The 140,967-nt window shown below is 44.4% G+C and overlaps 5 protein-coding genes, 1 long non-coding RNA gene and 1 other non-coding gene across 16 annotated transcripts; 3 read left to right on the top strand and 4 right to left on the bottom strand.

The window, feature by feature from the left end:
* Positions 1-2,349: 2,349 nt before the first annotated feature.
* Positions 2,350-4,268, bottom strand: LOC119180578 (beta-1,3-galactosyltransferase 6). The gene has a single exon (XM_037431686.2). The coding sequence runs from the start codon at positions 3,846-3,848 to the stop codon at positions 2,808-2,810; it is 1,041 nt and encodes a 346-aa protein (XP_037287583.2). The 5' UTR covers positions 3,849-4,268; the 3' UTR covers positions 2,350-2,807.
* Positions 4,269-5,079: 811 nt separating this feature from the next.
* LOC119180586 (beta-1,3-galactosyltransferase 6) lies at positions 5,080-10,508 on the bottom strand. Its single transcript, XM_037431697.2, has one exon. The coding sequence runs from the start codon at positions 10,278-10,280 to the stop codon at positions 9,195-9,197; it is 1,086 nt and encodes a 361-aa protein (XP_037287594.2). The 5' UTR covers positions 10,281-10,508; the 3' UTR covers positions 5,080-9,194.
* A 221-nt stretch (positions 10,509-10,729) lies between these two features.
* Positions 10,730-20,841, top strand: LOC119180595 (ubiquitin-conjugating enzyme E2 J2). Its single transcript, XM_037431707.2, has 7 exons — positions 10,730-10,929; positions 11,419-11,549; positions 15,502-15,542; positions 17,583-17,776; positions 18,840-18,887; positions 19,019-19,099; positions 20,056-20,841. Exons 2-7 carry the CDS (start codon positions 11,434-11,436, stop codon positions 20,257-20,259), a joined length of 684 nt encoding a protein of 227 aa, XP_037287604.1. The 5' UTR covers positions 10,730-10,929; positions 11,419-11,433; the 3' UTR covers positions 20,260-20,841.
* Positions 20,842-27,395: 6,554 nt separating this feature from the next.
* On the bottom strand, positions 27,396-62,417 carry Rev1 (Rev1 DNA directed polymerase). Its single transcript, XM_037431720.2, has 16 exons — positions 62,203-62,417; positions 61,933-62,071; positions 61,270-61,435; positions 60,562-61,157; positions 57,245-57,503; positions 56,662-56,816; positions 53,756-53,875; positions 51,787-52,007; positions 44,869-44,970; positions 43,814-43,987; positions 42,256-42,444; positions 39,267-39,361; positions 36,747-36,942; positions 35,861-35,969; positions 35,102-35,207; positions 27,396-33,222 (listed from the first exon to the last, which is right to left on the bottom strand). Exons 1-16 carry the CDS (start codon positions 62,263-62,265, stop codon positions 33,105-33,107), a joined length of 2,808 nt encoding a protein of 935 aa, XP_037287617.2. The 5' UTR covers positions 62,266-62,417; the 3' UTR covers positions 27,396-33,104.
* TRNAT-CGU (transfer RNA threonine (anticodon CGU)) lies at positions 46,191-46,263 on the top strand. Its single transcript has one exon. It is a non-coding gene; the product is annotated as a tRNA-Thr (tRNA).
* Positions 62,417-134,692, top strand: LOC142803632 (uncharacterized). Of its 10 annotated transcripts, none has more exons than XM_075889074.1 (12): positions 62,417-62,650; positions 75,882-75,929; positions 90,258-90,294; positions 94,230-94,315; positions 96,095-98,788; positions 100,639-100,788; positions 102,385-102,611; positions 107,367-107,467; positions 109,777-109,882; positions 110,735-110,902; positions 111,594-111,710; positions 134,581-134,692. In XM_075889074.1, exons 1-12 carry the CDS (start codon positions 62,554-62,556, stop codon positions 134,665-134,667), a joined length of 3,918 nt encoding a protein of 1,305 aa, XP_075745189.1. In that variant the 5' UTR covers positions 62,417-62,553; the 3' UTR covers positions 134,668-134,692. The 10 variants fall into 10 exon arrangements, 9 of the variants coding, with proteins under 9 accessions (XP_075745189.1, XP_075745187.1, XP_075745193.1 ...); XM_075889072.1 differs by lacking the exon at positions 134,581-134,692 and adding an exon at positions 125,394-125,603; XM_075889073.1 differs by lacking the exons at positions 62,417-62,650; positions 134,581-134,692 and adding exons at positions 71,857-73,227; positions 125,394-125,603.
* Positions 77,359-93,805, bottom strand: LOC142803633 (uncharacterized). Its single transcript, XR_012894210.1, has 2 exons — positions 87,021-93,805; positions 77,359-84,994 (listed from the first exon to the last, which is right to left on the bottom strand). It is a non-coding gene; the product is annotated as an uncharacterized LOC142803633 (long non-coding RNA).
* Positions 134,693-140,967: the final 6,275 nt, after the last annotated feature.

Genomic DNA, 140,967 nt, shown 5'->3' with positions numbered 1-140,967 from the left:
ACACAAGAAAAGCAGCTTTGTGTCGGCATGCGGGGTTCCTTCTTTAAATATTAATTTTTCTGTGGCTTGTAGTGGGACTCTGGGAATGGGCATGAGTAAAATGCAAGCATGGATTGTATGCTAGAAAATACATAGTGTCGTGGAAGGCTTTTGTTTCTAAGCAAATTGCATGGACATCATTGCACCACACATTTACTTGACCAGTTTTCATGAGCAGACAGACACTTTAATAAGTAGGAAATGTATGCTATTTAACTTGTGCTCAATGTCAGCTACACAAAGCAGGACAATCTGCTTGAAATTGGCAGTACTACATCGCAACTTTAGCAAGTAGTGGGTTCGAAATCCACTGCTGCCAATCACTGATCGGTCGCCTTTGCAACTATAGCTCTGCAACATGCAAAGACGTCACATTGAACTGTAGGTAACAATGCTGAAAGTGCCCGGAATATGTTCTATGGAACATGGCCTACTTGCGGAATGGTGTTATCCATTCAGAGTAGTATGAAGTGGTATAAATATAAATATTTTTCCTGTTTAAACAGCCCAGAAAATGAGGGGGCCACTTCACAGAAGTCATCATTCCCCATTGGTTTTTACTAACTACGTCCAGAACAACAGTCTGTCATTGCAAACTATTGTCATAAAGGTTTTGTGTGAATAAGGACCCTGCTTCGTAGGTAACTATAATTTTTTTTCACATGGCAGCCAACTTGCAAAAATCCATAACTTCAAAAGCTATTGGGGTTAATTTATGTTTTAGCTATAAAAAGCCACAAGCAAAAAATTACAGAGGTAATCACTAGAAACATTACTTTTCTATAAATGTAGCACATTTTATTAAAATTGGTAAATTAGAGCAGCATCGTGCATGGCAGAGTAGAGACTGCTAAAGCCTAAGTAGAAGATAAAGGCAAGTAGCTAAACATTGCAGAAGCATATGCAAGAAGAGTATAATAGTTTATCACCATATGTAAACTGTTTGTTGGATCAGTGCTATGACTGAACATGGTCAGGTAGGCTGATTGGCCCATCTTGAAGGAAGCAAAACGTTGACGAAAATATGTATGTTCTCAAAGGCTCAAACAAAGCAACAAAAGCAAAAATGGCTACGAACAACAAAACAACAAACACAGAGTAACAATATTGCATTCAACTGATACTTTGAAATTCAGAATAAAATATAACTTGTAGTGTCTGCTGATTTCCAATGTATAAACTCAGTTTTAAAAGCAAGAAAAGTCATTGCATGCTGTGTAGACAGAGAATGCCAGGTCATTAACCTCTTGTAACGACCATTTTTGGCATTTGACATTGTGTTTCCGCAGTTAGTGCATTCTCTGGCTTGTTCACATTTTTAACAGTGTTATAAGCTAGGTGCCATGTTAGGTGCAAGCTTAGCGTTGCACCTTGAAATCAGTTTTCAGCTTGCATCACCATGGCAACAATGTCCAGAAAATGTTATCCTGATTCATTAAAGCAGCTGAAGTGGATGAGCTGATTCACTTGCAAGCAAAATCCTACTACTAATGGCTGCAGATGCCGACAGCTAGTCCAGTAACATCCAAGACTGGCCAGAAGATTGCAGTCTTCAACAACACTTTCAAGACTCAAGACTGACTTCAGCATCAGAAAGGAGACTATTGTGCTGCAGTTGCAGAGTAGATACTGCATTTACTTTCATGTAGAAAAACCAGCCACCCACGCAACCGTTGCTACACAATGTGAAGATGGATGGTAAGGAAATGAACTACCAACACGCTTTCACTTTTTATCACATACAAGGAACTCCAACTGCTTTTAAGGCATTGTCCTAGTGGCCATATTTCTTGTCAATGGCCATCTCAGTAAAGTTCATGTACATGTTTCTTGTATAACTTTCGTTGAATTAGAATGCACACACAGCACTGTGAACACACTGTTGTTTTAGCGCAGCTTGTTCTCGTAGATTGGTTCACTTTAAGCTATGAAATCTCAGAATCTGCATCCATTGTACACGTTTTTAGGAAAACTTGCTAAGTAGTTCGTCCACTAATAATGTTTACCTTGTTCTTGTCTTATCTACTTGTTTGTTATTGGCTACGATATCGCATTCGCCACACATACACAATAACATAACAAGCCACATCATAATGAAGGAGCTAGAAAACTTGCACTCAACTCATTCAGTAACTAAGAGGCAGTGAAATTCTCAGAGAATGTTTCAAGTATTAGTAATAAATAAATAATTAAATGTGACAAGTCCACACAATAATGGGGATTTGGTAAACTGGTTTACAGCAGGAAGCATTTTTTCTTGCTTTCATAGTAGCAATGGTTGTACTTGCCAAATGCTGGATGGATCTGACATATAATTTATTGTGCAGGATAGTGTTGTTACCACGGCTGCACTTGAAGCAACTAAATGTTGAATGAATGTTTCATTTGCTGTACTGTTGTATGTCAACCCTGCAAACATTTACCGGCAATGGCTGTACGATTTGTGCTAAAATAATGTATGCTCTATGCATTTGCAGGCTTTATGTCATGTTTGGACAGTGCTAAAAAACTTGTGTTACAGTAGTCATTGACACCCATATGAATCAGCTGACTAGTATTACAAAACACCACCTTCGAGAATCATTGCCTAAACGGGCTTTGCAAACATCTTGGAACTAGTGACACTCGTGTTTATAGATTCGCTCACACATGGTGACGCAAATGTAATCCTGGCTTGTGAGATCGGCGTCGACTACGTGAATTTTCTATGCGTTTGCGTGGACACTAGGAGCGAATACTACGAATGGGCAAGCTCAGCACGTGTGGAATCAGAGACTGTGCCTCAAGCGTAATGTCCTGGGCCGCCTCAGAGTCGCATCCGTCATGTTGCGTACGCAGCACTGCACAGGCGGGACGCTCCAGTTGTACTCGTACGAGAGCCTCCACCTCGCTTCCCGCTGACAAGGTTTACGGTCCTGTTGGAGGTTTCTGTACATCTCGTACATCATAGATGCCGTCTGCTTATGGGTGACGAGGTACGAGTTGAAGCATCCGCGCGAGCGGTACTCCGTGTCGAAACGACGGTCGTGCCAGCGTTCCAGCCTCAGCGGTGCCGTCCAAACGCCCACTGAGACGTCTTCGCTGGAGTACTGTTCGAAGATGATGACGCCCATGGTTCCAACGTGTCTCGCTGCACCAAGAGATAGAACGTATCCCCCTCCGCGCGCGTAAGGCAGGTAATAGCCGTCTCTGAGGTACCACGTCTGTTCGGCCCACTTTCCGGACGTAAAGACGGGCGCGTTTCCGGCAAAGTAGCCCCAGTAGAGTTCCCGGCCCGGATGGTCCTGCTTCCACTGTGCCAGCTCGTCGGCGATGGCGTCTACTCTGGCGAACGAATCGTCGTCCAGCTTCAGCAAGAAGTCGAAGTAGTAGTGCTTCACGACCCACTGCAGGCTGTATACCAGCTTCGACGTTAACGTCTCGTACGTGTCCGCGGCTTCGTAGATGACTACCACGTCGTTGAACTGACGCTGCTCTTGGAGGAGCTTCTCAACCCACTTCCGCGGCACCCCCTTTGCAGCCACGAAGAACTTGTAGACGACGCGCCGCTCGGAGGCGACAGCCAGCTTCAACCAAGTCTGGCGCGCGGCGTTTCGAAGATGCTCCGTCTTGTGGGACGACAGTATCGCCACGAAGAGAAACGCCTCGCCCTCTCTGCTGTCCCAACGCTTCGCGGAGCGCGCTGCCATGTCGTAGCAGCACCACAGCGCGAAAACGAATCCAAGCACGAACCAAATCACTCGCACCAAGAAGGCGCGCTCTCTTTGACCTAAGCGACCGGGTAAGGCGCGCACACGAAGCGAGTTCATGACGATACATTTAAAACATGAAGGAGCTGAGTTCCGATAAGAAGCTCCGGTGGAGATTTGTTATAGTGCCTCAGTTATGAATTACTTGTAATAGTTGACGTGGTACTTTCATCTTCTCAATGCTCGGTACGGTAGGCACGAGCCTTGCTTGCTTAGTTTGCAAAAGATAAATGATGCTCGGTCACCGCCAAGCTTTCACGTTGTTTTTTTTTTAACAGACGGCGCTGTAAAACAATTAAAACAGTGCGACAGCTCACTTCATTTGCACTCGGCTCTCCGTCCGTCCGCATTTTCATCCGGAAGGTACGAATCATCGCTCGCGCAGCATTCAGGAAGAAGATGAATTGGTGATGTTTCTATGTTAATGTCTTATAACTGGATACCTTTTCACCAGCACAGAATTTATATGATTCGAATGGCATGTAGACTATCTATCATAGCTCGGCGCCCGAGAGCGGACTTTCAAGCACATCTACGGCTGCTAATGGCTGCATATCTGTCTTGGCGTGGCTTTTCGCGTAACTGTAGTAACTTGATGATGATAAGAGCTAGTGGTGTTTTTTTCTTTTTTGAAATTACCGGGTGCCAGCATGTTTCGTTCACGAAAACTGAAAGGTGCTTTATTTCGGTTGTTTTGACTTAATGATAGCGATGTACTCACTGTACAAAAACAAGTTAAAAAAAAAGAAAAATTTTCTGAATCCCAATGGCCTCGGGCTTGTCCAGCCAGTCGAAGAGAAGTGCCCATAAAGCGCCGAAGTGCCTTTAAAAGATTCAGAAGTTCTTTTCCATTATTGAGAGAACTACTCATAATAACTGGCAGTTATGATAACGCTGTATCGGCCTTGGAAGCGGCAAATGCCAACACAATAAACCATACACACTCAGTTTCTCCACATATCAAAACAAAGGAACCAAATCTTGGGGCTTGCCATGATTGCAGGAGGCCAGGTAAACGTGTGTGCTACTTTAATCGTCTTCTCTTGTCAACTGTTTTCGCAAAAAAATATTGCCTCTCTCCTCAGCTCAGGTGCCTCGGCATCATTTGCTTTGAGTACAGATTAACCCACTCCCCCCCCCCCCCCCCCGTTTTTACATCAGTTAAAATTCTTCCCATACCCCCCCCCCCCCCCCCAAAAAAAAAAAACACCTGTCCCTCTCGCTGCTACCTTCTCCTGCACCCACCGTAAGGGGAGAGGAAAATGTGAGAACGAAAACTTGCAGAGTCCTGTCACTGTAGTCACTGCCTAATCTTTTATCACAATAGATTCACATACATAAAGTACTTATGCTTTTCTTCACACAGTTAAATAATTTTTTTTTCATGTACATCAATGTTTCATAACCCTCTTGCTTACAATAGAGCACACAAATCTATAAACAGCACAAAGCACTTTTGAACACAGCGGGCAAATCAATATTTGTTCACTTGATTGTTCTGTACCACACATGATGCAGCTAACACCAAAAACAAGGTTTTACACTAAACCTTTAGGCAGATTGTCTTGACATGTGGCATCGAAATTCATCAACGGTGAAATATGAAAAAGTTGCCTTGAATAATACCAAAAGGACGACAATCGAGACAATTAAGGCAAGGTAGACAACTCATCGGATTGCAATCGAAGGATGCAGGGAAAGAACACTTCATAGTAGAACAGTGCGAAAGGAATAGGACACAGAAAGATTTGACAGCACGAGCACTGACTGACAGCTGAATGCAAAATAACTAGCCCATCTCTCTCTTTTGGTACAAGGAAACTTAGCTAAGGAAATTACAACAGCCAGAATGCGTGAGACCACGTTTAGCAATTTTTTTTAGGCACAAACATGGGTGTTGGCAGGATTTTGTCTTGGGGGGGGGTGCAAATTGGTCTTCCATCGCGGCTGAGAGGGGATGGGGTACCACTGGTGTAGCTTGGGTGGCGGGCAAGTGCTGGTGTGGTTTAAGGGGGGCATTCTGATCTCCCGAGCCGGCGCCCGTGAACACAAAGGATATTATTTCTGGACACCTTTCCTTTATTTGCTAGTAGATTTTAGAAAGGCCCTATCCTTATTCTTGCACCTTGTTCAATTCCTCTTGTTTCTCATGAATTGCTCTTACACAGACTGCACTGAATGGGCCGGCATTCGAATGAGTACTGACACAAAAATTTTGTATCTCGTCTTTTTTTCCGCAGCTATAAGCAAGTAGCCAATGACCCACTCACTGTGACTGGGAACCTCACCTGCTCTAGTTCATAATGATTAATTATTTGCAGACATCTTTAGAGCACCAAGAGACACAGCACCAGGATGGTTTCTTGGAAACACAGCTTGCCACATGAACACAAAATACAGTGATACATGCCACGCACACTAACAAATGCGCATAAGCACCACATTGACAACTGCGACAGAGGGCACACGCTAGGAACATGGTAGGCAACGCAAACTCGTGATGAAAGCAGTTGTTGGTTGTTTACATTAGCACATCAACGTTTCAAGGCGCTTTGTTTTGTGCTATTTTGTGTGGCATACGCTTCAAAATAATTTGAAGCATGCTCAAGGCTATATTTGCCTTTGTTTTTTTGTAGATTATGTAGATTATGTATGGATTTCCACCAAACTCTATCTTACAAGATACCGAGTTACCTAGTCTTGACAACCTCGATTCAGTAAGCCTTTATCAGTTCTTTGCCCATGCAACGCACACTGATCTGGTGCATGCAAATTTTATAAGATATTTCATCTTGCAGTCTGCTTGTGAATTTACGGCATCTGAAATCTGTATTTGCACTGTTTTGTTAAAGGTAGGTAATGACGCACAATATTCACACTTTGTCACTGCCAGAAGCAACTCGTTACTAACATGACTAAAATGGTGTTTCCCACTCTGAACACAATAGTCCGCTGCTACAGGGTATTTTATCTGCTTGATTGATATGTGGGGTTTAACGTCCCAAAACCACCATATGATTATGAGAGACGCCGTAGTGGAGGGCCCCGGAAATTTCGACCACCTGGGGTTCTTTAACGTGCACCCAAATCTGAGCACACGGGCCTACAACATTTCCGCCTCCATAGGAAATGCAGCCGCCGCAGCCGGGATTCGAACCCGCGACCTGCGGGTCAGCAGCCGAGTTCCTTAGCCACTAGACCACCGCGGCGGGGCCTTTTATCTGCTTTACTCTGATCATGATGATGGATGGCTATGAAACTGCTATAAACAGATGCTATGATTACATGTTGCTATCGATGAATGCATACAGCAACTAACCTACACATGAACAAATAGACATGTTCAAATAGAGATAATACATGTCAGATTACTTCTTCTATTAAAAAATTAAAAAAAAATGATTTTGATTTTATAGCTACATCTTTACTAGGACAGTTTTCTTCCTTTCTCTAAAACTTTTGAATGTTCACTATTACTGTGGGATAGTTCCATTTCAACTTATACCTTACAAAAGATGAGAATTTCATAGCTTTTGTTCTAGATTCCTGTTGTAGATCAGACAGTGGACTGACATTGCTCTGCTTGTACAGATTTTTTTTTTCATACTAAACTAATTTCCCAAACAAACATTCAGTCAATAGACTGCACCTGTCTGTAGCTCTAGATGATCCCTGACTATTATCACTCAGTTCAAAATAATGCTTGCATAACAATTCATTGAGAAAGATACTTTCCAACACAGAACATCACCAGATTTACTGACTCAATAGTTACATAAAAAGATCTGGTCACTTATGTGCGAGATGCGATGGACAGATTTGAGCAACAAATGCACGAAGCGACTAGGAGGCTATATCAGATGCACATCTCTGCTTCAGAGTAGTACCTTTCATGATGCTCACTCACAGTATAGAGAGGATTGTGCATGGCAGGGTCATGCTGAAGATTTGTACACACTCAAGAAAATTTGTACAAATTAATTTCACCGTATCAAACAGTGTCCAGCTGCCTTCAAGTGATGTATGGTCAATGCCACGTTATTATGGTCTCTGGAGTGTCCTGCCGGTGATATAAACCCACATTACTCTTAAAGCACCAAGTAAAATCTCTAAATACCCATGCGCTGCTGACCCCAGACTGCCATTACAATACCATTCAAGACGTACTTTATATCACAGATATTAAAAATGCAGTGAAGCCTTTCGAGTAACTGCATTCTTGACAAGTAAGAAATGTCTTTCAAAAGCTGTAGTTGTTAACTGTATTACTGACACAGACACACTTGGTGAACCTTGTAGAGGTTAGCTCGCAACACCGTGAGCTACCCGTTTTTCCTACAGTAGATGTTATTTAATTAAGGGGAGATGCGAGTCGAAAAACACCTTTCTATTTCAAATTTACTTGTTTTCACAAGTAGAGTTTCTATATTTTCATAGGAAAAAAAAAAAACGGAAGAATTCAATTAAACTCGAAGTAGGTTGAAATCACTTTTGAAAGATTTGTACAAGGTGGCTACTAAAGATTAAAAGGAGCTCATTTTCAAAAGTCACCAGGAAATTGTCACATTGGCTACTTGCCATTGCCTTTAGCATTGAGGAGTTCAGTCAAGCCAAATACTCCAAAGAAATGATTGCCCAGCTATGATGGTTAAACACTTATGTTTAAAATGCATTTTTCTCAAGATGAATTTTTGGACAACTTCTTGAGTTTAGACATCACGTTTTTGGTAATTCTGATAGCCCGATCGGAATAAAATTTTGCCCACATATTCTGTCTCTTGTGAAGGGGGCAAGTATTTGTTTTAAAACTTGATATCGGCTCTATAATTATTGCAAACCTAAAATGAACTATTAGTATGTACTGAGGATTTTGAGCATTAAAATTTTTCTTTTCCATTAAAATGTCTTGTGCACACACTCACTTGATAGTTATTTGCATTCTACAGTCAACGTAGAACAATATCAGCCATTAATGGCTGAAAATTGTAAATGATTAGGGGCATAAAAAGTTTGTCCTAGCCCAACTATACGTTACACATTGACATGGCATAAAACTAAAGCTGCAAAACTTACTATAGCAGTAATCCCTTATTTTAAATTAGCATAAAGAAAAACTTCCTTGCCCTAGGCTACAAACTAATGCTACTTTCTTTCCAAATCGCATCTCTCCTTAAGTTGCATGGCCTATTACTACTCTTTTTCATAGGAAGTCGCACACAATGTTGCAGCTGTGAAAGTACTGGTCAGAGTGGGCCATGCAGTCGTAGCGCAACGACAACCGATCGGCTGCACCCCTCTTTCTGTTGAGGAAGGCGGCACGCTGTAGAAGTGCTCGGTCTGCGAAAATCTTTCTCCAGTTTCCAAGCATTGGCTTCTGTGCAGGGTAGCGAACCACTTGCAACCTAATTAACGTCCCCACCTTTCCTTTTCTCTCTCCCACCCGTTCGGCATTCGTATGTCGCTGATGTTGCGCAAGCAGCACTGCGACAGTCGGGCATTCTGGTCATACTCGTACGACATCCTGAGTTGCACCTCTTTTCTGCACAGCACGCCGTGTTCCACCAGGTTCTTGTATTTCTCTTCCATCATGGCAGCCGTCTGTTGGTGCGTCACCAGGTAAGAGTTGAAGCAGCCCCGCGACTCGCGCTCGGTGTCGAAGCGACGGTCGTGCCTCCTGTTTAGCGCCAGCGGCGCCAACCAGACGCCCACGGCAACGTCGTCGTTGGCGTACAGGTCCAGCAGCTTCCAGATGTGGCTGATGTAGACGAGCGCCATCCAGGTGAGGACGTAGCCGCCGCCGCACGGGTAGGGCAGGTACCGGTCGCTGAGAAACCACACCGGCTCGGCCCACGGGCCGCTTCGCACCACCGGCGCATGACCCGCGAAGAATCCCCACAGAAGCAAATTATTTCGCGGGTCAAACCGCCCTTCACCCAGCTCCGAGACGATGGGGTCCAACATCGCGAACGAGTTGTCGTTCACCTTGAGCAAGAACTTGCACTTGTAGTTCGAGTGCACCCACAGGAACGCCTGCAGCACCTTGAACGTCCGGTTGTCGAAGGAATCGGGCACGCCTTCGAGGAGGACCAAGTCGTGATGAACGAGCGCTTCGCGCTCCAGAGCGATTCGTTGCTCTTTCGATACGCCCAGAGAGCCGACGAAGAAGCGGTACACTAGGGGAAAGCGATGACGGTCGAACTTGACCTTTCGCTTCAGCCACGTTCGTCGAGCGGTGTTGCGTAGGGCTTCGTTCTGCTGGTACGACAGCACCGCGACGAAGAGGAAAGCCCCTTCGTAAACGTCGTCTCTGAAGACGGCGATGTCGTGGGGGTCCGAGCTCTCCGTCGGGCCCGACCGCTGGCGGAGGTACCGCCATGCTAGGATGCCGCAGGCGATGCCGAGCACGAACCAAAAGGGTCTAAACAGATTGAAGAATTGGAGCGCGCGTGGTTTGTAGGGGTCGCGATCCGTTTTCGTTCGGAAACACTTCATGATCGCAACGCTGGAAACTTCAGCAGGTCACAGAGTCGACTTGCTTTTTTTTTAATGCCCTTGAGTGTCGCCTTGTGTTTGTACAAAAATTACGTTATTTATGCAGGAATTACACGAGTACAGATATATGCGGCCACAGACTTTAACATGGTACCCGAGAACATTCATAGTACTCCAAAATCAATCACCACAGTTTCAAAGCAGCTGACAGCGCACTCATCTGCTGGCAGCGGCCATCTTGGTACGAGAGCCACCGAAACGCAAAAAAAGGAATTATCAAAACACAATTGTGGTAATTATGATTGATAAATTTAAACATAAATAAACGCCCCGCAAGTTTATTTATAAAATTAAAATTATTTGTAAAATTTGTGCGTGTGATGTTAGTATTTTGATTTTTTTAACTGCTGGGGCGTCCTTGCGAAACCGCCTTTTCGACAACTGGCTACGGAACATGGCGTACGGTGTGCTGCGTTTCTGCTGCTGTGCATTTGTCAAACTTCATGACGTGTAAATCGTTTGTTCTCAGATCTACGGCATCGCGAAAACATCTTCGATGTGTAGACCTACGCAGTGTGCCAGCGTGGGACGCAGTGATCAGTGACACCTGCTTTCGCCTAAGCTTCAGCTGCTTCGTACAAATTGCTCGGTACGGCTGTGCACGTATTCCTCACTGGCCCCGTTTAGCCTTCGCACGGATTACACTGAGATATTTTGTTGCGACACCGCGCGTTCCGAGTGTACCGTAGCGGAAGTTTAAAAGTAAAAGGGAAACGTCTTTCGACGTCAATAATTAATCGTGATCGCGTTCGTCAAAGGTCGCGTATCTTGTCGCGCCTGCACTGCTGTTGGCGTCTTCACCTCCCCGAGGTTGCGTCTTCCAAACAACAATCAGGACGCGTCAAGGAATTCGTGCTGTTCAACTACTTTCTGCGCGCGGGGTAATCCGGAAATCTGACTGCCCGAGTTTTGCATCGACTGGCCGCTGATTATTGCCGTGTTGAGCGCGATTGTTTCTATTCGGATGCGTCGTTCGCCTGTTACCGCCTGTGCGCGTTGCCCTTGTCTTGTTAAATGAGATTGAATCGGCGGCCGCACATCTGTTTCGTCTCAAAAGGCGCTTACTGGGCCTGCGCAGGTCGCGGCAGCTGGGATGAACAAGAAGTACAACACGGCTGCTCAAAGACTTCGCCAAGATTATCTGCGGCTCGTCAGGGATCCGGTACCCTACATTATAGCTCACCCCCTGCCATCAAACATACTCGAGTGGTAAGTCACTTTGTCATTTTTCTTTCACGGCCAGGACATTGCACGGCAGTTGTAAATCGGGCTTTTTAAGAAGTCAGTCGAGAAAGCGCCTGTTAGTAGCAGCCGACGTGCTTCGCATGTCGACAACGCCTTGAAAGACGACCGTGTTTGCCGGGACTTTTGTTTGACATTTTTTGCTCAAGTGCTGTCACCTAATTAAAACTTCATTTTGCGTACTTTGAAGAGAGCCATGTTGGAATACGATGTTCGTGTGTATTCACTATTAACCTGCTCACAAAGAAACGCGTGTGGCGTTCCTGTGTCAGACTTCATTTAAAGGGGCCCTGCGACACAATTTGAGCATGTATTTTTCATCAGTTCTTCAGGAGCTGTAGAACGCGCCTATATCGTTGCGCAAGCGGCAACGCCGATATCGAAGCTGCTATAATTTTAATTCACGGCTATAATTTTAATACCGTGATTTAGTACTACGGCGACACTCATGGGCTACTTTTTGTTATGGGTAGTGACGTCATGTGACGTGACGACGAAGACCGTTCGCTTTTGATTGGTTTGACTCGACAAGTAAGGTGCAATATTCATATTGTGTTAGCCGGGCCATGTGATAGAATGCTAATAACAACCAAAACCCTTGTTGTACTTTTTCAGAAAAAATTTTCAGGAGAGGATATACTGCCTCCCTCTGTCCACACTGGTGGCGACTTCACTGTGGTTTATAACGAATTTCCTAATTTGGGCCAATCCTGGAGGCAGTGTAACATTGCTTTTCACCCACACTCAACTTTTACTAATGGAGCTAACCAATACCATCATTTACTGATGAAGCTAATTAATATATGGCTCCAATGGAACATCTTCCCAGGTCTATTGAGAAGCTATCACTAAGTAAACAATTATCTTTCAGTGGTTTCTGCTCTATCCTTAACTGACCTTATAATGTTCCTGTAGAGTTGGTACAGTGACGGGAGTCACCTCATTTTTTCGCATGCTTACTAGCGCCATCTCTTATGCCTGACACAAATAGCAGACGGCCTTGAATATGCCCTATGGTTGGTATGCGCTGCATGATAGGTGGAAAAAGCGACACACACGGGCTTGAGTCTCACCTGGCAGGGCTTCGAGGGTATCAGGTATCCAGGAAGCGCGTGATCTACTCGGGGGGGCATTAGATGTTTCACTGGCATAGCGGTCGACACAATGCATACAGTGTGTTGCCCATTCATGAAGCGCTAGAGCTTTAAATAAACCAGTTCTACTATTTCTACAGCGCATTACTATAGAACATGGTGTCAGAAGTTTGAGCAGTGATACCTCATGTCGCCAAAAGATTGCTCATCAAAAACTACAGTCATGACTGAAACCAGAGATTACTGTAATCAGTGCATCCAACTTCTACTTCCTCAAGCCTTCGGCTTCATTGCTGAGTAATAGAATGCCTTGAAGTGAAGGTGGGAGTGATTCCGAGCCGCTGGTAGTCTTCATCACCTACCAAACATTCATCAAGTCAACTCATTGATCTACATCATGGGTGACAAAGCTCAAAACATCCTTACGGCACTTTGTCTAACGACCATCAATGTGGAGAAGTGTGCCAAAGTCATTGAAGCCCTCGACAGTCACTTCATCATCAAGAAAGACATCATATATGAGAGAGCCTCTTTATTCGCCGCATCCAAGACAAAAGTGTGGCAATGATGCACTTCATCACAGCCCTGCATACTTTAGCCGAGCGGTACGACTAAGGCGACTTAAAGGACAATTTATTCTATGACAAGATTGTCATCGGTGTGCGTGACCAAAAGTTGTCAACGAAACTTCAGCTTGAACAAGACCTCACACTGGAGAAAGCAGCGGTTTGCGCTAAGCAGTATGAAGTCCTCGAGCAGCAACCACATATTCTTGCTGCTGGCTTCACAGAAGCAATAGCTGCCATCGATTCTCTTCATACAGCTAACCAACTACAACATGTCCACAGCAGGTTCAAACCAATTTGGCAATCGCATGCTCGGCGTTAATGGGGCTGATGTGGTAAACAAGAAACGCATCCCAGAATAGGATGTCCAGCGTTAAAAAGCGAACTGCAAGAAGTGCCACGAAAAAGTACAATTTGCCACTGTGTGCCGATCATTACGCGTACTTCATCTACAATCAAGCATGCCTCTGGAAAGTGTGAGCTTCCTGGGAGCGATCACAAGCAGTGGAACGACCCCGCAGAGTGAACATTTATGCGTCAACGGACAGAAGGTACAGTTCCGATTGGACACTGATGCTCTGCCGGAGGATACGTATATCAAACTCGGCTCATCAGCTGTACTGCCTGAGTCTTACAAATTCCTCATCGAGCCTACTCATAGAGTTTCTCACAAACTTACCTAGGAGGAAATCTGGCGCTAGTGAGCTGCTAGATGCAAGGGATTGACGGGATATGTGAGCTTCGAACTTGACTCGGATTTGTATACCTCAAAGAGGCGTCTGGCTTGAAGTTAAAATGATTGATTTCTTGATTGATTGATTGATTTGTGGGGTTTAACGTCCCAAAACCACCATTTGATTATGAGAGACGCCGTAGTGGAGGGCTCCGGAAATTTTGACCACCTGGGGTTCTTTAACGTGCACCCAAATCTGAGTACACGGGCCTACAACATTTCCGCCTCCATCGGAAATGCAATGATTGATTTCTTACTAAAAGAGCATGTAATAAGCTATTTATTTTTGTAATTGCACAGAAACATGTTTTATTTAACTCTGGAACCTGCTGCTGCTGTACAATTTTAGGAAGCGTAAGAAGTAACCAACGGCCACTAAACTTGGCAGGCAGATGACAAAGCGAGCGTTCCCTCCACCCTTCTTATGTTGTTTATTTCTTTCTTCCGTTGATTGGTTGTGCTGTCAAGGTGTGTAGACTTTTAGTTTAGAATATAATACGCTGAATGAGATCCACTTTTAAACGTATTGTTTTGGAGAAGCTTTATTTACGCAGTCGTATTTGCTTTTGAGCCGAAGCCTCGCTCAACACAAGCCTCGCAGACACATATACTATCATTCCCAGCGCTCCAACAGAGCAAGAAATTCGCATAGATGGTGGTTACTTTGTGAGAAACTCTATGGGCCTACTAACGAAGAGTTACATGTGTTAGGGATGATTGCAAGAACTGTCGTTTACGGGGGAGCAGCCACCTCGGAGAGATTTTACATTTCTGAAACCTCAGCGAGCCATTTCTGGGCTTAGGTCTAATAGAGAAGCTCGACGTATTGAGATGGGTGAGCGATCTTTCCTTTAAACAGAACTCTGAAGCTCTACTCGTAAAGTGTTCGCAACTCGTCTCTGGCCTCAGTGATATTGAGCATTGTTTCGCCATCAGATGGAAGCGAAACGCTGTGCTTTTCACTGTAACATCTCGAGGGTCTATTCTCATTCCACTGCATGACGGTGTTATGACTGAGCTGAAAAAGCAGGAGAATCAAGGAGCGACAGAAAGAAAGTCCAAGCTCCGTCACCTTGGTGTCCACCAATAGTCGTCATACCCCCCCCCCCCAAAAAAAAAATGGCGACGTCAGGCTTTGCTTGGGTTACACGATGCTTAACAGAGGGATTCTCAAAGGACATCTCCCATTCCAAGCGTAGAAACATGTTGGGACTTCTCGGAGGAGTGAAGTATATCTCAAAACTCGATGCGTACTCTAGATTTTACCAAATCAAGGTGGATCCAAATTCATCTGAACTGACCACCTTTATCCCTTCTTTCGGGAGATATGTTCAATGCTCGATCGGATGCGTGACTTGGAGTGCGGTACGACGCTTATATGGCGTTGCTCAGTCATGTAGTGCTAGAGCTTTAAATAAACCAGTTTTATAATTCAACTCTACTGCGCATCACTATAGAACATTGGTGCCTAGAGCTTGGCAGCAAATTCATCCCGGTGACTTTAAGGTGTCAATGTTCTGTTGCAGGCATTATGTTGTACGAGGGCCAGAAAACACGCCATACGAAGGTAAGCTCATTTCGCCTCCTTTGCATGTAAATATGGACATCTGTACATATTTTCTTTTTTTTAGTTTGTTCTCTAGTTACATCGGCTTTGTGAAAATTCATTTTATTCTTCGAGCTGATAGAACCGAGAAGGAAGTGTTGTTCCTCTGCTGTTCAGTTTTCGGAGCTGATGCTTGTTTATATGTGATGCACATCAATTACGTTGCTGGGAAGCCAGAATATTGAGACTTGTCCAAGTTAACAGGAATTTCAAATTGCCAAAGCATTGTATGTGTAGATAATGGCAGGAAAGCCTGCTTCTGTTAAAGGCCATGCCTACAACCATTAGCGTAGCCAGAAATCTTTTTATGGAGGTAGGGTTCAACCATGCTTTATGTATGTTCGTCATAGATTTGTCTTATTGCGTGTGTGTGTGTGTATACACACACACACACACGTAAAATTACCCCCCCCCCCCCCCCTCCACGGTCTATGCCGGTTTCTACACCTGAGGTTACACCGCAGGGAAATTGTACAGTGAATAGGTAGTTTATGGATTTTGTTCTTAGGATGTGGTCTGTGTCTCTGACGCTCTCTCCCAGTGAGCAAAAGACCTCGCTTTGATCAGAACTTACGACACACGAGCTCAGGATCAAATTTCTGCTGCCCCGGCCGCATTTACGATAGAGGGGGAATATAGCCCGCGTATTTAGATTTGGTTGCATGTTAAAGAACCTCAGGTGGTCGAAATATCCGGGGCCCTCGACCGTGGCATGACTCGTAATCATAGTGAGGTTTCAGTATGTAAAATCCAAACAATTACTATAGCCCCACCTTGAAACTACCATTTTGGCTCGCATAATTTACCATACAAATGAATGTTCTTCGCGATGTCTTGGATGAAATGACAGCAGTCTTGCTATACTGAATTACAACCTAAGAAAAAGTGCCAGCTCGCCCGCAGCCATCACTGTCCCTCCCACGGAGGACTTCCGTAAATGCTCCATCTAGTAGTGCCTACTCATTTCATATTGACGTTGCTTTTCATCCATACTGCTTAGCCATGCATTATTTAGGCAGTAATGATCAATCTTTAACTCTTATTATGTGTAGTATTTGCAGCAGCCGAGTGAAGTAATTACAGCTCAAGCGGAAACTGGCTAGCGCGACAGTCTCTCACAGGCAGAGGGCAGGCGGTATTGTGGGCGGAGCTGACGTTTCAGCAGTGGAGCTGTTTTTTTCATAAGTTGTAATCTTGTATAGCACCCCTCTTTCCCTTATTGTCGGGAGAGAACATGCTGTGTTTTTGTATGTGTCTACATAAGACTTCTCGTGGTGCAATTTTGCACCTGCTTGTTCTCTTTCCTCATTGAATGTGAGTGAAAGCAAATCATGTAAATGTTGTCACGAGAAGTTTCATTGTAAAAGTGTTGGCTTCGATGACATCTCTCATTGGACCACTGTTAAATCATAATGTGAAATATTGCTCTGTGGATCCACCTTTCTTCCCCCCTCATCACAAGTTCGAGGGGGAGTGTGCATAAACTGCTGGCAATCTTCACCGTGCGACAGTCTTGAACATAAGGCCCATCATGAAATGGCTTGGGGACTATAAAATGTACCTTCGGATTCATATCTGTAAATGATTACGCTTCGCAATGTTTGCATGAATGACTAAAGGAGTGGACGAAAATGGCACGCTTTGTGCCTATACAGTGAGTGCGACTTTGTCTTTTCTTTTTAAGTATACAGTGATTCTTTTGTAACACTGTCATCAAATCATGCGAGAAATAGCTAAAGCATTCCACATTAGAAAATGAGAGGTAGCTACCCTTCTACTGTATGTGCCACAATGAGTTGCATCTGCATGAATCTAGGTAAAGTTTGGGGGGCTTGCACATGGCACCCGTGCCATCTACTTTTTTTCTGTATAGCTTAAACAGAATGAAGCGCATGCATTCACATGTATGCATCTCTACCAACTTGATCAAGCTTCTATTCCATTACCTTGGAAATGTTTTACCTTGGGAAGATGCAGTTTTGGCTTTTCACTGCATCACAGATGGCATCTACCATGGGAAACTCATGTTCCCGGCCGAGTTCCCCTTTAAGCCACCCAGCATCTTGATGATCACCCCCAGCGGCCGGTTCAAGTGCAACACTCGCCTCTGCCTCAGCATCTCGGACTTCCATCCAGACAGCTGGAACCCCGCATGGTCCGTTGCCACCATCCTGACCGGGCTGCTAAGCTTCATGGTAAAGGACAATGTTAATTAACAAAGTAGCACTGTCAGTACCCTTATGGCAAATTTCACCGGTCATTCTGGAGTAGTTGGCCTAAGTCCCCCGTGAGCTGTCAGATACTATGCATTAAGTGTGTATTAGCAATATGAAATGGGCTCTGTATTGCTTAGTGGATCTTCTTATGTACAGAACTAATCCAGTGACCATTAGCTGATGCATTTTTGGTAGGCTTGTGCGAACATTCGACTACTTCGAATATTCTGACAAATATTGCGGTATTCGACATCGTTTCGATGCAAATTAAAATTACTGGAAATTTAGAAGTATTCGAAATCAACTAATAGGTGTCCGCATGTAACCTTCCTATAAAGGTGGTTTCAATGCAGCGAAAGGGTGTTGTACCGTGAACGCTCCTATCTAGGTGATATCCGCACTGCTGCAAAGCCTCCCTTAAGTGTTCACGTTGCCTTCTCATCGATTCATCATTCTATAAGTTCAAAAGCTTGTTATACCAGCTTTATGCTCCAGGTATAGTGAACATTAAAATGTAACATATTTTACAGGTCATCACTTGCATTCTACTGAGACTCAAATCCTGCTACTATTCGAAGTTGCTTCCACTTTCTTTGAACCAAAAAGAAATGAAATTTGCACATGCCTCGTTTCAGTAAAAAAAAAAAAAATATTGTGTAGGTTAGTTCGGTTATGAACAATATACTCATATTTCTTTACAGTAAGTGATTACACAATTCGTATTCTTTTCAAAATTATTCGATCAAATCACTATTCACTTCGAATTTGCTTTAAATCCAAAATTTACTATTGGCACAAGTCTAATTTAGAGAAATACAGTTGAATAGGCGCTTCATTGGCGAATGGAGGTAACAAGAGAGGAAACTAATCGCAAATTACCCAGTGAAACTGCTAGTTTTCTTACAGCGTAACTGCAGGAAAACGCGTGCTTCAGCGGAGCGAAAAGAAAGGGAGACTTAGGTCAGCTAGCGGAATGTGCCTGACGTTTACTTTCGGTGATGTTGGATGACCGACTCCTACTTGCATTTGTCAATGCTCGCAGGTGGAAAAAAACCCGACGTTGGGAAGTATTGACACGACCGACAGAGAAGTGAGTCGGCCAAGCCTCTTCTTCTTATTTTTTTGATATCAAAGAGCGCATGCTTGTTGTGCAGTAATGTATGACACAATGATGCCTGGCGAAATTGGCTGTGTTCCTTCTACATTTTTTTCTCATTGCAGAAGAGGCAACTTGCGAGGGAGAGCCTAGAGTTCAACTTGAAAGATGAAATGTTCTGCGAGTTGTTTCCCGACCTGGTTGAGGTAAACGAAGGCCCACTGGGGTTCTTGTACAGAACCTATGTATTGTTGTAATCACTCTCTTGGATCCCATGCATCACTACTGCACTTGAGTGAAATGTTTTAAAGAAGAAAAAAAACGAGGCATTGTGAGGTCAGTTGTTTGATAGAATGTTCATGTTGCGGTATGGTTGAAAGTAAGTGAAAAATTGAAAATCCAGCATGTGGTACGTGTCTACAAAGGTCGGCCTTTGAAAGCACTTTTACACTCCCCGTTTGAAGCTCGCATGCCAGAACACTTTTTGGTGGGACTGTAGGTCATCGTGTCTTCTTTAGTTACAGGAAGACATTTCACATATATACATACATATATATATATATATATATATATATATATATATATATATATATATATATATATATATATATATATATATATATATATATATATATATATATGTAATGTATACGAGGGGCATTTAAGAATTATCATAAAAAGGCTTTATGGAATCATTGTGCTTTATTCGTTCACAGATGACAGTGCTGCACATGATCTCCATTGCTTCTGAGATGTGATGAAACTTGGAAACTGCATGTTCCAAGGTGTCCCATTGCTTGCATGTTTATTTTTCTCTTATATGGTATTGTCTTTCATTTAACGATTTGCATTGTACTTTCCATACCAGTAAAACAAGTAGCATTGATCAGGATGTACATTTAGTCGAAGGTTCAGCTGGCAATAATCATAGAAGTGCGGCATTGTAAGGGTCTTGCTTGCTGTGCCTTGCCATAACTTCTAGTGTAGTCCAGTGCTTGTGGGGCTTACGCCTTTTCTCTGCACGTCGTTTACATTGTGCTTGCAATGTGAGCCGAGAATCGTTGACCCAACTCGCCCACCAACATTAGTTACGTTTCCTTCTCTTGTTTTGGTATGAACCGGAATTCGGAGGGTGACGCTGCTAATTTGAACATTTGTGCAGGAAATCAAGGAGCAGATACAAAAGAGGAAAACGGAAGTGGAGGCGCAGAACGCGTACCTGGCCGAGCGCAGCCTGTCGGGCAGCAGCCTTGGCGACCAAGGGTACGGCCTTTTGGGAAGCACCCTTGCCAACATTTTCGTCATCGTTGGCTTCGCAGCGTTCGCGTACACCGTGAAGTATGTGCTGACATTCAGCGCCAAGTGACTGCGGCCGCCGCGCGCACAAGACCCAAGGTGGGGGAGTTGCGCGTGCGGACAACAAGGGACTCAAAAGAAACTAAAAAAAGAAGAGGGGGAAAAGGGTGGGAAAGTAAAGTCGTGTTGTGCCACCAGCCACTTTAGCATTATGTAAATAGCTACGCACGTGCTTATTTCTATGGGAGTCACTTTCGACCGACTCTTAATATCGGGGATGAGACTCTGCTCTCGAGTCTTCTGAAACGAGGGGTAGAGTGGCACACAATCTGCTGAGCTTCTACTTCAATTTCTTCTTCCATCACTCAGAAAGCAGACGAGTAAACAGCAGTGTGTCCATGCTGTGTTCTTCAAGAAACCTTGTCTGGATAAAGGTTGCCAAAGTGTTCCGGCGAGTCGGCTTTATTTGTAGAAGTAGAGGAGCAACATTTGGGGGATGTTCCAAGGTTCGTTTAGCACTTTTGGATGAAAACAGCATGAAAAGTGGTTTCCCAGTGTAAAAGAAAAAAAAATACTATGTGCAACTTGTTATTAACGTTTTGTCAGTGTTGATGGTGTATGTATGAAAGAAACGTTTGTCACAATGACCATATTTCGTACTTCCTTTTTTTTCCCCCACAAAGCGTGGAGGGGGATATTTTAATTCTATACCACTGCAATAGCAGTGGCATTCTTTGTGGGGTGAGTGAAAACGTTCAAGATTTATGCTAGACGAGGTTATTTTTTATCTCATCAACAGTCTTTGGTGTACATGGTTAGCTTTTGTCCCTTTCTAGTTAATTTCATTATATATAAATAAAAAGCAATTAAATATCAGGTGTCTATGTGCATCGTGTGTGAAATGTGCGAATTGCTGTGCCCTCTGTTTTTGTTGTGGGGTAAACGATATGTACAGTTAACAAATTGCTGTGAAATTGAAGCTTGACCTGTCCTTGCCGAGGCACGCATCACGTTTCCCATCGCTGTCCGATGCTAGACGTGGAAAAGCCATATTTCTGCGCCTTGTTAAAGAAAGAAAAAAAGTGTATCATATTAAAATTTTTCAGAAAGAAATATTTGTTTGGTGTTCTTTGAAAGCATGTTTCTTGGTATGTGCGCTTGGAAGCACTTGACTTATTTTACTTTTCCCTTCATTTACACCTTGCAAATTGCCTGGACGTACTGCAAATGACCTGTGTTGATACCTCAGAGAAGCTGATAAAGGCTGCAGCAACATGAGTAGATGTGGACCATGGTGTAAGACACAGTGGTTTTAACTTTTTTTTGGCAAAGTCATCAGGACGCTTCCGAAAAGTCGGCAATTTTAGCCAAATGTCGCTAAATGATGAGGATGATGATTTTTTTTTGAGTATTTAATTTTTCATTTGATAAAGCAAGTGAAAATGTTTTGATAAGGCACGTGAAGAGATTGCTTTTTATTTCAACGATGTTTGAAATCAATTGCTCATGCGACGAATGAAGTTGGACTGAGCTGCTACCTCCGAACTACGCAACTGTGAATCGCTGAGCGTCACAAGCAGCCTGATTCCGTATGCTTTATCCTATTGAAGCTTGTTCTGAGCATTCTTCTATTGTCACAGTTTCCTAATTTTCTATCTCTGTTTTGTAACACTCTACCCAAAAAATTTTGAAAGTCCTCAAAAAAGTCGCCAACACTTGAAAGAGAGAGAATCGTCGCTAGCACGACTGAAAAGATGCTAAATTAGTGACTTTTTCACCAAGTTAGCACCACTGGTAAGACATGCACTGTTTTGGTGAGCACACTCCTCGGCTTACTTGCGAGGTGCATTCGACCAGATAAAGTAGCGACACATAGCTGTTGGCGTGGCGATGTCAGTGGTTACCTATTGGCGGGATCACATAACTTCAAGATCGAAAAACGTTTTATGTACTGTTGCTATAAAAACTGTTGAGCTGAGCAACAGTGGCGACATCAACCACATGCCGCTTTTTTTGCTTAGTCACGGTGCAGGACTAGTTGGTTGAGGTTCATCATTCATATGGCTATAGCGCGCCACGACAAGGACACAAAAGAGAGATGCACAAAGTGCTAACTTGCAACTAATGTTTTATTTGCAATCACACATGCCATTTGTGCAATAACAGTAGATCGATGAAACCTAGAAACCATCGTGTAAAGATACAGCACAGCTCATGCCCGTGTCTTCACTGACTACGACAATAACCACCTGCCAATGTGAAAGTGTAGATTCTAAATACCTTTTTTTCTTTAGCTGACAAGGCTAAGGATTCCACACTCACACATTCTTCGTGTGATGATTGCGGAATGCATTTCCAACTTTAGTTGCTAGTGTGTCATAGCTGTGTTCGTAACTATGAAATTGAGATTTCCCGTGAAGCACCGGTTGTTACAGGAAGGCTCTTCTTTCGTGAGGTTGTATCGCCCCGTCGATGGATATCCAGTGCTGTTAATGGACCAACTGACGTGCGACATTGTTGCTTTGTCTGGTCGGTTGTGTCTCAAGTGTCTTTGCCTAAAAAGTGTACTGTATTTGATGCCGTTATGTGTATGGCACATACGGATTACAAAAGCTACGCACTTGCTACCACTTATAACCGGCAAACAATTTATGAAGTCGCGTAGTCTTAATTACCCGTTATTGGTGAAGAATTGCAGCAATGCAGTACATAAACGCATGCATTGTTTGAAGCCCACTTTAACGCAAATGCTGCATATATGCAACATAACGGCAACACATGAGCCAAGTTGTCTCTATAGGTAGCTCTTGTGGACAGAGCAGCACACCAAGCATGCACAACAGAAGGCCTTCAATTTGTGAGCACCTAATTACGTATTCGTTTCTGACATTGTATTGTGCCAGAGCCTCTGAATTGAAGCTGCACAGTTTCTGAACTTGTTGTGCGCCAATGCAAAATTTGTTCAGAGTGTTGCAGGTGAATTAAACAGACCTGTTCGATGTCTTCACTTGCTTTTACGCGATTAGCCTGCGCAAGCTAGTTCCTTTACCTAAGCTTCAGCGGTTTATGAGGTAGTGGTTGCGGCAAATTTCAACTTGTAGATACTCCTCATTCATATCTAATATTAAAGAAGCTCACCATAGCCTCAGTCATAAAGTGACAGTTTACAAGACAGCATTAAGAAAAAAGCAAGTGCTGTGGATATTTAGACTATGTAGTTCTCGCTAGGCTTCTGCGAATAGTGAATTTTCGGTTCGAAGCGAATAGTGATCTTGATCGAATAATTTCGAATAGAATTTGAATGGTATGTATGACATATAAAAATAAAGGGACTATTTATCCTGACCCAACTAACCTGCACAATATTTCTTTTGAATAAAGAAAAGAATTGAAATAGGGGCTCTATGCAAATGCCATTTTTTTTGTTCAAAGGAAGTCAAAACAACTTTGAGTAGTAGTTTCAGTAGGATGCGAGTGATAACCTGTAAGATACTTAAGGTTTTAGAGTTTATTATACCGTCATTTATTAGCCGTCATAACAAGCTTAATAAAATGAAGAATTGATTTGAGGGTAACATGTTCTTTTAAAGGGGCCCTGCAACGCTTTTTCAAGTCGCCATGGAGCCAGTAAGCACACTTGTTGCCTCACAAATTTACCGCTGCAAAGTTTCTAGAATCATTCCTGTACAAGCAGAGTTCCAAAAATTTGTTGCATGCTGCAATTGCATTCTCTCTTCTCGTCCCAATGAAATAGTTGGAAGCAAAGCAGGGAGGAATGGCACGGCGAAAGAAAATGCTTCACACGCACCTCGTGAACTTGAGCACTTTTTTTTTCTTCGAATACACGGCTTTTCAGTGCGGTCGCGCACGTATTCGTGGACAAGCGGCAGCCTTGGTAATGACTAGTTTGCCATGCTCAAATCGGCCAATACCTATGACCATAGCCGTATATTCCTTCTTGGCTGTGACAAGTGATTTTTGAGCTTATGGTGACATTTGCCGAGGAAAGAAAGCAATATTTAGCTTTAAACATTTATTGTGAATTAGAGGCTGCGTGCTGTGCTACAATATTTGTTTCGCGTGTTCTCGGTAGCCTTAACTACTGATCGGCAGCATTTTCTGACCATGTTCAGTAAGTGTTGCAGGGCCCCTTTAAATTTGAAGGGGGGCTTCACGGCAAAGCGAATTTTTTCAATAAGTGTTTTCACTGCTTAGCACTCCTACATTGCAGTGAAACTACTTTTAGAGGCGGTGACATGCGGATTAATATACACCTATTCGTTCATTGTGAATACTTTGAAAGTATTCGATAATTTAAATTTGAATCGAAGAGAATACTCAACTATTCGTTCGAATATTCGCACAAACCTATTTCTCGCACAACTTTGAATGTGCCATGTTTCAACACATGCACCCTTCTACGTCCCTCCTGTTTGAAGTGACAATATTCTAATTGTACTTGCCTATCAAAGTACATATTGAGTACACACTTAGTCTACACTGAACTGTCAATTCTTTTTGTTTTAGTTTTGCAAAGCCACTGGCGCCAAATACTGTCTTGACTGTGTGACAATATTGTCAAATGGAGATGTATTGATTATTAGCTATGGCCCGCCGCGGTGGTGTAGTGGTTATGGTACTCAGCTGCTGACCCGCAGGTCGCCGGATCGAATTCGGCTGCATTTCCGATGGAAACATAAATGTTCCAGGCCCGTGTGCTCAGATTTGGGTGCACGTTAAAGAACCCCAGGTGGTCAAAATTTCCGCATCCCTCCGCTACGGCGTCTCATAATCATATACGGTTTTGGGACGTAAAACCCCACATATCGATCGATGATTATCAGCTATATCAGACACTTGTAGCATTGCCTTGAGAATCGCATACAGAACTACAATGCCATACTATTGCCATTTGCCGACACATTCGATCTATTCGAGCTCTCCACTGCTTTTCTAGTACTGTGCGATGTCGGTGCACGTTAAAGAACATCAGATAATCAGAACTTTCTGAACCCTCCAATACAGCATCCCTCATAATCATATCATGGTTTTGAGACGTTAAATTGCAGATATTATTATCATACTCCACTGCTTTCATACAAATATGCTCCTCCTGACTTGTTGGCAGTGGCTTCAGTCATTGGAACTATTCACGCCAAAAAAGTCACGACACTGTTTTTGTATAAGCAGTCAAACAGCACGTTGAATGTAAAAGGCAGCTCAAACCACAGAGGAGCATCGGAAAAGTGCGCATCTCAAAGTGTGTGTTTCATTTGTGCTTTGTAATAAAGGATATCTGTTAACTTCACTGCAGCACAGTCGCATAAAGCAGTTAAGAATACTAACCTAGAGAAGTGCTCTATAGTGCTCGCTGCCTATGATGAGTATTTTTTTAGTAGAAAAAAAAAAAAAGAAGACTGGTTGCTTGGAGAGGAGGAAGGCCTCCCAGTCCAATAAAAGCTATCCACAATGGGGTATCAAGGTTCATGTGCATCCTTGAAATCCTTGTAAACCCTCAAATTTGATAAGTTCGTTTTTCAAAGCCTTGAAAGTGCTGGAATTTTCGCATATCCTTGAAAATCCTTGAATTTCCCTTTTTTAATAAACATTGACGCACATTTCACAGCACAATATTTGTGATGCCCTAAATGTAGCAGGTGGCACGTGTAATGTGCCCATCACAAAAGAATTGAAAACATCGATAGCTTCTGCACAGAATCAACACCGTGCATTTCTACAAACACGGGAAAAGGCACGAGCAGAAAGAGCAGAATAATAAATGTTGCTTTAAGGAGCAGGTCTACACGCTTACTAGACGACAAAACGAACAAACTAGAAGCTGCTGTTAAGGATTTAACAGCTACAGCAGACTTATGTGCAGAAAAGGCAGAGACACTTAGCAACCTGACGTGCATCATCAAGTCAAACGGCCTTGGAAAGACTGCCAAGACCAAGCAGCAAGAGATAGTGGATATAGATATGAAAATTAACAAAGAGCAACAAGACATTGTATAATAACTGTTCCTTAGTTTTTCCCACCTTAATAAAAGTTAGAAACTTGTTAGATATGCAACTCTGAAACTGTTATTGAGAGTTGTCAAGACAGAAAATGTCATTGGAGCCATGTTTATGGCGTCTGATTCAGTGATGTTACCCTTTTTTGATGAGTTTGAGTTGATTCAAGTCTGTATCCTCCCTTGAATATGTGTTCATTAGATTTCTAGCATACAATGTGGTCCTTGAAAATTCACATGCATAGCCTTAAAAGTTTTTGAAGACTCCTAAATTTTTGCAATAGGATGGAAAGATGGGCTAGTTGGCTATTCATAATTGTTCAGCAAACTGGGAGAGCGGGAAGAACACAGACACGAAGCAAAGAGAAGGCACAGCGCTCCCAGTTCGCTGAACAATTATGAATAAAGAGTTGTTGGTGAGCGCTCGTGCTGTGTGCCTTCTCTTTGCTTCGCGTCTGTGTTCCTCCCAGTTCGCTGAACAAACGAATTTTTATCATGTAAATGAGCATGAACCCTGGGGTATGGATGAAAAACTGATGACAAGTACCTTAGGGAAACAAAGTGCAAAATTTCAGATTTTAATGTTCTTATTTTATCCTTAAGCGCAAGAGGCTTATAGGGCGCAAGCAAAGATATAACGGAAAAGGAAAAAAAAGTGACAACGTGCACACATTCTTAAGCACATGACTATACGATTTACAAGGCTGACATTACAGATAATTGAAATATTATGTGGAGTACAGGGTATGTGGAGTGTAAGCTAAGCATGAAAGAAATGAACAGTAGTTCATGTATTCTCAATTGAATAGCTGTGCATTGATGAACAAAGCAAGTCATGATTTGAAACTGAAAATTATTCAAAGGTCTGAGACTTGACACGTTTTTAGGTGAGCATCAGATAGGCTTGTTTTGTATTTTGGACTAACAGTACTTTGAAAAAAATTTCACATATGCTTCGAGTTTGATATATGAAGTTTTGACTGTACATTTAGAAATAACGCTACTATTCATTTTAAGGCGTGTTTTTCATGTGCAAGACTGACTAAAATGCGTAAAGGTTGTGATATTGGCAGCGTGCATTTTTGGAAAAGTCATTTCTTTAACAGTATACGACTATGCTCGTAAGCTGTCGTGGGTGTTTCAACACAAATCGCCAAAAGGCATTGGGAAGCAAAGAGACACCATTGCCGTGTAAACTGGAAAATCATTTTATTTTTATAAGGACAAGGAAGTGTTTCATACATACTTCACAAGTGCATTAAAGTGGCTTTTAACAGTGTTAAAGCAGTAGTATACATAAATAATGTATGTATGAATAAATATAACACCATGCACGTAACTTATTACTTTGAGGACAAAGCATAAAAAAAAGTTTCCTAATTTCTTTTAAATCAAACTCTTCAAACAACAAGCACTCATGACATTGAGCTCTGTGATGCGTCGTTCTGCAAAAACAGCAAAATACACAATTGCTCGGCACAAGTAAAGAGGTTGAAAAAAAAAAGTTGATAATGTACCAAGCTTTAAACAACACTCAGGACAAACAGAAAAATTTCATTACCGGGCACTGTACGACATGCACTTTCAATGACCATAAACACGCTCCAACAGAAAACACTCTGTCCGAATGTGAAGTACAGCTGCTTGCAGTGATGCCGTACATGTCATAAAAATGTCATAAAAACAACATGAAACTTTGTTTTGATCAACTGAAAATGCGTCAATTTTTTGTCGCAACAATCCTCCGGCGTAACGTCGTCTTCGAGTGGCCAGGCCTCTTCAATTACAAAACCTTCACGCTGCAAGAATGTTTACAAACATGCTGGCGCTCTTTTAAAATCCATCACAACAAATTTCTGCCTCTCCGTTATATTGTAATACTATAACTGCATTCTGTACCTACAAGCTGTAACAAATCCCTCAACGTTGGCCAACTAATTCTAGGCACCGTGTAGCTAACCTACCCAGCAGATCTGCATATTTTCTGACTTTCCAGTCAAATTTTTGTCAATGGGCAGCACTCTAAGGCCTACTGCAACAAAATTTTAGCGTGAAAGCCTAACTTCAGATAGCGCAGCTATAGAGGAGTGTTTGTGCGAATTGTTTCATTTTGAATACGGGTGGGAGCATCGTGGAACATCATAGCATTATGCACCCCAGCAGTCTTAAACTTGCCTCACATAGCAGGCTACAGTCACAATAGTCACGCAAGGGCCAGCACAGTGAATAAGCTTGAAGTGGTGGGTCTCAGGTGTTATCAAACATAATGTCGCGTAAAGCTGCCATTTAAAAAAACGCATTTCCCATACCTCATATACACAGATCGTTTCTGAAGTGGATTTGGTATCAGTATCTGGGAAACATATCAATACTGATTTCCAAAGGGACTCAAATCTGCACGCTTATTGTGAAATATAGACTTTGTCCCACCGTTAGGTTTCAACATAGACGGACCATATGGAGTGCCTCATTAAAAAATGCACTCGAGACCAGTTTCGTTTTTTTACCTTAACTGAGCGGAGCACTATTAATTGCAATAAGCAAGTAGATAATGCGAGTACCATTTAGCAAGCTCACAGACATTTTATTCCTTGTGAAGTCATGAGCTGCTTTCAAAATGTCAGCGAGCCCCATATGGCCTGCAGGCCGCATGTTTGAGCCCCTGATATACCCCATGAAATGAAAAACATAGCATCTGTCTGGCAAGTGGCAATACCGCCAGACAGCAACCAAACTCGCGTGACCCAGTGATGACCTCATGAAAGTGAATCTGTGACGTCACATTAAAGCGACATGATGTTACCACATGACATCTTGTCATAATGTCACATGACATGAATGCACGTCGATATAGTCTCCACACCTAGACATGTCGTGCTTTTGCATTCATTTCGAGTAAGGAGACTTGGGTGCCTCTGCAACTTTTTACGAAAACAGAGGTAAAAAAAAAATGCCCCCGCCTCCCTGGAGGGAATCGTGAGGAAATGCGAATGCATTTCTTGCGCCGAGAGAGGGTACTGTTGCCGTCAGATATTCGCCTTCACCAACTTCTGCCATCGCATTGAAAGGCGCCCAGCCAGCGAATGGTCAAGAGTGAGGAGCGAGTGGATGGGAGAGTGGGGCACAGGGAGGAGAGAGAGCGAATGGCGAAGCACTGCACCTACCTGCTCCTATATTCTCGCACCACATGCTTCGGTTTCTTGAGGCGTGGATAAGCGCACGCGCCTGCAGCTGTTGCTATGGGAGCGGAAATGAGAGCGGAGAGATAACACCTGCCGACGCCCAGACACCAACGCTAACAATGCCAGATGCCTAAAATAGCCCGACTAAAAAAAATGCATTCCCATTAAAAAGATAAAACACTGCTATTAGTGCTCCCAGGCTGTGACAGTTGACAAAAGCGTGACTTAAACTTGGCAACAACTTTCCATGGTCTTGCAGTCAAAGCTAGTATGTGTGTGAAAACGCCATTGAGTATAGCTTCCAAGTTTAAACTAATGTATTTTAACCATATATCTGCAGTGGTATTTCCGCTCAACAATACTGTGATGTCCCTTTTAGCACAAATATTTTTTATGCCTGGCTTCACTGAGAATAGGCGTCCCATATGACATTACTTAATCGCAGTGCACATTTGCTGGAATTCGAATGAGATGTTACCACTCCGATGCATTTGTTCAGCGAGAGGCACATAATCTATGCAGCACATGATGTTCACAATGAATCTCACCAACTGGAGTTGACTATAGGTGATGTGTGCATCCAATCTAGGAGAAGAGTTCGCCTAAAAATTTTCGTCATGGCTAGGACGAACTTTTGAAACCAGCACTTACCCCATCAGAGAGAGGCGAGGCCAAAAGTGATGCCTTGAATGTTAAGACAACTTGTACACTCTGATATGTGTGCAGTGACTCTGCCCCCCATAGTTTCAGTAGCTTAGCGAATGAAAGTTGTCTGCGAGTGTAGAAAGCACAGCTTCTCAGCATGGCCTCGGAGATATAGGGGTGACGCCAAGGCAGTGTGCCTGGACTTATTGTGCTGCCACAACCAGCGAAACAAGTTGTTTGTATGGGTGCTGTTTGAAGGCTACTGACGAGTTGACTGTGTGTAAGCCAGCCCTGTGGCCTTGTCCAAATTGCTGCAGAGGTTACTATATATGTAGTCAAAGGGTTCGACGAAAGTTTGTGTGGTAAGGTGCCATGATTTTGCCATCACTGGCTAAGTCAAAGCGAGAGAAGACGCAAATGTTTTGGGATGCATATAAGCTCCTTGATCACACTAAAGAGGGCAAGGGCCGTAACTCTCCACTTAGGTCAATGAATGGGAGAACAGATGCAGGGAACAGGTGTGGAGTCAGTTACAACTTAAGAATGAATACAAGCTTCACTATTAGAACTGCAGTGCATCCACCATTTATCTGTAAGCAAGAGAGACTTGCGAGGCAGTTTCTGTTGCAAGCACATGCACATTTATTTTGCTGTAAATACTGCAAATATTGATAAAGTTTGGGTGTGTCAATCAAACAAATTGGTTCAACTTTTGATAGCCATTATTCGAAGTTATGAATAATTACACTGGGCAAATATCTAAAATGCAGAAAAAGCCAATGATGGATATTGGTTAGGATGGGGGGGTTAAAACGAATGCTAGCATCTTTACAGCAGGCCTTTTGTTCAAACTTGCACATGTTATCATCGTTCAAAGGTGAGCACCCGTTTATTTGAAAGGACATCATGCCATTTTTTGCACCTACAAAAGAAATTCGTGAGAGAACTGCCAAGCCCGTAACGACTTCATGATTGATATAAGCACTAACTTCTTGAATACTTCGATTGCATATGCCGTAGGCACCATGAAACGTCCAGCCTTTGACAGGTGAAACCTCTGAGGGTTAGCTTCACATCCGAAATTTTTTTCATGCTGTGCGGTTGCCACTTCCGCGCTCTGAAGCATGAGGGTGCACTTAATGCAGGTATTGCCAAATTTGCTTTGCGATGCCTTCCTCTCCCCACAACTGATACGGCCAGTGAGCACACGTTTCAGGCGAGAGAGCCTGGACCCTGGTCGACTTGCATTTCTGCATCATGATTTGTAGCCTTTCAATTGACATTTGGGGTTTGACGTCCCAAAAGCACCATATGATTATGAGAGACGCCGTAGTGAAGGGCTCCGGAAATTTATACCACCTGGGGTTCTTTAACGTGCACCTAAATCTGAGCACACGGGCCTACAGCGTTTTCGCCTCCATCGAAAATGCAGCCACCGCAGCCGGGATTCAATCCCACCTTAGCCACTAGACCACCGCAGCGGTGTTTGTAGCCTTTCGGTACAGTCATTCGAAGCATTATGTGCTTGAGGTAATGAGCAGATTTAATTGTTCTTTCTTTCAAATTTTCCGATAAAGCCTTTTGTATTGGGTGCTATTTGGTAAGAGATGAAATTTAAGTACTTTTACACACTGAATTGAAAGTTGGCTGTTCCTACTTGACATACTATTACATTTTTCTGAGCAGTGATGTCGGAAGCTTGGCTGAAGTTTGCCAGAAGGTAAAGTATTTGAACCGAAAACCAGCGACACAGATGTGTTTCTGTATGCAAAAAAATACTTTAAGTGAAATGCACCAGAGGTGCTTTATTTCACGTAAATGAGCAAGTGCAACTGGATGGGGCACCCTATGCAAGCGCCTTCCGTGTGAGACAGTGATGGCTGTGGGTGGAGCTTACCAGTTATTCTTAGGTTGTAACTAGGCTTGCACGAACATTAAATTTTATGTCTGAAGTAGATTGCGATTTGTTAGAATAATTTATAATCAAACTCAAATAGTACAAAATGCATATTACATAGAAAAATGAGCATATTTGTCTTGATCCAGCGAACCTGCCTACCATTTCACAAAATGACCATACGATTATGAGAGATGCCGCAGTGGAGGGCTCCGGAAGTTTCGACCACTTGGGGCTCTTTTAACGCGCACCTAAATCTAAGCACACAGGCCTCAAACAATTTCCTTCGAGTATGTGTGCTCATGGTATATAGCACCTCACCACTGCAGTTAAACCACTTCAAAAAGACGGGGGGGGTGGGGGGGGGGGGTGTGTCACATGCAGCCTAATATACACTTATTCGTCATACGTTTCGAATAGTTCGAAATTTCCAATAATTGAAATTTGAACAGAAACGAATTCCAAGACTAAAATGTTCACATAAGCCTAGTTGTAATTTAGAATAGTTAGTATGACCAGAGAAGGGCTCTGGTATGACTCAAACAACTTGCTCGTAAAAATTTAGACAAAGTGAAATTTTGTTGCAGTTGGCCTTTAAATTAATGACTCTGCACCGACTCGTGTCATGAAAACACTTTCGATTCCACCACTGAAAAATGCTACACGTGGTAAGCAGATGTGTTACATTGGCTCAAAGACTCCGGCTATTCAGTCAGTGACTTGAGCCTCGAAGATTAAAGCAACTGTAGAATGCCTTTGGAATGCTTTGAGGAGCACGCATTTCACCTTCATTCAGTCTGTCAACAACCAGCATTGAAAAGTGTGATGAAGGATACCCGTTTTTAAACAGCAGCAGCGATTTTTTTCTCTCCTAAACACACTGTCTTTTAAAACTTCATCGGGGATGTGCGTGCAAAAAAAGGAAAAAAAAAACGTAGATGAACATACGAAAGCTTAAACATTATTTTGTTGTAAAGTTATAACAAGTTCTCTATTCGACACTAGGCTTTTCAAAACAAGCATTTTTTTTCCGTTCTTGCAGAAACATTTGTTGAAATGCCTGCAACAGTGCAAAATGCGTGTAAAACTAGAAAAGGAAAAAGAAATAAAGAAAAAAGGGGCTGCAGACAATTCAGCCAGCGCGTGTAGCAGTAGTAAAATTGCCTCTTCTTTTTTTCTAAAATATCGGCACTTTCATGAAGTGCCCAAACACTTGAAGGACCTCGCCTTGCACAGTGTTGACGACTTTCATGTACGTGCCTTCCCAAAGCTGGGCCCCCTTTTTCTGGACGGTCCTGAAAGATGCAAGCAACATTAAAGTGAAGATGGGTCCCCTCGTGCAGTGCGGAGGACAGATATCAGACGCATGGCTAGCATTTAAAATAAACCAGCCCACAATGTGGTTATCTTTGAGTTAAACAAAGATTGCAACGTGCATACACAAATGTACAGGTAAAAGTAGTTGGGAGATCGGCTGTGGTGGTAGAAGTTCAAATTATAAAAACCACTGATGGTGATTGTTAGGCTGCCAGCTGGGTTAAATTACCTTTTCACCCCAATTCCTATTCCCTTTAAATGTCCATTAGTGCATTTGAACTCGATGCGAAAATCCATTTCCTCCATGCTTTCCAGGCCATACCACCCCGGAAAAACATTGGACTCGGGTTCGATTCCCTGACCAGGATGAATTTTTTGGCAATTATAAAGCTTTTCTTTCTGAGAAATCCTTACGGATTTCCTTGTGGATTCGTGCCACAAACTGGTGGTCGCCTTATTTCTCTTTATTTTGGCCTTTCCCCCATCTTGCAGGTCTCCGCAGAACTCATTTGTATTACTGTTTCTGAGTATGGTCACGATTAAAAAAATCATCAAGCCTCTCGTATCCTTTCATTCATCTAGCTGAGGACACGGAAAGAAACCTGAAGAATGCAGTCTTGTCCTTGTTTTATATGCTTATTTCTTCGTTAATTCAAGATATTGCCGACCTATACTATCACCTCTGATAATGAACAGCACTACACAGGCTTCATCCCGAACGCTTGGTTTCCTGCAGGTTCCAATTGACACACACTCGCATGGCTGAATCGACCCTCGCACATTATCATACCGATGTGTTTGCACAACAGTGGCACTTCAACAGAGCGAAAATACGGCTTTATTGGTAAACGGTCTTCGTGCGAGTACAGTGAGAAAAATATGAATAGAAGTGCGAATGATGGCACAAGGTGCCAAAGGCGCAAGAACGGCCATAGTATTTCTTGCGGCGCGCATTTTTTTCCTTGTTACCGAACACGCCGGTTTCCGTAACTGCATCTGCAGGAGATGATGAAGCCTAACCTGCAGGCTCACATGACGTGATTGCATGACAATTAGGCTCTTGCTAGCTTCAGTGATCCTTTTACTTGTAATTATGAATGAACGCACACCAAAGCACTCGAATTAGAGATCCTTAAATGGCGATTAGCACTGCTCTTGGCCAGGGCTGCAAGTACATGCCAGGAGACATTGTAGCAACAAATGCAACTTGTCTCTGTCATAAGCAGTGGGGTGGCATGCCCAAAAGCGAATGGAAAAGTGCCATACACAGCTTTGCAATCGAAGCGACTGACACGGTAATTTCACAGTATGCAAGCTCTCGGCCACGGTGGCTTCGTTGGCTCTCCATGTGGCTGCGGGCGTTAGCGAAAGTAATCAGCGGCGAACCCAAAGACTTACCAAGATGGCTGGCCGTTTAATCTGCGATTCCACCTGTGAGCTTACAGAGCAAGAGGTCGTGTAATTGCAAGTTTGCAGACTCGTGTAACATGGGCGACCAGGTTGGTTTGCGTTGCCTCCACATAGCGGACCGCACACAATTCGCAAACACTTGCAAATTATTTTTTTGCTTTTAATTGACTGCAGTTGCATTTTGATGACACAAATTTCAAGTAATCATAGTACCTCACACCAACACACGAGTATTGTAACGCTGAGGTTTTATTGTAATTGCAGTCGAGAGGCTTTTTGCAATTGTTCAACATACTAATTTGTTATATGTGGGTTCGATACATGCGGTTTTGATTGTAGTACAATTACAATGTCTAGTAGATCATAACCTTCTGGCTTCTGTACTCTCCCGATAATCAACATTTGTATAACAGGCTAATACAGCAAAGTTATCCGCAAATTGCTCACCTGTGGAAGAACTTCAGTAGAACGTCCAGCATTTCCAAGTTTCTCTCATGGACAATGCTGCACAGGACGTTAGTCCATGCTATCACATCCGAATTTAGAACAGAATCTAGAAAGACAAAAGTGTAGTTAAACAAATGTGCTCACACGACACTGTCGTTCACACATTTCGCCAATGCTCGGCCAACTGCACTTTGTTTAGTTTCAAAGTGCCCTGTTCTCCAAGCAAATACAGTGATGGCTTGGAAACGTTATCAGTCTTTTTGTTATCTGGGCAATTGCTAATCATTCTATGATGCAAATACTTGGCATTCGTGCAGACCATAGGTGTCCGTATCGAAATTATGCCTGTATGAATTGGCAAGCGTGGCAAAACAAATACCGGTAGTAGTCCCCTTAAGGCTTTTTTATTCGTGTTTTATACCGGCAATTCTGCTTGAATGTGCCCACCACTTGCACATTCTTCGTGGGGAAAAAAATGCATTGTAAGTCCCCAAAAGTACTGGTGTACTTTTGGGGATACCAATCTATTCATGAATAATACTAATCTACTAATATAATACCAATATATTTACGAAGAGCACGCTATTCAATGACGTGTAGTCAAATACCCTAGTGGTGTAGATCACGGCACGCAGTCATTGTGGTTGTTTGAACTCAAAGATGTACGGAACAGCCACAACAATAGATGCCAAATGCTTTGGCATGCATCAATCACTTTGCATGACATTGCGAAGACTATGAACAAGTAAGAAAACGTACCATTGGTTGTGTTAATCCATTGCTGCAGCAAAGCTTTCACCTGCTCCATTTTCTTTTCAGAGTCAATTACGGACTCAAACGTTTCTACAGCTGTCTGTACAGGCTTAGTCTATAGGGAGAAAAAAAAAAAAAAAAAACAGGATTTCAATAATCTGATAAAGTTAGTTTCCATGCAAACAAGCAGGTTAACAATAATTTCTTATTTTTGGTAATGATTTAATTAGGAATACCACTGTTATAATTGATAGTTGACTCGTCTATAGCCTTGCGTGAATAGTGAATTTAAGATTTTAAGTGAATAGTGGTTTGGTTGAATAACTTTGAATTAGATTGGAATAAGGTATGTATATCACATAGTATAACTAAAAATTAGGATACGTTCATCTAACCTTGAAATAGGGCTTTGCGGCAGTGTGATTTTTTTTATGGATAGGTGTATTCACGGTACAGCACCCCTCCACTGCAGTGAAACAACCTTTGCAGGGGAGTTACATGTGGTTTGCCTGTGGTTTTGTTTGTTCAAGTAATTCCAAATTTCGAATAGGTTGATTTCATGTCGAAAAAAATTCCATGCTGTGATACCCGTTTGAATACTCACACATGCCTACAAAAAAGTTTGACTTTAAATAACATTTCTACATTTTCTGTCTAAGTGTTCTACGTCGTGCCTTTATGTGGAACGAAATATTTCACCCAGAAGTGGTACAAGAAACACAGATGCTTAATTTACCGAGGCTGGATGTTCGTGGTCTCTTCCTTGCCAACGGTGCACGTAAATGGCAAAATTAAGTGCACTTACAAATCAGGACGCCCTGTCGCAGTGGCTTAGTAGTACCATCTTTTAGTGTAAGGTAGGCAATACGAGGCAGATGCGACGCCTACTCACCATGTACTCTTTTAGAGAGTGGCATGCCAAGAGACGTGCTTTCTGTGGGCTGATGCTGCCTTTCGGTGGCCGACCTCTTCTCCTTCCCGTGGGCTGTGCTTTCGGCTTCGTAGACGCTGCTGACGATGAGGCCCCGCGATGATTGTGGTTTGAACTTTTGGTGCTGCCGACACCACTAGTGCCGGCTGCTGTGTCTCTGCAAGAAGAGAGAAGCATTGAAGCACAAATAGGGTGTCCCCGCATTTAATAAGTACTGTATGACACTTAAACCTCGTTATAACAGAGCTGCATCTTACACAAAAATAAGTTCGTTATATCCAAAAATTCGTTATATTGGTATATTCCAACAATATATCTATTGCAAGACTATTCTTAATTTACTTCGTTATAACACATATTTCATTACATCCAGGTTTCATTATATCAAGGTTTGAGTGCAGTTTGTTAGACAACAGGAAAACCTATAGTATTGCTGGATGCAAGCACAGTCGGTATACTTTGTGTGCTGTTACTCCTTGCATCAGAAAAAAAGCAGTATGCAAAGAAATTAATTCGTTCTCAATTTTTTGAAGAAAAAACAGAGTAGGTCCTGAACCAGTGGGGAAAAGAAAATGTCTTTTTCTTTTCTTTTTTCGTACAGCTATTTCAAAAGTTATGATTAAACTAATCCAAATAGACAGGGAATTATGTTGAATTGTTTAGCTTCGAATATATTTTTGCATTGGAAATGGACATCCTCTAAATGAAATAGAATAAATGTTTGAAGTTTGCTCATATTAACACAGCCCAGGGTGCTTTATGTCCATTAGAGCTTTGCAAATATCAAAACTTTGGGTGCGAAGTGGATTTGAACACTGAAGTGTGAGTGCAAATCGAGTCGAAGGCTTTTAGAATTTTTCTAGAATTTTTTTCTCATTGTTAGAAGTAAAACTGCAGGAAAAAAAAGCACGAGAGTATTGCTAATCATATTCTGACGAGATATGGCAACATGAAAGTGTGTTTTTTTTCTCCTGCTAGGTTGATGAAGCGCTGGGGGCGTGGTATTTCATAGTTGTCTAATCAAGAATGAGGCAATTCAGAGGCCGAATCGTATCAGTACGCGATTCGGTGCAATCAATGTGTTACCAACAACCCTTCATACGTGAAAGGCAAAGATGCTATTTCCTCAACCTCTCTTCTCTTTCGAATTCTGTGAAAGCCGAACTGGTGTGGCAGACAAGATGGTGCTTCCTTCAAGCTAGGACTGCCAAAGCTGCCTCATTTGATGCCAAAATACATGAAAGTGAATATTTGAATGCTAAAAATTTTCGGTGTCCAATTTTTGGGACTCGCTGCCGAAATTTCAGGTCAAAAACAGCATTAATTGAGCTCCCATCCCTGCCACATCTATAACCTCGATGTTTGGTCCAGCATTCCCTTGAGTCAATACGTTCACAACAGTAGTGGAGCTTAAAGGGACACTAATGTCAAATAACAATTGACGTCAGAATGAAAGCTCAATGTACGACAACATATAAAATGACAGTATCTTCAACAACAGTGCCCTACTTATCGAGAAATTAAGGTAAATGCACAAGAACACAAACGCCGCAGTTGGACATTTTCAAAATGATCCAAATAACATCAGACGGATTGCCTAAAATTAATCATTAGTAATCGGTCTAACTGCACTAAATAAAAAACCTTCCGTGCATCAAGAGACGCAACAAAATGCTGCTCTTTCGTTTCCGTTTGGTTCATGGAAAAAAGAACCCCCGGGACATTACTACAGGGAATGGCGCGAGTTGTTCAAAAATTCCATTTTCGCGTGGTTACAAGGGACAGGTGGTGCTATCTAGCGGGGCACAGTTGAAACAAAAATGTCTGCAATCTCGAAGCCAATGGCGAGAAATTGATCAATGGCCGTTGTTACTGCTGTGGCTCCCACTGCTTTTGGTCTGCTGCTACCAGCGCAGTAAAGCCAGGCAATGCTGTGCATGGCAACAGTGACGTAAGCCGGTCTGTTCGGTCCGCTTCTAGAGGCGGGTAATTTGGAGTGCGCTAACCCAACGCGGACCACTAAAACATGATTTTATTTCAAAATAGGTCCTGCATTGGCACAACAGTAACACTACGAGGTTTCTAGACCGCAATTTTAACAATGAACGTCGACTTAATAATTGCCTTTAGTGTCTTTTTAAGTGCAGCTTTGCCACTGTACGCCAGTGTAATGAGGTGAAGCATTAAAAATTCTTAAGGGGTTAGTTTTAAACAGACTGAAACGTTCAACCATAACAGAGCTTGCTATACAGCTTTGCCGCAAAATGGAAATGTGACAAGATGAAGCATATTAAACATCTGACCCTTTTAATCGGACATTTACTGCATTTGTCTTTGAAAAGTTTGAACAATGAAAATTCCAGTGCAAGTCGAATAGCAAACACTATAAGAAAGATAATACAAACTTCAAGTATTCGCACACCCATAGTTTCCAAACAAAAAGTGTAGGACAGAACACCGTAAAGGCAACGCAACACTTACTTTGAGCGCAAAGGATTTCGCCGGCTTTCTCTATACATGGTGAGGACTTCATCTTTAATGTCAGGAGGTAGGCTGTCCAACACAGCTGGATCGATCTGCAAAGGATGCTTTAGTTTAGATAGGAATCATCTATGGTTGACCACTGAAGTCTCCCACGCAGAGAAGTGAAAGGACAGTTACTGTGATTTGATTGATATTTAGGGTTTAACGTCCCAAAACCACCATATAATTATGAGGGACGCCGTAGTGGAGGGCTCCGGAAATTTCGACCACCTGGGGCTCTTTAACGAGCACCCAAATTTGAGCACATGGGCCTACATCATTTTCGCCTACATCGGAAATGCAGCCACCGCAGCCGGGATCCAATCCCGCGACCTGCGGGTCAGCAGCCGAGTACCTTAGCCACTAGACCACCGCGGCGGTGCGACAGCTACTGTGAAGACCTTTCCACTGTCAAAAGTTTTGTTGTATTCGTAACAACAAACTAAAATTTTAATTACTCCCACGCGGACCTGTCGTATGAATAACATAACAACATGAGTGCCTTAGTTTTATCGTGGATTGATGTTGAAAACAAATTTAGATGCCAACATCATCCTACGTGCCAAGTCTTTAGGGTACAGTATCATACATTGGTACCTTATGGGTCGAAAAACGGGAGTTTTCTAAAAAATTGCTAAATTTTTGTTTTCCCCTGTTCAGTTAAGTAAGATTATTACCCTGACTGTTCTCAAAAAAAAAAAAAAATGCCGAGACTAGACTGCAAATGCTTTAAAATTGCGTCTAAAAAGCACAAGGTCGCTGTTAAGAAATGTGCAGTCTTCCAAACGTTGCCACTGATAATGCACTGCTGCTTGCTATTGTCGATCGCATGAGGCGGAGAGCCGAGCCTCGCTCTTAAATAATGATGGTTTCCCACGCTGCTGCAGCGCAAGAAATAATAAAAAGAAGCAGGCTTTTGTAGCATTTTTCGAGTGCCGTGGCTGGCTATTAAATCACGTGGTACGGATCAGGGACCACCATTGGCTGCTGCGCGCCTGTGTGTACTGTGAAGCCTCCTTGCAGGGTCTGTGTCCCGTCAAGCAGTGTAGCGGAACAAAGTTTTTCTCGTGTGTTTATCTTATCATTATGGATGAAGAAAGCAGCAGCACCACGCGATATCTACACTCTCAACGTGAAAAGCTGCTGTGGCGGTGCGCTCTGTGGGAATGGGCTATGAGCAGGTGGTCTGATTAGCAGCAATTTTTGGCTTGCTCACAGACACCAGCCGGAAAGTCCCTGATGTACCAATCGATGCCATATGCGCCAATCTTGCAACGTCGAGGGAGCTCACAGTGAGAAAAGTTGGTGGGGATGACATTGCTGTTATGTACAACGGTATGCGACACAAACACGGCCACAAGAGCCACCATGGCATCGGCACTCTTGTGTCCCTCGGCACTGAACTTAGTTCAGATTTCGAAGTGCTGCCGAACTTCTGCCTAGATTGCAGTCGCCATAAGGCTCTGCTAGACGGAGAGGAAGGTGTTTGGTAATCCTTTCGTGGCTCTGTCTACGAGTGAAATGTCTGCGAGGAGTCGGCTCGAAAAAGCCGTGAGGGGCAAACTTATGGTGCAGGCACTTTTTAGTGCCAGTGGCCACTACAAAAAGGATTGTTCATTTTTGTGCAAATTTGATTGCATCTAATGATATCTTTCATAAATAAACATTGAATTTTAACATTAAAACTCGTTTTTCTCGAAACACAAATTTCCCTATTTTTTTTTTTTTTTCAATGTGCCCCTTCTTTTTCGGGTACTTCTGGTGCTCGGATCTGCATAAAATTTCGCCCAACTTCTTTTTCTAAGTACAAGAAATGCAATTACATTGCTTAAACTTCAATATTTTTATTATAAAATAAAAAAATCTATGTAAACCTTTGCTAGGGTAGGAGAAATATGGACTTCCCAGGTTAGAATTCTTCATGTCTATCACATATTTTTTATGCACTTCCTCATCAGTTTTCTCAATTCTACACTTTATTTGAAACATTATGAACTGTCAATGGTAAAAAATTATAGAAAAGCAGTGATGGAAAGAGGGGGGTGGCGGCAAAATGCTTAAGGTTTTCACTTTGTCATGTTGCAGAACTAAGAGTATGTAACTTGCAAGAAAACCAATTATAGATTTGAAATCAGCATAAAGCATTCTATAAGCAGCTCAAGTTTCATTGCTCTAGGGTGAATATTAAAAAAAAAAGGTGCCTTCGAATAGCATATCCCCTTACTGTAGCAGTACTAAATTTCTGTGATACAGTGAATTCTGCCACAGTTCCATCGAGTAGCACTTGCGATCACTGTGATCACGGACATCCAATAATGTGTTGCAAGTTTTCTCAACACCTCTTTAGTGCAGCTGTTGACAAGCAACACCACAAGTAAATAGCAATGTAACAGTACACGTGCAATAATCTGACTGCCTACGACTCACGAGTTGCACCCAGTCGAGATAAAAGTTCTGGGGAAAATGGAGCTCTAAATAGATCGAAAACTGCTGAACACGAAATGTCGCTGATGCCAGCAATTAGAAAAAAAAATGGACAAAACATGTCTAAGCCACGGTACCAATCAGGCCTTCTGGGGAGAGGGCCCACTGGCACCTATTTCCATTGTTTATATTCCGTAAAATAGGCCCCTTCATCAATATTTCAATGCGGGGAAGAAGGGGAGGCAGTGGTTAGGGGCCAACCCTTTTGAACGGGTATGCAGCCTGGTATCAATGAAAACATGCTCTCGTCGAAATGCAGGCTCAAGCAACGTTCCCCACGGGACAATTTTTTATCACGACGAGCTGCACCCGAGTCATAACTATCATTTGCTGACTATAATGTGTGGCTACCACAAGCCGTGTGGGTCTCCCCATAATTTTATTATTATTTTATTTTGTTTTTCATTTCTCGTTCACGATGTGGATTTGCAATGCAGAAGTTGCAGTTCGCAAACCTGCTCACCTCTGAGAACGCCGGAAGACTGACGGCCTTGGGTAGCGACTCCGTCATGCCGTTCGTTGTTCCTGAGCTCGGCCCTGCTACACCGTGGCTTTCGGGCGGCCTACTTGTCGTCAGGAAGTCCAGCATGGTCTTCACGCCACCACCTTGCCCCGAAGGCAGTGGCTCCAGCCTTCCAACTTGAATGCCCACCTACAGAAAAGCTTCAACGCTATGGCTGCAAGGTCTTTGTCTTTAGCCCACGGCAACGAATTCAGCACTCGAGCATTTAATGAAATTAAATATTCCACTGACGACCTTGTGCTGTTTTTCCCGAATGTAGTTCGTAAGTTATCTAGATGATTATAATACATTGTAAATGTGGTTTAAGACTCAACGAGTAGCAGGATCTTAGCATCACGACAGACTAAACGAGCACCTAATGCAATCCAAACCCAAAATTAACTATCCCTCAGTTACTAAATAGTAGTTGATTTCTCCTCTCCTCCACATTAGTAGTCACTTCAGGGGGACTTCTAAGTTGAGTAGGCGGGACAGATAAACAGGTCAGTAGAACACAACAACATGCAGTAGACTCTCATTAATGGAACCTGGAGGGACCGGCAAAATATGGCCCGACTAACAGGAGCTCCGCTTACTGAGAGGTGCACAAGGCGGGAAAATTCAAGTATTACACCAACTGCATTACAGCTAGTTGTTTCATATATTCTGCTTAAAAGATTTCCGTGGGTGTCGGGTGTGCAAACCCGCCACACATCGCCAATGGGGGAGAGGGGCGGAGAGTCGGTTTCGCTTAGGCGGGAGGCAAGTGTTGGCATGGCTTGGAAGGAGGGGGGGGGGGGGGGGGGGGCAAGCGCACCTTGCACCCCCCTGCCGATTGCCTCTGGAGAATTCCATTCACTCAGAGTCTGCCGCATAAGTCTGTAAAAACAAAGTATAACTCACGCAGGCTCACACAAGAAATGTACCTTGTGCTTTGGGCTCACTCAGACCCACCGTGCTTTTTCTGAGCCGAGCTCGCTCGAAGTCACCATCCTCACGAAACTTTTTTTCAACCGGCCTCACCCAAACGTATACTCGCGGCTCGATCTTACCCCCATATTCACAAACGCCCCTCTACTTGACTTTCACCCTTCATTTGACAGGGTTGAGCACTGCGCTGCTGCTCGGCTGAAAATGACGCTGCGCTACTTAAGAATAGCAGCAAATTATCACTGATATACAGTGACTTGCCCTGCCTAGATATGGCACTACCATCGGCTTTCTTAAGTGAAGGTGGAGCGTTGAGTGAAGGGGCGTTCTAGAACACGGGGGTTAGTCTTACAAAGTCCAAGTGAGTCGACCCACGAGCGAGTTCTCAGACTTGTGGGCTACTTCATTACTTTTGGGCCTACATCCCTCAAACTGTTCATTTGAAACACAAACCAATTTTTCTAGCTTCATGACAAACAGGCTAGGCTATTAAATGTTGTTGCAGTTTTTTTTTTGCGTGGGAGAAATACAGAGAGTAAGTACATTGTGTTGTGAACTAAATGCTGGTGCTACCACGAGCGCTGCTCACCCCTCGGATGTCGGAAGCAACGAGGTGCATCTGCATGGCCAGGCTGTAGCACTCCTTCGAAATGATGGCCTTGCTAGCAGTCGCTGCCAGCAGGTGGGAAGACTTGGCTAGATTGTCGCACATACCGTGACCCATGTACTTGGATGGGTTCACGGGGGCGTCCTTCTGTCGCACCTGCGCATCGAATTGTGTGTTGCTGGCAACAGAAACAGCATGGCACATGCAACCGGCCCTTTGCGGCGCTTGCCGACATGCATTTATCGCGTGGAATGAATGACTGCTACGATAACCAGGAAACGACGCGCAAATGCAGAACGCCCTAAGTTGTGGTACTACAGTCGAACCCGGTCCTAAAGAATGCTCATAAGGTAAATTATCAGTTATAGCGAACTAAACATGAAAGTTGGTTGGTCTAGCTTCCTTCCAACAACATGTATTATTTCTATAACAAAACCGACAACATGAACACTACTTTGATACTGACTGTGGCAATGTAATATTAAAAGATAGTATAAAAAGGGAAATAGTATTTCAAAAGCAATTTACAACCAGATTTCTTCAACAATGTGGCTGTGACATTAAAAATTTGGTTAAAAATATGACCACATCCTTCTTCAAATAATTTCAAATGCCAAAGTGTTGCACCAAACTATCTTTTTTTATGTCGTAATTTCACCTTCTCGTGTTCCGGCCTGTTTGGCTGGAAATGCTACTAAGTGACTAGGTAATATATAACTACCTCATTTATAGTTTGTTTGAAGCCTAGAATAATCTGTTTTCACATCTAGGTTTTTTGCACGAGACAGATTATTGATTTTTATATTTACTATTACAACGACTATTGGTCATAGCGAACCCAACTATAGTCTCCATGCTACTTCATTAAAACGAATTTTGACTGCAGTCTAAATGAATGAAGTCAGAACTTGATGATATCATTCCTGGGCTAGTTAATGTGTTTGCAGAGGAGCACGTACAAGAGTGACAAAATAACAGCAATAGCTAGCAAAAGTGATCACCAGAAAGAAAGTAAAGCAATGCGTGCATAAGCCCACCTTGACTTTCAATGTAATGGTGCGACCTTGAACGCCAGCCTCCAGTAATCTCCTCTCAACTTCGGTAGACAGCTGGCCTATGAACTTTATCATGTCAGTAGGCTGGAAGAGAACAGAGCAGCTTCCTATATAGCCACACTATGTTTATTCAAAGATGTGTGCGGACCAACATAAAGTAAAATTGCGATCCAATTCACATGTGTTCAATTTTAAAATGCGATTCACAACACTTTGTAGACACAAGCCTTGAATATATATACATATTAATACAAGGAAACTGAGAAAGGAGAGAACAACTGAGCAATACGTGCTACGCATAAACACTGAACTACCTAGTGTGATCCTATCTACAGGCAAGGAAAATGCAAAAGCCCACATTTCTCTCCTCGAGCAAATTATTCTATGGTCTTCAACAAACAGCGCAGGAGCAGACAAAGAACAATGATGGGGACAAGCACTGACTGCCTTCCAACTGGGGATTTAAGAAGAACGTGAGGGTATGTGTGGGTGTGCCGGCAAACTCCATCACATTGGCGTGATGTAATTTACTAATAGGTAATTTGATAAAAGTAATTTACTAATACGAGAAATAGTTCTTTTCTTTCATGTCCCATTAAAAAGGAAGCCTAGGCACTTTTAATGCCTGAAGCTTCCGATGCTTTCAGCCACGACTAAGTACGGCATGCGGCTATGCTTTGCCTTGAAGGTGTTTCAAGGAATTAAAAAATTTCACGAGAACATAGTGGTGGCACTTATGTGAAGCAAATCAATACTGGTGAAACTATCAGCTATACCTGCTCATAGTTGCTGATAGTCAAGATTATAGCCAGATTTTTTTTTTTTTGAGGGTGGGTGGATAGAGGGTAAACAATGCTTTGTCTCTGTTTGTGTATGCCATTGTAAATGTGCATATTATATATATATATATATATATATATATATATAAGGGAAAGAAGTGTATACCTAAGGGCTCGTTTTTCCGTGTTTTAACACAATATTAATGAGATCTAACAGACAGTAATGCCAAGGAATGTACAGGGGAAGTTATTAGAACCAATGGAATGTAAATAAAAAGAAAGAAGAAAGAAAAGTGGATGAAAAAATAACCAGCCGTGAGCAGGAATCGAACCTACGACCTTCGAATAACGCATTCGATGCTCTAACTACTGAGCTATCACAGCGGCCTTCCCTCCATCCACTTTTTTGGGTTTATATGTGAATTTAGAAGTAGGAGTGACAGTCAGCGCCATCTATAAGCCACTCCTGTCACTCCTACTTCTAAATTCACATATAAACCCAAAAAAGTGGATGAAGGGAAGGCCGCCGTGATAGCTCAGTGGTTAGAGCATCGAACGCGTTATTCGAAGGTCGTAGGTTCGATTCCTGCTCACGGCTGGTTATTTTTTCATCCACTTTTCTTTCTTCTTATTTACATTCCATTGGTTCTAATAACTTCCCCTGTACATTCCTTGGCATTACTGTCTGTTAGATCTCATTAATATTGTGTTAAAACACGGAAAAGCGAGCCCTTAGGTATACACTTCTTTCCCTTATTTCATTGAACGAGGGTCTCGTACTGGCAGACTTGGTGTGTTTAGGTTGTATAAGAGGGAAAATTAATCAGCTGCTCGCTCATAATAAGTTTACGTGCTACGTGACGCCAAACATGCGTATAAGAATGTTTTCACACTCGTTGTTTGGCTTATAGATGGCGCTGACTGTCACTCCTATTTCTAAATTCACATATAAACCCAAAAAAGTGGATGGAGGGAAGGCCGCTGTGATAGCTCAGTGGTTAGAGCATCGAACGCGTTATTCGAAGGTCGTAGGTTCGATTCCTGCTCACGGCTGGTTATTTTTTCATCCACTTTTCTTTCTTCTTTCTTCTTATTTACATTCCATTGGTTCCAATAACTTCCCCTGTACATTCCTTGGCATTACTGTCTGTTAGATCTCATTAATATTGTGTTAAAACACTGAAAAACGAGCCCTTAGGTATACACTTCTTTCCCATTATTTCATTGAACGAGGGTCTCGTACTGGCAGACTTGGTGTGTTTAGGTTGTATAAGAGGGACAATTAATCAGCTGCCCGCTCATAATAAGTTCACGTGCTACGTGGCGCCAAACATGCGAATAAGAGTGTTTTCACACTCGTCGCTCGGCTTATAGATGGCGCTAACTGTCACTCCTACTTCTAAATTCACATATAAACCCCAAAAAAGTAGATGGAGGGAAGGCCGCTGTGATAGCTCAGTGGTTAGAGCATCGAACGCGTTATTCGAAGGTCATAGGTTCGATTCCTGCTCACGGCTGGTTATTTTTTCATCCACTTTTCTTTCTTCTTTCTTCTTATTTACATTCCATTGGTTCCAATAACTTCCCCTGTACATTCCTTGGCATTACTGTCTGTTAGATCTCATTAATATTGTGTTAAAACACGGAAAAACGAGCCCTTAGGTATACACTTCTTTCCCTTATTTCATTGAACGAGGGTCTCGTACTGGCAAACTTGGTGTGTTTAGGTTGTATAAGAGGGACGATTAATCAGCTGCCCGCTCATAATAAGTTCACGTGCTATGTGACGCCAAACATGCGAATAAGAGTGTTTTCACACTCGTCGCTCGGCTTATAGATGGCGCTAACTGTCACTCCTACTTCTAAATTCACATATAAACCCCAAAAAAGTGGATGGAGGGAAGGCCGCTGTGATAGCTCAGTGGTTAGAGCATCGAACGCGTTATTCGAAGGTCGTAGGTTCGATTCCTGCTCACGGCTGGTTATTTTGTCATCCACTTTTCTTTCTTCTTTCTTGTTATATACATTCCATTGGTTCTAATAACTTCCCCTGTACATTCCTTGGCATTACTGTCCGTTAGATCTCATTAATATTGTGTTAAAACACGAAAAAACGAGCCCTTAGGTATACACTTCTTTCCCTTATTTCATTGAACGAGGGTCTCGTACTGGCAGACTTGGTGTGTTTAGGTTGTATAAGAGGGACAATTAATCAGCTGCCCGCTCATAATAAGTTCACGTGCTACGTGACGCCAAACATGCGAATAAGAGTGTTTTCACACTCGTTGTTTGGCTTATAGATGGCGCTGACTGTCACTCCTACTTCTAAATTCACATATAAACCCAAAAAAGTGGATGGAGGGAAGGCCGCTGTGATAGCTCAGTGGTTAGAGCATCGAACGCGTTATTCGAAGGTCGTAGGTTCGATTCCTGCTCACGGCTGGTTATTTTTTCATCCACTTTTCTTTCTTCTTGTTTACATTCCATTGGTTCTAATAACTTCCCCTGTACATTCCTTGGCATTACTGTCTGTTAGATCTCATATATATATATATATATATATATATATATATATATATATATATATATATATATATATATATATATATACACACCGTAATTACTCGAAGCTAACGCGCACCTTTTTTCCGGTTAAGCGAGCTCATAAATCGCATGCGCGTTAGAATCGAGTACGAACAAAAAAATTACGATCAATCTATTGGCATCGGCAAATCCAAAATGGCCGCCCCCTACGTGCGTCGGCATGGCACGCCGGCCATTTCTGCCTATGTGCTTCCGATGTGCGGCACTTCGTACGTGTGCTGAGGAGTTCGTCATCTAGTAGTGCATTAGCATCGACGGCGTGGAAGGGCCGACTCCAAATACTCGAGTGCACCACGATGCCGCTTTTAAAAGAAAAGTCATCGCATGAGCAGAAACGGACGGAAATCGGGCCGCATCCCGGTCGTTCAGAGTTCCCGAAACGTGCGTGCGGGACCGGCGGAAACAAAAGCAGAAGATTGTCGACAGCAAAGCTTCACGCAAAGGCTTCAGTGGACCACAGCATGTTCGGTTTCCGCAAATTAAAGAGCTGCTCGGGGAGTATGTGCTTGAGCAGCGAGCGGCACAGCGGCCCGTGACGACAGAACTGCTCCAAGCGCGGGCTATGCAATTAGTCTTAGAAAAAGGTCTAATGCGGAGCCAGCTTAAAGCGAGCAGGTGCTGGCTAACTAACTTTATGAAAGGGAAAGGCTTTTCCCTCTGAAGGGGAACATGCATATGCGAAAACTTTTGTGGAGGAGTACGATGAAAAGCTTCACAGTTTTCAGAGGTTCGTCCTAAACTTGCGGCGCAACAACGGCTACCTGCTTGGGCAAATCGGGAATGCCGATCAGACGCCTCTTTACTTCGACATGCCTCGCACCACAACCGTCGAGAAGAAGGAGGTGAAGCAAGTTCGCGTGCTGACATCGGTCCATGGTAAAACTACAGAGACGACAATGCTCTGTTAGACGTCAGATGGGCACAAGCTTCGCTCGTACCTCATATTTAAATGGAAGACGCTCCTGAAAGGAGTCGTTTTTTCGAGTGGTGTGATCGTGCGGGCCAGCGAGAAAAATGAGTGCGCGTTGCAATCGATGTCTTACGTTTTTTTTTTTTTTTTGCGGTGGAATTCGGGGGCGCGTTACAATCGAGGGCGCGATAGAATAGAGTAAATACGGTATATACATATATATATATATATATATATATATATACATACATACATACATACATACATACACATGCAAAATTGAAAATTTTTGGTGGAGGTCAACCGCCTGATATTGACATCAATGCCAATAACCAAATGAGATTTCCCCCATGGCCCTTTCCCAGATTTCCCCCAGGCCCCATCTTGTGCCACATTTTCAATCATTCCCTAGCAGCCTCGTCCTACCCTGATCCTCTAAATGTCGCCAAAGTATTGCCCGTATTTAAAGACGGTGATCGCTCTGATCCATCGTGTTACCGCCCGATATCAGTTTTCAGTATAATAAATAACATCTTTGAAAAGCTACTTTCTTTTCGAATCAACAAATTTCTGGAAAAATATAAAATTTTATGTCCGCAGCAGCATGGTTTCCGTCCGGGATATTCTACTTCCACTGCATTTCAAACATTGACACAAAATGTCAACACAGCCTTAAATAGCCATAAACTAGTTTTTATTGTATTTTTTGACCTACAGAAGGCATTCAACACTATTGACCACAGCATCTTTAAAAAAAATTAAATTACTATGGCTTTAGAAACGAAAGCTTTGAATCCTTTTCCAGCTACTTCACTCACTGTAGTCAAATTGTTTCTCTAGGTGGCAACACTTCTTCGCAAAAACCGATAAGCACAGGGGTCTTGCAGGGATCTGTCCTGGGCCCTTTGTTCTTTATATTATATGTAAATGACCTACCACTGGTTATTAATTCTGCAGAGCTACTATTGTACGCGGATGATGCAGCTTTAATTGTTACGGGGGAAAATATGCAAGAAATTGAAACAAAAACAAATGCTGAACTAGCAAATATATCACATTGGTTAAAGACAAATAAAGTTATCGTCAACGCGAAAAAACAAAGTACATGATAATCCATTCCCGACATATGCCAATAAATCTAGACAGCATTCAAATAAAGATAAATAATTATGCACTCAAATGCATCAATTCATTTAAATACCTAGGTGTAGTTATCGACAACCATTTCCACTGGCAACTGAATATAAAATCAGTGTGCTCGAGGTTATCTTTAGGCTGTCATGCATTGTTGCAAGCGAGAAATTATTTCGACCTTGCAATATTACGGATCTTGTACTTTTCTCTCATTTACTGTCATCTGTCCTACTGCATTGATTCATGGGGTTGGACCTACACTACATACCTGGAGCCTTCACGAAAACTACAGAAGCGCTCACTAAGAATAATAACGCACTCAAGCCACGATCATCTCAGCGCACCCCTGTTTAGTAAACTACAAATTTTACCAATGGAGAGTTTGCGTCAACAGAGAACAGCCATTGCCATTAATAATATCATAAGGTATAACCGTCCTGTTCATTCGTCCATTCTTTGCTCCTCATCCCACACTACAAGGAATACTGCTGCCGGTAATTTTAACCTTCCTCCCACGAACAACGTCTATGGAGAACGGCGTCTGCAGTTCGTCGGTACCAAAATCTGGAATAGATTGCCCCAGGATATAAAATCGGCTGTTAACTTTCCTCTGAAAATAAAAAAAAAACACTTCCTTGCAATCCATAATGTGTGTCTGTAACACCCTTAATAGTAACAAAATTGTTCAATCCTTGTATATAAGTACCACTACGTCCAGTGAAAGTTTACTGCATAGTTGTTATTACCCATTGCCTTTCTTTTGTTTGTGTATAAAAATTACATGTTTCTGTTATCTTACCCAAGTTCGAGTATCTGAATATATATGTCTGTACAATGCCTAACCTTCTTTACTACATCCGCAATGTTTAGCACCTTGTATCCTGGTTTAATACCTTGTTCTATTGTTTTGATACATGTGCTGGACGTAGCACATGTAGACGATGCCTTGTGCTATCGTTTGAATACTGTGCCATTTTGTATCGCATCATTGGACCCTATTCTAGCCTTTGGCTATGGGTCCAAACAGTTTTTTGATCTATCATTTTGGAAACGAAAATAAAGTGAAATGACATGAAATGAAAAATGAAAAGTCTACATGACCTGAGTGGTTCACTGTTTGCTGCGCACTCCGTGGAGAAGTCAACCAAAACTTGCTGTGTTAGTGCAGCACAATGTCACCAGCAATTTATGCTGTTAATATTCTTATTCTTAATAATAACACTGTTAAACTATCCTGATGACCTGTTATTTCAATATTGTGTTAAGACATGTTTCCGTTCATGATTTCGCATGTACGCTGAGGTTGGGAATCACAAGTGCCGTGAAGTCAAGCCCTGTCTAGCATTTTCAGTTTCCAGGCCTCCATCAAGCTGCAAACTGCAGCGTCTTAACACCGAAAGCCATACAAAAATGTATTTGCAAAAATAAAAGATTTACCTTCAAGCGAATGATTAAATATACGGCAGGACTCACCTCTTTGAAACGAATCCCGTAGTTGACCTCCGCCGACACAGACTTGCGCAGCTTGTCGAATTGCAGGCTCCGGTTGTCGATGCCCCGAGCGTAGTTGTACAGCAGAGATGAGGTCTTGACGCCAAACTTGGCCTTGAGCGTCTCCAGTGGTAGTGCTTGGAGCTGCTTGCATGTCTCTATACCCATCTCCGACAGCTGCGTCTGCAGCCTGTAGCCAACACCTGCAGCCAAACCATAAGCCGCGTCAGATTTTGGGAACTGATGAAGTAAGAAAGTGTCAAGTTTCTGTGTAACGATAGGCTACATAAAATGAGATTGCTGGAATAGAGTCCCATTTTTACACCTTTAAGTACAAAATCAAGGCATGTCATTGGTTACTAGAATAGTAAAAATTATGATTCACTGAGCCAAGTAAGCTGTAGTAAATAGAGGAAAAACCACACAATAATAGTAACAAAACTTAGGAAAGTTTCCTGTCATACAGCTTTCATATTTGAAAGGGATCATTTACACCACTGACAACTAACTACATATAATTGTACCATAAAGAAACAAAGAAATCCAACAAATTTTTCAGAAAGCAATGCTTCTGGTTGAAGAAAAATTTGTCCTGGTTTTGGATTCCCCCCATAGACCAGGACAGATTTTTCTTCTACTAAACGTTTTCCTTTCAGAAGCAAGTAAATTCCTCGCAGAACAAACCGGTGGTTACCAAATATCCATTTCATTACCCTCTGTCACGTTGCAGAATTTCGCAGAAGTCATTCACGATATGCTTTCATCACGGTTCAAGAGCTTACTTCAAAGAAACGGCACAGCACCTTTGAGAGTTTTGTACAAACCCAACGAGCTTCGAACCATCGAGAGACTGCTTTTAGTAGTCTGAGTAATATGAATATTTTCTTATGAAGCTTTAAATATGCACAACGCTACAGATCCCAGTGGCATCGCACTGACTTTTCAGCTGCCCCATCCATTAGATGCAATAAGGGTGGGGCGACATCACTGATTTGATTGGCTGCTCGACTAACCTCACAGGTAAAATTTTCAACTTTCAAAATGAAAAGCACAAAGCAGCAAAACTTGTGGTGGCACGAGGTGACACAGGAATCAACCAGACAAACAGAAGGCATGGCTTTGTAATCTGCATGCCAGTTGAAGACCGCGAGAGATTGAGCTTAGCCACCACTGCTCAACGTTGAATTTGAGAAAAAGCACACCTTGGGACAAGGGCAACTTTTAACTGCCTCTATACTCCATTCCATACATCAAGTTCAACGCTTTGGAATCTACGCAAGATGTTAGGTCAGCAAAATGTGCAACTGTGCAGGTCTCGCCCTTAAGATTTCGTCATTGTAAACTTGGCCTCCATAAGCGGCTACAGCAACTAGTTGCAGGGGCCCCAAGATGAAAACAAAGATATGCTAAGTGATCTAGAGCAATCTAATGACAGCTATACAAATAAAAATAATGCAATTTGTTTATTCTTAAGGTGCACAGCATTTTTGCTTATGACTCGGCCTAAAAACAAAACAAAAAATTTCACTACTGGTGGCAAAATAATTTAACTATTCCTCTATACAAACGTATCTACAGCAAGAAGTTTTGCTAGCTTCCATAGCATCTCACGTGATATATGAAATGATGCATAGCAAGCTGAAGTGCAGTGCTTAAATTATGGTGAAAATGAATCAGTCAAAAAGCCTTGCCACATGTGATTTCAAGAAAACTGCTTCACGGACCTTCTAGCAGAGGACCTCACACACTGCACAGCAGAATGCTCAGGCACACTTCTTATTCTTCGAGTCCTCTATTACTTGCTTTAATGGTGCGCTAAGTAGGCGAAATAGAAAACTAATCAACATATTTGAGCGTATATTTGTACAATACTCTTAGCTGGATTTCAACTGCCTTAGGGTAATTGACTCAATAAGACACTGGTAGGCTAAGTTTCAATGTCTCTACTCACCTGGAAGGTCCTTGACATTGACGGTCTCAAAGAATGCTGGAAGGTTGCTGCTATCCACAAAATGATGACCGTTTGGCTTGGCAATCCGATTGGCAACCCTAGCCACTAGCATGTTGGGTCCTTTCAAAAAAAGAGAGAGAGAGAGAGAAATTGAAATAAGAATGCAATAAGAATTTGAAGTTCAAGGGAAATAGAAGAGAAAGCGGGTGGTAACTATTATGCTTTATAGCTGCCAAAGCAGACGTTTTAAGTTTTGTCAACAACCAGCGCTACAAGCATCTCCCATGGCGCCACGCTGGCATCCTCGCTATTACATCATGTGGTACTGACTGGCTGTATCATAACGATTGTTGGGGTATCAATTCCCAAAATCGTGATATTTTCCCGCTTGCTATCTTGACGTGCTCAGTTTAAACCCACAAAGACTGTCAGCAATGCCTCTGTGTTCGAGAAGCTTCCCCAATTGTAATTGATCGTTTTGTTAAGGTATCGTACAGGACCCAAGCAGTCATACTTATTCCAAAGCTTATGCGACCACTAGTGATAAGCCTGGAAAGTTTGATGTGCGATGCATAGAAGACAGTGCAAGCTAGCGATAATCAGTTTTATCCGTGGCTGACGCTCTAGTCATTATATCAGTGTGCAGCGCGCATTCTATGCTGTAGTTTGAGTTTCCATTTTCCCGGCCACAAGTTCGGCCAAACAAAGTTTCATTTTGGACATGCCATCTCTGCCTTCGTCAGCACCACGACACTGTGACATCGTGATCGGGGGTGCGCTACGCATTGGTCTTCCTCAGAGCGCTGCGCTGGCTTGCAAGTTGGTGGTACGGCATTGGTGGTGGGACAGTGCAGTTCCACCGCCGACACCGCACTTCCATCATGGGACACCGCGTTGGAACGGCGGTGGTGCAACGTCTTGACGTGGGCGTGGAGGGGGAGCGCTACAATGCACTGTAGCAGCGTAGTTCATAGCCTCTAGATGAAGGTCCACTGGTTCAGGAACTTTCAACGCTTGCTGGACTTCTTCATGAACACTGTCGATGATCGAGTTCACTTGAGGCTACGATTCTGGAAACATCTTAAGCAGCTCTTCAGGCACGATCGCTTAGATGGTCTCGCACAAGTCATCAGTGATTTGTGCTTGAACTTCGGTGTAGTCGTCAGTGAGCGGCAGTTGTTCTGCATTGTCCACATCTCAAGTGCGTTTTCTATAGTTGTGGTATGGTAAGGAACTCGGCGACCATCACAGGCAGGTTGCAAACAAATCCTAAAAACAGTTCTTGTCTAACACCTTGCATGAGCAGGCAAATTTTTTGTCTTTGGCCATCGCAGCACCAGCAAAATAGTCGACTCTTCCGTGAAGATGGTGACGCTTTCATTTGGTAGCTGAACCCGGGTCTCCAAAGAAGCATCTCTTTTTTTTGCAGACCAAGCTCGTGAAGGTGTGCAGCAATCCGCCGTGGAAATCATGTCAGGTTTGAATTAAGGAGATTCAGTTTTAAAACGAGGTTCTTGCTGAGTCTTCTAGGTAGAAGCAAGCGTGTCGCAGCTCGTTTTTGGTGCTCTAGTTGTTAAAGGCGGCAACACGGTCATATGACTCACTCGAAGTCAGGTTTTCAGGCCTTTGATAGATGAACCACGAGAAGTTGATGGCTTCTTGAGTTGGTGGAGCAAAATCAGTGCAGGTAGCACAAGGGTGGTCATTGTCACCGTGGTCGAGGTCCGGGTCTTGGTTTGGGTCTCTTCAGGTAGAGGGCTGTACTCTGGCGGTAGACCCTGTTGCCTGCGGCTTGCTCGCTGCTAGGGACTGCTGTCGATGTGTTCTTCCCGACTTGTACTAGGTTCACGGTCTTATGGGTGTGTCTGGTACATGTAAGAAGCAGCACCTTCACCAGATGTCATGATGTTGTGACGCTGACGAAGGCAGGAACGGCGTGTCCAAAATGAAACTTCATTCGGCGGTACTTAAGGCCGGGAAAGTGAAAACTAAAGCTACAGGAAAAAGTGCGCAGCGCATTGATATCGGCGAACTGAGCATAGGCTGGGTTGCAATGACTTTTTTTACATCGCGCATTGATTTTTCCAATCTTATCACCGGTAGTCACTTAAGCTCTGGAATAAGCATGGCTGTTCGCATCCTGTGCTCGCAATCTTAACAAAACGATCTTTTACAACCAGGATGCTTCTCGAACACAGAAGCTCGAGGTGAGCCAAGTATTTGTGACAGTCTTTGAGAAGTTTAAACAAGCAAGTCAAGATAACACATGTGACAATATGATCATGAGGGATGCTGCAGTGGAGGGCGGCTGACCAATAGGTTGCTGGATCAAATCCTAGCGGCAGCCGCCACATCTCAACCAGCTGGTGTTTCTTAACGTGCACTTAAATGTAAGTTCATGGGCCTCCACCGAAATGAGGCAGCGGCTGCCAGAATTCAATGCTGTGACCTATGGGTCAGCAGTCGAGCACTATAACCACTAGATCGCCAATGTGGGCAACTGGCTGTATGCTGATACAGTCAGTCGCTGCTGACTGTATCAGCAAACTTGCAAACAATGAAGAAAATTTCTGGGTGGATGTACTTAAAATAAGCATTATTTTCATGACTCACTGTTCGCCATTGTAATTATAAATTATCAGCTTAGTGACATGACAGGAAACACTTTTTTTCCGTTTGGAAGTCTTCTCATTATTTGACAACAAACATAGAGCTGATTTCCTCAAAAAAAAAAAATAACTGAAATGCTCTGTTAATTTTGCTCTTTCCATGGCAAAACCAGCAGCACATCTTCCTATAAATTGGCTCCGGCACATCTTGCTGGAGCCAATCTACAGTAGATCTAATGAGGTGCAATAAAAGAGAGGTGAAATTTCATGCAGATCGATTATAGAAACTTTTTATACCTAAACCCACTGATGCAGTGCATAGGGTCTTCTCCTCAATCTTTTTTCTCAAAAATTCGGCGAATTCATTTGGTGAGCAGCTGGCCTGCTGAAGAACGTTCGTGACGTCCGCAAACATCTCGTCACAACTGATGGCTTCAATGTCCAACGTGAAACTGCATGAACAAACATTTGGGTGAATCATCTTTCACTAATGAACAAAAGGTAAAGCTGTTGAGTTGCTGCCCTGGTCAGCTACACTGCAGAAGAGGTCGAGAAGAATGATACCCCTTAAGGCATTCTTGTCCTGCTAACATGATATAGACTGCCAAATTCACAAAGGTATTGAATTCCGCTATACAAGTAACTGCGTGACAGGGTTCCCAAATAAGCTGCCACTTTGTTTGCACACTACTTTCATTGATATATAAAAATATAATGCACATGCTCACAAGAACTTGTGAACTTGAAATTCCCGTCCTGTTATGGCAACCCGACTAGCCTATAGAACAGCTCTGCTTCAAAGGCAAAAACTGCCCTACAGAGGTCTCACCGTCAAAAAGTTGAACACACTCTGTCGAAGAGGAACAACATTGATGCTTACCTTGCTACAACATCATACAAGATCCTGGAGACCTCATCGTAGCTTTCAAAATCGTACGGTATTGCCACTAGTCCTGGACACAATTTTCTTGCCTGTCCCAAATACATACGACTCTTGACACCGGCTTTCCTTGCTTCATAACTACAGCTTGCTACTTCTGAACAAGACGTTAGGTCACTGCGCTCTGTTTGAGAGTTCGACGACGCAGAGCTTATGGAAGCAAGAGATGTTTTTCCATGGCAAACAGCTACTGGTTTTCCTAGTGAGAGAAAAGAAGAAAGAAGAGAACCAGTGTTAGCTTTGTGCAAATTGCATTATGGATTAAAGAAGCAACAACTACAACACATAAAGATAAATGGATGTATATACAGAGTCTTGTGATGTACGAGTCAGACTTTTTGATGCCGCATTTCTTGATTTGTACCTGTTTTCGACATCCTGACAAGTCAATACAACAGGAGTACAATCTTCTTCTTCCATCATTATGCACCCAATACCCCTCACATGTGTTTTTACAGGCTTTGTGGTGGCCAACATTTACGTGCAATCATGCTTTTAGGCCCTCTCGTGTCCCTATTCATCTTACTTAGTCGTTAATGCCTGTAGTCCATTTGAGTTCAGAATTATGGCACTCATTTATAATGGCATCTCCTCACTTTGGAATGATGACTTGCATTGATACACATCCACTCAGAATAGCTTTCACTAACCACTTTTGTTCCCCCTCTTCTCTGTAATATGTTTGGGCTTTGACAGTACGGATAAAAAAAAATTAAAAAGTGGGCTCCGATACACGCTGTAAATGTGGTTGGCCTGTGAAGCTGTGGCTAACTTGATGCAGATCCAAAAGACCGAGCAGAACACAACATTAGATGATTGATTGCAAAATTAATTGCACTTAAGCATTGTCTCTTCTTCAAGCTGCTATTTGGGAATCCTAACTACGTGTGCCCTCCCAATGACGCTATCACAATACAAATGAAATCAATTTATAGGTGGGTTCTTTTACATATGAAAGCGTAGGGCTGTTCCACCCCGATTCATATTCTACAGTTGCTACTTCCCAGCAACTGCAGTTCGTGCAACCTAAGTTTTCACTATGAGAATTATGCAGTGTATGCTATGTGCCTCCCATTGTTAAAATGTGCTTTATTATCTACAACACAATTTTGACGCCCCTATCGTGCTGTTAGTTATTAAAACAAAAACTGGGGTGTGACATGCATGCTTAATTCATATGAGAGACTCATGCGGCAAGGGGTGCATCTCCCATGTGGCGAACATACACATTTCGCCTCATTGATTGATTTGATTTGTGGGGTTTAACGTCCCAAAACCACCATATGATTATGAGAGACGCCGTAGTGGGGGGCTCCGGAAATTTCGACCACCTGGGGTTCTTTGACGTGCACCCAAATCTGAGTACACGGGCCTACAACACACATTTCGCCTCAATTCATTGAATTGTTCTCTGTAAGCTGCAGCGTGGACAGAAAAAAAGAATTCCAACGATCCAAGTCACATATAGCTTTGTTGTAAAAGTGACACCGACTAATGTTAATACTCACTGTCAACCTTTTGGTTAACGCAACTGCTTCCCATGAATATACAAACAGTGCCGAGCAAGCATCAGTTCCATGAATAGTGCTCGCAAAATGAAATGCATCAATTTACGGCTAAGTAATGCACATTCTTTAGATTCCACTGCCTTCAGCTCACGTAACATCAATGTAGTATAGGCTCATACACATACATCAGAGCCAACATCACCTATAAAGGCCAGAGACGGCAACATTATGGGGTGACATCAAGTGATTGTGCATATCACTTATGGCTAACACACTGCCAGCATGTTTCATTGTGTGAACACCGTACTTCAGTTTGCCAATGCATTGCTTTGGTGAATTGAAAGAGAATACCTATTCACTCCATTAAAAACATATAAAAAATTCTAATTAACAGACGATCATGACTAGAGAAGTGTGAAATATGCGAGCAATTACAATCAAAGTTTCCTGCTATAAATCATGCTGTGCACCCATACTTCCATACTATAGAAATTGATGATGAAAAAAAAAAAAAGAAAATATTTGAGCTTGAGAAGTAAACACTAACTCTAGCTATGAAATGCGAATGTGCACTTCGTGGGAATTGCTTTTGCCCAACTGTTAAGCTGCCACCGAGCTTTTACGGTTAACACTACATTCTAGAATGCTCTTCCACTGAACACCTGACCTTGCCTTAAGAAAGCTTATGGCAGCACCACCTATTGACAGAAGCAGTCACTATGCTTTACAAACACATTACGGATATTGTTGAGATGCATAGTGTCTTTTCAGCTCAGCATGGGTATTCAACAGTGAGCCCAGCATGATGCAGTACATGAATCGTAACAAAATAAGTCTGTCCACACAAGAGACATGTACGACACAATTTGAAAGGAAAGTTCTTGCTATGCTTAAAAGATGTGTGCTTAATATGCTTCTCAGAGTCTACTGATATGAATGTAAAGAGCCTGCTTCCACAAATACTTCAACCTAGACAGCAGTTCACTTGGCTTGCAAAGGGTAGCTGCACTTTTATACAAGTTAAAAGGCTCACCCTGTAAACTTGATCCCAGCCTCCACATCTACTGAATGACTAGTGTCATGCACAAACCTAAGAAAGCCATTAGGAAGTTTTAGATCAGCATACACAAAGATTTGCGTACGCTACCCGATGCAGTCGCTTTCACTGCGCATGCACCATAATGCTAACCACTGTTAGTGTTTGCGGTCTGCTTGCAGGAAATACGAAATAGCGTGCAGCCCACAAAGCCCCTTCGTGGGGACTTGAGCATGTGTCGGAATATGCAGGGGACAAACGCCATTCTAAAACTCGCATGGCTCCTTTACACTAACGCTATGCACGCAATGCCCACAAACTTTGCCCATGCTACTTTAAAACTCCCTATTGCTTTATTATCATGGTTAGAGAAACCTCATATTTAATCAGTAACGTATATATTGGCTTACTTACTAGGCATATGTACTTACCAACCATTTTTTATTGCATACTTCTACTGTGCTACTGGCACAAGCGTTAATTAAAGGGATCCAAGCAAATGATTGCCGTCGAAAATGTGTGGATCACATGGGTTGAGATTTCACTCAACAACTTTCGGACAGGAAATCTTTGCCTATGTTAACATTTCATGAGTGATATAAGCATGTTTTAAGCCAAGCAGAGATGCCTTTGCACAACAATAAGTTATGGTGGTGTATTGAAGGAGCAGGCAGCACATAACACTTTCACTGTTGCAGAATGGGCATGCTCACCTTTTAGGTGAGGCCTTGTACGCAGGCCAACAGAAACAAAAAAACAGTCCATGTCAATATGCATGATCACTTTTTCTTCACCAATGGGCACTTGCTCTCGCGAGCTTTTCGAAGCCAAATACTGTTTCAACTTTTCGATGCCCTCAAATGCACCATTGCTAAGAGCTCTCTTCTGTGCAACATAGTCTCTCAGCTTGATGCTTGCCGTTGATATATGATGCAGTCGTGACCTCCCATAAAACTGTTCGAGGAATCCAGGATCTCCCGCTTTGCGTGCTGCAACGCTGTCCTTCTTGGATTCCTGGTGAACACTGTCCTCGGCGTGGTGTACACTGTTCCTGGTGTGATCAACACTCTCCTGAGGGTGGTGAACACTGTTCTCAGTGTGACATACTGCGTGTTCGTCTTCGTCATGACTGTTTTCGGAGGATAGCCAGCTGTCTTGGTCGTTGTTTTGACTCGTGGAACTTGGTGAAGGGGCAGCTGATGTTGATGGTTGCTCCCACCTCACCAAATTCAGCTTTTGCTGACCATTCTTCAAATCTGGGGTGTAGAGAAGGTAGTCTTGAACAGGTAGCAGCTTCCCAGCCTGTACACTATGTAGGAGAAGAAAAGAAAAAAGGGAATGCAGTTTGAAAATTGCTTGCACATAGCAATAATTCACACACATGATGTTCATAACACATTGTGAATACGGTTCTTACTAACCTGTCAGAGATCCAATTTGGCTTGACAACGTAGTCTCTTAGGTCTAATAGCTTCGCCGGTGGAAGGTTTGTTGCAATCATGTAGCAATTGGGTTTACGCTTGTAGTAATGCTGGTACGTACCACCGTGAAGCATCATTATCCGCCTGATTTCTTCCGCGGTAGGATCTGCAACGGAACGGCTTGTTAGTGAAACGCGCATTCCAACAAGAAAACCGCGGCTCAGCCGGAGAACATTCGAGATATCGAAACATCTCGATTGTGGCTGCGACTGTTCATCGGCGAGTACTTTCGGCGAGCAACTGATGTTCAGCCAATCAAACGTAAGTAAAATCCATACAGCGCGGGACATTTATAGCTCCCCAGTTGCGACTGAAGCGTGCTAATGATCGTTACAATTCATAACGTTGTACACGCACGAGCCACGTCACCGAGTCAATGTCGAGGCAGTCCAATCCATCAACGAGTGCACAAAAGCGAAATTGTAAACACGTGTACTACGCGGCATCACATCAATTCCATATACAACGCGAAGAGCACTGACCCAGTGCAACATCGCGATATGCAATGCGATCTATAACGCAGGTAGCGGTGTTGCGAATGTGCTAAAACCCAGCCGCCTTAGTTGACGGCACAGATGAATACTACGGTTACGGGGGACCTACTTGTGTAGCCATTGACGAACACACTGATTCCCTTGAATATAGTTGACGACTGATCCTCCTGACTGGAGTCGATTTCGTTTTGAGCACTGTTGAGAAACTGGTTCTCCAGCTTCTGAATTTTCGCGTTCATGTAGCCTCCCTGCAAGAGATCGGATACCAAGTGTTGGTCACGTATCTGGATACTTCGAGGTCACAGCAGCTAACGAGGGTTGAGAGATTAAGTGCTCTAATTACAGCAACGTGCAACAAGTAAACAAGCGTGCTCCTTACATATTCTTCGAACCCCGTGGGGCCGAAGCGCTTTCGCCTGGACCGCTTGCCCATAGCTGCCATCACCGGGAGTCACTCATTGGTGTCCATATCATTCCCAGCGTTTCGCGCTACATATGTGAGATATGGTAGGTCCGTAAGGGCGTCTGCATCTTGGCATTGCTTCAACAACTCACTATATGCGCGCAGATTGCCCCGCATGCCTTTCCGCATCCCTCCAATCCGTTCATTGGTTTTCCACAGGAAACAGGAAACGAACACTCGCGGCGCGCCATCTACGCGGGTACTCCGCGGCAAGTTTGAACACGTCTCGTGTGGCAATGGACTAATCGACTCCTCACGTCTGGGTCAATGGTTGCATCCTCAGAGCAGAGAAGCATGCCCGGATTACATCTTCACAGACCGCACCGATGTCTCACGGGGAAAGATGGAGGTAATGCTCGTTTCGGTGAGTGAGTTTTAGGAGGCGAGCTTGAGGGCGGGAAAGGGGCATGACGAAATGAAATAGCATTCGACAGATGTAGTAGGCCCGGAGCTAGTCCATCGTCCCATTCCTCCTCAATTGTTGACGCCGAAGCAAATAAACACATTCCGTCACCCCCCCCCCCCCTCTTCCAAATTGGGCTTCCGAAAGAAAGGGAGCATCGCCATGTGTGCAGAAATGAAAACGTTGCGATGATGGACTTTTCACGACAGGCTGCCTTCGGTCCCCAATTTTCAGAGGGTGAAATTGGAAGTAAACAGTTCTTGAAATAATCACGGATCTCTTTCACGCGATTTTTATCATCTGCTGAGTTATGGCTATATAGATATTCATTGCCAAGACGCAGTTGAATGCACCCATGATGGTGAATTCGAACCACGGTGATTCGGACAACTGTTTACGTCGCGCTTTTACTCCAGACAAGCCGAGGACCTAAGGCGCAGCTGTGAACATGTCAATGCTTCATTAGCATGTTTGCATCCGTGGCAGAGGTTGTTTCGTCTCTTTTTCGTTTGAACTCTACTTGTTAGGGCGTTTTGGTTAGACCTGGTACGTCCCACCTTATAAAGAACTTTGCGCATGCCTATGGTCGTACTATTTATCTCTAATTGCTACCGCCTCATTTAATCCTGAGCCCGTATCGACTACAAGCTGCTGTATCGAACCGGCCGCAATTGAACTTCCGGTTTCTTTACACGCTTCCGCTTTCCCAGAAACATCAAAGGCGGGCGCAGTGTTCTTTATGAATGGAGAGTGGGGGGGGGGGGGGGGGGGAGGGGGGAGACGAAGTTTTGCAGCAGCGTAAGGCCACCCTTTCCCATCCCAGTCCTACTGGGGTTCTTACAACCAGTACGAAGACGACATACTAGGAGGGGAGAAGGGGTACGCAACCCTTTGTGTTCATCCCGCGTGCGGTAGTGGTCAAGTTCATCTTTTTTCCCGCCAAATCGCAGCGTTCCCAAATGCGCGCGAGTACAACCTCCCGCCCCCTCCTCCCCTTCTCACCCCACAACACACTTGATAAGAAAAAGACAGCTAAAGAAGTTGGGTGGATGGATCAAGTTTTGTAACCTTCACCCCCAAACGAGAAATCTGCCTCCGCTCCTGTTTCAGACGTGATAATCCCCTTTGTTTGCACCTCGCCTTTTTTTTCCTTTTTTTTTTCGACGCGCTGTCAGCGTCGTGCGCTAATAAACCGTTCTACTCTAAACAATTGTTTCGGTGGCCTGACCAATAGCTGTAAAATGTTTTTGGTAGTTACAGCGAACATTTATTACGTTGTCGAATTAATAATACTGCACTGGCAAAAGGGGAACATGTCTTATCTTAAATGACTATTCGCAATTTCGGGGAGTTCCGGTTTTCGATAGGTTTGGGGGAATGGGTAGAGAGTCGAGAGGGAGAACAAGCCTCCCGGCCATGCAGGGAGGGGTTGAAACTCGTTTCGATTGAATACATTTTACATGTACTTTCATTTACGATGATCCTCCCCTACCAGCCTACCTGACGACATTCCGTCAAACCCTCATCGCAAACAGAGGCGTAGCCTGTATTGCATTTCCAGAAAGTGGGCTGATCTCAGATTTGCATATATATATATATATATATATATATATATATATATATATATATATATATATATATATATATATATATATATATATATATATATATATATATATATATATATATATATATATATATATATATATATAATATTAATGAGATATAACAGACAGTAATGACAAGGAATGTACAGGGGAAGTTATTAGAACCAATGGAATGTAAATAAGAATAAAGAAAAGTGGATTTCATTGAACGAGGGTCTCGTACTGGCAGACTTGGTGTGTTCAGGTTGTATAAAGAGGGACAATTAATCAGCTGCCCGCTCATAATAAGTTCACGTGCTACGTGACGCCAAACATGCGCATAAGAGCGTTTTCACACTCGTCGTTTGGCTTATAGATGGCGCTGACTGTCACTCCTACTTCTAAATTCACATATAAACCCAAAAAAGTGGATGGAGGGAAGGCCGCTGTGGTAGCTCAGTGGTTAGAGCATCGAACGCGTTATTCGAAGGTCGTAGGTTCGTTTCCTGCTCACGGCTGGTTATTTTTTCATCCACTTTTCTTTCTTCTTATTTACATTCTATTGGTTCTAATAACTTCCCCTGTACATTCCTTGGCATTACTGTCTGTTATACCTCATTAATATTGTGTTAAAACACGGAAAAACGAGCCCTTAGGTATACACTTCTTTCCCTTATATATATATATATATATATATATATATATATATATATATATATATATATATATATATATATATATATATATATATATATATATATTTATATATATACTTTGGTCAAGATTGGCACACCCAAACGCCTCTAAAGGAAAAACAGAAAAAAAATTCTTTCGCCATTGCTTAATACGCATTATATCTGCGTTGAATGTATAAATCAATTCTGAATGCCCGCTCATAGCGACTTCGTTCTGTGAGATAAAGAAAAAAGAGATAGAAAACCATGCCCAGTCTGCAGGTGTGAGGTACCCTTTAGCTACACAGTTCCAGTTAGAAGGGCCGGTGTAGGGGCTGGTTGACACTCGCGATGCGCTGAATTGCACACGAAAAAAAAAAAAAAACACACACGGAAGGCACAGGTAAGACACACACGAGCATTAACAAACAAGTTTTTTTTTTGAGTGGAAACATGACATATATGTATAGTGTGAAATAAAAAAAAAAAACAGAAAGCGTGAACCTGCGCACTGCCCACGACAAGAAAGCAACCACCTGCGTGACATCATCAAATCTGGCCTTGCCAACTATCTAAAATTTTTATGTAAAAAAAGAAAATTCAGCGTCCTACAAATGTTGAGATGGCGCACTAACATAGCTGTCTTTGCGAGAATGCGCATCGTGAAAGCTTCAATATTTTTTTATCTTTCCAGTATCTTTAGATATCGATACGACAACGGTGTTTTCGAAATCTGGCTGACAGTGGCACCTGCTGCAATTGGTTGCTAAGTTACCGGGGGGGACTAATGCGCTTGTAGTGGTAATCATGCTCGCGTGAACGCGGATTAATACACTCGCCAGTTTGTCCAACTTACCGATTCCCGCATGACAAATGAATACCACATACAACATCTTTTTTTCACACGGTACAAACTTTTCAACGTGCTTAACAGAACATGCATGGTTTTTCTTCTGATTGTGGCCGTTTACTTGGCGACACCACAGTTAAATTAGTTTGCGAGGCGCCGTAAGGGCCATGGGTATGCCGTGCAAATTTTTTCAGTCCGTGCGAAATGCCGTGTATGGAGGATATAATTATAGGCCTATATCCCTTGACTTTTCCTTTAATCCTACGTCCGCCTTATACGTTCTGCTGACGGTTTTCAAGAGCAACGCCGCCTAGATTTCCCATGCCTGCCGGATGAGCGCGAAACGCCGGTCATCTATGGCAGCGCTGCCTACGTAGGAATAAGAGTCTTTGTACTCAGCCTTTGAGATCGGCAATTTTGGCGTTTGTTACTGATTTCAGAGGATGCCTTGTAATAAAAAAGTTGTTTGCTGAATGACAGCGTCACTTGCGTAGGGTTAATTATAATTAAGTTTACGTCTTCTTAAAACATTTTCACGTTATTTTGTTGCATATAAGCTCTAAAAACGTAAAAAAAACTTATTTGAAGACACCCCTACTTGAGTGGCGCCACCACCGCAGTTCCGACGACCGCCGCTTCCCAAGTGACCGCCGATAATCCGGCAGGCACGGGAAATCTAGGAGGCGTTGTCAAGAGGCACCCAGCTAAGGCAGTGATCAGGGCGTCAGGGTAATCGCTGTCCCTATAAGTCACCATGTGGTCACACGACTTTTGGCAGCTGTTTACCGTGCACGCACATGCCACACTTCCTTTCACAGGCTTGCAGTGACCCGAGAAACATCGCGACAATATCGTCGGCCTTCATGTTGGCACTTTTTCACCCAGGAAAGCACAATAAAAACTCACCAACGCAACGAAAACATGCCACAGAGCCATACAGGCCTTGCAATCGGCGTTGCAGATCGCGGTCTCCATTCGCCATGTACAGATTCGATAGCCCAACAACAAGTTCTCCTAGATTCGATAGGATCGGCGTCAGGCACGACCCGAATGCAGATACCGTCCCTCTGAACAAAAAACGGATCCATGAAATTCCACGTACGGTGACTGTAGGTACATCCGCAGCAAATCCATAAAACCACAAACCCTAGTCACACACTCATTTTGAAACCTAACCTAATAGCTCCGTAAGCGTCAATACATTCCTGTACCACAAACAACATCCCACAAACTGAGGCCATTACCACTATATATATATATATATATATATATATATATATATATATATATATATATATATATATATATATATATATATATATATATATATATATATAAGATTTTGCTTTTCATGATGCGTCTTAGCCTCTTTCGTCTTAAGAAAAAAAGAACATTGAGGACGGTTGAGATTGAGTATAGAACTGATGGAACGTATTAGCGTAATCCAGCCCCAGCGCATCGCTTCATCAACTACTTTGGCGCATGCTTCAACCGTGCCGCAAGGAAACTAATGAGAGTGCACTTAACATTGGCAGTTTCAAACTATCTTACAATACCCACTCCAAGTACATTCGTTAAGTTTCCACTATTCCAAAACGATTCCCTTTGTTAATCAGCGAACGGTCCACTATACTAAGAGAGCTTGTTGTTGGGCTAATTGGTAGAACATTTCGAAAATTGGCGTGTGTGTGTGCACAAAAATTGGTGTGTGTGTGTGTGTGCACGAAAATGGTTTGGTGTGTGTGCGCACAATGTGTCCTGTATATATTGAAGCCTTCGAGCTATGAATAAACCAGTTGGAAGTGAGCGCTGTGTGTTTGATGCATGGGTGTGTGCGTGTGTGAGTGATCGTGTCAAGTTTTCGCGCTCGAATTAACTTTTCGAAAGGTCCACTATACGCATGAAAACGTGAACCTACGAAGCAGCCAACTTTGTGATGCTTTTGACCTTTGAAACACCCGCTCTATAATAATGTTTTCGCCGGCATTGCGAAATTCACACGTTTCGAGTGTTCGTTGCCTGTGACACTGTGGCAACGAAGAAACCACCCGACATATCTTTTGACTATGCCTTCGCAGTGAGCTCAGCAAATTAGATAATCAACCTCTGTCGGAGGAAAGAATTTTACAATATCGCCAGGATGCAAGGTCACAGAAGAAGGCCCTGCAAGTGATATACTGTGCTTTTTGCGATCGACCGGCTTTTCTGAATGGTTGTAGCCAGAACGCCCTTCCTGTCTGCGTTTTTGTTTTCTCCCGAGTACACGTGCGTTTTTTTTTCTCTCCTTTTTTCGATACACCCTCTTCCTAGCCTCTATTTCCTCACCCCCAGTGCTGGGTGGCAAACCGGATGCCAATATCTGGTTAACCTCCCGGCCCTCCTCTTCTCTCTCTCTCTCTCTCTCTCTCTCTCTCTCTCTCTCTCTCTCTTACAAATTATGGCGCCTGACGCGATTCTGCGCTTTTTCCACGCGATATATAGGATGCGTCAAGTATACTCCTTTCAAATACAGCTGCGCCGCGGTGGTCTAATGGCTAAGGTACTCGGCTGCTCATCCGCATGTCGCGGGTTCATATTCCGGCTGTGGCGGCTGCATTTCCGATGGAGGCGGAAATGTTGTAGGCCCGTGTGCTCAGCTTTGGGTGCACGTTAAAGAACCCCAGGTGGTCTAAATTTCCGGAGCCCTCCACTACGGCGTCTTTCATAATCATATGGCGGTTTTGGGACGTTAAACCCCCCACATCAATCAATCAATCAATCAATCAATCAATCAATCAATCAATCAATCAATCAATCAATCAATCAATCAATCAATCAATCAATCAATCAATCAATCCTTTCAAATACATGGCGTTTTCTTTCCGGGACAGATTCGAGCGATAACGTCGTTCTGCGTCTGTACACCTGATTGCCACGCAGATGGCTCCGGTTCGATTCGCACCGAAGTTTCGTATTGTTTTTGGTTTCCACCTTCCTCGTTTTTCGAACTTTTTTTCGGTCACGGGCAAGATCATTTTTCACTCGCATCCGAGTGCTCACAACCAACGACGCCAAACCCCAGAATTTCTGTGAAAAAGAACTCTTCAACGCTATAAATATTGCGTTAAAACATCGACCAGTCACCTAGATTACCTGGACGTGGATAGAGTATACAGGCATACAAATATATTTCATGCACAGCTTTATCTCCACACTCGGGACCCTTGTCAAGCCGCCTGTGCGGCTTCTATCGTCCCGTCCCTTCTTTTTTCACAAAGGAAAATAGAGACGAATTTGAGTTGTCTTGCCTGTTGGATACTATTTATGTTAAACATATGCTATCATCATGTTATGTAAATTTTAATGGGTACTCAACATGTTACTAAAACCGCCAATAGATCTGTCCGCTCTTTTAATGATCCCTGATATCGCTCGATCATTTGTTTTCTCAGCGCGAAATAACTCCCACCCGCTGTGTAGGAGATTGCTGAAGGTTCTGATGGAATGGAATGCGCTTCGCTTTTGAATACAAAGCAAATGAACTTCTGAGCGAGTGACCCGAAATTATTGATCACTTTCTTCGTTCCTGCCGCCGCTCGCTCGGCAGCCTGTTCCTGAAATTTTCGTCGACACTTTTTGTTTTTACAGAGTTTGTTGACCTCGATTCTGTTATCGTTTCGTGCACGTCAGCAGGGCGTCAACCACGACTGTAGCGCCTATCCGCAGGTCGCTGGCGTAAATAAATTCATAAATATAACAACCTGGTGACGCGCATCTTGCCATGGCGATCATTTATTTTTTATAAATATAGGTTTCGTATTTACTTTTGAATTTAAACCAAGCTGTGATGCGATGTGATAACGTCACAATGTGACGCTACGCTACGTGACGTCACTGTGATGCCATGATGACGTCATTATGGTGCTAGGTTTTTTTGTGACCTGTGACGTCATATGATGGCGTCATCTCGTGACGATGACTTCGTCATTAGTTCGTGACGGTGCAGGACGTGAGAAGCCGCCGACCGTCCAATTTCGCTTTTGATGAGTCGATACAAGGCTGCCGCCCTAATACACAGGCACAAAAAAAAAAAAAAAAAGCTGAAGAACCCTATATACTGAACTAGCTATGGAGTTGGAAAAATAAATCTGCAAGGGGGAGATTGCAACAGATGTTCACATTACATTAACAGCTTGCCCGCTACCACACCTTTGCTTGAGCGATATCCTCTCACCCCCCGACCCCCCATGATTCACGCCATTGCCGTGAGTTCAATAACCCACCCGAAAGCGACAGGAACAAAAGCGACTAATTAGCTCCGAAGCACATGAAAATAACTCTAACAAGCTCAGAGTTAAATATCGTGTGATAACACGAGCGCCTTGCTATATAAGTGTGATTGAAAACTCCAGCTGGCTGAAAAAGAAAGAAAAAAAAAACAAAACTGCGACGCTTGTGATAATCTCCGGTGCGAAATGGGAGCGCATGCAGCTGTTCGCGAGGTTTCATTTGGCCGTGTACTGAGGAACGCATTTGAGAGATGCACGCTGGCACATTTACAGACTGCTGTAATTCCAGTTTTATTTTAGAGTATTTATTATGTAAATAATTTCTATAGCGGTTTTTCTTTGTTTTTATCTAGAGCAACTATATTTTGGTTTTCGTTGTCTTTGTTTTATGCTTAGGCGACGTGATCTGCAGTTATAAACTCCTCTTTATATTCATTTTGCTCCGATTTTGATCTTTTTATTGTTTATTGCTTATTCTTATACCCCCTCCCCCCCCCCCTTTTTTTTTTCTACAGCGAGCGTTCCAGAGTAGTTATGTTCCGTACTACGTCGATTGATTTGATTTGTGGGGTTTAACGTCCCAACGTACTACGTCGAAGAATTCCCATTCAGAGACACAAAAATTTCTTATTTCGGGGATTTTCCCCTGCAAACATTGACGGAGTCCCCAACGAAATTCCCTGAACAACAGTGCTGATTTCCGCCCCCGTCCACGCATACACGTACTATAATTACACGTGTCTCACGTACTGGCGATTTTTGAAATCATGACTAGCCCCTCCACTGCCGCACAACAAAACCATGACTTTATTCATTTATATACTGTTATTGTGGGCTTCAAGTCTAACACCTGTAGTGAACTAAAAATCACTCCGCGTAAATATCAGAAACAAATCTCAAAGGCCATGCTTGCGTGGTGCATGCGTCTGAAGCGACTACAGCAGATGAAGGTGCACTGTGACCGCTAATTATTGGTCGTCATAGAGAAATTTAGCCATTCCTGAAACCCCTGCAATATGACGAAAATTTCCGTTTTCCCTTTTGTTCAAAATGACAGGCGAAAATTTCCCGAAAAGGGGAAAAATTCTTTGCACGGAACATCACTGTTTCAGAGTAACCCCGGCCGCCTGCCTCGGCAAAAGTGCGTCGCTCGAGGCGCACGATGTCAGGTGACACCACGGCCGGGCTAGACTGCACCTGCGAGCTCCCTTCTAAAGAAGCGCACGCAGCTGCAGCCTAGCCCGGCCGTGGTGACACACACGTTGAGATAGGGGGTCGTGAGGGTGTGGAGGCGCGCCAGTTTCTGATCATTCAAGCGGGGCGCGAAGTCTGTTTCATACGTTTAGGGCCGTTCCGTGCGCTATAGCCGCACAGCCGCAACGGACGTGCCGGCACACCTGCCGCACCCAAGCGGAGGGTGAAAGAGCGTCGCCAATCGGCTTCTTTGTCTCCCGCTTACGTGCGGCAAGAGTCCCGGCACCTGCGATGCGGTTGTGCGGACAGCCCGTGTTCAGGCCTTAAGGGCTGTTCCGCGCGCTTTTCGCACAGCCGCAACGTAGGGCCGTTCCACGCGCTTTCCGCACAGCCGCAACGGACGTGCCGGCACACCTGCCGCACCCAAGCGGAGGGTGAAAGAGTGTCGCCAATTAGCTTATTTGTCTCCCGCTTGCGTGTGACAGGGCTCCCGGCACGTGCGTTGCGGCTGTGCGGAAAGCGCGTGGAACGGCTCTACGTTGCGGCTGTGCGAAAAGCGCGCGGAACAGCCCTTAAGGCCTGAACACGGGCTGTCCGCACAACCGCATCGCAGGTGCCGGGACTCTTGCCGCACGTAAGCGGGAGACAAAGAAGCCGATTGGCGACGCTCTTTCACCCTCCGCTTGGGTGCGGCAGGTGTGCCGACACGTGTGGAGCGGCTGTGCGGATAGCGCGCATACAAACCGGTCCCTATTAATCTATAACGTCCAAGATTATTGCCGCACAGTTTTTTCGGGGATAACGGATGCCGAGGACTTTCGATACTCCACGCTGCTCACGTGCCATATTTACTCCCGTTAAGCCGTACGTGGACCGAAAGTATATGAGCCGTATCGGGAAGCGTCGCCGCAGATTCCTCTTCATTTTTGCATCCATTGCGAAGCTCATTTACTTTAGGACTCGGTGAAAGGAAAGGTGACGGAGGCTGCATCGAAGCTCGCCCCCAACCCTTTGTGAAGAATTGCGCGCGTGCTATATGCCCGGGAGGTTTTCGGCTAGGGCTCGTTCGGTCGGTTACAACAAAACTGAGGCACGAGAACGAAAGAGCTGCGCGCCATAACGTATTCGCAACAGGATGAGATAAGGATGTGTGCTCTGGAATTCATAGCGGATGTAAGCATTCACTGGTCGACTGTTTAAGTAAACAGGATACGTTTAGCGTGTTGGATGAAAGGGAGAAAACCGTTAGAAACAGCGCAACATGGAAGTAGAGGCGCGTACTTAGAGGGGGAGAGACAGACAGTAGCATAACAGATGCAAGAGCATAGGCTTATGATGGGTATATATGCCAACAATAATCATTGTAATCAACAGCGATTGCGGAGACACTATCCCTCCCTCCTTTTAAGGCAAAAACCTTGGATGCCTCCTCAAACGTGCAAATGTGACCGTCGGCGTCAACACGACTGGTGCAATAAAATCATCGCGCGATGACGTCACAGATTGGCAGAATTTGTGACGTCGCTATGTCGTCCTACGGCTACGCCATCGTCGTTTGGCCAATGGTGAGCCGATTCCGGAGGCAATGCAAAGCCGATTGAGGTGCAGAAGTATTGCACTGCTGCGATCTCGGAGGCAGTGCAACACCACGTTGAGCGTAGGAGGGGCGTCAAAACAGCCGACTGAAAAAAAAAAAAAAAGGGATGGCTTTCACGTTAGAGTCGTTTTAGGCAAACGCCTAAACGCCTGACGGTGGGGCCTTTTTTCTTGCAGACTCATTTACTACATCTAGTGTCAGTCACTTTCAGGGTACCCTCTCTTTGTCGTGGGTATGTGCCATGCGTTTCGGGGCTTCAACCAACGGCTAAACACATTTCTCCCTCAGAGAAGAAGAAGCTTCCGCAAGGGCCCCTTCGCCAGGCGCGCACGCCGACTCGGCAGCTTTTTTTGAATATGAAATCACCCCGTGAGTACTGTATTTGCATGACTGTGATTACCGTGAGCGTTTGCAAATGCGTTTTATGTTAGCTAAGGCTGAAGCCGTTGAGTATTTTGCTTAAAGGGCATCTAACCGACCCAGAGGTCGAAATTGGAACCCCCAGTGCCAAACGCGTTAAAGAGGGAAGCGATTACGCTAAACGATATTAAAACATAAAAGCAGATAAAGTGTTTAGTACGGAGCCTTCTAATTATACTGTTTCAGATAAAGTTAACAAAGGCATACAGCGGGATCCCAGAGAAGTAATGAAAAATTCTGCTAAGTTTGCGTATATAAATCTGTTAAAAAACGAGGCTAGCATAACATTATAGGGTTACACACAAACGTAAGAAAGAAGAGAAAGATTCGATTACAGCATGTTATCTAAACCTACTCGAAACAAATGGCTATCATGAATTGACACGGTATCTTCAAAAAGATGGTTCATCCCTGGGTGATCGAAGAATAAACTGAAAGAAAGCTTTGTTGGGACTCGTTTCGAGACCATCCAACCCTGCAACGACGGTCGATTTGGTGTGATGTGTTTTGTTTTATATTGTGTTGAATGTTTATTTCAATTTGTTCTTGCACTATCCAGATCCTCATAAACCCTTCAATGGTCTGCAGTATTTTTGTAAACAAATAATAAACATACAAAGGGAAGAATGAGCATACACAGACGGTGCTTGACACCCCTCCCCGCCTCGCTAAACAAAGATTTCTGTCCACACCCTATTCCATTCCTGTATAAGTTTACATGGCTCAAATTCAAATTATATTTATTTGGGATGGCGTAGGTATACCGCTGAGTGAAGCTATTTTTACTTATGTCGAGCCTGGGCGTAACACACGTCGATCATTACGTTTTACGTTGATTTTATTATTATTATTATTATTATTATTATTATTATTATTATTATTATTATTATTATTATTATTATTATTATTATTATTATTATTATTATTATTATTATTATTATTATTATTATTATTTAACTATACAGAGAGCTGAGACGGCGCGTATCAAGAGTAAAGAACTTGCCGTGCAAACGCACACGCAAGACTATGTTGACTTCCTTAACTGTGTGACTTTTCTACTCTAACGTTCGCACGCCCACTATTTTAAAAGGGTTACCTCGAATGGCTGTTACTTGACCTCTATAGAAAAAAACTCCCCTCGCTTCGATCTCGACCTATTCGCAGGGGTCACTTTAGGGTACACACCCAAACAGTGACCGTGCCATAAAGGCAGCGCGTTGCAAATGACGTCGGCTGCTCAGTGCCAGCTATCCAAGAGCTAATTACTTGCGAAGAAACCACGAGCTAAATATATACAAAGTCGCAGTTTCTTGGGTTCCTCCGTTGCTTCTGTGGTAATTGAGTTATTCGCCTTCGCCGTGTCGTACGCCGTTCCTGTCCACTGATTAGCTGCGTTGCTGAAATGACTGTCGCGGAAAGGCCGCGTTCAATTACCCGATAAGGACCCCCCCCCCCCTCTTTTTTTTTTCTTTCCGCAATGCGAAGTTTTCTTTCTGAGTATACCCACACGTATTTCATTTATAAACTTCTGATATCTTTCAAAGTGTATGTTAGTCAAAACTTGTTGTTGGGCTAGTTGATAACGCGTCGTGCTGTAACTAAATTTAGCGCAACTTTGGAATCCCCACAAAGACTCGCACATTCGCACTCGCTTCCACACAATTAAGAAACACACGCCACACACAGCGCTTTTGTGGTGCGTGTTTCTTGTGTGGAAGCGAGTGTGAATCTGCGAGTGTTTCTACGGATTCCCAAGTTGAGCCAAATTTACATACAGTATGCCAGTCGTATATACTATAGAAAAAAAAACAAAAACAGTTGTCATCGAAGTGTTCTTTGTAACGCCCTCTTGTGTCATTGCTGTAGCACGCGCTACAGATCTGCCAATAGTTACGAGGTCGCCGAAGCGTTCGTTTGCTTGGTTTTGTGGCACCCTGCGCTCTATGTGAGACGTATCTGGTACTCTTTTCGTTGAGACTATAGACTCGCCACGCATATGACTCCCTTCAAAGAGACCCGTTAATTTTTTTCTGGGACCTATACGGCCCTTTGAGCAGAATATGACGAGCCCCGAAGAGAGTTCATGTGTGTTTTAGAAAGTCATATGTAGCAAGTGAGGTCTCACAAAGAAAGTAAAAAAAATGTCTTTTGTCGTAATATAGGCAAACAAATAAAAAAGAAGCCACAAACCCATCTTGTAGTACTTAGTTCTTGCACTTCTTCGAAGACGCGTAATAATTGCGTTTGACCTCTGCACATAAACAAGATATAGGGAATGTATTTGGCGTAGCTACTTGTTGATCGGTTAAGCTCTGTTTCGAAGGAGTTTTCGCTCACCCTCAGTGAAGCATATTCACTCAGACCGGACTCAGAACAGTTGTTTTTTTTTGTTGCTTTCAATTTCAAGAGAAGTAACTTAAGGGTGAAATTAATTGAAAAACTTTGCTCAAAATGAAAAGAATTGCGAGAATCGCAAGAGAATCTGTGAATACTCCTTCTGTTTTAATAGCAAATGCCTTAATTCCCCTTTTACCCTCAGAGTGTCGGGCATAGTCAGATTATTGCTTACTTAGCCGAAGCACACGTGTTGTCTGATCTTACAGTCCAATGCGGTCTGAACCAAGGTGGAAGCAGCGAAGCTGACACACAAGGTACCTTCACTACCGCCATTAATACTGTTGACTTACGTAATAACCATATGCAGCTTTCTTCAAATAGATGAATGCAAAATGAGCCCATGTTTGTACACATTAAAGAGCTAGGACAAATTGATTGCTTGACTCATGTAGGCTTGTTTACATGAAGGGTTATCCACCGAATGCATTCTTGTCCTACCAATGGTCAGATAGTTATGTACACAATAAAGAGCTAAGAAAAATTGAATGCTTGACGCATGTAAGCTTGTTTACAATAAGGGTTATTCACCGACTCCATTCTTGTCCTACCAATGATTAGATAGTTGTGCCCAGTAACATGTATAAATAGTGTATCGTGGAGTTCATGTATAACTATAGAACTATAATTCCATATACCAATAATTGCGTACGTTTGGACACGCCTTTGGAAGAGTGAGCAGTTAGGATTTCTACGATCTCACAACCGAGTACTGCTCTAACAAAAGGCACGCGCAGGTTTCCCCGTTAGTCGGATTGGGGGGGGGGGGGGAGGCGAGCTCCCCTAGCTCTTTCCTACGCCCACCCCCACTCCTCAGTTTGCCCCCTTATGAATAGAGCGCAGTGCAAACGCTATAGGTATTAGGGGGAGCGGCATCACGCATATACTGCATAGGCGGTGTGGTCCGTCAATAAATGTGATGCGTAACTACTATAAATATTTAGCCAACGCATTGTAATTACATTATGTTTACATACGATAGTGAAAAACAAGAACAAAGCGTGGCTCACATGATGAGTTAAAGGCAGGCATTCACGTTTTACACAATACTCAGCTGCACTGTAAACCAAATTACACCCATATAGGTGTTTTATGGTGTCTATAACTCACACCCCTACACCCCACGAAATGGGTGTATCAAGCAAGAACTACACCTATTATCGTGGGTGGATTTCCGAATTTACACCCTATGGCACAAACATTTTTGGGGTGTAAAAGCAAATGTACACCCAAGTGGCCTTAAGGGAGTGAGGGTGTAAAAGCAAATGTACACCCAAATAATCTTAAGGGCGTAAGGGTGTAATAATGCTGACACCCTAACACCCTTAAAAACAAAAGTAGTGTAAGGGTGTAATTCTCCCAAACAGCAAAAAGGGTGTGGGGGTGTTCATGCTGAATAATGCCCCAACACCCATGCGAAAAATACCATGATTCGAGTGTCACCCCTTTCCAGTAGGCCCATGTGGAAGCACGTAAAAGCTTACCCTTTACCATTCATGTGCAGATGTCCTATTGTAGTGGCTCCTGCCACAGTGTGGTAATCCTGGCCCTAGCACAGCTTTTATGGTGCATATATGAAGCACGGCATATAAGGCTCTCACATATAACATGTAATCCTAGCTGAATGCGAAGGCATCACTTAAAATGAGCTGTCACACATAACAGAACATTCACAAAGTCATGCCATAGTGCAAAATGAAATCAAGCTTTATTTTATTAGACACAGAGCACATACAGGCTTCAGAGACAAATTGTACCTTAATCAAAAGCCTTTTTCAATTGTGCAGAACAGAATGCCATTTGCTACAAAAGACCGAAAATAAGACATCAATGGTACGGCATGGAGCTCTAACTACCGATGCATGCATATCAAAGTACAACAGAAGAGCCTTTATTTGCACTTAAAAAAGAAGAACTAATTTTAACACGCTTCAATGCAGCACAAAAGCACAGTGCAGTGAAGCATACAAACAGCAAGAAGAGTAGTGCAATGCAGCATGCCTTATTCGTCCAATATAGTGAAATAATATATCAATGCACACTACAATTGCCTCATTGATATACCACAGTTTGCATGTGTTGTGGCATGTCTATGCATATTACGCAAGGCTAGTGATATTCTAATGAATGTAATGACAAAACAGTCTTAAAATGGCATTTTTATTTCACAATAACCCTTGTGTGTTCAGACATTCATAATACTGGAGAAACAATAATACAGGAGTGAAAACAATAGGCAAAGTTACAATAGCATAACAGTGTCACTAGATAATAACCACGCAGAACAATTGAATTAAAGATGTAAAATATCAAGCGCATCACATATGGCTCCCTGAAACAATTCAACATCAAAGAACATAAAATGGACACACAAAAGCAGGGTGAAAGAGTAACCACTTACAGCTAGCAGAGGTGGAGCAGCCAAGCTATCATCTGGAGCAATATTTTGGAGCATCATATCTTGCTTTTCCAGGGAGAAAATTTGAATTTGGAGCAGCTTTCCGGAAAAACAAACGTAGCATTTTTGAGCCTGATATTCAATATTTACACCATTGATTGATATGTGCAGTTTAGCGTCCCAAAACCACCATACGGTTATGAGAAACGTCGTAGTGGAGGGCTCCAGAAATTTCGACCACCAGGGGTTCTTTAACATGCACCCAAATCTGAGCACACGGGCCTACAGCGTTTCTGCCTCTATCGGAAGTGCACCACCGCAGCCGTGATTCTATCCCGCGACCTGGGGGTCAGCAGCCTAGTACCATAGCCCCTAGACCACCGCGGTGGGGCTCCAAATTTACAGTAGTACAACAAATTAGACAGAATCACACAAAAGGAAAACTATATGTAGAACTTATTTAACATCCGCTAATTCATTCGAAATATACGAGAGCGCAGCTATTTCAACAAAAGCACTCTTGAACTGTCCCAAAGTGCAAACAATGCTAACCTCCCTATTTACGAACGCTCCTCGACTCAAATCTCGTCCTTATTTGAACAAGCTGAGCACAGCACCACCGCTTGTCTAAAAATGATGCTGCGTTTCTCGAGAATCGCTGCAGATTATCACTGATATTGGATGACTTACTCTGCCTAGAGACTGCGCTGGAATCAATTTTCTCAAGTCAAGGTGAAGCATTTAGTGAACAGACATTCTAAAATACGGGGATAAAACTCAAAGTAGTATTTGCCGAGCTTGTCAAACTGTTTGACAGGCGACCCAGAAATTCCAGATATTCGTAAAGGAGGAGCTCAAGGGGGTGGCGAAGAGAAAAAAGTCGCATACGATTTTCCTTATTGTCGCCCAAGGCTGCAAAAACCTCATAAATCACTCTGAAAGACGGCCAGCACTCGTACTAGTACTCGTTATTGAATGGCATCTGCATGGCAGAGTATCATAGGGAAAAAATATTTTGTGCCCTGTGACAGCGAGTATTAGTAGCCACTTCCAAATCATAAAACACTTTTCCGAAAGCGTACTCTGGCAAAAGCGACTTAAAAAGCGTTATGGACGTCATAGAAAAGGGGGAGAACTTTCTTTTAAACCATTCTACTCTTTTCTTTTGCTGTGAGGTTAGAATATAGTCAATTAAAAGTTATAATTGCGGTTGGCGCATCTGTATTAGATTGGATTATGATGAACCCGCCTCAATGGTTTAGTCGCCAAGGTACTCAGCTGCAGTTTTCATGCAGGCGAAAATGTTGTAGGCCCATTTGCTTAGATTTGGATGCACAAGAACCCCAGGCGGCCGAAATTTCTGGAGCCCTCCCCTAAGAAGTCTCATAATCAAATGGTGGCTTTAGGACATTAAACTGCACACATCAATCAATTGGATGGTAATGCACAAACTTACATTGAGTAATGGATTTTATGTTTCTTGATAAAATTAACAATACTGAGAAATAATTGAAGCTGGTTGGGCATTTCATAATGGTTTTGTGCAAAATTAGGAAATTGTATCCAATTGACACAATTGGCACGGTTGCTGTTCTCTTGAACATGCAAATAGAATATGAAAATAGCATGTAATATTGTGCTACAGGCATTAAACATGTGCTGTAAATAGACATGAATGCTTGAATGGAATAGTCAATTTCGCGAGGAAACAACGACCACCCAAAGAAAACACATGGGCAGGACGGGTGCTCACTAGCAGCTGTTTGTAGCATATATTCATAATATAGCATATTTTCATACACACAACCTTAAAAAGGTGGCGAGTCGGCATGAAGTACTGATGGAGTTCGTGCCCCTACCAAACTAGCAAAGTTGCGCTGGTGCATTGCTGGAAATCATCCTGAGCAGCTGAAAGGCTGTAAAAAGAAGCACGCGTGGCCATTCAGGAAGTCTGCCAATGAAGTGGTTTACAAAATACCCCTATCGTGCAGAAAGAGACATGTTAGCCAGACGACGAGGCACTGCGTCAATGATCGAGCGAGCGAGGGAACATGCCCTTACGGCAAAGAATAACGACGGTGCCCGTTCAAGAGCGCATGTCACTTCATGTGGATTCACACCAAGAGCAATTTCGAGGGGCTTTCACAAAAGAAACGGGGTATCAATTGCGTTAGCAAAACTTCACTCATCATGTATGAGCTGGAAGCACGGTATCTAGCGATCATGTGTCTCTTAGCGTGATTAGGTAAGGGACGGCCCAAGTAGGTTGCACATGCGTTGACGAAAAGTGGGTTTATATCAGCCTGTTTCCTCAAAAAATAAACAATTGCAAATTAGTGCCCATCCCGTCTATGTGTTTTCTTTGTTTGTGTGGTCGTCATTTTGGCGCAAAATTGACTAATGTTTAATGCAAACATGCACCAACTATCCCAACAGCGAGTTCTACTAGATATGAACGGCACTGCTGCACATGTAAACAACAATAGCACGTGCAAATATCTTAGAACTGTGAAAAAAAGCAGCACTATACAGTGCCTCAGAGGAGGCACTTTCAGTATATTTTTAGGTAAATAAAGGGCTTAATAAGCATAGGACCTTTTTCTGTGCTCATGACATGCTGTTAGGGTGATTTCATGCCAAACGCCCAGCCGTTCTGGCGACCATCTCAAATGCATTAGAAAAATATTGTGCTGATTACCTGTATTGAAAGCAGTGAAACGGTAGGATATTTCGGAGAGAAAAAATGTTCGGTCACGTGGTTGCCTTGGGAACTTTCCGGAATGTCGTTTGAGTGTTTGTGAAAAAATTTATTTTAAAAGTACGTTCTATAGCAAACTTGGTGTACATGTTGAGTTAAGGTTCTTGTGTAAGGTGTTTGATGCTCACTAATATTTTTGCAATTATACTGGCACATATGCTTGCAAGAATTAATCCAAAATGTGTTATGTTTGCAATTTTTTATTGCAATACTGCAGTTTGTATGAATATCTGAGTAGTGAATACTTACTTCACGCAAGGTATATTTTGAAAAAAAAATATCTGAGACCTCTCAAGCTGGTAAACATTATGAAAAAAAATCAAAAATTTTACAAAATCGTAATTTTTGTCCATATTGAGATGTGATTACACCATGTGGTGGCTCAACTAAAAATTACCTTTAAACATAAATTGAAAGAAAAAAAACAGTTCTTTTCATATACCATCATTACAATTTTTGTTTTAAGGAAGAAAATATTTTTTAGCATTCCCATTGGCGCCTATCTTCCCATTTGGTCATACGACAGCTGCCGCCTTGAAATTCCCTATTTTCATCAATGGGAAAGTTCAAAACTTATTTCCTTCCTTAAAACAAAAATATGTAATGAAAACAATTGGCATATGAAAATACCCTTTTTTTCCCTTCGATTTAGGTCTGAAGGTCATATTCATTTGGACCACTCGACAGTGCAAATCGCGTCTCAATACAGACGAAAATGACGATTCTGCGAAATTTGTAATTTTTTGTCGTAATGTTTTGCAGCTTAAGAGGTCTCCTAATATTATTTCCTCAAAATATACCTTTTGTGTAGTTAGTATTCATTACTCAGACATTCATAGAAAGTGCAGTATTACAATAGCAAAAAATGCAAATATAACACATTATGGCTAAGTTCTTGAAGGCGTGGTAGATGAAGAAAGTGTTTAACAGCGCAAACAACAAGAAGGGAAAGAAGACACGATAACAGAGCCCTGAACATACAACCAAAGTTTATTGCAAACCAACTGCAATATATAGAAAACAGAATCTGCGCATAACCACGCACCATAAGCAGAATTGCGGATACATGCACCTAACAGCCTACCTTATCAACAACCGGCCATATAAGTGGACCCTAGATAACTAACTTTACAGCAGTTAAGAAAAATTGAGGGTACGCTAACACAGGGAGCACCAAGTTATTGAATATAGAAGGCCTCACTAATCTCGTGCTCGCGCCGATTTTTACATTCCCCCTGATCAAACACTTGTCAAGAACTGGCTGACAACAAGACTTATTACAATGGTCTGCCAAGTGGCTGGGAAGGAAACCTTTTAGAGAGTTAGCGTGCTCCCTCAACCGATCATTCATGCATCGCCCTGTTTGGCCAATGTCCACAAGTAAATAATATCTTGTAGAAAATCGCTAGAACACATTCAACATGGCACATAGCGTGTTTTTAGTGCCTGCTTCTTTCTTAGGTCCTTCACTGTTGACCCTGCGACATAGGCCAGCGAGCTTGTCGCGTGCGCCGAACACAACTCTTACACTATTTTGTAGCGTTAGCTACACTAGCCTCGATGAGCCAATTTCGCGTGACACTGGTCTGCACATGCGCAATGATACTCCGCCGTCGCCGCGCGCGCCTCGCCGCCGGTGTGTGCGCAATTCGATGTGCTGCGCAGACGATCAGTGGTGTCACACACTGGAGCCGGCACCTTTTCCAGCGACCTTGTTTAGCCTATGAGAAACTTCGTGTACGTAGGGAATAACAACCTTGCTAGAATGAGGCTTGTTGAGTTAGCTGTTGCTTTGTGTCTTATCAGGCAATCTTAGTGACGTTAGGAGAGTCTCGGCAATAGAAGTTAGCAGGGGATTAGAAAAGCCTGCTTGTTGAAGGCGGTGAACTTGGAGCGAGAAACTGCACTCTATCTGGCGGTGACAAGAGCCAGTTAGAATTGCCTTTAGGCAGGAAAAAGCGATGCTTCACTTGACTAGCTTCGAATGGGTGGACGTAAAAAGAAGGCTTTTTCTTGAGCAAGGTTCGTAGCGCCAATATACATGGTCAACCAAAAAAAACATTTTCAAGTCTAGACATTGTAACTTGTCGTCATGAATTAAACTCCGACTTTAGTTCCAGTTGCTTCATTTCACGCTGAAAAACGTCAAATATCTCACCAGTGAAGATGTGTGCATTGGCTCAAGTTTAGCACTGGTTCTTTGTTACCTTTTACTCGCGCGGTATGAAAGAAGTCTCATGGCTAACTTCGATCACACGAGTACAGTTAAAGTGTTCGGCTACGTTGACGAATTTTTAGTGTTTTACCGCATCGATAAATCTGACCCTCGGCGAACCACCGATGAGATATTTGACGTTTTCGGGCGTGAAATGAAGAAACTAGAAAACACGTCAGAGTTTATTTCTGACGACACTCTACGATGTCTACAAATAGAAATGCTTTTTTTTGCTGTTGATCATGTATATTGGCGGTACGAGCCATGCTCAAGAAATAACCTGCTTTTTAGGTCCGCCCATTCGAAGCTAGTCAAGTGAAGCATCTCTTTTTTCTGCCTAAAGGCAATTCTAACTGGCTCTTGTCACCGCCAGATAGAGTGCAGTTTCTCGCTCCAAGTTCACCGCCTTCAACAAGCAGGCTTTTCTAATCCCTAGCTAACTTCCATTGCCGAGACTCTCCTAACGTCACTAAAAGTGCCTGATAAGAGACAAAGCAACAGCTAACTTAACAAGCCTTATTCTAGCAAGAGTGTTGTTCCCTACGTACACGAAGTTTCCCAAAGGCTAAAGAAGGTCACTGGCAAAATAGGTGTAAGGGTTGTGTTCAGCGCACGCGATAAACTCACTGGGCTATGTCGCTGGGTCAACAGCGAAGGACCTAAGAAAGAAGCATGCACTAAGAAACACGCTACGTGCCATGTTGAATGTGTTTTAGCGATTCTCTACAAGATATTTTTTTTACTTTTGGGCACGGTTACATTGGCCAAACAGGGCAATGCATAAATGATCAGTTGAGGGAGCACGCCAACTCTCTGAAAGGTTCTCTTCCTAGCCACTTGGCAGACCATTGTAATAAGTCTTGTTGTCAGCTAATTTTTGAAAAGTGTTTGATCATGGGGGGATATAAAAATCGGCGTGATCACGAGATTAGTGAAGCCTTCCACATTCAACAACTTGTGCTTACTGTGTTAGCGTACCCTCAATTTTTCTTAACTGCTGTGAAGTTAGTTATCTGGGGTCCACTTATATGACCGGTTGTTGATAAGGTAGGCTGTATGGTGCATGTATGTGCGATTCTGCTTATGGTGCGTGATTATGCGCAGATTCTGTTTTCTATATATTGCAGTTGGTTTGCAATAAACTTTGGTTGTTTGTTCAGGGCTCAGCTCGTCTCTTCTTTCCCTTCTTGTCGTTTGCGCTGTTAAGCACTTTCTTTGTCTACCATAGAGCACCAACCAGCCGTATCAAGCACTTTGTTAGTCTTGGAGGCGTATGTGCCAGTGAAACTGCACTAATATTACTGCGCTTCAAACACTTTACACATGAACTTGTACTTAACATGTAGACAATTTTTGGTATAGAAGCAAGGAGCAGTACTTTTAAAACAAAATTTTGCACAAAAAAGAATAAAACGACATTCCGGTAAGTTCATAAGGCAACTACGTCACCAAAAAATTTTTCATTCAGAAATATTTTACTGTTTCACTGTTTTCGATGCAGTAAATCGTTACAATTTTTTTAATACATTTGAGATGGTCGCTAAAATAGCTGGCATGTTTGGCGTGCAATGACCCATTAGTGAATCAACCTTTTAAGCTGGAGACATCTAGGCCGTCTCCAGTTTATCACACGACTCTTAACATTATGCATTGCACGCAGGTTTCTACATGCACTGCTGTTAATCTAATGGCAAACTCATACTCATATTGGAAAAATAAATAGGTATATAGAACACATAGCTTGATATGAAGCCTTCCCATCAGAGGAATGTTCCTAAAACGTACAAGATATTTGGTGCACCCTATGAGTAGCGTCCACCACTGCTGCAACCCTTTGAGTGAGGTCGTGAGCCCGGAACAGCTGCTTTCATGTTGTGATGAAGAAAGAGTGCACTGCATCGTCAGCACCCAGTCCATCGTAGAAGACGTAGTGTGCTTTCCTTTCAACATTCTGCATGTAAGAGATGCACAACATTCAACTAAGCATTTAAAAAATATTGGGAACAATCCGAACCTCATTATGATGTGTCATATAATGAAAAGCTCCAGCTTCCCCACCTTCAGCTTTACCACTATTCACTTTTACATTTACAAGCATCTGTGCATATTAGTGTACGAATGCAAGTGCCATGTTTGAGTCTACACCATGGTGGTGGTGGAAAAGTGCTTCTCTCTTGAATCATGCACCTACCAAGAAGTTTGAAATATACTGGGATGCTCACATTTCAGCATTTTTACCAAGTTTCCTTGCTTAGCTAGAATACCCTAACCAAGAGGCCACTACAATGGGTGATACAAAAAATTATATAAGCACATTAAGACAGAAAAGTAGCAATATTTATCATTTACTTTGAAGGATCTTTTTGTAGACATGTACTCATCACAGATGTACAATCTACTGTGTGAAACTAGTGTAAAACATCGAGCGAGCCCCAATCTGAAAGGATCAACAGCACTTGTTAAATGACAACTGCTGCTGGAAACACAGCACTGTGTATTTGTGGAAGCTCACCTCTAAATTTCTTCTCCAGTTACATAAATTTGGTGTACTGAATAATTTTATAATATGTCTTTCACAGGTTGCTTATTGGTCAACAAAATGATTACTTTAGCCCTAGAGTAAAATTGACTACTTTAAAAAATCAGTGAGACGTGCTAATCCTATTCTTCGAGTGCATGCGTAAGCAGCTAATTCGCAGTTGATTTTTTTTAATTCATGAAAACAGCCATGCAACAGATAATGTATCACAAGTAAGTTAAATATATGCTCAATAAGCTCTGTGCTGGACTATAAATATGTCTAATAAAAAATGCACGACTTATTGGAGAAGTAGCTAACAGGAATATATGCATGGAGGGCTTATTAGTTGGGTCAGTGTGTTTGCATTTGTAAGGATGAAACCTGCACAGACAAAATGCATGAAACAGACAAGAACTGTTAGGTCTGCCTGCTTTCATTTACAGCCACCTGTGTCGCCATCCTCAATTCGTTTTTCGCGAGCGTGTTCTTTAGTGGCTAACTATGCCTACACCATTATCATCTGTGCTGTATCAGCTTAACTGAAAGTTTTTGTTGGTGTTTGTTGGTACTCTTTGGCTAAGCTTTCATATGTAACCACAGCACCAAAACCCTACACCAAAATATACAGAAATATTCTATTCTACAATATTCTATGTGCCGCACTACAATGGTGCAAAAATGCAAAAAGATGTGTGCAAGTGAGTGTGGCTGTTCAATCCCTTATTAAAACACATCAATATTTCTATATCCTGATTATCTACGATATACTAGTATAAATATAAACAAACCAAACAAGGCATAAAAAGCGCAAATCACTGACCAAACAAGGTACATCTAAATTTTTTAGTTAGCTGCACGATTTGTAACAAAACACATGTCACGCCACTGCAAAGCGCAAAAGCATCAAAGGGGTACTGATACAAATTGTAAGTATTTTCGGATTCTTGCTTTAATTAGCGTATTTACTCGCATTAAAAACGCACCCCTGTTTTCAGTCACTGAAATCTGGATTTTTTTCTCCCGCGTAATAAACGCACCCTATTCGTCGACTGTAGTCCCGCTAACTGACAACTGGCGCCTCCTTTACCGTTGATCTGCTTCGTTTTATTATTATTATTATTATTATTATTATTATGCCATTTCTTTCGCCCACCTCGGCTCGCTCACCCCCCCCCCCCCCCCCCCATTTCTCACCCGCTGCCGCATGCCGTAAGGTCTATCTGCGCGCGGCACATCCCCCCGTTTTCTTTAACCATGCGCGACAGCGAGGTTCACGAACGCTGCGACTGTTGAGACATCGCAGCTGATAAGCACACAGCGAGCGAAGGTCACGAAGCTACGGGCGCCAAGTAGACGGTCGCTTCCTGCAATGACGAGTATCGCGGGCAAATCGGGAGTTGGCAGGCAGGCAGGCACGCACTTTTGCACTTCGTTGTTCGCATGCACGAAAGCTTACCTTTTCAGCAATAGCACGAAATCCAAAAGCGTTCTCCATGTAGCTCCCAGCGTACACTCCGTTGATTGCTTGATCGGAAACACTCTGCTTGCGGCGTGCACAAGCTTCAACGAAAGCCGTTGACAGAGGAGACACACTCCGCCGCACCGAAGTTGCTTTGTACTTGCCGACGCGCCACAGATTGCAGTGACTCGTACTGTACCTACTGTAAGCGCGAGTTGAACCGTGCAAGCCGTATAAGTACACATCCTGGACAAAGCAAGTGAATAGTAAAATAATAAACCACCGTCAGCCTGAAGCAAACACGCATACGACATGTTACCACCCAATTCAAAGTCTGCCTGTTGACGATGGCGATGCGCAGTTACCCCGAGACCTCAAAACCGAAACCGAAATTCATAGCAGCACCATTTTATGATATAATTTCCAAGCTATGTCAAGCCTCCAAGATATAGTGTAAATTTTATGCTTGACAACATATTTATTTGCTTGCAGAGCTTCGAAGTCGTTTTTTTTTTTTTGCCACTGACGTGTGCAGGTGGCAAGTGCGTAGCCTTCGTAATGCTCATTTTTCTTTTCCCGAGGGAGGCGTGATTGTGGCGTTGTTTCGACATTTTGAAGTCAAAATTTGTTATTTGTGCAGCATAGATATAAATGAATAGTTAGGGAAGGGCGGCGGGGAGGTTGTTCTATATTTGACACAACTCCATCCCTTTCTTATGTTCGCTTGAGGAGCTTTTTTTATTCGAAATGGGGCAAATCTAGAACCGAAAAAAGCTGCCTTGGCATACACATGCTATCAACGTTTTTCTAGAACAGTGATAAGTATAAAGAATGTTTTAATTTTACTGTTTTAGAGGAAAGGTGAACGTATGTATGAGCCAATTGAGTGTCATTGGTGCTACTTTCGGGTCCGGATTTGGCCCATTTCGCACAAAAAAATGAAAGCTCCCGATTTGGTTTCTTAAGTATGCAACCACAGGGAAAATTTTACATGCAAATGGGTCAGGCCCCCTTTTTTTCTCTTTCTATTCCCCTGCATGCATAAATCCTAGCAACACCCCCGCTGTGCTATTAGCTTCTTTTAAATAACACTCTGCCATTCAGCAAAAACTTGGGGACTAGGCTTTTTTTACCGACAAAGTATGAATGACGCTTGCTTTTATTTCAAGTCTTAAATTGTGTGTGCGCATAGCAATGTGCGATTATCAGTGCATTGTAACGCCACAGTAACATCTATCAATTACAATGCTGCAACTAGTCAACTATTCCCCATTCTTGTGGCACGTTTACATTGCGCTAGTGTTGTCTACGATCGTTCACGTGTATATTAAGTGACGCGCAAGCGTTCATATCAAGGATATAAAAAAGAACAGTAAGTGCCCACAGAGTGGTGCATACCATTGTACGAGTTCACCCGTGCTTAGCGGATGTGCGCTAAGCTTGTCCTGCGGCGCGGCATGCGTGCAGAACAGCTGCATTAGAGTAAGCTTAACCTGTTATTTGTAAACATGCCTAGTTCCACGGCAATGCGAGTGCTGCAAACATTCATTTCGAACTCATCCATGTTCATGGATCTAAATATAACTTACTGAATAAATCAGGGACTTGTGTATTGATGCGAAATACTTCAGTGTGAGGAAATATGTGGACCCCCATTAAAAAATTGGCCCCGTGTCTGCATGTTTCTGCAAATGTCGTCGAAAGACGATAGTCTTGCGTGTGGAGAGAGTGAACAAGACATTTATTTGGTGTTCTGCGCAAGAAAATCGGTGAGTGGTATTCTGGAGGCACTGCGTTTGAGTGCCTCGAGCGTGCAGCGGAGGCGAACGAGCGCATCAAGTCACGTCACACATGAGACATGAGCGTCATCTGGCAGTTTTCTGAAAAAAAAAACAAAGCGCATGGCTCTGAGACGGGTGTGCGCGCCCATCTCAGAGGTGATAAGGTTTAGAACGCAAGGCGACGGTAGGTGCCACCACCGTATCGTCTTAGAAAAGCGTTGGAAACACTCCCCGTTCCGTGCAATAATTGCATGGTCAGCGCAGCGTGATAAGCGCTACGGCCCTTAAAATAGTATGTATGGTTTTTCTAGTAAAATATGCACATGCATAATATATGCGTGTTGTTATGGTGCCGCAGACATGCGCAATAATTGCTTTTTAATTGACGATTGCACAAGCATGAACGCTCAATCTTGAGCAACATTGGTGGGCGCTGCGAATGGGGTCGGCCATTTCAAGTACCAGATGCCGTATAGATTGGACAAACAAACAAATGTGCAGGCGGACAGACAGACAGACCGAAATTTTTGCGTCAAAGGTCCTCAAGAAAGAGTATCGTTTTTAATAAACCAGGAGCTCTAGTACGAAAAACTTAGTGTGATTTCAAATGAGAAAGCGCGCACGATAGCCTGTCGAAAACCATGTGTAATAGTTTCATGTTATGTTTAAGCGCAACCTAATCTCTTTTACCGGTGTCTCTGTGAGTAGTAGGGAAGAATGGACATGAGCAGCAGCAAAATATTTTTAGTAAGAATCCCAAAAACGTAACCCATGAATTAAGTCGTTGAACATGTGAGAAATGTTCTGAATAATGTAAATAGGGGCTGGTATAATAAATATAATACATAGCACGACATATGTTGGCGAATGATACGGGAAATGAAAACAAAGGCCGAAACATCGATATTTTTACCAGAACTTTGGCACGTGGATTGATTGCATCCGTTGAGATGTGATATGTATTGATGCTCTAAACTATATGCATATATGATAGGTGTAGCACTCAAAGAAACACCCTTGGGTGTAATTTGCGAACATACACCTATAGTACACCTATAAATGACAAATGGGTGTACAAAAGGTGGAATTGCAAAAATTACACCCGTGCGGATAAGTTTGGCAGAAATAATAGGTGTAAGTTGGGTGATTTATTGAAAAATCTACCCTTAAGGGTGTGAAATGATTTGCAGTGTGAGTTGCATTGCAGGTGTTAAATTTATGGAAGGGACCACAATGGTCAGCTTGTATTCCGGATTCGGGAAACTTGTACACAATAAGTCTTTTAAGGAAAACCCACCTACTCAAGCACCATACTTCTTACTACCCGCATGAAAGTTGAGATGCGCACAGGAAAAAAAAAACACTTAAATATGTTTTTAATGACCTCAGATGTTCCGTTTTATACAGCCTTCTAATCGATTTCAAGAACTCGTTTTTCTTTCCGTTATTCCAGAATCTTTATGGAAGACGTATAGAGGTCGTCTAAGAAAGTGAGTATATATACGCCGAGGGCGCGACTCCCGCACGGAGACAACAGGCGTAGCTTGGCTTCCCATTTTGACAAGTTGAAGGAGGCCGTATAGTAGATAGTTGCGTTCGAAGGAGGTACGGAACGTCAATCAGTGCTTTGACTCAAGATTAGACACTTGCAAGTTCGAGATACATTCCCTCAGCATGCGTCGTTCCTGGACTAAATTTAACCTGTAATTTGGTACGTGAATATAGAGTGCGGACAGCACTTATATAGGCCGTGTGTCTTCTTGGTTATTTTTTTCATGCGTATGCGCTGTTTCCCCTACGAACTTGGGAAAAGAAAGTTATTTAGGCCGAAGGTCCGTGTACCTCCCCCCCCCTTTCCTCCTCCGTGACGAACGCCGCTAAACATGTCTGTTACTATTAAAAATTAAAAACTTTACCGATGAAACTGCGGATGGTGACCCGCAGGGCTTGCAATGGCGAAGTGCGCTAATTGAGACACGCGTTTAACAGCGGAAGTTTCCACAGGAGCGTTGTTTGCGGGCCACCGGAAGCATTTTCACGAGTAATGAGTCATCGGAGACCGCCGGTTAAACATGCCGTGAAACAAGTTTTGAAAAAGGTCTAGCTGTGTTGACAGTGCACCGTATACATAAAAACTAACAGAGTTCTCTTGGGTGACAAATTATCCTAAAAGAGGCTGCAATAATAAGTAAAGAAATTATTGTGAACGACAACTCTGTGCATTTGTTTTCGTAAGAAGCTCTCATTTCTCCTTAAGGGCAAGCGAGAGCTCAGCATGAAACTGAGCTGGTTGGATCCGGTTCTTTAATCACAACGACAGCACACTTTTAACGCGATAGCATTAAAGAACTCGTTTTGCAGAAATTCGCTGGCGTCGGCATCGCCGTTGTTGGTTGTGAGCGAAAAATTAGCATGTTGTTCGTGTCCAAAAAATGGAGAAATCGCGAGGAACAACAATTTTCTTTTACCCAAAGTTCGGACTAACTACTGGAAGCAAACTGTAGCATTCACTTCTATTTCACTTTGCAACACTCTTCCCCTTATCATGAAAACCTCATGACCATTACATCATTTTAAGAAGGAACTAAAAATGCACTTACTTCATTCTGCATAACGAAAGAGTAACTGTGTCTTTCATTTAGGATACATGTGCTTTGGTGCTCAGTGTATTTTGGGTATAGATCATCTCACTGTTGTGTTACTTGTTTTTTTTTCTTTTCCTCTTCTCTTGTCATTTTTGTTTTGCTTCGATATGTTAAAAGCAAATTATTTTATGTAATCACATGTATTACTTTTCTATGAATTTTATGTTTTTTAAATGACTGATCTCGCAATACTGTTGCTACTATGATGTGCTTTTTACCTGATTTTATTTTGTACAGGAGGTCCCGATGCAATCTGTTTCTTGACTATGGGACTTCCTCCTGTATACCACGCGCTTGTAACTTCACTCAACTTTTATTAATAAATTCTGATGCTAAAGAAAAGCAAATAAAGTAACAATTTTCGCCTCGTAGTGAGGATTGATCCAGGTCGTCTGTGCGATAAGCAGATGCTTTACCATGTACAGAGCCACAAAATTGTTTGATATTGGTCTGAAAAAAAAAACAACTTTATGAATGTCTTGTAATGGAGGAAGTTCTCGTAGTGCACGTAATATCACGTGACAGAATCGCGTAATCGCGCCAGTCGTCAAAACCAGTGAATCTCGCAACGTGTGGGCGGTGCCCGCTCATGACGCAAGCGCACTTGGCACCGTATGGTCCCACCAATTAGCAAAACAATTAGGTATCGCCTAACGGGCACTAAGCAACTGCACATCCTATAGACATTCTCGGATAGCTTGAAACGGCCAATATTGCTCGCAAAAGCCTTCTTTTCCTTGCGGCATGGCTGAAAACGACGCGCGCGGGGCCTGATCACGCTATCGCTGTTTACTCTTGAATACGGAGAGGCGGTGAGCTAGGTGAAGGCTTCGCTTTTTACTCTTGAAGGCGAAGCTCAAGCGTCCTTAAAGTGTTCACCTTGTCACCGCTCTCCTTCCGTGGACTTCGTTGCTTTTTACGACCGTCTTATACTTGAGGTGTGGACTTAAAATGAACACGAAAAAAAGTCAGTCTGTCAGTTTGTTTTTCTTAAAGAGCACCGTGGGGGTATTGCATAAGAGGTGGGATTGACATGTTCGCATAACAAGTAAAGTCAGTATTACATGGGTTACAATTATGCAAATTTATTCGTGTTGTAACAATACACGTGTTGAACTTTTGAAAGTTTGAGTACAAATAGAAGAGTCAACATTATCCTGCCCATCTTTTTAATCTAGAATAGCCTCATCGAAGTTGTCGAGTGGTTGTTCTTGTTCGAGTATGGCGAAGAACTGGTCATCGGTGTCTCGGATGCAGCTCTGAATGTTTAGCCGCCAAATAATGAGATCATATAATGCACACTTTTTCACACATTTACACGTATTCGTCAAATACATGAAGGGGACTGAAAGCATTCAAGATACTCGGCAACGAAAGCCTTCTTTTTTATCTCGAGCGAGTCGGACCCTTACACATATACGGTTGTTGGGCTAGCTTTTTCTGAAACATTCTGTAGCATTTAACTTGAACCACGCTGTGACTGATAACTAAGCAAATCCAAGATAGCTTACGTAATAGTCCAAGGGATTACTTATTCATCAGTTTTATTCGATGTTTCCTTCGGCGCACGAATACGAATGCTTATTTACATTTGCAATAATTTTGGTGGCTAGCTGGGAAAACGTATCACTGTAATACTTTTGGGGTGTTTGGTGGCTACGCTGCAGTTTAATGTATTTGGTCATTTCGATAGATCAGCTCTGGTGAATATAACTCACGTTGGTCTATGCGGCCACAGGCGTGCACAGGGCTTACCAATGGTCCATCTTGCTAGGAAGCGCAGCCACTATTACACAGAACACACAACACAAAACGCTTAACTTCAACTAAACGTTTATCGAAAACGTCAGAGTTTATAAAGGGGGTGAAAAAAGAAAAAGAATAATAAAAGGTAGACAACAAAATCACACGTGCCAGTCCCGTACATTACTTCTCCGTTATTGTCTATCACCCCATCCAAAAAACAGTTCTTTCCGCGTGAGCGAGATAGGGGGTGCACTAACACACTCAAAATCGTCACGTATCATTTCCGCAGCTTCTACTATCAAACGGGTTAATAAATCTCTGTCCCGATATAACACGCACGTGTTATCGAAATAAGGCACACAACCGCACTCCTTACAGTGGATCGCCAAGTGACCATCGGTACCCTTTTGTACTTTATTGTGGTGCTCTTTTAGCCTCTCATTATTGCATCTTTCAATTGTTCCCACATAAACAAGACCACAAGACAGTCAGCCTTCTGGAGTCCTTGATCGTTGATCGAGTCGAAAAGTCGACATACTCACAATAGATGAACAAACGTAGTTGATCCCTCTGATATAGGGGTCGGTGTAACGCACGAAAGGAAACTAAGTTGTTGCAAAAGTAGTTCAATGTTTACTGCACATTAATATGTAATGTCAATTAGTATTTAGTGGCTCTAGCAACTTTTGATGTTGATACATCCATGTTGACACCTGGTGCCGCATCTTCTCCACCACGACAACCAACGACTCGCGACTGGAATACCGAAGACACCGCATTGCTCACGATACGCCAATCCCCCCTCCTCCCCCCTCGCTGGTTGGCCAGATAGCCGTAGCTGTATCGCGAGCTGCGATTGGCCACTACCGAGCTTAAGTAAGGCCCGCCGTAAGCCGTGAAGGCAGTAAAAGGAAGTGAAAGCCAGCCCTGACGCCATGGCAGCTATAGGCAAAAAAGACAGCAGTGAAGTCGTTGAAATGCATTAACCGGTTTTTCTTTCTCTTCCGCATGGCAAACCGTCGTGATTTTGCCAGACTAATCTTGGCAAACCCGCCTCTCCTTTTGTTGATCATCGGTTGCCTGCCGCTCTTCCTCGTGCTCGTCCCTACTGCGTCGTCCCGTAAGTATGCGCACACCGACGAGTCACGTGATGACCGAAGTTGCCAGGTCATCATTGTTGTCTTCGTCAGCGTACTCGGAACTGTGCTTATTACAGTCAACAATGAAGGACGAAGTCCTGCTGTGTGTATGTGCCGAAATCGCCCATTTCCTTACATCCTTTCAGTGGCTGCAGAATTATGTGCAAATATGAAATGCAGTGAGTGCGTGTATATGAAATGATTTGCGGGGGGTGGGGGGTGGGGGGGCATCCCAATTTGAGCGTGGTGAGACCTCTATCTCGAGTAATAAACTATGCTTTCGGTACACTACGTTAGGCCTCGTAGAGAGACACTATTATGGCTAGTGCGACTTGCCTTGTGTTCAGCGTGTGTTGATATTTTCTTCTACTTGGACTTCTTTTTTTTATGTTTGCCTGAATAGTGGGGTTGAAGTAGGCGTGCCACAAGAGCGCGTACTCTTCAACCAGTAGCGCCTATTTCAAACGGGCGCTTACAAGTTTTTACCTGTGTTTAAACGATAACAACAACAACGACGACGATAACAAAATATAGAGATATATTATCTTATACCGGTAAATATGCAATTGGAAGTCTGAATGCGGTGATATGGGAATGAATTCCTCGCGAAATTGGCCCCGCCGTGGTGGTCTAGTGGCTAAGGTACTCGGCTGCTGACCCGCAGGTCGCGGGATCGAATCCCGGCTGCGGCGGCTGCATTTCCGATGGAGGCGGAAATGTTGTAGGCCAGTGTGCTCAGATTTGGGTGCACGTTAAAAAACCCCAGGTGGTCAAAATTTCCGGAGCCCTCCACTACGGCGTCTCTCATAATCATAGCGTGGTTTTGGGACGTTAAACACCACAAATCAATCAATCCTCGCGAAATTGAACAATCTGCACCAGTTGCTCCGTCAATACACACTCGCGTAGGCCTGCGCAAGGTTCACAATTGAGAGGAAACAAGTTTCACGGTCGCCGCCCTTCTTTCCCATTGCTCGTATCTGAAAGAAATCTTTCGAAATGGACGCAAAAATAGAAATGAGGCGACGACGCGCTTCTCACATCGTCCTCTGGTCCTCGGTTTTTGGGGAGTAAAGGTGGTAATTAAACAGTTCTTCTTTGCAAAGCTACATCTGTGGTCTGCGACCGCAATTATCGTCAGAAACGTGAATTGCCGTGACTCTGCACATAAAACAATGTCGGACAGGCACAGCAGAGTAAACGTATGGGGCAGACTTGGAGCCCTCTTAGATGATTATGGACAAAAGGCAGACCAAGCCCCTCCACCCTGCTTTCGAGCGTCTTGCTCGCTCGGAGTATATTACCGTTTACAGTACAGTAGTTATTGAAGATATAGATATCTAAAATCAGGTACAGTAGTTTATACATCGACACAAAAATGCTGTTATATATAATAGTGAAATATGTTATCATAACCTTGAAGAATTGTTGATATTGAAGAAACTCAGCTGGTGACAATATAAATCACATAAAAGGGACGTGCTTGGAGAACATTTTGAGTAATAAGGTCATGCGGAAGGGGGATAGTCATTTAGAGGTAAGAAACGACTGTAGCCGCGGTAAAAGCGACGGTTCACGTTGCAGCATGTGTTAAGTGCATTGCATCCGTGTTAAAAAGGCTAGGCGTGCGAGTGTGGACACAATAAAGAAGTCAAGGCACCACAAACGCCTTGAATCTTAAGAGTAGCCGGTTTTCTATTGTATCGATGCGGTCCTGAGGCGGCCTTTTTTTTATTTCTGTTCTTAATTCTCCACAACAGTGAACTCGTACAGCGCACCGACGACGCCCCTCGACGACGCAGCGGAGTTCGAGAAGCCGGCGAGCTCGATAGCTGCCAACGCCGCCGCCGCCGCCAACGACCAAATCGACGCTGACGTGCAAAACGCACCGCACCTCCCCGAGCGCCACCACCATACCAGCAGAACACCTGCGTCGCGCAGAGGCGATGTCGTTTCGCACCGAGATAAGGCATTCCAGACGACCCGACGACCCCAGCGCACGACAGGACGACGCTCCACAACGCGGGAAGAGGAGAAAGAGGAAGAAATTATCAGGACAACGGGGTCAAATCTACGCCGAGACAGCCCCTCTCCGCCTGGTAAAAATCTGACGGAGCTCGAGCACGTGCCGGGAAAGAAGTTGACGTCGCCTTGGACTCGGGGCCCGTCGCAGGCGCTGACAGGACCGAAAGGAAGGCGACTCGTGCGACGCGTAGTGCGCAAGCGTCGTAGAACGACCCCAGAACTCGCCAGCAATACGCCGACTGAGGCTCCTGTGAGCCACCTCGGGACCACAGCGGTCGCTGCCGCTGGAAGTTTGGAGGACCGAAAGACCGACGAAACGCAGGAACCCGGCAAGCATCTCCAGGGAATCTCATTCGCGAAAGCGCCAGCGCCTTCTGGTCGCATCGAAACTTCTGGAACGAGCGCGACACCCAGCACGTCGAAAGGCTCGTCTCTCAGCATCGCTCAAGCTTCTGAGGCACTTAGCGGCGCAAAAGGCCAACGACAATCAGACGTGTCAGCGCGGAGCAGTGAAGCGACCGTTGGAGTGCCGACGAATGAGACCTGTGACGACTCTTCGCGATGTAGGGTGCCTTCCTACAACGAAGGATTTGGTTCACTGAATGGAATGACACGCGAGAAACCAGGAGCGTTTCAGCACTCTTCTGAGCTGACTGGCGACGTGACGTCTCCGAGCAGAACTCGCGAGAGTAATGATGAACTGACAGAGACAGCAGCGACATACAGTATAGCACCGGGCCTGCTAGACTGGCTCTTCGACCATGGTGCCAACAATGGGCTGTCAGAAAAAGAAACGGATGCGAAAAAGGAAGGTATTTTTCGCTACGAAATCGACCATCCTGCAAACCATCAAACGAATACTAGTGATAACAGGTCGGGGCAATCCTCCCGAGTTTCTGCCATGGGAGCTGGTTTTTCAGCCACAGCAGAAAGCCATAAAGTTACCCCAGAAAACTCAAAGAATTGGTCCTCCGAATTCCCGAACCATATCACTGGTGTAGATACAGCAACGACGTCATCGAGCCACCAAATAGCAACTGATTCTGCGCTAAGAGCAGAGACTTTCCGGAAGGTTTTAAACGGTGGAAATGTTACGTCGCTCATTACTACATCGTCACCATCTAAGACACCAGTAGAAGCCTCTTCAGGTAGGTATAGGGGGCTCAGAACCGTTAAAGCTGTAGAAGACAACGTGTCTCTGTCACACGTGCGTCGAAATGAGCATTCGGTTACAGCAAGCAAAGATGTGCACTCTAAAGGCAACCGGTTCAGTGGTTCGGTCGACGACGAATTATTTCCGTCCTCTCGAGAAGACGATACTGAAGGCGGAAATGCCCGTTCCGGTTCAGAAGGACATGTGGTGGTCGATGAAGGCTCAAGTGAAGAGGACTACGACGACGACTACGACGACGACTACGAAAATGAATATGATGACGAAGAGGACGGTGACGATGAAGGCTTTGCGGGCCCTACGGGAAAGCCCGGTGGGCAGGACGCCCTGATGAGGAAAGGCTCATTCCCAACGTTAGGCCCACGCCAAGGCCTCGTCTCTGAACCTGAGGGACGAACGCACATTGACAACAAAACCAGAGCGCCTGTCGTTGCAGTCCACAAGAACTTAACGTTTGGGAGTCACACGGCTTCAGTGACTGGAGGTGAAAACAAAACACAGCGGAAAGTTGGAGGCGCAGCTACAAGCCATGACGTAGATTTCAGTACCGATGATGACAGCCTTAGACCAGTTCGTGGTGCCTCTGGAAGCAGGACAAGCTTGCGTTTGGATCAGTCCGCTGCCAAGGGCATCTCTGCACGAAGTACGGAATTCGTGCAAGCGATGATTGAGACCAATCTAACGGGCGGGACGACACCGGTAGCGGGTGGCTCGAGCGGGATTGACAAACTCCAAACTACGTTTGCCGTCGAGAGGCGTGCTGGTTCTTCTACGAAACAGAGTCGTGTCGGTGATGCAGAAGTTAATGCCAGCGGTAGCTCTGTTGAAACAGCAACGGCTGAAGGACACGCGCCCGCGAAAGAACACACCCAAGAACCCCCTCATATTATCAGAAACAACACCGAAAGCCACAATCTGAGCGAGCCGACAAAAGTTGGCTCGACGGCGAAGGCTTCTTGGAACACGATATCAGCGAGTGCTAGCAGTGATCGGGGTGGTGACGCAATCAGTGGCCTAACCTCCAGCATTCGTACGTCATCAACCATGAACCTCAGTTCCACGACGCCGCTGTCGCACCTCGGAGATATTCAGAATGCCTCGGTTGTTTCTGGAGTGCCAAAGACGGAGCTCTCCATAACGTCTACCACGAAAACGTCGACGAGAAGACGCTTGAGATTGGAAACGACGCTACACAACACCGTTCCGGTTGTTCTCGAGCTCACGTCACCGACGGGAACCGTCAGTTCCAAAGCGCAAGGTAGGTGGCCTGCTGGCCACACTGGGCTAGCGTATTTCATTTTCCCGACCCTTACGATGTCTGGGAGCTGTACGTTAGGCATTAATCAACAGCCAATGATTACGATTTATGTTCAAGTATACACCTCTCTGGAAGATTACCAGGAGGTTTAAACTCATGTTGGGGACGACGCAACGCTCAATAGTAAGGAAAATGATAGGCGCAACCCTAAGGGATGAGAAGAGAGCAGAGTGTATCAGGAAACAAACGGGTGTTAAAGGGACACTAAAGTAAAAAAAAAAAACAATTTACGCGAGAGTAAAAGCTCAACGACAACGTCTAAAACGACAATATTATAAACAGCAGTGCCCTACTTACAGAGAAATAAAGGTAAATGCTCGAGAACACATGCACCGCAGTAGGACATTCGCAAAATAGTCAGGATGGTGTCAGAGTTACAGCCTAAAATTATACACAAGTAATCGAACTAGCTGCACTAAATAAAAAACCTTTTTTGCATCAAGAGACGTAATAAAATGCGGTTTGTTTGTTTCTGTCTAGTTCATGGAAAAAAGAACCGCCGGACGTTACTATGGGGAACGGCACGAGTAGTTGAAAAGTTCAATTTTCACCTGAATAAATTGGACAGGTCGTGCCATCTAGCGGGGCCCAGTTAAACGAAGCACGTCTACAATCTCGAAGCCAATGGCAGGAAATTGTTCAATGGCAGTTGTTGCTGCTGTGACTCCCGCTGCTTTCGTTCTGCTGCTACTAGTGTTAGCGGCCGCGCAGTAAATCCGGGCAACGTTGTGCACGGCAAGAGTCACGTGAGACGTTCTGCTTGAGGCGGGTAAATTAATGTGCGCTAACCAGATGCAGAGCAGAAAACGTGATTTTATTTCAAAATAACCACTTCCTTGGCACAAAAGTAACGAACGCTACGAGGTGTCTGAACCGCTATTTCAACAATCAACGTTGACTTAATAGTTGCCTTTAGTGTCCCTTTAAAAACATCATAATCGATATCAAGAAGAAATTGTCATGGGCAGGGCACGTAGGGCGAAGGCAACATAACCAATTGACATTAAGGGTCACAGACTGCATTCCAAAAGAAGGCAAGCGGACCAAGGGGAGACAGAAAGTTAGGTGGGCAGGTGATTTTAGGGAGTTTGCGGCTACAAAGTCACAGCAGCAAGTAGAGGACTGTGTTGACTGGCGGAGCATGGGAGAGGCCTTTGTCCTGCAGTGGGTGTAGTAAGGATGATGATGATGATGATACCCCTCATCTGCTTCTGCAGTGTGTTTTGTTATCATGAGTTCAGACGGAATAGCTGATACAGTTCACTGCAAATAACTAAGAAGACCTGCTAAGCTTGGTGAAGGGTTAGGTGAACCTAGTTATAATTGAATTAACGGCAATTTTTATTTTTAATGAAATAAATCGCGTGAGACAGGTAAGTTTGCATGAACATAGGCGCTGATATACTATAGCAAGATAATACAGAAAGATACCACAGAAAGGAAAAGAGCTTCCACCGTGTTCAGCACTTCTGGAGTAAATCCACGAATATGACGTCGACGGAAAGACAATGCCTCACGAGTACAGGAATGTGTGTTCACAGGTTATTTATGGTCACAAATAATCATTGCAAGTCCTTTAGAGGCTGTAGCTCTCCTCGAACTTCTGCTTAAGAAAGAAATGAAGTGGGAGCGTTTGAATGCGACACAGATTTCATGTGTCTGCGATAGTTTTGGTACATTTTATGTCTTGTCTTCATTCGTAGCCCAGCTTGGGCTTTCTTCAAATCCGTGCATGCTTCGCTGAAATGTCCTAATATTAAACTGCAGCTTTTTTTTAATTCTGCATTTAGGTCACACTTTGCCAAAGAAGCTGAACATCATGTGTTCCATAGGAGCCACATATCCGGGCCCCTATCCTGTTGACCTTTGCGACAAAATCTTGATCAAGGACGCCGTGGCCTTTGATCAAGTGAGGATCAAGTTCACGGTCCGGTCGTACGGCAAGTATTATACTCGCACTGTTACGATTACTGTTCGAATCTCGCTATTCTACGATGTTTCCATCTGTCCATCCGAGTCGCTACGATGGTCACCGAAATTACAGTAGACGTAACAATACCATTCTTTGTTGAGTGAAAAAAAAAACGCGAAGCTAGTATGAAAGGGCAGCAAGATGGCAAGTTGGGCCAGTTGGATTACGTTCATAATTGAAAATGTTGTTGAAGCGCACTAATAACGGACGTACAGAAGAGGCTGACAAGAACAGCGCTTGCTGAAAGAGGCCTGAAGTCCGCGGGTGCTCAGATACTGTTGAAGTCGCTGTGGATGATGCGTGGAAATCGGGCAGTGTTCAGAATGACAATGCTGATATGAATCGATGGGAAGGGGAAACGGATTCAGATCACGCGAAATGTTTTGGACTTCACAGCTCCAGTGGTTGTCTTCGTAGAACTGTTAACACCAGGTCCGTTCGATTCACCTGCACCACGTGAAAACAGTTCACAAGGTGCTGCACCTTGCCATTCGTTTTAATGGTGCAGCAGTGACGACCTCTGAAGGCCGCCATTCGTTTCAAGAGGCGCAGCACTGGTTCACGATCTTCTGGCACCTCCTACACTGATGATGCCTGCTTGGTGCGGCTTGGTGCAATTGGTGCAGCCGTGAGCGTGCGTACGCGGCCGAGCAAACGACGCACATTTAGGCTTAGGCGCCGTATACCCGCCTCTACTAACGCGGTGTGTTTTTCTGAGGTGTTTGCGCCTTATAGGGTGCTTCGCCATCGCGGTAAATGTAAACGGACAGCGTAAATTAAGAGAACAGAAATAGGGTCCGCACCTTGTGGGCACCTCGTCATTTGTTTCTGATGTCGACCCTGTGCCTTCACCGCTGAACTCGCGCTGCACAAGTTGTGAACTTCTCGTGCACCGGCGCGATCCAGTTCCGACTGGTGTTGCTGAATCGAACGCACGCGTGCACCGTCTTCAATATTGACCACACTGAGACGCATTTTCGAAGACGCAGTAAACACTTTGGTGCATACTCGTCTTATTAACCTCGCAGAGGAGAGTCGTTCTGTCGTTTTCCGAATGACAGCAAGACCAAAAGTAAACAACCGAAGGTCTAGGCATTCGCCTGAACATGATCATAAACGGAGCTTGAGAGTATGAACGACATCACGGAGTGATAGATAATGGTGTTTTATTGTTTCCTTACGTCGTATGTCTCTTGCTTACATTATATTGACGCAAGACAGACGCAGTATTCAAACTACGCGCGCTAGTTCGTGCGCCCCCCAAGAGACCAGCGGCCAGATGATGGGACAAGGAAAGGCCGTGACGGCGCGCGCCTCCTCAGCACAGAATTTTGACAGAGAAGAAGTGGTGCACCGCTCGAGGGCTTCTCGGAGATTGATTCCTGTTAGAAACGCTGCCTACATTTTCCTTTACTTTTCGGCCACAAGTTAGCCCCAATAAACGGTTATTCTTACACCATCTGGATTGTGCGTAACAATAATATTTTCCTATGCTCCTACATGAACTAAGTGAAGCTTTACCACAATGATTCACGCTTCCGAATAAACGTCGACCTTCTCGCAGACGCGTTCCTAGCCCTCAAGGCTCAGCAGGTCCAGCGCGGCTCATTCAAGATCGTCGGGCTGATGACGTGGCGCAACATCGAGCAGTTTCGGCTCTTGAACCCCTCCAGCGACGCATTCGTGGAGAAGGTCGAGCGGCTGCTGCTGCGCATCAACCTGGATGGCCTCTGCATGGACCTTGCGGGAGTGACGCGAGGGAACATCATGGCCTACCGTCACATCCTCAGGGTGCGTCATCTAGTTATCAGTCCAATCAATCAATCAATCAATCAATCAATCAATCAATCAATCAATCAATGTTGTAATGTTATCATACGTTACCGTGGACCAGTGCGGTGTGGGAACTTAGACCGCTTCTACTGATGGCCGCACTCCCAACGTTCCTTATTTCTGTTTGTCAGTGCTATTCTGCCGTTACCGGGCCGCTTTCGCAAGTATCAGGCTATCTAGTATCAAACTTGGCTGATAACTTTCTCTTACGACTTATCGTAAGAACGTTTAGTGAGTGCAATGTCGTTAATTAATAATAATTATCAATTTCCGCACGTCACGCAACCTTATAGGCGAGTATTTTGGTTATCACAAGCCGTTTTCTTCAAATGTAAATTGCCCGTGCGCGGTGGTCTAGTGGCTAAGGTACTCGGCTGCTGACCCGCAGGTCGCGGGATTGAATCCCGGCTGCGGTGGCTGCAGTAGGCCCGTGTGCTCAGACTTGGGTGCACGTTAAAGAACGCCAGGTGGTCGAAATTTCCGGAACGCTCCACTACGCTGTCTCTCATAATCATATGGTGGTTTTGGGACGTTAAACCCCACATACCGATCAAATCAAATGTACGTTATAATGCACGATCGGTCTCACTGCGTGTTTTGGCGTGCGTATGTGGGCCATTCTGATGCAGTTGTTATATAGCTTTTTGGCATTCAGCTTTGCCGCTTGCTTCATTTAGGAATCCGTGACGAGAAGGGCGAACGCGTTCTCGAGACAACAGCCAACAATGAAGTCTCGGATCTCTTAACTGCCGGACGATAAGACGAGACGCTAGCGTGCGGCACGATACGCGAGGCCCGAGCATGCGCAGTCGGGGTGTGGAAATTGCCGCCGACGCACGACATCGTGCGATTGAGAAATGCTGCGCATTTAAAACAGCTGCGGTGCCCCGAAATTCACCCTGAGCCACCCCGAAAGCAGCCGAAAACCAAGGTGCGCTCTGAGCCAAAAGCTGCGTGAGCAAGCCGCATGCCAGTGCTTGCAAATCAGGCATGTTCTTCTGGATGCCCGAACTTGGGATGCCCTCGCCGAACGAAGTTACAGTGTAGCATCGGCGTTACGTCTGCGCGACACTGCTGCTAAGAGTTTCACACCAAGCGCGTGATTTTCGCGAGCGAATGTAAAATTTTGTTATCGGCGAGTGTTATTCGTTTTCTGAGCATTGAGGCGCAGTGCCTCAGATTCGGCCGTGAAAATGCAGACTCCGGCGTGCAAAAGCTGTTGCAAGTATGCATTCCAAAATTCTGTTTTGATTTCGCCTATGTAACCATGAATTTGCGCGGGTCCGAGGAGGATATAGAAGCAACCAGACTAGTCTTAAGAATTGTCCAGTATTGCTGTTTCAAGGCTTGCACGGCTCAATGCAAGCTTGGCAAATTCTTTTTTTTTTTTCGGTCCCTTTCCTTCCTCATTTATAAAGGCACCTTTTCACTGAGAAAAGGTTAATTGGAAGTCAGCGCCCTTTTCCTCTACTCGTCGTGTCCCTTTTCGTTATCGTTCATGCGCTATTAATATCTTCTTGATGGATCCTTACCTTACCAACTCCTTCAAGCTTCTGTCCTTACAAGAAGAAGGGTTCACAGAATCCAGCTGCGTAATCCAATGCGCCTTTCTCATTCATGGATAGGCGCACCTACGACTGGGTGAATCACCGAAATGGTTAGTCGCTTCGAAGCCCATGATGGTTTAAAAAGGACAGCCATTTCTAGCGTCTATTCAGCGCTTGGCCCGACAAAGAAACCTTGCACAACACGGCCTGAAAACTGATCTTGATGTTCGCGTATTATCCTCGAGGATTCTGATAAATTTCGCAACGTTGGAGGTGGCGTAGTCTTTCAATTAATCAGGGCTAGTAAATGAATCGGCCTTAGTAAGCCGGTTTTGAGTTTAATCAGTGGTTGAGTAAGTTCTTTGGTAGGACAACCCTTTTCAAAGGCCACTAATACGCTGTGGCCTTCTGTGTACCAAGATGTGTGCAATATAGAAAAAAAAAGATAACGACATCGCAGTGTTGTGTTACGGGCATGAATGTCTCCATGCTGTATACGACGTGACGCGCTCGAGGCTCTCAACTGGTCGTACAACAAACAGAACCGTATCTGTGTTATCGCTGACGCACACGTGAGTCTGTTAAAGGGACACTTAAGTCAACTATTAAGTCGACGTTGATTGTTAAAATGGCGGTCCAGAAACCTCGTAGTGTTACTTTTTATGCCAAGGAAGGGCCTATTTTGAAATAAAATCACGTTTTAGTGGTCCGCATCGGTTAGCGCACTTCAAACTACCCGTCTCAAAAAGCGGACACCGAACTGGCTCACGTCACTGTTGCCACGCACAACGTTGCCCGGATTTACTGTGCTAGTAGAAGCAGAGTGAAAGCAGCGGGAGCCACAGTAGCAACAACAGCCATTGATCAATTTCCCGCCATTGGCTTCGATCGATTGATTTATTGAAAACTTTATTGGACTATTTACAATGTGCTCTCGCTTGTTAGCTTCAGCACCATGAAAAAAAAAACTCGGGTGACCTCAAACTGGTCAGCTTGTTACTGCAGGGCAGGAAATAGCGATCGTGCGCATGGCAGCACACCACAGGTTCAGCCTGGCTCTGATGAGTGGGTCTTCAAGTATCCAGTTGGTAGTCCCTTCCATGTCTTGCTGTAGCTGAGGCAGGGTACGTTGGGCTTTTCTTCATAAAAGCAGCTCGGCTTGGTTCGTGAACGGGGCATTCGCAGAGGATATGCTCCGTCGTTGCTGGCTCGTGGCAGTAGTCACAGTTGGGGTCGGAGTACTTAGTCGGGTGTATCTTGCGAAGGACCGAGATTGTCTTGAAACTTCGTGTTTGCAATATTCTGAGTGCGACCTCGTGGAGGCGGGTGGATCTTGGGGGTGGGGCGTCGTGTTTTGTAGCTTCTTCTAACTTTGACCTTAATTGCCGCCGGCGTTGAACTTTCGCTCGGTAGTTGCCTTCATGGGTCTCATCTTGCGTCATCGTTGCGGCCTGCTTCAAGCTCGCACCCCCGAGCCGTTCCTTGCTGTGATGCTGCAAGGCTCGTTGATGAACTAGCTCGTGTCCGGGTATATTTGTTCGAGACTGCAGACGTTTTTGCTTCAGCTGCGCCCCGCTAGATGGCTCCACCTGTCCCGTGTAACCACGCGAAAATTGAACTTTTGAACCACTCACATCATTCCCCATAGTAACGTCCGGAGCTTCTTTTTTCTATGAAGCAAACAGAAACGAACAAGCAGCATTTTATTGCGTTTCTTCCGGCACGGAACTTTCTTTATTTAGTGCAGTTAGATCGATTACTAGTGATTAATTATAGGCGGTCCCTCTGAGGTCTTCACGATCATTTTGAAAATGTCCTACTTCGGCGCTTGTGTTCTTGTGTAATTACTTTAATTTCTCGGCAAGTAGGACACTCTTGTTGATGATGTGGTCGTTTTCATACATTGAGCTTTCACTCTGACGTAAATTGTTGTTTGACTTTAGTGTCCCTTTAAACAGCCCTTAAGCCACTCCGAGCTCAAGGACGAGACATCGGTTTGTTCCTCGCCTTTAGTACGCTTCCTACAGGTACTGTGTTCTTCTCGCCACTTATTTATTTATGGATGCACATCAAAACGGCACGGGTGCCCCAAAATTTCTTTAGCCGCACTGCTGTTCAACTCACTGTGCGATTGTTTGGATAGCTGGACGCTTTTTGAAAGAAACAAAGTCGTTAAAAGTTGATAGGAGAAAAAAAAATCACGTCATGTCAACGAGGTAAATGATGACGAGTGGAGCGAAGCGGACGAACGGACGAATGGACGCACGGATTGACTGACAGATGCACGGAAGCACGGACTGACTGACGGACGTTTCACCCTATACTCATCATCATTCACTCCGTGTATATGCTGTGACACCGTTTTTATTGACATGCAATGCAAGTGTCTACTACGACTACGATGACTACGACGAAACGGGACATATGACCCACGGCGTAAGGGGCTTCGTCACTAAAAGAAAAAAAAAAAATACCTGTCGTGAAGACTAGCCGAAGTTGAGATACTGACCACTGCCGTATAGCTAGGGAGAACAGGTGGGGTGATTCGTGAATGTCGCTTGTTGGACAAGTTGGCGCATACTCAAACACCAAGAAAGCCACAGCGAAGAAAGTCAGTTGCTAGTAGCCACCTCTGCGCTCTGCTTCTGCCGCTGAGTTTTTTTTCTTTTTTTTATGTTTTAGTGACTTTCTTCGAGTTTAAGCGAGTGATTTAAGCCTATTCTGCAAGTTTTAGGTTTAGCATGTGCATATATACACACGCACGAGTCTATAGATAAAGCGTGACTAAAAAGCCAGTCTTCTCCCCCCCCCCCCCCTTTCATCCAAAAAAAAAAAAAGAAAGCCTGGTAATGGCATTTATACTTGTAACATATAAAATAATTCTTTCTTCTTATCATTTAAGGCATTAGGCGTCTTCTGTGATTTTTGTTTGCACGTAATCAGAGGAGGGTTATTACGTTAGCGCTATTCGCAAAAGAAATTATAATGTAAAAACAAAATAAAAGGCAGATACGAGGGAATCGTGGTACACACTGTACGTTGGCAAATGTGACCCGCTAATGGCAAACAGCATTCCCAAACCAAAATACTAGTTGTGAAATCGAAGCCCATAGTGGCGGGAAAAGCAGCCCCAACCAAGGCACGACCGACGGCCTTCTTCCCACAGGACATGCGAGTGCGGCTGATGGACACCAAGTTCCTCTGCTCCCTGTTCGACTACAACGTGCTGTACAAAGCTTCATTCCAAGACCTGCTCTCCCTGCTCAGGTATGCGCTTCAAATTGATTGATATGTGGGGTTTAACGTCCCAAAACCACCATATGATTATGAGAGACGCCGTAGGGAAGGGCTCCGGAAATTTCGACCACCTGGGGTTCTTTAACGTGCACCCAAATCTGAGCACACGGGCCTACAACGTTTCCGCCTCCATCGGAAATGCAGCCGCCGCAGCCGGGATTTGAACCCGCGACCTGCGGGTCAGCAGCCGAGTACCTTAGCCACTAGACCACCGCGGCGGGGCAGGTATGCGCTTCAAGCATGCGCTTTAGGGTGTCAGACGGTGCGAGCTATTACATACCTTTACGACTTCTAAATGGCTCCAGCCACAGTTTAAAGAGAGCCCCACGTTTCTGGACCACCTGAGGAGAGGTCCCGAAACGTCGGGCTTCTCCTCAGGTATTCTTTTACGATAACTTTTTTTTTTACCGCCAGTAAGATGCGTTTGTGCCTATGGGCCGTGTTCTGAACTTGTAAGGTGCCGTCTATCAGACTGGCAAGAAAGTAGTATGTTAAACAAAGTAAGTAGTACTGTGCCACGAGGATTAGGTCGTTGCGTGACTCCATAGTGTCACGTGATCGTGACGTTGACGAAGGCAGCAGTCGGTGTTTTGAAGACTCGGGTCTTTTTTTGTTTTTGTGAACCTGTACCTGAGAAACAAACGTCACACTATCGAGCAATACATGCTGTAGACCGATAGCGGTGAACAGAGAGAGTCGTTTAATGAAAACAAACAAACTGACAAGCGCTGAAGCGCATCGGAATTTATACACAGGCCACCCACCACGGCGATCTGTCAAATGGTCTTGGTGCTCGACTGCAGACCGACAGGGTCGCAGGTTCGAATCCCGGCCTCGGCGGCCGCATTTTCGGTGAAGGCGAAAGTGCCTGAGGCCCACGTTGAAGAACCCCAGTTGTTGAAAATTTCCGGAGCCCTCCACTAAGGCGCTTCTCATAATCGTGTGCTGGTTTAGCGACGTTAAGCACGAAAAATCGAATGAGAAGGTGATGCGGATTGTACCTGATTACGCTGTCGCCTTCCACCAGTCGGAGGTTAACTCTTTCAGGTGCCGCCTAACTGTAAATACGTCAAGCTTACGCAACGTTAAGGCACCAATTATTATATTGCAACAAAACTAACGTCGTAATACGTTGACTTATGTGTCTTATCGACACTAATCTTAACTTCTAATTGAATATTCATTTATCCATTTATATTCGAAAGTCGCAGGTTTGGTACCTGCCAGTGAAAAGTTATCTTTTTTTGTCCACTTTCCTTTCTTCCCATATACATTACAATTACTTCTAATAGCACCTATAATAAAAAAATAAATAAAATGAAGGCACACTTACTAGGCTGGATATACAATTGGTTCAAGCCTCAATTTACCTTGCTGTACGCCCCGCCGCGGTGGTCTAGTGGCTAAGGTACTCGGCTGCTGACCCGCAGGGCGCGGGTTCGAATCCCGGCTGCGGCGGCTGCATTTCCGATGGAGGCGGAAATGTTGTAGGCCCGTGTGCTCAGATTTGGGTGCACGTTAAAGAACCCCAGGTGGTCAAAATTTCCTGAGCCCTCCACTACGGCGTCTCTCATAATCATATCGTGGTTTTGGGACGTTAAACCCCACAAATAAATCAATCAATCAACCTTGCTGTAGTTCTGCATCAGTGATCTTGCTGTATGCATCTGAGCCACTAGTCGACGCAACTAGCAAAAACAAGCGGTCTACACAATTGTGAACAAAACGCCTCGAGGTGTTAAGCGTCCTCCAAATTTTTTTTTGCCCGTTTTAACTCGTTTCCCCTCTATCTCACAATTAATAAACACCAATCAAAAGCTACAGGTAAAGCTCCCGTCCGTTCGAATGGTGTTTCCTGCCTTCATTATCTACAGGCTTTAATTGAATTGGCATCCGTGCAGTATGGGGCCAATAAATGGACGTACCAGACGCTGCCCTCATTCGTCCTTGACTATAGCAAACGGACGCGAATTGCTTAGCAAGCGGGCGTGACACGTTACGAGGAAGTTGCTGGTGCGCGCGCAACCGCGGTCTATCTTCGGGTCACATCAAATTCATGGGCGCGCGTATTATGTACGAGTAAGGGCAACATGTTACGCTACGAGGTGCGTGACGCGCAATCGCAACGAAATCGCCGCTATTTTAGCTCCTCGATTGTTTTCCCTTGGTGCTTGGCCGTCTTACGGGCCGGTCTCTCCTTTTTTTTCCTCGTGTAATACGCGCGCCTGTTTTCTTGTATTGCCGTTTGGCTTCTATAAATACGCTTCCGTTCGATGCAGGGTGTTCAACACGACCGTGATACACCAGAGTGTGCAATCCATCTCGAACATGGAGACCTCGGTGCCCAACGCCCTTCGCCACCTGACTAGGAGGAAGTACTCCCTGGTACGCGCGAGCTGGCGGCGGTCTTACCGTCACTACGCTCACGTATATAGCAACACTCTGCGTATTTCAGCGATGGCTGTTTCACATGAATAGTTAAAGAAATCGGAGAACATTTTCGAGCGCAGCTCGTTACAACTCACGCAATTCGGTGGCGTTGGAGGTACAACAACAACAACTATAACAAACACCTCGGTGCCCGCGATTGGGTTATGGACAATGCACAGTTCGCACGCGTAGTTGTATGCACCATTTTTTCAATAACTGATCCTCTCTACATTGTCGGCTCTTCGGTGATCTGCCTTTAATTTTAAGGAGAAGGAGGAGGAGGAGGAGGAATAAACTTTATTATAAGAAACCAGCAAGTCTAGGCAGCCGGACCTAGGCCTCCTATGAGGGGACGTCAAGGGCTTGCGTCGACGCTGTCTCACGGGCGTGCTGGGTCGCCCAGGTTTGGTCGTCAAGAGCGGGATGGTAATCTGATCTTTTATCGAAATGCGTTGTCGTTTCACGTTGACCACACTTCGTTGGTGCCTAGATGTGAGCGCATCACTGGCGTTGTTGCCACAGGCAATTGCCCGTGGCGACTGATGATGAAGAAGTACGAGGATGAAGATTTAATACACTGCCGCCAAGAAGCCCTGAGCTGACGCGCTGCAACGCTTTTCTTGCCTCCACTTTCGCAATATAACAAGAGCTCGAGATTTTCTTTTTTTTACTGCAAAAAAGGTCGTTTATACGCACCATATGCATTCAATGTACACAAATAAGATATATTCGTCCCGTAAAGTCCACGACGTCGCACTTTTCGATTTATACGCGAAAACGTTCTTTTTTCTCGACGTCGCGTCCCAGACTGCTGCCCTGGAGTTGGCGATGGAGATCCGTGGGACGTCCCATCACCGCGGCGTGTGTTGGACGCTGACTCCGTGGGGCATGGAGTACAGGCTGCTCCTGCCCACCGAGGCCACGGGCGTCGGCGTGCTGGCGCGCTTCGTACGTTCGGCGGTGTCCGGATCTGACGTACGTGAGGCGCCTCGCCACTCAATCACATTGCTCGGATGCGAAGTATCCTGCGTGAAGTAAACTTGGCTTTATAGAGTTGAAATCAGGTGATTGTACGGTACAAAAACATATAATGAGGAAAAGAATTATTACAGTAGGTACTTAGAAAACACACGCACACACACATACACACACTAGAAAGCACTGTTTGCGTGATGTTAATGCCGTATCTAACCACTCGCTGTGGCTCTAGTTCGCCTTGACCACAGACCGATGTCAGAAGTAATCGCTTTTGAAGGCTATCCTGAGAAGTCGTCGCAGATGAAGGTGACGAAGGCACAGAAAGCAGCGGACTTGCATCGCCGGTTATACACCAATAGCGATTACATGGAGGAGTGTCACCTCATGTGCGTGTTCCCCCCCCCCCCCCCCTATTCCTGTTTCTACCTATCGCTTTTAATCCATTCCATCCTTGCCTCTTCGCTCTCTCTTTTCTGTTCCTTTCTTGGTAATGGCGGTCACTGTTGGCTAGTTTAGTCTAAATTTGAGTAACGAGGGCTAACAACGGCCGATATTGGTTGTGCGCTCTTGCCACGACGTAATTAGCTAATACTACTATGTATCCGTATCACACTCCAAAGGACGTTCAATATAATAGTGCTTCGCTTATGAAAATGGACCACAAAAAATTTATTTTTCCCCGTTGCAGCTGTGCACCACATACCGGAAGCTACCCAGGTCTTTCGACAACATGACGGCCACGTGGTACTTTGTGAACGACACCAAGTGGATCGCATACGACGACCGAAACTCGCTCGAGCAGAAGGTAACGTTCGATAGGAAGCCCCGCTCAATGCGAATTCACCCTGAGTTAGTGGGAAGGGTTGAGTTTGGTGCTCACCACACTGACAATGGGCACAGCCCATGAAGGTCTAAAAAAGCACAGCCCGATAGTGGAAAAGAGGGCTGCTACTCTGGACACTGCGAAATTTGTCCATGTCATCAAATTCCGCATTATTGTCGCTGTGGTTGACATTTAAATACCGCCATTGCCGAATTTGACCTTTAGGTGCAGTTTGACACGGTAGCAAAGACAGCAAAGTACACTGGAAAAGCATGGTGACAATTGCTGAGCTTTTGTGTTTACAAAAAAAAAAACATGACATTTTTACGTGTTGTGCCGTTGTGGGGGACTCTGGATTTATTTTGAACACCTAATGGCATTTAACGTGCATCTACATCTAAGTACACAGATGTCTTTTTGGCTCCCCCTCCCGCAATCAAAATGCGGCCGCGGGAGTCGAACCAACGTCCTCGAGGTTCGCAGCATGGCACCTGTACATCGAGGGCAAACGCTCGCATCGGAGGCAAACTAAGATGACGATAAGTTGCCTGCGAGGTTTATGAGCGACCGCTCTGTGTACGCGTCTTTACTTTCCGTCTGTCCTTCTTTTCACGCGTCATTGGTGTTACTGAAATTACAGTCACGAGTGCCAGTGACTCCTTTCCAGTGTTGATTCATACAGGCCTTGCTTATGTGAGAAAAAGAACATTTATACCGTAATTTTGCGACTGGATTAACTTAAATATTTGCTTTCTTCTTGTTGGGATATACATATTTTCTGAATTCACATCAGAACAATTTTCAATGGGTTGGTTCATGATCCCCAACGGCTTTTTAGCGAGAACGATAAAAATCGTCATATGAGCCTTCAACTTACAACAGATTTAAAAGAAAGAAAGAAAGAAAGGAAGAAATAAAAAAAATGGAGAGAAACATGTGTGCTTCAAGATGGTGGCCACGCGCTATCCTCTCAGCCGGACCGCACGTGCCGCTTGCTTGCGGCAGGTGTCTCGCCACGTGCGATGCTGATAGCGCGTAGACAGGCCCTAACCTGGCTTGTATAATAGGTACGTACACATAGGTATTTCAAACAGCGCAGAAACGGGATATAAATGGGAACACACAGCCTAGGTGCTAACTTCCAACAGGTATTTATTGCGTGAAAGCAAAATCTATGGTCAGCAAAAGGCGGAAGAAGCCACTTAATAAACATGATAAAAGGATGACATTCGGTTACAGGCTTTTGAAGGAGTTAATAAATGTGACACAGGTGTGCTTGCGAGCTGAATATTATGCAAGAGTGCACATAGCCCCGCCGCGGTGGTCCAGTGGCTAAGGTATACTCGGCCAGGTCGCGGTATCTAATCCCGGCTGCGGCGACTGCATTTCCGATGGAGGCGGAAATGTTGTAGGCCCGTGTGTTCAGATTTGGGTGCACGTTGAAAAACCCCAGGTGGTCTAAATTTCCGGAGCCCTCCTCTGCGGCGTCTCTCATAATCATATGGTGGTTTTGGGACGTTAAACCCCACATGTCAATCAATCAATCAATCAATCAATCAATCAATCAATCAATCAATCAATCAATCAATCAATCAATCAATCAATCAATCAATCAATCAATCAATCAATCAATCAATCAATCAATCAGTCAATCAAGGGTGCACATAGGCCGCGCGTGACATGAGGTTTCCTTACACGCACTGAATGTGTTTACTGGTAGAGTAACAATATTTATAGTGCAACAATAACTGCTAAGAACCAGTCAATTAAGTTCAATGAACAGAATCCAGAAGTGTAGGTATTGAGAATAAGTGATTATTTGGCTTTATTACTGTTTTTAAGAAGACAACTGATACAATACTCCAATGATATTTCTCCACTTTGATGGACCCTTTTCCTAATTTGCAAGTGCGCTTCTCTGCACTGCTTATTTGAAGAAGTACTCGCGGCACTTGTCGTGCTTTAAGGAAAGATGCGGTCCTATAGTTTAACGTGCTAGGGCTTGTTTATTACCAGTGTTTATATCAAAAGAGGCGACTCAACATTTTCCACGTTATTGCGTAAGCGAACCGCGCTTGAACAGGCTATTTGCCCTAACTAACAAGCATAGCAGAAAAACGCAATGTACGAAGACTAACTTTACAATTTTAAAAAAGGTCTATCGGGCAATATGTGCCACAAAAAGATTATTTAAACGTTGTATTGATTTGGCAAACAAAGGAACGAGAGCATTAAATGATGGGCAACGCTTCGCTTCGTGCCATTTTGTGCGAGGGTCTTATATAACGCGTTACATAAGGGGTAACGTGCTTATGTATGTTTCAGTGCAATGTATAGCTGCATTGCGGTAAGATTATTTAACATGCGAAAATTAAAAAGAAAAAAATGTTGGGACACGTAGGAGTCGGCAGAGAGCACTTGAGGTTGTGACAAAGCAGACAGCGGCATTTATGGATGCTCAATTTCATGGCTACAATTTTACGGCTACAATTGTATGGCAAATTATGCGGCTAACAGTTTCTGTCATTCCATGTACCGTATATCTCGAAGAAATATAACAATTTAATCGATTTTGCTTGCCTTAAAATGAAAAGAATGTGCAAATGATTTTTTTAAACACCGTACTGAACATTCGGTCGATTTTTCCGCTGCATTTTCGTTACCTAATTACTATATTGTTTTACTCCTGTAATACTGCCACGTGGTAGTGTATTATTTTGTAGCCCAAGTGTCGTATTTCTTTACTCGTTAATCGACCAACGTTTACTATGCTGTAACTGTATGATGGTCTCTCCAATTTAAAAGAAACGTGGGAATTTTTTCGAAGGGCTCGCTTGGATAAACACTATCAAATGGGTCGATCAGACATTTCGGCCAGAGTAAGCGCAGGGGACGTTAATTGTTGTCCTTAGCGGTAGTTTACTAACTGTGCCGTGAAAGGAACTAAATTTAACTGGACGAAAATAACCTTTTCCGTCGGTATAGCGTCTGGAACCACAACCTTCGAGTTGTGCGCCTTGTTGCATGTCATTGGAAGCAGGCATTAGTTTTATTTGTTGTTAAATTAACAGACAAGCAAATAAATAAATAAGTAGATAAATAAATAAACTTCTGAAATCGACATTTGTCTATGTAGTACGCGTACAGTGGGTATGGATGGGAAAGCGAACAGTGTGCCATGAACATTCTCTGCTGTTTCCAATTTCTTTACAGGTGGTTGTAGCCATGGATTTGTGATAAAAAACCACTAGAATCTTCCATAATACAACAGGAACCATTATAGTATAATTTAGTGTCGCCAAAATCAGAGCGTGATTGCCGCGCCGTTCATGTTTGTTTCCATTCGCCTCCCCCTCTTTCTTTCCTGTACCTAATATACTTAACAGTTACGTCAGATCGATTGTTTTTTTTCTTTTCTTCTTCTCTACTTCATACGTTCTCGTACGGTGCTCGGCAACCTAAGTGTGATAATCGATCTGCATGGCAGCCTATGCTTTATTTGTTTTTTTTTCTTTGCGCTACCGAAGAACGCTGGGAACACGGAGCCGGCTCATTATAATACAATGATTGGCGAAAGCTTTGGTTCCGCATTGTGGCAACGTTTGTCCCTCCTGGAAACGCGGTGCGTTCACCGGTGACACCGATCGCCATGCGGGTCAAGGAGCGTGTTTCGATTACCGAGTGCTGCACACCACGTGCTGGTTTTGTTTTTCTGTGTATAGTGGTTCCAGAACGAATTCCTGTCTACGCACTGCCTTGTGCGCGCGCCGATCCCTGAAGACAAACACGAGCCGCATGTGCTACGCACTGCCTTGTGTGCGCGCCGATCCCTGAAGACAAGCATGAGCCGCATATACTATTCCGGCTGTGATGAGTCCGGCTGTTACGCTCGAAGTGAATTCGTTATTGACTGAATGATCGAGCAGCCCAATGAACGAACGAACAATATAATTAATGAATAAAATACGCACCTGCCGCGTGGCACTTGCGGTGTCTCCAGACTCATCATCATCATCAGCCTGGCTACGTCCGCTGCAGGACAAAGGCCTCTCCCATGCTCCGCCAGTTAACCCGGTTCTGTGCTTGCTGCTGCCAATTTATACCCGCAAACTTCTTAATTTCATCTGCCCACCGAACTTTCTGTCTCCCCCTAACCTGCTTTCCTTCTCTAGGAATCCAGTTAGTTACTCTTAATGACCAGCGGTTATCCTGTCTACGCGCTACATGCCCGGCCCATGTCCATTTCCTCTTCTTTATTTCAACTATGATATCCTTAACCCCCGTTTGTCCCCTAATCCACTCCGCTCTCTTCTTGTCTCTCAAGGTTACACCTACCATTTTTCTTACCATTGCTTGCTGTGTCGTCCTCAATTTAAGCTGAACCCTCTTTGTAAGTCTCCAGGTTTCTGCTCCGTAGCTAAGTACCGGCAAGATACAGCTGTTATATACCTTCCTCTTGAGGGATAGTGGCAATCTACCTGTCATAATTTGAGAGTGCTTGCCGAATGTGCTCCACCCCATTCTTATTCTTCTAGTTACTTCAATCTCGTGGTTAGGCACTGCAGTTATTACCAGCCCTAAGTAGACATAGTCTTTTACAACTTCAAGTGCACTATTACCTATCTCGAAGCGCTGTTCCTTTCCGAGGTTGTTGTACATTACTTTCGTTTTCTGCCGATTAATTTTAAGACTCACCTTTCTGCTCTCCTTGTGTAACTCCGTAATCATAAGTTGCTATTCGTCCCCTGAGTTACTCAGCAATGCAATGTCATCGGCGAAGCGCAGGTTACTAAGGTATTCTCCATTAATTGTTATCCCTAACTGTTCCCATTCTAGGCTTCTGAAAACCTCCTGTAAGCACGCGGTAAATAGCATTGGGGAGATTGTGTCCCCCTGCCTTACATCCTTCTTGATTGGTATTCTGTTGCTTTCTTTATGAAGCACTATGGTAGCAGTTGATCCCCTGTAGATTTCTTCCAGAATGTTTATATATACTTCATCTACGCCCTGATTCTGCAGTGTCTGCATGACGGCTGATATTTCTACTGAATCAAACGCCTTCTCGTAATCTATGAAGGCTATGTATAGTGGTTGGTTATACTCTGAGCATTTCTCTATTATCTAATTGATAGTATGAATGTGGTCAATTGTTGAGTAGCCTGTTCGAAATCCTGCTTGTTCGTTTGGTTGATTGAATTCTAATGTTTTCTTTACTCTGTTAGCAATTACCTTTGTAAATAGCTTGTACACTACAGAGAGCAAGCTGATCGGCCTGTAATTCTTCAAGTCCTTGTCATCTCCTTTCTTATGTATTAAGATGATGTTCGCGTTCTTCCAAGACTCTGGTACCCTTCTGGTCAGGAGACACCTCGTAAACAGGGTGGCTAGTTTTTCTAACACAATCTGTCCTCCATCTTTCAGCAGATCTGATGTTACCTGATCCTCACCAGCAGCTTTGCCCCTTTGCATGCTCTCCAAAGCTTTTCTGACTTCTTCTATCATTACTGGTGGGGTGTAATCTGGGTTACTGCTAGTTCTTATAGTATTAAGGTCGTGGTTGTCTCGGCTACTGTACAGATCTCTGTAAAACTCCTCCGCTATTTTAACTATCCTATCCATATTGGTAGTTATTTTGCCTTCTTTGTCCCTTAGTGCATACATCCGACTTTTGCCTATCCCAAGTTTCCTGTTCACTGCTTTGAAGCTTCCTCCGTTTTTCAGAGCGTGTTCAATTCTCTCCATGTTATACCTTCTTACGTCGGATACCTTACGCCTATTAATCAACTTCGAAAGCTCTGCCAGTTCTATTTTGTCTGTTGTACTTGAGACTTTCATGATTTGACGCTTCTTAATTAGGTTCTTCGTTTCCTGGGAAAGCTTGCCAGTGTCCTGTCTAGCTACCCTGCCTCCAACTTCCACTGCACACTCCGTAATGATACTCGTCAGATTATCATTCATTGTATCTACGCTAAGGTTGGTTTCCTCACTAAGCGCCGAGTACCTGTTCTGCAGCGACACTCTGAATTCCTGTACTTTCCCTCTCAGTGCTAGCTCATTGATTGGCTTCTTGCGTATCAGTTTCTGTCGTTCCTTCTTCAAGTCTAGGCGAATTCGAGACCGTACCATTCTATGGCTAGGCGAATTCGAGACCGTACCATTCTATGGTCACTGCATCGTACCTTGCCAACCACTTCCACATCCTGCACGATTCCTGGGTGTGCAGTCATTATAAAGTCTATTTCGTTCTTATTTTCGCCATTAGGGCTCCTCCATGTCCACTTGCGGTTTTCTCGTTTTCGGTAGAAGGTATTCAAAATCCGGAAATTATTGCGTTCTGCGAATTCTACTAGTAGCTCTCCTCTGGCGTTTCTAGTGCCGATGCCATAATCTCCTACTGCCTGGTCTCCAGCCTGCTTCTTCCCTACCTTTGCATTAAAGTCGCCCATCACTATAGTATACTGTGTTTTTACCTTACTCATTGCCGATTCCACGTCTTCATAGAAGCTTTCAACTGAAGCGTCATCATGGCTGGATGTAGGCGCGTAAGCCTGTACTACCTTCATCTTGTATCTTTTATTCAGTTTAATTACAATACCTACCACCCTTTCATTGATGCTATAATATTCCTTTATGTTGCCAGCTATGTTTCTGTGAATTAGGAACCCCACTCCCAGTTCTCTTCTGTCTGCCAAGCCCCGATAGCAAAGGACGTGCCCATTCTGTAGCACCGTATAGACCTCATCTGTCCTCCTAACCTCACTGAGCCCTATTATATCCCATTTAACGCCCTCTAGCTCCTCGAATAGTACAGCTAGACTATCACGTTGCAAATCAAATGTTGATGGATTGATTGATTGATCGATTGATCAATTGGTTGGTCGAATGAATGAATGAATCAGGGTAGGCCGTGGATTTGAATCAGCATGGCTGGAGCGTTCTCGTAGATGGTCGGTTAGAGGACCGCCAATTTTCTAAAGCCCAGAAAGCAAGGACATCGGCGAGCCGTTATCTCATGAAAGTGTGCGGATTCTGACTTTGGTGGCCACGTTGATGATCTTGAGACTATGACAAAATATTCTACGCTGGTCCCAGCACATTGCAACTTTGTACTAGCGCGGTAGCACATTACTGTCGCTTCCCTTCACCGCAATACATAAGCACGCTTTGCCGTTATACAGTTATGTATTGTGGTGAAGCAGTACTGTTGTGTCAGTTTGAAGTGTTAGCGACCAACAAATACAGGTTCTCCTTCAGTCGCGGCGCCGGTTTTTCTCAAGTGACCACAAAAAAAGCATGTGCAGGGGTGCCTCAATAAATGTTCAGCTGAAGCTTAGCAACCTTTGTTTTCTCTGACGCACATAAGCAGTACGCCTTGTCAGCGGCCCGTTACAATACCCGTTACGATTCTCGCGCCCGCCTGCTCTGGCGAACTGAAAGGAGATACAAAAGTGCGCTCTCGGGTCACCAACATAGTCCTACTTTCGCCTACAAGAAAAAAAAAACCCAGTATATACACGAAGGGAATGATGAAGAGTGGGGCGAAGCATTCATCAATCCGTCCACCCTTCCGTCCATCCGTTCTTGCTTCCGTCCGTCCATGCGTCTGTCCATGCGTCCGTCTGTGCGACCGTGTGTCCGTTCGTGCATCCGTCTGTCCGTGCGTTCGCCCGTCTGTCTTTTCGTGCGTCCGTCCGTGCGTACTTCCGTCCATCAGGTCCGTCCGTCCATCTGTGCGTCCATTCATCCACGTGTCCGTCTGTGCGTCCATTCGTACGTGCGTTCATCCGTGCATCTTGCCTGTCCATCCATCGGTCCATCTGGTGAACACTCCAAGTACCGCCATCTCGCATCTTTTTATCACATATTTGTCATATAGAAGTACGGCCATACAGCAGACATTCCAAGGTCTAAACGAGAAGTGGCAAGGCCGGACTAAAGGAGCGTCACGCGCACACTCCTACGGCCTGTGCTTTGTCTCTAGCTCCTACCTTTCATCGCCGCCAGTTCATGGCTACTGCTGCCCACCCCTCGCTAAACCTTGATAAAACCAAGGAGGTTACGCCTAGCGAGTTTAACGTGGCAACTTTTTTGGTCAGATAGTGCTGAAAGGGCGTCCATAGTTTTTTGTAAACATCAAAATAAGGCAAATTTTGATAAAAATTAAGTCAGCGATACCCGTCTCTGTAGGTTATTTCATCAAAAGCAACTACACATTTATGATTAACATGCGCGGGTTTCCTCAATTAAAAAACGTGTGGGCGTGCCGCTAGTCCAGCCGTAAATCTGGCTACCTACTAGTACTACACATACGTACATACATACATACATACATACGTACATACATACATACATACATACATACATACATACATACATACATACATACATACATACATACATACATACATACATACATACATACATACATCGCGGACCTACGACTCACGGCCTAAGGAGCCTCTCCCCTTAAAAAAAGATGAAGAGACTGATGTCAGGGCCACTCCTATTAGGTATCTTACCTCCGCGTCTCTGCTCGGTGCTCATGCGTCCGTTTTTGTTGAAGTTAATACGAACACTGACCCCCGTATTCGCATACGCTCCTCGACTCGACTTTCACCCTTCACTTGACAGAGTTGAGCACTGCTCCGCTGCTCGGCTGAAAATAATGCTGCGCTACTCAAGAATCGCAGCAGATTATCGCTGATCTGCAGTGACTTGCCGTGTCTAAAGATGGCGCTTCCACCGGCTTTCTGAAGTGAAGGTGAGGCGTAGAGTGAAGGCACGTTCTAGAATATGGGGGTAAGCCCGTAATCTTTTGCATATATTCGCAGAGTTCTGGAAGTCTTCCAGCGCGCTTGTCGTAAACGCCTGTGGCAGAAAGCAGAATGTTAGTCCTTGAGTTCGATTACTCGAAAGGCTGGGCGGTACTTGCACGAGAGGTCGAAACGTGTAATCGACTCATTAACAAATCTTTTGGCACCCCATGCGCGTAATATGCCAATCTATATTTAGCCTGTTTCACGACAGCTATAACTGCAGCCAGCATGGGACTGTTACAGCGTCCGGTCGCTTGTCTGATCAATCGGCTAAACCGACGAAAAGAAAGATACAAAAAAGAAAGTGTTGAAAAGTGGTTCTGAGTTTTGCCAGCGTACGGAAGGTTTCTTTTTAAAGTTTTCAAGTAAATATTTTAAGAAATGTGCGTAACGACTTCATGCCTGATTAAGATTATGAGAATTGATTGCGCTGCATGTTGGCTCGCAGACTTGTAGTTATGTTCAGGAAAAACGGGGTAGTGATTGAAATTCGGGGGCTGCACCACTTCACTGCTGCAGGGTGCCCGTACTGCCTATGTGTTTTATTCTGTGTGGTTTTGAATTTGGCATGAAGCTGACTATTTAATCCATCCATTCACTGCATGCACTCACACTACTAGTCATTGTCATTTTTACCCGTTATAATTTGGTGGTCCGTGTCAGTGGACCACCAAATTATAACGCTAACATTACAAGGCCGTCTATGAAGAGTTCTTTCAGATCGAGCTGGTTAGCGTTGTGTGACGAGCTTGCCCCCTATTGCACACGCAGGCGTGCTCAGGATTCCACACTTGGGAAAGGGGTGGTGGCGCAAAAAGAACTCACAGGTTTCCGCAGGGGTGTGACCAGGAGGTGACACAGGCCCTTGCCCCCCCCCCCCCCCCCCCAAACCAAACTCATGTTGTGCCCCTGGGTTGCCGTACACATTCACTGAAGACGACTCGAAGGCCAAAGCCTACTTCCTTTTTTTATTCTCAGCCGATTTATTTATACTGTACCGCCACCTTCCGAAATGTTTCTCCGAATAACGTGTTTTCGCACTTCCTCCAAGATAGGAGGGACCTCACCTAACTGCGCATTGCCTCCGGAATCGTTTCACCTTGCACCAAGTTACGGTGTCGTGTGAGGACGTCATCATGCTACCTGACGTCACATATTTTGTCGATCCGTGACGTCATCGTGACGTGTTATGATGACGTCATCACGCGAGGGTTTTTTTTTCTGCATCACTCGTCCCACACGTCGCGAGAAGCTGACTCCACCGACGCAGGTCGACGACGGTCAAATTTCACGTTCGACGGGTCATCTCGGGCTTTCCCCTGAATAAAACGAGTTTCGCGATGGGTTCAAAGATGATTACGAAGCGATAACGTTTTTCCCGGAACTGTCTGTCCATCAGGGGGTCCTTGTCTTCAAAACCCTGCCTGGCGATAACCTTACGCCTTAAATAGAGGCGATACAGGTCTGACTTGCGTGAAGATGTCGGTCGACTTTATATGATGAAAGAGAGCAGGTGCTATCCCCACCACACCTCCCCCCTCCCATTCCCTCACTTTGTACGCACGCCTGCTGTATAATGCATCCATATTCAAAACCTGAACAAACCTGTTAAAGTACAAGAAGTGTTGGAAATTTGTGTGCTTACAGATTGCAGTAATATGTCGCAGTGTGTTGGTTTTTTTTGTTTGTGAAACAGTAGCTGAGTTCGATTATTGCTGCTGTCTTTCGCCATTTTTTACAACCAACCCTGCGTACAATCCCCCTTCCTCTCGGACAAAACTGTAATTCGACCATAGCAAGACTACATTATATTATTATTATTTCCAGTTTTCTTTCGCTGAGTGACTTCCGGGTCCCCGCGGAAGATAGTTCAACGTAGAGCTTAGTTCCGACCGCTCGGCTCGGGAGGAAAGCAACCTTTAATCGCCCTTAGCTCCTTTCATACGAGCTGCTTCGCTTAAATTATGAAGCGAGTCGTGGCCTAACCGCATACATAATTGAAGGAAAGCTTTTTCGGGGAAACCTTCTGATTAACCTTGCATGTAAGAGGCGCTTATTCGTAATTCTTAGCTCATCGTCGAGTATAGGATGGTGGCGCCATCTGCAAACCTTCGCTCGTAAACATAGGCGTTTCCGCCTTTCTCCATCAAGGCGGGAGGGCGGGGGCATGTTGCACACCAACACCTCCTCTCTCTCCTTTATTATTCTTTGGTAGATTCGTCGTGCGAACGTCTCTTGTACTTCTTAGATATGAGCGCAAAAAGAGAGAGAGAGAAACAAGGGCGAGTGAGAGGGGATACGCACACACAGGCGCTATATACTGCCAACACAAACGTTCATTTTATTGATTGATTGATACGTGAGGTTTCAAGTCCCAAAATGACCATATGATTGAGAGACGCCGTAGTAGAGGACTACAGAAATTTCGACGACTTGGGGTTCTTTAACGTGCACCCAAATCTGAGCTCACGGGCCTACAGCATTTCCGCCTCCATCGAAAATTCAGCCGCCGCAGCCGGGATTCAATCCCCCGACCTGCGGGTCAGCAGCCGAGTACCTAAGTCACTAGACCACAGCGGTGGAGCAGAGACGTTTTTTCAGTCCCCGAGCCGACTTATATACACGAAAAATTTATGCAGAATCAACAGCTAACAACATGACAGGGCTGGAAGCTTCCTGCAACGACAGTGCTGAAAGCACGTGGAAGGCCGGCATCAAGACAAGTCTTGGCACATGAGGAGGTAGTAATCTAATTCCTTTTTACTCGATGACAGTGACGTTTTAATAGCACACCTTTCACCGATATAGTCTATCTGTTCAGCTTCCATTATTAACTTAGTGATTGGACGCTTACTCCTGCTCACTATCACAGTCTTATCCAAATTGGGTTGACACGTGCACTTGTGGCAGTGTAGCGCCGAAAGCCCGCCAGATGGCGATTTGCCTAATTTGTTGCTGCCGAACACTTGATAATGTTCTGTAAAGGGCTGCATTCTATGATGGCGCAGAGTTTTTTCAAAGCACTGGGGTTTAGAGACAGGGAGGGTAAAATAGACGTTAAGCGGGTAGAATTGACTAGAAGGAGGTTATCTGATTGGTGGCTAAAGTCAAGGCACGAGTGAACATTAAACCATTTACTGCAAAGTACCAGTCCTATACTTCACTATTTAAAGGGAAAAAAATAAATCTAGTTGTTGGTTCACTAAGTATTATGGCTAGGTGGCGTTAGCTGCCGCCCGATCTAAAGGGTACATCACATCACATCACATCACATCACATCACATCACATCACATCACATCACATCCATCCATCCATCACACCACACCACACCACACCACACCACACCACACCACATCCATCCATCCATCCATCCATCCATCCATCCATCCATCCATCCATCCATCCATCCATCCATCCATCCATCCATCCATCCATCCATCCATCCATCCATCCATCCATCCATCCATCCATCCATCCATCCATCCATCCATCCATCCATCCATCCATCCATCCATCCATCCATCCATCCATCCATCCATCCATCCATCCATCCATCCATCCATCCATCCATCCATCCATCCATCCATCCATCCATCCATCCATCCATCCATCCATCCATCCATCCATCCATCCATCCATCCATCCATCCATCCATCCATCCATCCATCCATCCATCCATCCATCCATCCATCCATCCATCCATCCATCCATCCATCCATCCATCCATCCATCCATCCATCCATCCATCCATCCATCCATCCATCCATCCATCCATCCATCCATCCATCCATCCATCCATCCATCCATCCATCCATCCATCCATCCATCCATCCATCCATCCATCCATCCATCCATCCATCCATCCATCCATCCATCCATCCATCCATCCATCCATCCATCCATCCATCCATCCATCCATCCATCCATCCATCCATCCATCCATCCATCCATCCATCCATCCATCCATCCATCCATCCATCCATCCATCCATCCATCCATCCATCCATCCATCCATCCATCCATCCATCCATCCATCCATCCATCCATCCATCCATCCATCCATCCATCCATCCATCCATCCATCCATCCATCCATCCATCCATCCATCCATCCATCCATCCATCCATCCATCCATCCATCCATCCATCCATCCATCCATCCATCCATCCATCCATCCATCCATCCATCCATCCATCCATCCATCCATCCATCCATCCATCCATCCATCCATCCATCCATCCATCCATCCATCCATCCATCCATCCATCCATCCATCCATCCATCCATCCATCCATCCATCCATCCATCCATCCATCCATCCATCCATCCATCCATCCATCCATCCATCCATCCATCCATCCATCCATCCATCCATCCATCCATCCATCCATCCATCCATCCATCCATCCATCCATCCATCCATCCATCCATCCATCCATCCATCCATCCATCCATCCATCCATCCATCCATCCATCCATCCATCCATCCATCCATCCATCCATCCATCCATCCATCCATCCATCCATCCATCCATCCATCCATCCATCCATCCATCCATCCATCCATCCATCCATCCATCCATCCATCCATCCATCCATCCATCCATCCATCCATCCATCCATCCATCCATCCATCCATCCATCCATCCATCCATCCATCCATCCATCCATCCATCCATCCATCCATCGCTGGGTGACTTAAATGAACGTTTTTCTTGTCAGTAGCGCCCGTGTGTGTGTACGCCTTCCTCCCTTCTTCCTTATCATTTTTCGGACTCTTATCTAATTAGAACGACAGACAGACAAGCCCTAATCGCTACCCTTTTCTCACTCGAATCGTGCGCGCAGATCCCACAACTGCTGGCGGCGTACGCACCGGACTGCGTGTACGTAGAGGACGTTCAGCGGGACGACGCCAGGGGCGTGTGCGACCGACCCTTCCCGCTGGTCTCCTCGCTACAGGGCATGCTCGCCGAGGCCCTCCAGTACAACGTCGCAGGCTCGTCGACCGCGGCGTCGAGCGTCGCGCTCGTCGCAGGGTGACAGCAGAGAGACGTCGCCCAGCACCGCGGGCGCCACCATCTCTTCTGGCTGGCGTTTTAGCCGGAAAGCGAGCAGCCATTAAAACCTCGATCGGCAGAGCCATGTTTGCCTTATCTTCCTTTACACGTTTACTTCACGTGCCATCAGCGTTGCGTTCCTTGGAGACGATGAGTAACAACGAAGGTAATCAACGAGGAAAGGATGAAACCATGTGCGAAAGAAATTTCGAAAATTAATTTTGAAATTCATATGGCAATTTCATTTCTGTTAGTGACACAGTGATCATTGTACTCAAGGGTGAAATGAAATTTCTTTCGCGCCAGGCTTGCCGGTTTCCGGTTTGATCATCTCCGTTGTTCGTTATTATACGGCACGCTGCGCAACTTCCCGATGTGTAAACTTGCGGATCTACCCTCAATAAAATAAGTTGTCAGTTTGCGCCTGTGCCTGTATTCCTTTCGGTTGTCCAGTTAAGTTGTTATATTTACGACGAATTGGATGTCGGACAGCTCCCTTTAAGAAAGTTCGTTGGAGCACTCGCATTCTCGAAGGACAGCGCTTCGTATCGCGGTATCTATTACATTTTACAACTGACTCCAAGAGTAAGGCGAACGCCTTATACGCCTCGTCAAACAAAAATTGGATGGTAGGCGGTGTCCGCCCCACGGCGTCGTGGAAAAAAAATCACAGCACATCGACAGAATGAATGACGATGAGTGGGCGAAGCTCCGGAGGTACTACATCGGTAAAGCGTGAAGCCTCCGTAAATCTTGTCCAGTCGATCATCATGTAAAGATGGCGTGCACGTGCTGCAGGCGTTTTCCGAGCCCTCCGCTCTGCCGCCTTGTCTTCGTCGTTTCATATACTTGAAGCACACGGACGGCCGACGAAAGAGGACGTGCGCTAAATGTGAACGCATTTTATAGCTGCTTCTCTAGCAGTCTCCTATCACACGAGAGCACGCATCGGAGTGTAGCGAGCGCCGCAGTATCGTCTAGTGAGCGATCTGAGTACTAACGGTGGGAGCGCCACAGCGTCACCTAGTGAGCGCCCTGAGTACTAGCGGTGGCTACTGCGCCGACGTGAAACTAGCCTACACCCTAAAGAGCTTCGCTTCTGAAAACAAAACCTGATGACGTCGCCACATGACGTCATCGCGGGGTCACAGATAGCAAAATTTTTGTACTGTAAAGCCACTCTACGGCGAAGTACAGGGGCTTTACACATGGTTAAACGATTACACGATGCCGTCGTAGCGCCCTCCTTTGGGCGGCGAACAAAACCGGAGAACTTTGCGACCTCACACGAAGACGGTAAAGACTGCGCTTCACAGTAGCACGCGAAGCTGCGGCTCGTGTCATCTAAGTGACTTTCGTCTTCGAGTATATGTTGGTTCTAGTTCACTATACCTTCGAGTCTCGTGTAAGTATTATTATAGCAGTAATGAGTTATTTTGAAACTGAAATTTTATATAATTTTTGTTCTTTTACTGTAATTTCTATTAATGATAATGACTATATTGTCTCACCAGTGGGTTAGAAAAACAATTGTTGCCCTCTTTCTGCCTTCATGTACGTTTTTCTTCTTTTTGTTTTCTATAGTAAGTACTTAAAATATCTGAAAAATTCATATAATCACACGTCCAATCCCCCTGAGGGGGTAGAAACCATGTTAGTGAAATAATAATAATAATAATAATAATAATAATAATAATAATAATAATAATAATAATAATAATAATAATAATAATAATAATAACCAACGGTCTCACGGAGCGCCTCAACCGAACTCTTACAGACATGTTGTCCATGCACGTCTCTTCTGACCACCGTGATTGGGACGCAACGCTCCGCTACGTTACGTTTGCATACAATGCGTCAAGGCATGACACCGCCGGCCATTCTCCGTTCTTTCTTCTGCACGGCCGCAACCCTGCGTTGCCATTCGACACACTCCTTCCTTCTGATACTACCAAACCAACGGTGTATGCTCAGGACGTTGCTTCTCGAGCCCGCGTCGTTCGCCAAATCGCGCACACTAGGCTCACTGTTTCTCAGGCCTCACAAAAAGTCCGCTACGATGACTGGCACCGCGACGTTGACTACCCTGCTGACTCTCTCGTCCTACTTTGGACGCCGCATCGACGTAAAGGCTTGTGCGAGAAGCTCCTCCCACGATGCACAGGGCCCTACAAAGTTCCCCGCAAGGTCACCGACGTCGACTACCTCATCACTCCCGTTCAACCACACTCGTCTTCTGCTACACCACCTACTGATGTTGTTCATGTGTCGCGACTAAAACGGTACTACACTGCCAGTCCTGATTGACTTAGCGTCGCCGTGACGGTGCTTCGTCCGCCGGGGGTGAATGTTGCGAGGCAGTGGGCATGGCCCCACCGTCGTAGACTAATCGAAGAGGAGGAAGGGGACTGAGCGCGCGAAAGGCTGGCAGCCCTGGTGACTCATTTCTTTCTTCTGTGTGCTTGTAATCCCCGTAACAATAGCAATATTAACAATAATCCTCACCTGTCTTTTCTTCAACCTGATGGATTCACTTGCCGGTGGTGGAATACCCTTTATTGTTTCAATAAGGGTTCTGAACAACAGCGTAGCGCACCGATAAACAGTCTACAATTCACGGCTCTTCCACCTCTTTCCGGTGTTGTGGGACAGAAAATGATCTTGCATAACGAGCGACGCCGGAATCCACCCGACGCCCTTGAAAGCACGCTCGGGTGCGGTCGTACAAAAGCTGGGTATACGGTGCGAATCCCATTCATTCACACTGGCGCATTCGTAGCGTCCTCACAAAATGAGTGAGGCGGAGCTCTCGCCGCTCGCCTGCGATACCTCGCTGCTGTGGACGCTGCGCGCCATTGTGTTCTTTTTTGAAAGAAATATACTTTCTTAGTGCGCAGGGAAGGTTTCAGAAGGAAGTAAGAGCCGCTAGTTAGTTGCGCTCTGTCCTATCTCTCTGCTCTTTCTTCCTTCTGAAACGTTCCCTGCGCACTAAGAAAGTATATTTCTTTCAAAAAGGCAATATCAACCAGCCCAAGTAGCCATCCTTTTGCAGTATGTTCTTTTTTTGCCACGGACCACGCTTTTATCGAACAAGGATGTTTATAGCAACAAAGTGTGGGGATTGTTTAGGTGAACATGCTAAGCTGACAAGTTGTCTTGTGATTGGAGCGTGCTCCATTTTGTGGACGAAATGGTGTGATCGTGCGTTTATTTTAATTCCCAGAGGTTGATCCGAGAATTAATTTGGTGACCCAGAAGCGGTTATCAAAACAAATTTGCGAAAGTTAACTTATAAGAAACGTACCTGAGATGTAATGCAGAACGTATTAACTATATATATGCAAAACTAAAATAAATGCGGAATGTACTACACCATTACTGATGTCGCAAAAAAAAAGGGGTCTGAGTGAAGTTTGTCGGTACTGGCTGACAATGTCTTGACGTGTGGCTATTATCGTCTAGTATTGGCTATGTATACATATGTTACCACAATGTAATGAAGTAGTACAAGCTACTGCTGTGACCTTGCCTCACTCGCTTGCATGTTTCGCACCCTGGCACAGTTAAGAGGACGATCCTGCACACTGCGGCAGTGTAAGGGCGTTAGTTAGCGGTAAAACTCCCCTAAAGTTTGAACTAGTTTACCGTGCAACGATTTTATCGTTGAGAAAGAAATTGGGCCAATCCGGTTTCCAATCACATAGCAGATTTTACTAGTATAATCAATTTAATTGGCTGAGGCAGCATAGTACTTTCTCTGGCCTTTGAAGTGTCCGTAGTTCCTCCAGAATGCCCCACCGCGGTGGTCTAGTGGCTAAGGTACTCGGCTGCTGACCCACCGCGGTTTTGAATCCCGGCTGCGGTGACTGCATTTCCGATGGAGGCGGAAATGTAGGCCCGTGCACTCACATTTGGGTGCACGATAAAGAACCCCAGGCGGTCGAAATTTCCAGAGCCCTCCACTACGGCGTCTCTCACAATCATATGTTGGTTTTGGGACGTTAAACCCCACGTATCAATCAGCAGTACACACTTGCCTGACCTATAAGACAGGGCAACAGAAACAAACGGACACGCACTGGTGCAATGCTCGTGTGTTGTTCCCGTGATCGTCTGTTCCTTTCTGTTGTCCTGTGTAGTTGCGCCCCTTATGGCGTATATATGGCTTAAAAATCATAATAAAAATTGTAATGAACTCCCCGATCAATACATCAAAGATAGCCTTCCCATAACCTTTTTTTAAAATTTATTTGAATATCTTAATAGTAATTGTCAGCCTTCATGGTTCCGAAAGCAAGATATTTGACTGCAACGTCCTACATTCACAATATCATTATGAGACACACCGTAGTTGAAGGCTCTGGAAATTCCGACCACCTCGGGTTATTTACCGTGCACCCGCGTTCGAAGTACACAGTCTCAATCAAACGCTTCCATAGAAAATATGGCCACCATGGCTGGTATTCAATCCCGCGACCCGCATGTTGTATGCATACGTTTATAGCTCGTTATTTTTGGTTCAGTCTGCATATGTTTACGAGACTATACTTTCGGGTCATTTATCATTGATTATTTACTATGAATTGCTTCTCGTAAATTTTCGTTACACCGCCATGCTTTCGGCCAGTTCCTGACATTGTGCTTGTGCCGTCGTTGGGGGACATCGATAGCATCACGGTCGCCATTTTGGCCCATATGCCTCGTTGGTAAACAACAGTCGTTTGTCGTTTTTATAGACTGCAGCCAGGCCAGCCGCGGGAAATTTCAACGATGCTCAAGAATGACACGTAAGTACTATAGAGACGCTGAGCATGTGGTGCAGTCGCCGGAAGAGAACGGCTTGTGTCATTCCCGTCACAAGAGCCCCGCGAAGTATCAGGCCCTCTAAGCTGGCCCTTTCACTTTCACTTTTTTTTATTCTTTAAATACTTCACTTGGCGAATATTGCATATGGGGAGGGTTACACGATATATGGCATGGGGGACACTTTATTGCATGGTGTATTGCGATGTGATTGTCTCCATGAAGGAAGATCGCCTTGATCTAAAAGCAATACCTTGTGCAATTTCGTTCTTATACTCGAAGAAAAAACAACGAGAAGGTGACAGTGCGCGCATAACCACAATGTTCGAGGCGTCGCCAATACGATAGAATATATGCGGATATGATGCGTGGATGACTGCGCTGTACACACAGCGAACAATGCATTTGATCGTCAGGATACCCTTCCGTTCATCGCAGTCCTGACAACGCATCTGTCCCATTTGTTGATCTCGCCTGTGCTCATAAGCGTGCGCATGAGGGAGCAAGACAGGTGACCTCCCCCCCCCTCCCCTTATAACATATGAGGGGGCGACAAATTCTGCCCCGTACGTTTGTTAAGTTACGGCACCTGGTGTCTCTTAATGTTGCACTGCAAGAACGGCTTACTTCTAATCTTTACTTCAGAAAAGCCACGGCACGGACCAAAGGGTGGCTTGCTTGCTGGACCCTTTTCAATTGACTCGTACCTATACGCGGCGTTGGGGGGGAGGGGGAGTAGAGGAATTTGCCATTTCAACTTGCTGTTAGTATAGGGGAAAATTTAAAGCTTACATGAATGAAAATGAACTAATCTGTCGTAAAAGGATAATATAGGCCATTATGAGAAGCACTATATCACTTCATTTTTTGTTTCATTCATTGTGAAACATAATGTCCTTTGAGTTCAATGAACGGGTTAGATAGTGGGGCGATGATACCCCCCCCCCCCCCCCCCTCTATGGGAGATTGTGCATTATACCTATGCCCTTACTGCTCGCCGCGTAGAACTTGTTGGCTTACGTGCACTCTCGAGCATTGAAAGTGTTGCCCCTCTGGGCTATGCTTGTCAAGCCGGTATTTCCATATAGAAGAACGAGTCTGCATGTATGTCTACAAGTAATCTCGATTGCGATCTGGAAATCTGGAACCTTGCTGTCCCTTTTCAGAGCCTACGGTTTATACAGAAATTTGTCCTCCACCTTTGCAGCCAAGACGCCGCGGAAGCACTCACGTGATCCTTACAATGACCCCGCTGCGACATTTGCGACAGTGATTATGCCATTTGCGATCGGAAAAGGCTCCGCGCTAACTTAACGCATTAATTTGATTTTGTTTACGTACTTTAGAGAATGTCCCGCTCGGTATCATGACTTCTGATCAATTGGTTGATGTGTGGGGTTTAACGTTCCAAAACTACCGTATGATTATGAGAGACGCCGTACTGATGGGCTCCGGAAATTTTGATCCCCTAGGGTTCTTTGACATGCACCCAAATCTGAGCACACGGGCCTACATCATTTTTTGCCTCCATCGAAACTGCAGCCGCCGCAGCCGGGATTTGATCTCGCAACCTGCGGGTCAGCATTCGAGTGCCTTAGCCACTAGATTACCGCGGTGGGGCTCATGCCTCTTGCCAAACGGGCGAGAACAGGACAATTTCGAACGTCTCTCACGCAACGAACAGCGAGGTCTCTGCAGTGCTCTCAAACTCGCGGCCCGCGCACCTTTCACTAGCGACCCGGCCCACATTTTTCGTCAGGCACCCCATGCGATCACCATGTTTCGAAAAATAACTGCACAACAAAAACGCTATTCTTCGGAATCTCCGTTTAGGTTTCGGTTATTTTGGAGATTGGTATCGACATGTTTCTCCAGTAGTCAGACCCCATTCTTTTAAGAAATAAGATGATCCATATATAAGGGATAGAAAGGCAGTCTTTAAAGTGGCAACGTTAGTTGACGGAATAATAGAGGGCTGAGCTAGTTGTATAGCTTCTCCCTAGGACAGACATGCCGGTATTGTTAACCACAGATTATCGGAGCGTAAAAAACCGTTAACTGGAATCTCTCCATCAAATCTCTCTCTATATTTGCGTGAGTTCAAATTCACGCCAAAATTTGATAATTGCGCAGTTTATTACGCATACAAGAATAAAAAAAAGCGTCCAATGATTGAGGCATGATATATTGATAGCAGTGTTCGCACACACGTCAGCCAACCTTCCGTTAACTCGCATAAGCAAGAAATAAAATGCCTTGAAAGGTCCCTAAGCGCCTCTGAAAATACGAAGAACGAGTGCTTTATTCTCTCCCGTCTTCGCGGCACAACTCACGACGGGAGCAGCTGGTCCCGCGACGTCATGGATGACGTAGCTCTCGATTGGTCGATATACGAGAGATATCTGTTGTGAATTGTCGCCTGCCCTGTTTTGCCATGCTGCCTCACGCCATGTCGCACGTGTCTATTGTACAAGATAAACTGATTTCACTTCGTTTTCTGAGTTTGCGACTGCACAAGAGGAGATAGCAGCGTGTGGTCAAAAAGCGGCAAATCCGGACTGGCTCGACATCGTATAGTGTGGACGCGCCTCGTGTTTTGCGAAAAAATAAGTGGCGAGGAGGACATAGCGCTTGGAGGAAGGGCAGTGAAGGCAAGAAAAAAAAACCGTATCTGCTTTTCTCACTGTCGTCGAAACACGATAGTCTTGCATCTGGGGAAACTGAACGAAACGTTCATTTGTTGTTCTGCGCGAGAAAATCGGTGAATGGTATTCTGGAGGCGCTGCCTCAGAGTGCCTCGATCCGTGCAGCGGAGGCGAACGAGCGCATCGAGGCACGTTAGACACGAGCGCCATCTGGCAGTTATCTTCAAAAACGAAGGAAGGCGTGCGCGCCTGTCTCGGAGGCGATAGAATGTGAAACGCAAAGCGACGGGCAGGTGTCACCACCGTGACGTCTTAGCAAAGCGTTGAAAACACTTGCCTTTTCGCGCATAGCGTTGCATTCTCAGCGCATCGTGATAAACGCTACGGTCCTTAGAAGTACTTATGTATGTCTTATCTAGTATAAAGAAACACACCGCAGAATCTTGAGATGTTATTGTGCCTCAGTTATACGCAATAGTTACTTTTAAATTGACAATCTCACAAGTATCAACACTCATGAGCGCTGGAGATGGGGTTGGATTTTAGCCGTTTCGAGTATCGTTTCGGCGGACAAACAGACAAATGGACAGACAGACAGACAGACAGACAGACAGACAGACAGACAGACAGACAGACAGACAGACAGACAGACAGACAGACAGACAGACAGACAGACAGACCATATTTTTGCGTCGAAGTACCCCGAGAAAGACTGTCGTCTTCAAAACGGCTTTCTCTCTTTTGTACACGGTGGGGTTTAGGGGCCGTTTAACAGTTATATTGCACGCAGACGCCCACGTTTGCCGGATCGATAGGGTAGCCTGATTCCTGGGCATGCGCGGATAAGTTTTCGCGCCTTCTTTTTATTTTCTTCCGTTGTGTGCTCTTGAAGTTGTTAGTCGGCGTTCGTGTTGATTGCAGTCTTTTTCTGGGGGCTACGTTCGCACGCACAGCCTTTTGGAAAGGATCACCTGACATTTTGCTCAATCCCCCGCGACCAGCACCCCTCACTGCTCCAACCGCTTCAATATTCTTACTCTTCCGGTCCTCGCGGGAGCAAATTTCGCAGCAGAGGCCCACTAGCTGATGTTCACTTGGGACCCTTGCTTTGCAGTAAAGCTGCAGCCGCCGTTTTTCTAAAGCTTGCCTTTGTCACGGACTATACGACACGGTTTTTTCCTGCATAGCTGAGATTGGGACTGCCGACTCCGAGGGCTGACGGTTTGCTACAACCGAGCTATAGCACACGTTTTCAAGCTGCTAGGCGTGACGTCACGCAAGATAAGTCTAGTGCGATACGACCCGCGTGAAGTAAATAAAAAAATGAGAGAAATATTAAAGATGATGGCGAAGCTTGGTGAGGGAGCCTTTGAATTATGTTTATATTGATCAGTGTCGTATAGAGAAGTGCGAATTTCAAGATCCTTTGTACTTTGAGCTACGGTATTTGGGGATGTCGTCTATTACCGAGGGAACGGGTAGGGGATGCCGAAGCTGTAACCATCTCTCCTTCTCTCCTTTCAGGTTATATCGACGCAAAAAGGTTGCGTTGTCTCTGTGCGCCATGTCCGTCATAACTGTCGTCGTGCTGTCGGTCGTAGGGCTCTATAAGCTGTCAACCCACGCAAGTAAGCCTTTAAAATATCTGCATCAGTTTCACTGTATCTTGCTATACGCCTACATATAATAACAGGCAAAATTGGCATTTTTAGAAAATGAGAGGGCCTCAATCCCCCAAACCTGCCAGCTACGCCCGTAACAGGAACCACCTAACAATAGGGAACAGTGAATTCGTACTGCCGTTGTTGTTGGAATGTTTAAGTATTCACCTGCACTTACCTGCATTCGACTGAGTGGCGCTTCGGCAAGATTTTATCAGTGTTGTGGAAAAGGCACCAAGCGTGTGAACTCGTTCACATACGCGCGGTTTACATTCATAAAGATGTTCTATTCCAACCTCTGAGACATGTTTTTGTGGTGCTGTTGTAAGTATCAGTATAAGAGGGCCATATTTCAGTCCAGCGTTGGAGCATCCTTAGCTTTTTAAGTTATGTATACTCTTGTAACTTACGCGTTTCGCTGACAAGCGCGCGTGCGTGTTTGTGTGTGTGTGTGTTTGTGTAGCAAGATCAACAATAACAAAGATCTCATACCAACAAGCTCTTTTTACATAACGAGCTCTTTTTACACCGTTGTTTAATTCAGACAGGGTAATTGGGAACAATGTTATAAGCCTTCGCCATAACTGTGCATAAAATAGGGCGGCAATGGCAGTAATAGTGATGACTGCCTAAATCATGGTATACGAGGAACCACAGTTTAAATTTGACGTATACGCTACGAGAAATTGAACATACGACCTCGTACTTAATGGCACTGTGCTGTAATCACCTTGAAAAGCGCGGCCACGGGCAGCTGCAATTATAACGTGTCATAGTTAAGGGCTGGTTAATCGTGTACTAAACCTGTTCTACTTGTCATAAATTTTCTTTTGAACGAAGAGAGCGTAAGTGGTGAGCAAACATACACATCGGCGACCCTGCGGTGGCTGCATTTTCGATGGAGGCGAAAACGTTTGAGGCCCGCATGCTTAGATTGAAGTACACCTTAAAGGACCCCAGGTGGTCGAAATTTCTGAAGCCCTCCGCTACGGCGTCTCTCATAATCATATGGCGGTTTTGGGACTTTAATACATACATATCTATCATCAAATCAACACGATTGGACTCGCTCGCTGGATTTCGTGCCAACCGGTTGTGCCCCCGCGATCTCCGACGACAGCGCAGCTCTGGCCGTCTGGGCTCGCCCTACGCCATCTCCCGACGCCGACAAGAGCTCTCACCGAGAGAGAGAGAGAGAGAGAGAGGAGACAAGAAACTTTATTGAAGTGTCCCTGCTGGGGTCAAAGATGGCGGGGGCCGGGAGACGGGCCCCACTGTAACCCCCTTTCTCAGGCGGCGGCCAGGCCTTGAATCCTGGCGGCGTCTTCGGCCAGCCGGGCAGCCGAGCGGTTCCACGTCCTCGGACTCCTGCGACCGTGTCCATCTTTCCTATCTCCTCTTCCGTCGCTCGCTGTCCCTGCGCCTCGCTCTCTCCTCCCCCTCTCTATCTATCTTTTTACCTTTTAATTGTAATCTTTTAATCCCTCCTTTACCCCAACCCCTCGTGAGCTACTGCTGAGGTGACCTCCCCCTGAGAGGCAGGGCTCACTTTTTCATTCTTTTCATTTAAAATCACTCAGTCAATCACTCACACACAGCGACCGGCTATCACGTGCGTATCTGCGTCATATTGACTACGCACAACGGAAGAATGTTTTGCCATAGCGCACTGTATTGATAAACGTAGTTACTTTTCCAATTCCTTTTGAGTAGGCCTCAGTTGTTAAACTCATCACACGCGCTGTTGCTGGGCGCTGGACGCGCCTGAATCTATCGGAACCTTCTCGAGTTTCTTTCTGTTGTTCTAACCAGACTGTTGGCACGGTGACAATAGTTGAGAGCACTTTATGGCACTTACACAAGCGTTAGCAAGAACGCAGGAATGTGCGGCGATGCGCGTAATAAAAGCTTTTATTTTATACTTCCTATCTTTCTCTCTGTTTTCACAGGGAGTTTCTTACATCTTGCGATTTACGATAAGCGCCAAAACTACATACCTCTGCTTGCAAGCTGTGCTGTTTCGCTTTTTATTTGCATACAACGAAATAGTACGACCCTCTAACGCGCAGAGAACGACTTGATGCATGTAAAGCTTCGGACTTCGGGGATTCTCTTCCCGTTCGTTGAAACGTTCGTTTTATTCAGAAAAAAAAAACACCGTTGCACCGTAAGTGAGAGCCAATGAATGCGATAGCTACAAGTTGTAATGTTATATTAAGTAAGACTAGGAAGTATTTCGGATCCGATCTCGCGTAACTACACTATACACGCCGGTGTCACCAGCGGGAAAAGTGGTTTTCTTCCACTCTCTTCGCGCTGGGAGCAGTGTAGGCTATAGGAGCCATTTTGTTATGCCTATCGAGATGTCGCAAGCTTGAGCGATATCAGTGTTGGTTTGAAATAATTAGACCGCAGGTACGTGACACCGCGAGAACATACGTAGTGAAGAGAATTGCGCGGTGTAAACATGGTTTTACGCAGTACCATACGCTTTCAGATGATTTCACTGCCTACATCGGACTTAACTTATCACCAACAGACACACGAACTGCATGGAAATTGTGTAGCCGCTCGTTAACGGGCGCTGTTAACGGGCGCACGCGTATACACAGCCATCGCTTGCTCGATGGCTGTGTATACGCGTGCACATTGTGTAAACTGCATTACATGGTTGCACGATTGTGACAGGGATGATTGCATAAAGTCAGTTTCACCGCAAGGATGAATTAATTAATCACAAAGTGATTGCAACAAGTGGTAATGTTGTACGACGTAAAACTGGCAGCTAAGTCTTTTGGAACCGATCTCGTGCAACTCCACCAAACGCATGCCACAGAATGCGGTCACTTCTGCAAAAAAAAAAAAAAAAAGGGCAGCATATCCACGGGGTGAATGACGGAGAGTGGGGTAAAGCATCCGTCCGTCCATTCGTTCTTGCTTCCGTCCGTCCATGCGTGCGCCTGTGTGGCTGTCCGTGCGTCCATCCGCCCGTCCGTACGTGCATCTGTTAGTGCGGCCGCACGTCCACCCGTGCGTCCGTCTCTGCATTCGTCCATGCATCCGCCCCTGCGTCCGTCCATGCGTCCATCCGTCCGTACAGCCATCCGTGCGTCCGTCCACGCACCTGCCTGTGTGTCCGTTCGTCCATCTAGCCAACACTCCAAGTACCACCACCTCGCATCTTTTCATCATATATTCCGCATATAGAAGCACCGCCATCCAGCGCACATTCCAAGGACTAAACGAAAGGTGGCACACGCACACTTTCTTACGGCTTGCGCTTATTGTCTACTCCCCATCTTTAACCAGCTCGAGTTCATGGTATATACTAGTTCACTGTATTGATGACACTGCGGCCCAACGCTCGCTAAACCTTTCTAAAACCAAGGAGGTTACGCCGCCCAGCGAGTATAACCAAGCAACCTGTTCTTATCAGATAGTGCTCAATGTAAATGCCAATGGCTGCTAATTGGGAATGAGAGACAGGAGAATTCGGCTTTTCGTTAACGCGCGCGCTGCCAATTTTTCATTGTTCAACAACGCACAGGAGAAATCTCCCACCGGCCCCACCTTGCAGGTCAAAGCATTAGACTGGTTATGCGCTACGACTACGACGAGGGACGAACAGGTGCTGCTTTAAGGAGCTTCGCCCCTAAAACGGGTTTCGAGCACTCTTCGCCGAGAGCGCATCACGTGGAAGGGCATAAAAACTGTTTGCTGATGACTGATTGCGACTATTCCTTCTTTATCAAGATTCAAAGTGGCTGCTTCAGTGACGCAGTCCCTTCCCGGCATGATCCTTCAAGACGGGCGGGCCGTGACCTCCGTGCATGAAAAGCAATCACCGGCAGACCTAGCACGCAGGATGATGTTGTCGCGTGCACTTTGCACACAATAGAGATAGGCCGGTTCGTTCCTTCTTTGCTTTCAGCGGCTCACGGCCCGCGAGTAGAACATAAGATGCGAGGGGGGGGGGGGCATGTTATCGATGTGTGTGCTTTATAGACAACATCACGGCTACGGCAGAACTTGTCGAGGGTGTCCATATAATGTCTACCACCATAATATATCATAGTGGAGTCTCATCACGTAGTGTCATCTAAGTTATCGTGGATTCTGATATATCTTTTGGTACAAAGGCATGAAATAACAGAAAACAAATATTTTCACCCCTTTCGCTTAGGAAGATCTGGATACTCCTCAAATAACACCAGACCAACGCTTTCCTCTCCTCGCACGTTGCAGACAGTCAATCATCTTCACTCCCCCTCCCCCTTGGTCCTACCCCATATCGAAACGCTGGATAAAACCTTGACAGACACTTTAGTAATTTGCGCGAACCGTACGTATATGATCGCAGTTTGTACTATGACGTTTTCGCCCACGCCTCTCAACGCGGGTGCTATTGTTGAACTCATAATGGCCGACCAACCACCCTTTTGAACACTGCTCAGTGAGCATATAGTGATTATCAACACGTAGTTTTCTGTCTTCTTCTTTACGTCACAGATCGCTTATGTCGAAAGGCGACGATAGAACAAGGTTAAGCAGGCGGGACAACTGCTTAGGACTAACTAACTAACTAACTAACTAACTAACTAACTAACTAACTAACTAACTAACTAACTAACTAACTAACTAACTAACTAACTAACTAACTAACTAACTAACTAACTAACTAACTAACTAACTAACTAACTAACTAACTAATGAATAAATAATAAATGAATGAATAACTAGCCGCTATGTTTAAATAATTACTTAATTAACTAAACTTCGAAGAAAAACAAACGGGGAACTAGAAAAAAGCTAAATAACGAAGAAAAGGATAGATAGATAGGTAGATAGATAAATAAACAGATAGATAGATATATCAATAGATAGATAGATATTGTAACGTTACTGAATCTCCAGGTTCATGTCGTACGATCAGGTGGTTTCTGCGTTGTTCGTTTTTTACAGAGCGATCCCACAGAGGCCGTATGCTGCCGGCTTTACCGATGAACGCCACGCAATCACCTAACTCCACGTCGGACCGCCGTGCCGAACTTTTGTGGGACCACCTTTTGGAAAATGTCAGAGGCGCCCTCTACTCGACGTCCCCTGACGGCTGGTCAGGTTCACCGACGGCGCCTCACTCGGAAGCGAGAATACCCTTCGTGAGTGAGACTTCAACGACTAATTATTGTACGTCGTCGAGTTCGGCGGAGGTCATTTCTTTCGAAGCAGAGGACACCACTATCGTCGACTACGGCAAGATTGACGACCACGTCGTACTCGACGCCGGTGCGAGGTCCCCAGATAGTGGCTCCCAAACGGCCCCGAAAAGGCGTTGCGAGGATTTAAACTCAATGCGAGGAGATGTGAACGAGTACGCTTCGTTTCTCAACTACGATGACGTCGAAAGAAACGTGGACATCGGGAAGGTTTCAAATGATCGGAATGAACGTGTGGAACGCCTTAATGACACGTCAGGCCTCGGGTCGTTGGAGGGAACGGGACACCTTTACGCGGACTACGACGCAGGGGCTCACAATGCGATCTCCGCAACGAACTATATTTCGGTCGCCCAGAAAGATCACAGGACACATATCGGTTTACAGCTTAACGGCGCTGAATTCGAATAGCATCGCTAGAAGCCAAGCTCGGCGTAATGTGAGTTTAACTCCGATCAGCCCGCACTACGCTGCCGTGCAAGGTGCCGACAGCAAACCCAGCGACATGACGGAACGAGATGCTAGGACGCGGGAAGTTCGACGTCAAGTGGATTGGGCTAACTCTTCTCTTCGAAGTGAAGACCCCACTCGCGAAGAGGCATCAGCAGTTCAGGGTGAGCACACAGAAACAGGAAGCAACTCGTACCTTCAAGCTCGAGCCAATCAGACAGCGGGAAGGGTCACATGGACGTCCCGTACTTCCGGTAAGGGCGATTTTGTTGATTACTCTGCAGAGGGACATTTGGCGCCTGAAGCATTAGGAAGTGGTGTCGTTGCCCAGCAGCGCATGGGAAATGACCATCTTCCCTTATCAGAAAGAATAGACGTGTTTTTCCCGTCTGGGCTCACATCGAACTCTATGCTTTTACGCTAAAATTTGAAGACAGCTGACGAGTTGATAGATAGCGAAATAAATTCAAAACGAATCAATAAAGTTGATGACGATGGTACTTTGGTGCCGCCAAAACCTGACTTCAGTGGCCCTGCTTTTGGATCCATCCGATCGATTTTTGTGAATAGTTGGCAAGCGAATG

The sequence above is a fragment of the Rhipicephalus microplus genome, chromosome 3 (genome assembly GCF_043290135.1).
Source record: "Rhipicephalus microplus isolate Deutch F79 chromosome 3, USDA_Rmic, whole genome shotgun sequence".
Classification (NCBI taxonomy): domain Eukaryota; kingdom Metazoa; phylum Arthropoda; class Arachnida; order Ixodida; family Ixodidae; genus Rhipicephalus; species Rhipicephalus microplus.
The sequence above is the reverse complement of the archived record's forward strand: the minus strand, read 5'-3'. Positions and strand labels throughout refer to the sequence as shown.

What these genes read in the sequence shown, in the direction of transcription:
- LOC142803632 (XM_075889072.1), top strand. Translation starts at nt 62,554, where the DNA reads ATGGTTGCATCCTCAGAGCAGAGAAGCATGCCCGGATTACATCTTCAC. An exon ending in TATAGAGGTCGTCTAAGAAA is followed by an intron (nt 90,295 to 94,229) that starts GTGAGTATATAT and finishes TGATTTTGCCAG; the next exon opens with ACTAATCTTGGCAAACCCGC. An exon ending in CGGCGGTGTCCGGATCTGAC is followed by an intron (nt 110,903 to 111,593) that starts GTACGTGAGGCG and finishes TCCCCGTTGCAG; the next exon opens with CTGTGCACCACATACCGGAA.
- LOC119180595 (XM_037431707.2), top strand. Translation starts at nt 11,434, where the DNA reads ATGAACAAGAAGTACAACACGGCTGCTCAAAGACTTCGCCAAGATTAT. An exon ending in CCATCAAACATACTCGAGTG is followed by an intron (nt 11,550 to 15,501) that starts GTAAGTCACTTT and finishes GTTCTGTTGCAG; the next exon opens with GCATTATGTTGTACGAGGGC. An exon ending in TTGACACGACCGACAGAGAA is followed by an intron (nt 18,888 to 19,018) that starts GTGAGTCGGCCA and finishes TTCTCATTGCAG; the next exon opens with AAGAGGCAACTTGCGAGGGA.
- LOC119180578 (XM_037431686.2), bottom strand. Translation starts at nt 3,848, where the DNA reads ATGAACTCGCTTCGTGTGCGCGCCTTACCCGGTCGCTTAGGTCAAAGA.
- Rev1 (XM_037431720.2), bottom strand. Translation starts at nt 62,265, where the DNA reads ATGGCAGCTATGGGCAAGCGGTCCAGGCGAAAGCGCTTCGGCCCCACG. An exon ending in GTTCGTCAATGGCTACACAA is followed by an intron (nt 61,436 to 61,932) that starts GTAGGTCCCCCG and finishes GTTCCGTTGCAG; the next exon opens with ATCCTACCGCGGAAGAAATC. An exon ending in CACTGCATCAGTGGGTTTAG is followed by an intron (nt 53,876 to 56,661) that starts GTATAAAAAGTT and finishes TTTTTTTGAAAG; the next exon opens with GACCCAACATGCTAGTGGCT.
- LOC119180586 (XM_037431697.2), bottom strand. Translation starts at nt 10,280, where the DNA reads ATGAAGTGTTTCCGAACGAAAACGGATCGCGACCCCTACAAACCACGC.